Here is a 144,179-nt window from a genome sequence, read left to right on the forward strand (position 1 = left end):
ATCTGAGACCCTTCAAGCAAGAAAACAAGTTAACTTTAGTAGCAACTGGTGGGCAGGAGATTATCTGAGAGACCCTCAAGCAAGAAAGTGCGGAGAGACCTATAAAAACCTTATAAAGGAGATAAAAAGAAGACTGACTCCACAATTGGTAGAGAGATAAGACTGTTTTGTTAGTGAAAAGATACAGGTTGACAATGAAAGTTGGTAATAAAAATAGGTTTCTTTATTATTAGTGATTAATAAGTAGGAATTTTTAACTCCTAGATTGTTTTAGATTGTTATTAAATGTTTACTTGCTAACAATTAACTATAAATAATAATAATAATGAAATGATAAGGATACAGCGTAATGATATATACACATATTGACAATTTAGTAAAATAAATTGGATAGAAATTGTAAATTGTGACTTAGGAAAAAGACCTATAAATTTTATTAATGAATTCTCATTTAGATCTTGTTATAAAGGTGTAAGGGTTTTTTTTGGGGGGGGGGCTGATGAGAGGAGATGGGGCATAAATAGTAAATGATTTAGCCAATTATAATAACAACAAGGAAATGTTATGGACATTGTTTAACAATATTACATGCCATGGTATTGGCTAAAGTAACTTGGATATAAATTTTAGTCAGTGAGTTGGGGAAAAAAGGGGGAGAAAGACTTTATTAATTGACTTTTACTTAAAAGATGCTATAAAGGTGTAATGTTATTGGAAGATTTTTTGAAATAACTAATGAATGCCATTATGTGGTTGTGTTTTTAAGATTTGAGGTAAAAGCATGTTCAAATAATTGTAGTCAAATGAGAATTGTGGTACATTGATAGTAAGATATACAAATTTTTTTGACTTAAAGTGTATCTAATATGAACTATAAGTAATGATTGTGGAAGAAATGCACGAAAGTTATTTGTAACCAATCGACATGCTTTCTACAAGATGTAATGAAGGATGATTCTTTTTGTGTTTTGTTCAATTAAAATAAAAAAAATTCAAAAAATATCAAAATGTAAATATACAAGTGGAAAAATGATATGAATTGACATAGGTTACAATTATAAGAATGTATATCTAACAAATTTGAAAGGAAAAATAAAAAACTTTTTACAAAAATGAAAAAAATTGTGTAAATCCAAGTTCAGATCCTGAAGAATTAACCTTGCTTTCTGATGACATGAGCAGTGGTTTAAAGACTGAGAGCTGTTAAGCATGTTGCCCTGCCTAAGCAGAACATGCACCAACTATTTCTAAGGTCACATCACACCTTCATGATACAGTTTTCATTTCAACTTCAGCCAATAACTGAGTCTACCTAACTATCCAGTATGTTAATCAGTGGTGGATTGCAGGCGGTATGCCCATGTACAGGTGTACCAGAGCCTGCCCAGAGCACCAGATACTGTTCTGGTATGGTGCTCCGGAGGGCCCACCCGCCCGCCTGAGCTCCTTACTGGTCTTTTAAGTCTTCAGTGCTTCCACGCACATGTGCAGCGCATACAGCATCTGTGTGATGCTCCACTGAGCAGCTGGAGCGTTGTAGAGGCTCGCGGAGGCGGTAAGATGCATGCGCATGCTGCACATGTGTGCGCTACGCACGCTGCCCATGGATGATGCCGGAACCCACCACTGATGTTAATGTGTTATTTTCCATCTTCCTGAGTATTAGTGGCTGAAGCGTGAGAATCTACTTATCCGTATCTGTTAATAGTATCCCCAAATATTACTTTTGAGACATGGAATGAGAGAAGACAGCACAGATAAGTGAATGAAAGAAGAAGATTCAGAGAGAAAGGTGAGAGCAAAAAAATATATGAATCACATAGGTGTAGTAATACAAAAAACCCACTCCAAATCATAGTGCAGATAATAATGCACTTATGATAAATGTTTATGATAGATAAAATAGAGATGGCAGGGAAGTCAGTGATGGAGCCAGTGGAGTTGCCCCCGGAGGAGGTGATAGAACCAGCAACAAAGCCAACAAATAGTCAAAAACAGATCTGACAAGGTAGCATTAGTGATGGAGCCAGGGATAGAGCTGAAATAATGGAGCTATGATGGACCTGCAATAGAGCCAATTATAGAGCTGTAATAATAGTTGGTGATGAATTGGCAATACAAATGTTGGAACTGATGATGGAGACCAGTAATTGAGATGGTTGTGGCAATGATGATGGAGCTAGTGTTAGAATGGTAGAGCTAACAACAGAGAGTGATGCAGTGGAGCAGGTGATGGTTGAGAGAATGAGCAATGAAAGAAAAGAAGATAAATGACCCAGCAATGTGAAACAGGAAGAGTGATCATCCGTGCAATGGACCCCATACATAATTCTAATTCATAGGGCAAGTGGGGACTTCCTGGTAAGGCAGGAGAGGAAAACAGCTGGTTAAATTTGCCAGTCAAAACACATCTCTTCCCTTGCTGCAAACCATGTTAGGAGAGCTGGCAGGATATCTATCCATCAACCACTTTGCTTAACTTGTTCCACTTTAAAAGCTGTCAGGACAAGACCTCCCACAAGCCTCTTTTCTAAGGCAGAATAAAAAAATCAGCTTTTGGGACAGAGGAAATTCTGCCATTTACTTAGAGTTGTTGCAAATCTCTGGTAAAGACTTTTGTTTGTTTGTTTAGCCAACTGACGAGTTAAGAAATTATCTTAATCTGCCAAAATATAGGCAAAACTGCATAAGCCAACTTCCTCAATCCATCTTCCAGATTTATACAATCTATCAAGTCTACTGCAAGTCAGTTTAGAATAAAGTGACCAGACATCCCGCTTTTGGCAGGACAGTCCCGATTTTTCACAATTTGTCCTGCGTCCCACAGTGTTTTAAAAGTCCTGATTTTGGCTTCATGTTGAAAGCGCAGTGGATTTGCTTAAGAAATCCTAACCGGGGCAAGACAAAAAGTGGTAATGTTTTTTTCTGGGTTAGACAGTTAAGCCCCGGGGCTGCGATCCAAGGCGCGCTTAACTAGGCGAGGAACTTGTGCTGACCCGCCGGGGCGTGGGAACTGAGGAAAAGAATGGAGGGGAGGGGGGTCATGAGGAGAAGAGGAAGCATGCCGAGCTGTCATCGGGGCTGCTGAAGCTTGCAAGAGAAATCTTGAAGCGGAGGATTCCAGGGCTGCGGACGCGGAGCTTTGATCTGGTGATTCTGGGATCAGCGGCCACGAGGGATTGGAGAGGATGACTGGCGCTTTTTTCCTCAGCCCCGAACTGGGTTTGATTCCCAGCACGCCTCTTGATCGGCTGAAGAGAATGTGATCCAAAAAGGAAGGGAAAGTGTCTGAATTAGGACAGGCAAAGACGAGAATTCCCGCTTGAGGGAAACCCGGTGGATTTAAATTGAAGTTCATCTGTTCTTCGTGGCAGCTGCCCTCAATATGGTTGTTGAGTGTTTAAATTGTGGTATTGTTTTGTTTGCGTTCTTTTTTTTCTTATTTGTACCCCCTCCCCCCCTAACTTGGTTGTGAGTCGCTCTGAGTCCCTTCGGGGAATAGGGCGGCATAGAAATATAATAAACTCAAACTCAACTCACTCAATTAGGGATCCCATCTAATTCAAGAGATCTTAATCCATTAATTGGCCATTTTAATGGCGGACATACCACTGGAGCGGCCAAAAGCCTCTTTCTTGACAGCGCTTGACAGCATTGATGGGGCCCAGGAATCAATTATCCCAGAAAAATGGCCAATTAATCACATTCTCTTCAGCCGATCAAGAGGCATGCTGGGAATCAAACCCAGTTCGGGGCTGAGGAAAAAAGCATCGGTCACCCTCACCAATCCCTCGTGGCCGCTGATTCCAGAATCACCAGATCAAAGCCCCGCGTCCGCAGCCCTGGGATCCTCTGCTTCAAGATCTCCCTTGCAAGCTTCAGCAGCCCCGATGACAGCTCGGCACGCTTCTTCTTCTCTGCACGCCCCCCCTCCCCTCCATTCTTTTCCTCAGTTCCCACGCCCTGGCGGATCCGCACAAGTTCCTCACCTTGTTAAGCGCGTCTTGGATCCCAGCCCCGGGGCACCTTTCCACGGTTGGCGAAGCTCCTGCTTTCCCCGCAAAAGGCAGCCTCGTCACCGCCTCTCTCTATTCCCTTTGCCAGCTGTTGGTTAAGAACAAAGCCCACAGTGAGGAAGCTGCTTGTTTGTCTGTCTGGGATTCTTTGGTGTGTGTGTGTGTGTGTGTGTGTGTGTTGTGTGTGTGTATGGTGGACATACCGCCAGAGCAGCCAAAAGCCTCTTTCTGAAAGTGCTGTCAAGAAAGAGGTTTTTGGTTTTGGACCAAATTTTTAATCAACAACCCCCCCCCCCCCCCCGGTCAATGGTGTCCTGCTTTACCAATGCTAAAATCTGGTCACTTTAGTTTAGAATGTCTGATAAATATCATTAATTTTGTATACTTTTACACTTAAAAAATCCCCCCTCCCCATTAAATATAGCACAAGCATGAAATAATGTAGTACCACAGTAAAATTCTATCTAAGGAAACTCATTTGAAAGATTTGGGGCAATCACTGACAATCACGTAAGGTGGTTTGTTTTGGCCTAAGTATAATATGTGATATGTCCATGATGGTGAAGCCATTGGCTTATTTGATTAACCATTTGGAAATGAACTAAAGGATGCCTGTCATAACATTTGTACTTCAGAGACAAAATGGAGACTTCCAAGTGTACCATCCTGAGAACTTGGATGAAAGTCAGGAAATAAATGAAATAATAAAAATAAATATTTCATGCAATGGTCTTTGGTTCAGGATGCAAATGTTCACTATAACAACAATGCAACCATCCAACAAGAGCAAAATGCCAAAATCTGTTTGAAATACAGTTCCAAATACTTTGATTTTTTAAAAATTTGGATTACATTTTATTATTTTGCATTAGCCAATCTGTGTAACTGTTCTTTAGTCATTCCTGCATTCCTCAGAAATTACCAGGTTACTGAACATCCATTGGAAAGATAAAGCAGCATGAAAAAGTTACATTTGTGAGGAAAGGGAGTCATCTGGGCTTTTGGTATCAGTCAGAAAAACTAGTTGCACATTTTTGCTCTGTTTGCTTTTCTTATTCAGGCTTATCAATGGGGTTTTACAAACAGAACATTACTCACAGAGGGTTCCCTTAGGAACAAGGGAGATGGGTCAACAAGAAGAGCTGATTTGGTTTTTGCTCATTCATGATGATTCCCTTGTCAACACAGTACTTCTGGTTTGCTGCTCTCTGGATCCCATTGAGAGTTTTATCCTCCTACAGCAAGAAGTGACTCCATAAGACCCTAGTATGCTTCAGATAGAAAGAATGCTGTGAATTTTTCAAGTCAGATAGCTTATTTCAAGCTGGAGTCCCTGGATTCCTCAGATACTGAGGGTTAAGAAGTCATTTCTTAGATATTCATTTTGCTACATATGACTTTTACTGCATAATCTTGGTGGTGGGGGGAATACAGGGTGACTTCTTAAATTTCTTTATGCATCTTAAACACAGTTCAATGTAGAACAATTCTGATATGTCAAGATAAATAGAAATATAGAATAATAACATTTTTCTGCTTTTGAAGTTACTACTTTAAGAAGAAACTTAAGCACTTTAGTGTACTTACAATCACACTGTTTTTTTAAAATGATGTAAATCAAACTATATTGCTTATTTAACAAAGCAAAACAAATATAAATGAAAGAATCTTCACTGAACAATTGTTTTATAATACAGAATGAATTCAAAGGAAAACAAACAGATGTGCCTGGCATGGGTCTATCATGCTCCCTAGAATACAGGAAAAAAAGATACACCGGTTATACTAATGTGATCTAGAGTGCCTTCAAATGTCAATGTTCTTCAAAATAACTGTATGTAAATCCTTAATTGGTCCATCCAAGTTAGGCAGATCTAGGATAAATTCTTGCTGCTCTGTAAAGCTTCTATTATAGTTTTGTTATATTCTGCAACTTCCTTCATCACATCGTTCATTATGGGCCCATAGTCACTTTCCTGGCTTTTTGTAGCTATAACTTGATTATATCAATTAAGGAAAAAGTTATCCAATAAATATAAAAGCTAGCAATAAGAAACACAATCAACTCCTAATGCCTAAAGAACTGAGGCCATATTGGGGAAAAAATTTCTAGATATCTATCCTTTTTGGTGTGTATCATTTTGCCAGAGAGAAAGAAGGCATCTGGGTTGAGAAAACTCAGGGCAATTTTTTTCAACAAGATGCGTTCTCATTAACCATGAATTAAGCCAACTTTGCCACTGACAATACGGCAGCAAGTTAAGCTGTTGCAATCATTCTCAATTTCAGGGTAAACCTCACACGATTCAATTAGCAAAATCCATTCTTTTCTAAAAATAACCAGTAACCACTTCTAAACCAATCCAATCTCTTTGGAGGCAAAATGAATATTTGCAGAACATCCATATGTGTTGTAATAACTTATAAACTGTGAATTGGCTTCAATTGTATGAAGAGCCTGCTTCTCTCCCCCGCTTCCCCCAATTATACTCCAGGATCAAGAAGTTGAGAATAAGTCTGATCCTCCTAATAGGTACATTCTGACAACATAGAAAAACATGCCTAAAAATCACAGACAGTAAAGTTTTTTTTCTGTAGTGATTTAGTATATTCACACCTGGATTTACTACTGATGCCAGTTGTAAGGATAAGATAGGACAGATGTTAAATTGCGTCATGTCTCTGTGTCAGTGACGTGCGGTCAGCTTTAGGCCTGGTGAGGCACTTTTTAGACTTGTGGACTTCAACTCCCAGAATTCCACAGCCAGGCATGCTCAGTTCCGATTTAAAACGACAGCACTTTTCCCCCTTGCAAAATAAGTTTTCCCATTCTTTTTCTTCTCCCTCCCCCTTCCTCCCTCTCTCCTCTCCCTCCCCCCTCTCTCAAACAGACACACGCACACAGAGAACTTCGATCCCTCTCTCATTCACTCACTCTCAAACACAAACACAAACGTTGGATTGGATATATTTTCCAAAGGCTTGAAAGCAGCTCCTCTGCCATACCCCCCTTCCCCTGCTGCCTTCCGATCAAACTTTTTGAATTCCTCCCCCTTTCCCACACGCACCTTTTCCAGCTGTTTAGAGACGATTTCAACTCTGCTTCTCCCTGCTCTGCCCTGCCCTCCCCTCTTGAAAAGCCAGAGTTCTGTCAGACTGAGCTAGTTGCTCCCAGAGAACTCTAAAAAGCCTCTAAAAATGCCCTCTACAGGAGGTGAGAGAATACGTGCCTCATTTGCATAAGGAATTCTTTGCTTGTTAACCCTTGCTTAACTCTTAAAAGGCGAAACATTCCTTATGCAAAAGAGGCCCCTAGTTCTCTGGCCTCCTCCTAGTTAATACTGAGACACCAAGCCACTGTGACTTGAAATCTGGTAGCAACTACCCTGGCTTTAATTATTTTTAAAAAAATATTTAAAATTCTTTCCTTTCCCTGAGGAGACTGGCGAGGCCCCGCCTCCCTTGCCTCTAGTAACTGCACGTCCCTGCTCTGTGTACAGGGCTTTAAATGATACTAACATTGATAATTGGTACAGCTTCGCCTTACTTCACTAACTCTTTTTGGCCAAGGAATTCTAAAAATTCTATAGGTATGATCATAGAGAAATTACTGTTACACAAAGTGCCACTCAGCAGTAAGAAAGAACAATGGAAACACATGACGTTGCTAAATTCATGCTTGCTGTGGTTATCTGGAAATTCACCCTAGAAAATGGCGGAATGGAAAGAACATTCAGTTGTGTAACTACTCTTGTTACCCATCTCAAAATCTTGGTGGAACTTCTATTGATCAAATAAACCCAAAATTACGTATAATCCCTTTATATGTAAGGCAACCATTAACCACACTAAACCAATTGCTGTATTTAACCAAATGACTACTGTATCAAATAACATATTTTCATATTACTGTATACAACAAGGTTATATTTTTGGTTCACTGTGATCTGAGAAGGTAGACAATATTTAACAAGCCTCAATTTATGCACTTGATTTACTCTCTTATTAAACTCAATTTGTAAGTATTTGATGTGTGCCCCTGTTGTATTCAGGAAAAATATATATTTGCACCAAATTTATTCAGAATAAATGTCAGAAGAGCTTAAAAAGACTGGTACTTTGGAGGAAATAACAGTAATAATTTGCAGTATTTGAGAACAGTAATGCTATTTATGAAACAAAAAGGATACATTCTTTCATAACAAAATTATTTTGCTCGTGGTGTTGCCATTTCCTTTCCAGATTCGTGAGCTGAAGGTAGAAAATGAAAAATATGGTAACAACAGGAATGAATACTGTAGTTCCACTTTTTAGCACAAGACTGACCTCTCTTCTAGTCAACTGTTTAGCTACGTTGATTTCTATAAAGCATTCTGATTAACACTAATTGCAGTATAATTTTCTTTCTATATGTACATGTGTGTGTATGTATGCATGTGTGTTTGTGCGCACGGGCGCGCACACACACAAGCACACAGACACACAGAGAGGTTTAATGGTTAGGGTGCTGAATTAGAAACCAGGAGGCTGCAAGTTCTAGTTCTGTTTTAGATGGACTTCGACTAAGTCATTCTCTCTCAGCCCAACCCATCTCACAGGGTTGTCATTGCGAGGAAAATAGAAGGAGGAAAGAGTATTATGTATGTTCACCACCTTGAATTATTTATAAAAATAATAAAGATAGAATAAAAAAATAATAAATACACACACAAATGTATTTTTATAGTGACAAACAATTAAAATAACAATCCCTCACAGTGAAGGTTTGCTTTAGATAAGGCACATAATTCTCCTAGTCTGTTTTGTTTTTGGTAGGGTGTGGGGGAGGAGTCAACAATTGCTTCCAAATATTTTACTCATGTTAAACTATAGTATACTCTGCACTAAGAGGGAGAAACTTCCTCACTTCCATAGCTGAATTTCCTGTCTGATGCAGAATGTGTGATTAAGAACCGGGTCTGTGACTGAGAATAGTCTAACACAATAAGTTAAACAGTGGAATTTTAGCCATTCGCTGAGCATAAATAACAAGGTTACGTGGCTATTATATTTATGGCTGCTTCCTAAAAATACTAGCAGCAGTTTGCTTGCCTAATATTGCTATTCCAACCTTTGGAATCAAAACATGTCGGCTCCTTACAATGAAACTTTCAAAAACATTCTGTGGAAGTCAACATATTTACTTTAAGAATATTTCATTGTTAATGGAAAATTAGAATATAAACCATTATAGACATTAAAGCAACAATTGTCCATTAATATTTGAGTTGGAAAAATACTTTAAATTTTATTTACCAGTAAATTTTGAGATGCAAAATACTAAACCACAAGCACCATGTTTTATAATTGTCTTCTGTGACATACTCTGAAGCTGAGTTCCATCCTCCTTTTTCATTCAAATCTGCCATCAGAGGTATTTACTATAAAATCCTGTGTGCCCAACATGTTAAAACACTTGACTCAAGAGGTTTTGAAGCAATTTAGTGTATCCTTAACAATTTACCTGAGCATGTGTTTCATTCTCCTGGAGCTGCAACTTTAGGCCTTCATATTCTTTATTCAAATGTTCCATAATTTTCTTGAATGCATCCTGATGTTTGATCAATCTTTCTTTCTCTTCTTGCAGTTTCTTAGCATGAGGAAATGATACAAAATCAAATCACTCAAGGAGGGAAAAAGTATTTATACTTATAATTAAGTCTGGAGCACAGCATTTGCCATAAAGAGCACATAAAATGAGATAGAGTTGATTTTTCAGAGTATGATTGAAGTGGCCAGCCTTCGGTTTTATGTTATTCTAATTTTTAGCAAATGGAAAAATAAAAAAAATGAAGATTTGCATGAATCCAGACTTCTAATTTCTTTAGAAATGCATACCTTTTATTTGAATCATTTCTTTCTCTTTCACTGTGTTCATGCACTCGCTGTTGATTTAATTTTGATTCCCAGCCAGTGTTTATGAACACTGGCTTCTGCTATTTTTTTCCTAGCTTTTACTTTCTAACACATTTCCTCTTCTCATAAAATCTTTTGTTCACAGTAATAAATGGTACTTAAATGCTGAAACACTTCATATAAATAATGCACAATTAGAATAAAGGATCTAAGGGATTACAGGATTGTAAAAAGGGAGGTACTATTCCAGATCTATCAGAAAGATATATAGTAGGATAAAACTGGAACGGTAAATAACATATTGAAGGAGGACACAACAAACTCCAATCCTCAAGACTCAAATTAAACAGTAAGACTGTATTGTCCAAAAAAGCTTCACCTGGGGAACACCTCTTAGCATAAAGGTGAAACAGAAGGGATTTAAATCTAGACTGCATTTATCAGTTACAAAATATTAAAACAAAATTAATGAAGTGAATCTGCAATTTTTTTCCATTGGGGATAGTGTGGCACAAAACTCTCATAGATGTATGTACTTTTCACCTGTTAAAACTAAGAAGAAAAGGAGCAGTGAAAAAATGGGATTCATTTTTGTTGTATAGGATAAGAAAAAGGTTGAACAATGTTCAGGAACACATTTTAGTACAAAAAGTATAGGCATGGTTGCTTATCTAGTATACTGGGTTGTCACAGAGCACTGTTTATTGAAAGAATTGCACTAGCTGCTGATTTAACTGAGCTTAAAGCTTTAGCCTTAATGTATCTATAAAACTTTATAGTTCCCTCAATTAAATGTTATATTATGGATCCAAGGAAATGCATCTTTTCTATCACAGTTTTTGTCCCTTAGATCAACATTCCCCCAGATATATGTGCGGCTCCCATGTTTCCAGTCCTTTCTAAATCCCTTAAGACCTGGCTCTGCTCCTGGAACTGGGTTTAGGGTGATTGTGGAACCCCTACCATTATTTTTCCAGCTTTTGTGAATGTTACTGTTCTTGAATTATCCAGAAAATATTAAATTTCGCTATGCTATGTTTTTAGCTGTGTTTTACTTACACATTTCATATTCTGAAAGTTCCTAAGAGTTTTCTTGGAATTTGGGTTAGGGTTATGTTCACTTCATATCGAAGTCCTTCCTGCTTATATCTATCAGAAACCTTCTTAGTTGTGTCACATCCTGCAGATATTTGCCTAGTAGGAATAGGATTTTTTGCACTGTGTCTTTCTGTTGAACAGCAGGAGATAAGCCACCTATTTTACACATTTTGGCATTCCAATATTTTATATTTATTTTATATGCCACTATTTTATATTGTGCCAATTACCCAATTATCACGTGTTTTTTACTGTTTATTACAATCATAATACCAGGTAGCAATACCATAAAAATAGAATTAGAATTCACCATATAATTTAGTACTATATATTATGGTAACATATTTAAGCTAAGAAAACAGTAAATATAAGAATTAATGAAGATGGAATAAAAGCTGGGTGAATTCCATACCAAACACTATCGCACTTGCTTATGGCAATTCGAGAGCAGGTCAGGAATGCTTTGCGAGCTGACATTAGAATTTAACATAACCTCAATCTTGTATTTTATATTTTAAATTTTATGTCATAGAATATGCCTTATTTTAACTGTGATGCTTCTGACAAGAATAAACAATAAACAAACATAATATCGTTGTTTTGCATTACTGGCAGTATATGAACACTTTAAATCATCTTTTGCACCAACACCCCTTCTCCCTGCAGGCACTTTTAGTTCTGTAAGGTATGGAAACATAGTTGGGATAGCCTGAAAATACACCTTCTTACAAAAAGAACAAAGCAATGTGAGAGTGATTTGGAAACAACTGATCCCACTGCAAGAGAAAAGGGGGAGAGTGTGTTTTGTTTGGGTTCATTTATCGTCCATTCTACAAGGAAGCACCACTAATTTTCACAATAATTCTTTCAAGTGAGAAGACTGTTGGCTGTATAAGAAAAAAGTTAAATGTTATTTTTAGAATTTTTTTAATGACTTTTCAATTTTACGCATAAAATGGTTTCTAAACATTCACTAATATTTTTAAAGTATTTTTTTAAACAGTCCAATTATTAACCTTCTACTGGGAAGAATGGGAAGCCATTTGAAGCAGCTGGCTTGTATCTTGGGTTGCAGCAGTAAATATGTGAGTATTACAACTATTTTGAGTTATTACTGACCCATCAAATGGCTCTGCTATACTCAGTTGAGATAAGATAGGGGGAAATAGCCCTGCATTATTTCACTGTGCCGTTAACAATGCAAGCCCTATTAGGTGCAAGCGGTGGAGCATAATCCTACAAAAGTGATTATATAGTAAGATCAGTTTCTATATATACTTATTAGCAGTCCGAAGACAATTTAATGTCAATATTTTATTCTGAATTTTGAAGAACCTGGTTCTCAAGCATATTTCCTAATGCTTTTTAAAAAGTTGTCACACAAAAGGGAGAAAGTGAACTTCTTATTGCCCCAGCAGGCAGTATCGGAATCAGTGGCTTAAAACTCTAGGTAGTCTTCATTTACAGGTAGCCCTTCACTTACAACAGTTTGTTTAGTGACCATTCGAAGTTACAGGAACTGACAAAGTGACTTATGACCGTTTTTCACATTACAACCACTCCAACCTCCCCATGGTCACATGATCAACATTTGGATGCTTGGTAGCTGATTCATATTTATAATGGCTGCAGGGTCACATAATCCTCTTTTGTGACCATGGGGAAGTCAGATTCACTTAACAACCAGATTACTAACTTCACAACTGCAGTGATTGACTTAACAACCATGGCAAAGAAAGGTTGTAAAAAGAGGCAAAATTCACTTAACAAATGAACAACAACAAAAAAATCTGAGGCTCTATTGCAGTCATAGGTTGAGGACTACCTGTATCAACCACAACTGGAATTGGCAATTTGACCTTTAAGCAGGATGATCACTAAGTGAAACTGGCTGCAGTTGTGTTTTTACATCAGTTTTCCTTTGGTTTACAAATCTGTGGAGGTCATAAATGTGAGAATTGTTTGCAAAGCAACTTTTTCATCTCCACTGTAACTGAAAAAAGTAGCTAAATAAGGCTGTTGCTAAATAAGGCCTACTTATATAAGAAAACTAGACAACAGGAGGAATTTTCTGACTGTATCATCCAGTGGAATAGGCTAATGCACAAAGGGCTAAGTTCTCCTTTGCTAGATGTGTCAAAGAGAGGCTTGGTAATCATCTGTCCGAGATACTTTAGTAGTAGATCCAGGACTGAGCAGGAATTGGATTAGACAATTGCAATATCCCTTGCAATGCTATGGTTTTAGGATTTGGACTGCTGATTACCTTTTTCTTTTCTTCTCCTGCTGTTTTCAGAGCAGGCAGATTATTATATACTTCCAAGTCCTTGGTCATCTGTTCAATTTTTTCTTTGAGTGAGGTTAGTTCATCAACCATCTTCCCTCCAATAAGCCCATCTTCTGGAGGTCCATTGGAGTCTCTGGACTATCTATAACAAGGAAGACGGTCTAGTATAAATTACTGATAAACATATTTTCCATCACAGAACACATTTACTTATCCAACAAGACAACCAAGTCCTGCTTGCCTTATTCACCTTGGCACTGATCCAGCAAAGCTCTCAAGAATGTTATCTTTTGCATACAAATATCCATTATCTGATGAAATAGCAATATGGCAAAGACTGGTGCTGAAATAGTTTACTGCTTGTAGTAAAAGCTGCCAAACTGAAATTAAGACTGTTATTCTTCATTTATATTTGTGACTAAAATGAAGAACAATGAAAATAATTCCATTGCCTTCCTTAGCTTTAAACAATTCAAAATGTTATAAACTTCTAGAGATTATGCTGGTAATTTAGAAGAAAAAAAGCAGATTACTATGATTCAAATAAAGCTGAATTTTTGTATACCAATTTTGTTGACCACAATACGGTCCATCTGGTATACAGCTTTGAGGCCATATTTTAAAATGGTTTTAAATGCTGAACTTACATCCAGCTGCTACACAGTGTATCCTGTGGTCTGATCATTTTATTGTAAAATAGACTGATAGCTGTCCACTTTTTAAAACACCAAATCCTTAGATACTCCAAAAATAATAACCAAATCTCAGTGTATATGAATACTCATTTCCTCTTGTGCATGGTCTCATCTGGGAATTTCAGGCAGACATATTGACATCTCAGAATTACCAGTGATAGCGAACTTTTTCTGCACAAAGTGCCCAAAGTGGAATGCACTGCAGCCCTAGAACTCGGAGACCAGTTGGCCTGCGCGTGCCTGCGCAACTGGTCTTCAGGTTTCCGGTTTGCACATGCGCACGGCTAGCTGGTCTTCACGTGCGCTGGAGCGCCAGAAACCAGAAGAGTAGCTGGTGATGGTGCGCGTGCCCACAGAGAAGGCTCTGTGTGCCACCTCTGGCCCGCGTACTATAGGTACACCAGGTAGACCAAAATATTTTTTTTAGGCTTCAATGCAAGATATGGAGGTATAAAATTAGCATACTGGAATAAAGTAGTGCATATCACCATGATTTTAAATCCTCAATGTGCATTGTTAATTCCTTTCTTAGGATATGGCTTAACTCCTTGTCTCAGAGTTGGTCAACCTGTTCTCCTGGCTGGCCTTCTTATTTGAGGATACATGTTAGTGCTCCAAAATAATGATTCAAGGATTAAAATTCCTGCACTGTGGAATGTCTGGAACTGACAAAGGTACAGTCACACTATTTTGAACTAAAATGTTTAAATCTTAAAAATCTATTGTGGATGGTCACATGTCAGCCAGATGTACATATAGGATTTGGCATTTTTGTGCATATGTGTAGATCTTCCCAAGGACCTGGGATAGGTAGGTAGATCCTACATTGTTGCAGGATGTAAATTGTTCCAAGCAAAGCTACCTTTTGCAATTAACAAATAGTGATTTTGTCAATGCCGTTGATCAATGCTGATGATGTTCAAGTGGTACTCTTAAATGTTTTGGATTTGCACCCAGAGAATCTATTACAAATAGTACTATATTTACTATTTCTTGTCTGCTGAACAATTGTTCACACTTGGTGAAGTACATCCAAATTCTAGATTTCTATTTAAAACCATAGAAAGCTGCTGCTAAACAGTATAAGCAATATCAAAAGTGCAACAATTTGGGGATAAGACAGACTGTTTTGGTGAACAATTTGGAGAAGGAACTAATTTTCTTCATCCAAATACGATCCTAGAGGAAAAAAAAGGAAAGGAAAAGGGGGAAAAAAAACAACCCTTCTCTCTGGGAAGAGACAGGAAGAGGATGCAGTCCAGTTCCTTCTGATATGCCACTAAGTCACAGACTTCAGCAAGCCGTGTGTACATAGTAGCAAATTCTGAGACAAAATTGCTCTTGTGCTTTGACCTAGGGAAACGTTAGTGGGAAATGCTGCCATCAGCAAATCTGTTTACTCACAGAAGTTTCCTTTAAGGAGGGAAAGGCAGATTACTTTGTAGTGGTATTTTACACAAAGAGGGAACTTGTGGCCTCCAAGAACTTTTCTAAAATATGGAAGACTTGCTACTAAGCAAACAGCAATGTGTAGATTGTAAAAGACATGATTTCAAGACCAGCAGAGTCTCACGTTTCTATTATAGTTGGTTAAACAAATCAGCAACCACAATAATAGATTAAGCAGTTTAAGAGAATTAAAACAGAATAAAAAATTGCCTGGTTCACCTGCCTTTTTCATCTTCCCTTTAAATTGCATCTCATATATTCTGATTTTAAGACCGGGCTAAGAAGAGAGAATAACTACAGATTCACAATTCAGATAAAACAAATCTATACTCTAATCCACAAATGTTCCCATCCAGGATGAACACATAGTATACAGAATGTGTCAAGATCTGACTCCCAAAATGGTTTGTTCACAAATTAATATTTCTGAAAATTGATATTGCTGTTATTTTTATTCACAATCCATAAAATCTCAATGCCTTGTAACATTATTTGGTGCCCAATGGCTTCTGGAAGATGTAAATAAAACTCCTACTTGAATTTGTTTTTGAAACAGTATATCTATATATCCATACATTTGGGGAAATCAGCAGTATTTGCCTGATTCTATGCCAGTTTCAAAAATTGTATTTAAACAGTATACAGTAAATATGTTTCTATTTATATAATGCAAGGAAAATACACACAAAAGCATAACTCGAATCATTCAACCCACAGAAAAAGGGTAAGCAAATATAATTTTGATAGGCAATCTGAGCTTTTTATTGTTTTTGTCATTTTCCTCTTGTACCATCAAACAAAATTTAACAAAGACAGTTAGACAATTAGTTTACTTGAGATATTATGATAATTTGCTTGAATCGTAGTTCATCAGACAAGTTCACTGTGTAGTTACGGAGCAGGGAAAAACAAAGACACTGCTTCTCAAAGATCTATGGAGAACTTCACTATAAGCATTTTTTTTTCTTTTCCAAATATAACATTCCACAAATATTCTTACTTTTTTCATAAATCTTTCCTCTCAATACTCCCTAATAGAATTTGTAAGTTTAGCTACTCATGCAATTAAAAATCTTTCCCAGTGCTAAAACCTTAATGATGAACAGAAAGCATGAACTATGCAACAGCTGAGTCCTTGAAATATAAAAGGGGAAGAGTTGTTTTTTGTAATGGAATAAATACACCTCTTACCTGTACCCAGATTTTTAGCTGTACTCTGTGATTTTTGCATTTCACTTGATTTGAAAGTGAGATCTTCCTGCATGATCTTCAATTCTTGATTTGTTACAGAAGATATCTGCTTCATACGACTTACATTCTGCATATTACAAAAAAAAACAACCTTACCAAATATGTTGCCATGCCTAGAGGCAGATCATTAAGAAACCCTTTTCCATAATTTTATCAGTCACTGTAAATACCTTTAAGAAATGTAAATATTAGAGAATTTATCTCAAATAAAGCATTGCTGTGTTATCCATACAAATGACTTTATTACTATAGTTTACATAATGAGTCAAGACTAAAGGTAAATAAAATATTAAAGGCTTACAATAATTTGAGGAAATTTAACTAAGGAATACCTTGGTTAACCTTGACATACAACCACAATTGAGCCTGAAATTTCTGTTGGTAGGTGAGACATTTAAGTGAGTTTTGCCCCAGTTTACGACTTTTCTTGCCATAGTTGTTAAGTGAATCACTACAGTTGTTAAGTTAGTAACAAGGTTGTTAAGTGAATCTGGCTTCCCCATTGACTTTGCTTATTAGAAGATCTCAAAAGGGGATCTCATGACCCCAGGACACTGCAACTGTCATAAATATGAGTCAGTTGCCAAGTGCCTGAAGTTTGCTCATGTGACCATAGGGATGCTGCAATGGTCATAAATGTGAAAAATGGTCATAAGTCACTTTTTTCAGTGCAGTTATAACTTTGAATGGCCACTAAATAAAACTGTTGTAAGACTACCTGTAGTTGTTTCTTGCAAAAATAAACCTAACCCTTATGCTCTGAAAAACATCTTCACAGGCAACGTATCCTAAAGGAAAACTGTTTCTGAAATGTTAATGGGACAATCAGATTCTACTTTCGAAATTGAGACAGCCAGTTCTAAAGGAAGCTATTTTCACTATGACATGGCACCTTAAGGTGTTTCCAGTGAATTGACTTGTATCTGCAAAAGACTTAATAAAACATTGACAAATTTGGTATAAGGACAGTTTTTAGGCAAATATATGAAAGGTAATTACTACATGGTTTAAGTTGTGCTAGGATGATTTGGAAACATAAAAAGCATATATGACAATCATTGTTCTGTTTCACATCATATGTGATTGGTTGCAATTTGAGGTCATTTTTCTTTTTTTCAGACCTAAGCCTAAGGTATCAAAGGAAGAAACAAAAGTGATGGGGGAAAAGGAAAGAGCAGAAGCAAGATCAATTCTATGGAACCTGTTGACGTCCTATGAATTATGTTTTAAAAAACCCAAAAAAATGTAAGCCTACCTTAATTAAGTGCTAACACCAATGTTAAACAAACCAAAGAAGCATTCTGCTATTCTAGTGGCTAAGATCTCAAAAAGGCTTAAAATATGTTTCTTGTTTGTAATAATAGAAGTCACCATTTCAGGAAGAAAAAGGCTAAAGCAAGGCTAGACTCTTCATTTGTTAACTGTGTTTACTTGAAGATCTATATTAGGAAGGAAGAAATCTCAGTGTCTTCTTTTGACTTCTCAACTGTGGTTCACATCCCTTAAGGAGCTCTGATAAAAATATAAGGGAGTCTGCCTTCACTCCTACGCTGCCTAGACAGGGAGTTTGTTGGTACCTGACCAAGTCATGTGAAGGATCCAGCTCCTGGAACATTCTTCAATAGCCTTTGTACTCACTATAATGACTTCTATGAAATCCCCTACTCACTCCTGAGTACTCTCCAACACAAAGGTCATTTTTCTTCTATGCCAAGGTGACTCTTCCTGAGCATAGATGTCCATTCCAGCCAGTGAAATATTGCTTCTCCTTTCCTTTTTGTGATAGGAGACTGACATGCCCTGGCTGCCTGTTTTTCTGGAGCATCTCCTCAAGGTGCTATACTTTCTTAAGGTGGCTGCTCTCAAGATAGAAAGACAGCCATCTCCCTGGTAGCAGTTACTAGTGAGGACTTTCCTTTCCCTCCTGAACCTATATGAAATGGCTTCCTTCCTTACTCTTTTATGTGCAGTTCATGTTAGGGAGGGAAATATACAAATGCAAGTATTATTTTAGAGTGTCACAGCACCATAAAGTCTGAGAATTTTTGACACTAAATTACTATTGGATTTACTCTTCTTTGCATTCTGAAGAAATACAAAGAAATAAAAAACCCATGTTATTATCTAAGGGCTTTATTATTTAACAGGGTGATTTTCAACTTTATTTCAAATTAAATAATTGTCTGGGTTTCATTTGTTTGAGAGAGAGATATTTCCCTAATAGTAAATTAGGATTTCAAGTGAGATTACTTCTTACCCGGCTCGAGTGCTCCAAAAGGGCCACAATATTGGCCTCTATCTCTGATTTCCGTTCCAGTTCCTGGTTCTTTGTCTCTTCAAAAGATTCGAGAAAGTCTAAAGATTTTTTTAAAAAAAGATAGAGGAAGCTATTGTTTACAATAGGAACTGCAGAGAAGTCCAGCAGCATTGCTTACAATTGCACTTTGAATGTTAAAGCATTTAAAAATATATATACAGGGAGTTTAAACTCAGAAAATAATTCAATGAAAAAATAGTTTATATGAAAAAGTACAATGAGAACCAGTTATTCAATTTTCACTCAACCAATACTTGAGCTCTATATGGCAAACTAGCAAATAATAATATAAAGATATTTCTAAGATATTCAATGCCTCAATTACATTCCATTTGGAGTCCTGTAAAACAATCTATTTATCTATTGTAACATAATCTCTGAAGAATATTCAAAAATTTAAGCAGAATGCTATATCTTATTGATGTTTTTTTTCTCCTAACAATAGCTTCACTGGGAAAAATACTGTTTCCAAATCCAACTGGAAATGTTTATGATGATCCATAAAATCATATATACAGACTGTATGAAAGACCCTGAACCTGAAGATTGCCTGGGGGATACCAATGTTCAAACAGAGAAACTCTTTAGTATCTGCTTCCAGATTCTGGAAATTCTTCCAGCAAATGTGGCAATTAAAGTAGAAATTAGGAGAGTTGAGGTTAGCCACACCACCATCCAAGATTGGGTAACAGCTCTCAACATTTACAAATACTGTCTGACTGCTTGTTTAAATAGAAGAAAACTTCATATCCTGATGTTTTAACTCCATAAACCTCCCTGATAGCTGGAGAGCTTTTGGAAACAAAGGTTCAATATGGAGGTTAGCTGTGGGAGTGCAACTGTAATATGACCACAGAACTTTAGCAATACTGAATTCAGTAGGAAGCTTTGGTTCATATGGGGCTCCAAAATGTGTAGTAGAGGTCCTATATGTGCTGAGCAGCTCCCTACATAAAAGGATTCTGTTAAAATAGACTAAATTCTTTCCTATAAATTTCTCTTGGCAAAGTAACGATCTATAGAATTCTTGAAATTAACTTAAGAAATTACTATTCTTCATTAGCCATGGTCTTGTCAAATGTCTGTTTTATTTTATAATATTTTTCAACACATAAGGAAGTATTTCAATTTACTTTTAGTTTCTAATAATTTATCTGAAATTCAAAAGACCTAAATGGGAACCAATTTTTACTCTGTGTTGCCATAAATCCACTTATCAAGTTGGATTTACTAATAGGTTTTAGCATTCCTACCAAGTGACTGATGATGCAGTCTTGTTCTCACTTACCTGAGATTAAAGAATAAAACACTGTTAAGATTTTTTTCTGAGTAGACATATTAACAAAATAACAGAGTTGGAAAGGACCTTGGAGGTCTTCTAGTCCAACCCCCTGCTTAGGCAGGAAACCTATTCCAGACAAATGCTGCCCAATCTCTTCTTAAAAACTTCTAGCGTTGGAGCATTTACAACTTCTGGAGGCCAGTTGTTTCACTGATTAACTATTCTAACTGTCAGGAAATTTATCTTTAGTTATAAGTTGTTTCTCTCCTTAAATGAATATTTAAATGAGTGTTTTCAGGGCACTGAATGCAAAATGTGCATTGTATATATGTTTACGAATCTTACTTACTATCCATGCTTTCCTCTCGCTTCTTCAATTCTTTATATTTCAGATTTTTTTCACCTACAAAAAAAAATTAAAATTAAACAATTAGTACTGCAGTTATTTTGTATTGACAGATTAGGGTACAGGTAATCTTGGTTAATGATGGTAAATGGGGCCAGAATTTCCATTACTAAATGATGTGGTCAAAGTATAATGTCACATTACCTTATTCCTTAGCAATGGAAATTCAGACAGTTCCCATTGCCATCATTAACCAAATTCTGCTTGTTGTTAGGCAAGGACCCACCCTGATTTAAACCATTCCCAACTTGGTCCCTCCTAACTGTTTAGCCTCACTTCTTAATTACTTTCAGAAATTGCTTTTTGATTGCTTTTTAGTTACTAGGGATTTTTATAATGATGAGTTAATTTAGAGTACTGGCTGAATCTCCTTCAATCCTTAGCAAAAATAAATAAATAAATACAAATAAAAATATAAATTTAAGAATTAAGAAAAAATATTAATTTGGAATAAAAAGCAAAAGGGTGATTAGAATTTTGGTTTTGGACCGTTATAAATGGATGATAGATGGACTAAGAGGTAAAACGGACTGAAATAAGATTTTAAAATTGATTATAAGAATTCTTTACATGGGAAAATACTCTTCAAGTCTTAAAAAATGATAGGGTGGGACTTTGAAGGTTGGATACTAGAGGGAACCAGAAGGTACTAAAGATTACAGTTAAAGGAAAACAATACATACATTTGAATTACGAATATAGAATGGAGCAAAATAGTTAACAGTGAATGTACTAAAGGATATTGGTGAGCAATAGGCCCAGAATTATAAATAAACTGTGTTTCAAAAATGTTGTGGAATAGGAAAAAAGTTTTACCAGACAAACCTGAGATTGAGTGGCTTTAAAAATTACAGGCTACAAAAATGATAACGTAAAAAAATGCTGTATACAAATGGATATAGGAATAAGGAATAAAGCTGGCTGATGTCATGATAATTAAAGGGGATAAACAAATAACAAATCAAGAAAACAATCTTGATAACTTTCCTATACTGAATTTACAAAAGAGTTCTGTTAAAGTTTTGAAGGTTTTTGTGAGAAGGAAAAGAATGACAAAAAATGAAAATAAATCTAATTCTAGAATAATATTTGAGGTGATAAAGATCCAGACTGTTAAAACTAAAAGGAAGGAATATAAAGTGAGTTAATTTGATCAAAGTTAAGAAAATATTGTTATCTCTGCAAACCCTTAACATACTTTTGTGACCAAGATTGAACAAGGTTTTAAAGATTTGTTTATAGATAAGAGATTAAAGCTAGAGAAAAGAAACCATTTGTTATATTATAATGAAAAGCAAGTTACTAAAATTGTCTATTTTTGTTCCAATGAAGGGAGAAGTAATTTCTTTATACATTTTCTTTTTTGCTACAATATTCTTATTTTTTTTCCTTTCTAGATGTTTTTGTCTTTTTTCTTCTACATTTTTCTTTTTGCACTTTCTTTTTCTTTTAGTTTAATTTGTACTAGTTTTTAAATAGGCTATTCAAATTACTATTAAACAAACAACATTTAATGGCTGCATGCGCAATATGGAGCAGCCTTCCTGTTGATATCAGGTTGACCTCTATATTATTGGCCTTCTAAAAACTGTTAAAAATGGAATCATGTTGAAGGACAAATGGTGAAAGAAATGACGCTGATCTATGATATATGGTTTTAGTATTTTGTATTAAATGCCTTTAGGAAGGCACTTAAGACCCGGCTCTTCCTGCCAACTCTGTGTTACGTTGGTGTGTGGCCACTAATCACTAGCAGTGCTGTAGTATATCTGAATCTATTTCCTCCATTATTTTCAATGTCTGTATTTTCACTGTTTTTAACCATTTATAAGTGGTCTATTCACAGAGTGGGTGACTTTAAAAATTGATCAAATAAATCATTGTATATTTAGGACTCTTTTTTTACCACAGATGCTTTATTACATCATTGAACATTATTGTAAAGCACTAAGAGTCGTGTTGAATGCATTGGGGACAAATTGAAAGATAAATAAGATGCATTTGAATTAAGAGATGATATATCTCTTCCATAATATACTTCTCTGATAACCACACTTTATTTATGATAACTGTAATCTCTGTTGACTTACAAAAATGGCAGATTCAAAAATTTAAAATAAAGCATATAATACAAGTAGATAACAACTTCAAAACTTAAAGAAGAAATGGAATGCATAAGCTAAAAATAAGCATATTAGAACTGACAGTCCTGCCTTTTCTTTTCCCTGCTATATTATATGACATTCCCACTGCTTTCATTTATAAATATGTGCACTGTCCTAAGAGGCCATTTTTAAAAACATCCTGGTAGCTAGGGTCCTATTTCTTGTCAATACTTCCTTTCATGATAGGAAAAAAAAATACCGAATTTAAAATCTAATTTGCTTTTCAGAGGACCATGAACAGATGTAGACTGAGGCTTAAACAAAAAAAAAATACTTGGAAAATATTTTATGAAAAATAGCTTCAGTTATCAAGCTATAAATAGTAAAACAATTTCTTACCATCTACAGTCATCCAAGCAATATAGGAAAACGATGCAAAAAGTGTATGAAAATAAAACAGATAAAAGCAGAATGATGGAATTACTATGGAAAGGCTAAAATCAAATACTAATTATATGATCAAACTTAAGAATCAAGAAAGAAAAAACAATACTAAATCACACTTCTAAGGAGATAGCAGTATGATAACTAGTTCCTTTTAGATATTAAATCAAAGCATACATTTGCATGTACTTATTTTATTTATCTAAGGGCATTTAAATGACTGCCCAACTCAAATAACATGACTCTGGGCAGCATATAAAAAGAAAAGGAAAAAGAAAGGAAAAATAATCAGCTAATAAACATAAAAAAAACCCTGAAAGGTCATTAAATTATGAAAGCTGATTTTACTGTAACTCCTCAAATTGGGAATTCTATTCAACTGACCCGAACGTTTGAGGAAAAAGCCAGATCTCAACTGCTGCCATTGAGAAGGCTTTGGGTTTCATAAAATGGCACCATTTCGGTGAAGCAATCCAGGGTGTACCCTCTGTATAGAATAGAAGCATTATTGGGTGTCACTGGGATTACAACTGCCACAATAATCTGTTCAGATTTGGAAGCACTAAATTGGAAAAGGCAACATTATTAGTTGAAATGCTTCCCCCCCCCCCCCATTGCATGGAACTCAAAGATTTCATAATACATATGCAGAGAATTACCCACATTCACATTCTTCCAAATAGTCTTGCTTACACAAAGCAAATCAGAAGACCACCCATGTATGTTACAAGGATTCATTTATGTTGAAGCTTTTCTGCATGATGGTAGAATTTGAACAACTCCCATTAGGGAGGATTAATTTTTGGCTTATTTTGTCACGCCATCATTTTTTTTTCATTCACAGCGAAACACATTCTTTAAAGTCATTTGAGAAAAGGGATATTTCCAGACAGCTAACAAGCCATTGCACTAACATAGTGCAATGCATTATGAAGCTGTATTAGATTGTAAATATCATTTATAGATGTTTTAGCAGTAAGAAAATAGATAGAAGCGGAAGGAAACTACAGAAAGGTAACAAATGGAAATAATTATCATATACGAGTATGGAATAAAAATATTGTACAGAATCATGTAATTTGCATGTATGAGCACATTCTTGTATCTATTCACAATTCATAGACTCTATCTGAATATAAATAATCAATTAGATTAGATTAAACTATAATAGAACATTTAAATACAGTTTGGAGAGTCAGGTCTCAAAGCCTTTTTTCACCTTGGTGTTCCTCTAAATCCATGTCAAGCTGCCGGATTCCTTCATTGAGATGGTTGCTCTTTTCTTTTATCTCTGTTAGCCTAAAATAATGGGCATGGTGATAACTATAAATATACAGCTTTTTGTAAAAAGTACTGAATAAATAGCTTTCAGACTAACAATCAAACAGCAATGTCTTTTTCTCCTAATATGTTTTAGCTTCTGCATATTCTTGAACCGAGTTTACACAATTTTACCTAAATGAGGTTAATTTTGTAGAGAATGAGGAATTTAAGAATTACTTATGTTAAATAATGGGTCCCCCTGCTGGTTAAAACAATTCATTACAATAATGTTACAAGAGAGTAGTGCTTCTTTACCTCACTTTCTCAAATTAAGTTTGGTTTCAAAAGACAAATGCAGGTAAAACATTAAAGTAACCCATTTAACGTATTTAAATTTAAACACAAAATTGTATTTAAATGTGATCTTGTATTTATTTATACAAGGGAAGGCATTTAAAAACTTTATTTTTTCTTTGAACAATATAAATAACCTTATGTTATTTATATAACATCACAGGACAAATATTTCTTTTAGACTTTCCCCTGCTGCATTACTTATTACTATTGTTTTATTACTATACAGTGGTATTACCTAGTTAAGGCATCAGATACTTTAATTCCAACTCCATTTTCACATATGATTCTTCAGAATATTTCCACAAACAGGTCATAAAAACAGCCCTGCTTCTTTTTACAGTCAATGGGTGCAATACACACGACTGACAAATCTTCCAAAAATATGTGGATGTAAATGAAACTGATTTTATAGCAGACATTGAAAACTAGAGGAACAATATAGAAAAGCACTCACTGCCTTTCCATGCTTGCTATTTCTTGATTGTCTTCCTTCACCTTAGAAAGAGATAACAGTAACATAACATATTCTTAGTGACCCAAATAAATTACTCAGTTATGGAAAGAATGGTAAGAATGCTGGCTTAGCTGTAGAAAAGACTGATATTACTTGTATTGTCTAAAATTTGCTGAATAAAATACTGTCATCTTACCTTTCAGTATCACAAATATGTGTATATTAGAAAAAGTGATATACAAGTAATGTTTCACTTACAACTAAAATACAGCCCAGAATTATAGTTATCAGTTATTGTGGTCGTAAGTCAAGGTATCACGTGACCATGGGTGGAAGTTCAAATGTTGTAACTTTGAAAATAGGTTGTAAGTAGCTCAGGGAGGTCCATCTTAACTTTGACTAGTTGTTAAAATACTGGTTGTAAGTCAATGTATACCGTGTTTTCCCAAAAATAAGACAGGGTCTTATTTTCTTTTGACTCCTGAAATAAGCACTTGTCCTTATTTTCAGGGAGATCTTATTAGGCAGCAACCATGGTCACCTCAGAATAGCACAAATGTCATTCCTGGAGATATCCTATATTCACTTTACATTTTTTTGTCAGCAATATGGCACTGATGGCTTAACTAGTTTTTCACATCTTACTTAAATCAGGTTTTCATAATCTTTTAGTTACACCCTTGATGTTTTTCAGCCATCTAAATATGATACATTTTATTATCTTTCATAAGTATAATCTTTATTGTCATTGTACTTAAATACAATGAAATAGGTTTTAATCTAACTAAAATAGTTCAGTATTTCAGTCTATCAGAAATACTGAAATACTTCCCTTTTCCGCAGGGGAAATAAATTGTATAACATAGACGTATTTATTGCCTTCTCAATTCTTTTTATGACATGTGAATACTAAGTCACAATCAACATGTCTCCTTCCAAACAAGAGTCTCTTACAAAAATATGCTCTCACAGTTAGCTCTGTTGGTCAAGGTCACCAAGCTCCAATTGTTACATTTGCTATCCTAGAGTCATGATGGTGATAGTAAGTGTGGCTTTTCTACATTAACATGACATTTAAGTACTCTAGGCCTTAATTTCTATTTGTTAATTGAGCTTTAGAAATATTATGAAGTATTTTTTCTACCTGTTTTAATAGTCTTTCTCTCTCCTCCTGGGGAGATCCCATGTTCTTGTCCTCTGCAATCATTTGATCTCGATGTTCCTCAAGACCATGAAGCTTTTCATACAGCTGTAAGGCCTCTTGTTTAATTTGAGAGTGGGTAATTTCCTAAAGACAGAATACATGCAAGTGGTATTTTGTATTTATACAACTGAAATAAAAAGTAAAGACAAGGGACAATGAATCGGTTTTGGCTTGCAAGACACATTATTTTATGTCTAACCAGCAACTAGAGAGTAGCATAGGAAGGTTCCTTCTAAAACTGAGCACTCTCCCCTTATGTTATTTATATTATATATGTTCATTGATTCATAGATTATCATTCCTAAATACTTCTAAATGAACAGATAGAACAAAGCCATTCTCTATCGTCACATACAGAGATATACACTGCTAATTAATATCTGTATCCATTTTCTTATTTCACATCTATTTCTGAGCCTTCTTAATCATTCTTGATTTAAGAACATATGTATTATCCAAATTATAATTGCCAATGTGTGATAATTACAAGGTAATAAAAACAGCTGTCAAAATTATTTTCTGGTGAGATTTTAAAACTAAGGAAATTGAAGAAATATCAAAGTTATAACCTTTAGAGTACCACATAGTAACTTTCTACTAGATTATCAAATGGGAAAAGTCATAAAACAGTTGATACATACATATAAAAATTGTGGGAGAAATTAAACTTAGGATAACAAGTATTTAGAAAGTTACACAGAAGCTCTGTTAGTTAGTATAATACTATGGTTTAACATTATAAATTGAATAGTAGGAGCCTACTTAAAAGTTCCCACATTACTTAACTTTTATTTATTGAATAAGACACAACTGCATGGGTTTACAAGTCCCAATGGCTAAATTCACTCATTATGCTATGTAATATATGAATCCAGCTATATGGTTTACTGTAGTATGTTATATGACAGAGGAAGCAAATTGTGATAATTTTCCTTCAAGAAACAATTATCCTTTCCGGTATTTTATGTTAAAATTTACTAAAAGAGTCACTGAGAGTTGAACATAATAATAGAAATAATAATTAAATAATATCTACTTATCCCAGGTTTTTGAGAAGGACTTGATAGATAAATAAAAATGCCAAATCCATTCAAAATACCTTCCTGACTATGTGACAAATCATAATAATACAAGTAGAAGAGAAACAACTGAAGAAAAGCAACAAAATGTAAAGACCTTCAAATAGCAATAGAATGATGGTGGCAAAAGAAAGAAGGAATAGTACCAATAGTAATACATGCTTTGGGTGCAATCCCTAAACATCTGAAGCCCCCATGAACACCAACGGCATTTACAAAATCAAGTTCAGTCAATGGCAAAAGGTAGCTTTACTTGGAACAGCTTACATCTTGGGACAATTCTTTTAACACCATCAAACAACAATATCCATCTTTATTATCCACCTTATCCACAAGCAATCAGGTGTTTAAACTATTTTTCGCTTTATTTATCCACCTATCTAGTCATTCCCTAGGACTAGGGAGGACTAGATAGTGTACTGAAGATAACAAACAGCTAAAATGATACTAGACAGGGATTTTGACTTTATTTTTAATTATATGTAAGATGCTTATTTATGAATCATCACATTTCAACTTATTCTTCCATTATGTAATGAATTTGAGAATAGGAAAATACATACTGCTTCCAGAGCTTGTTCTTTCATATTCACAGCATCCATTTCTTGTTGTAAAGAAGACAATTCCTAGGAGAGGAAGTAAGATTTTCATAATAAAAAACTGTTAAGAGATTTGGTGCTTGAAAGAAACTTTGAAAAACAAGGCTTCATAGGCAGCCCAGCTATGGCCATATTCTATATAAATGTACATTTGTATTCAGGACAGCCAATCTTATATTTGATAAATATGTCACCTTTTTCTTTGAATAATTTAATCACTGGACTAATTCCATCAGCAACATGATCATCATCATTCTTAGGTTAGGATTTGAATTATTTAAGTTTCTGCTAATCTTCGACGGTGACTCCAAATGTAGAGCTCCCATACATAATAATTCCAGGAATAATTGGAATCATTTCCTCTGCATTTGTAGATAATAAACAACTGAAATCAGTTTCCCTTTGAAACAGATGAACTCAAAACCTGAGTGGGACACTCTAATTTACTATGTTCCTGCACAGCTAAAATGAGATTCTTATAGAAACAAATATAAAAACATAAGGAATAACAACTGTAATCCAGTAACTTAAATCAAGCAAAGTTAGATTATAGCTCATGCTTCAAAATGTGACGATTGTAAACATTCTGATGTTAAAGAAATATGTTGTTTCCTTTAAACCTTAGATTCATTTATCTTATTCTGACCATTTTTTTTCTTGAATGGAGTCAATCGAATATTTCACTCCTATATGGAGTTTTTATGTAAAGAAAAGCATCACACTAAACAATCATGCATGCTTAATGTGTACATTAGTCTTGCAGTGGCTAGTTTCTTCAGTGTGAGAGAAGCTACCAAGCCATACATCTATGGTTTCTTTACAATTAAGAAATCATGCAATTGGCAAGAAACTGGAGAACTAAAGATATAAAAAAGAAAAAGAGGTTGGTAGATTCTGTAACATGATTTCTGTGGTAAAGAGTTAATTACACCCGTTCAACCTTTAGAAGATTAAAATCTTAGATTTGGCTGGAAGATATTTCCCTTGACATGTTGACTGAAGCTTCTGGAACTTGTTTTAAATTTCCTTGGTCTGAAACTATTCTGGCACACATCAAACTGTAAATTAGGGAAATATCAAAGACTACCTTCAAGAGCTTTTCATTTGCCATTTTCATGTCTATGTATTTGGTTTGATCTTCTTCCGACATATTTTTAATTATATTTTCGGCCGCTTGTTTCTCCTGCCGGATGTCATCTTCCACAGCTTGAATTAGTTTTTCTTTGCTGCATCACAAAAATAAACACTTTGTAAATCCTATTCACTTTTTTTTGCATTCTAATTATTTTTAAATTTAGAACAGCAGTAAATTTCACACTAAAGAGAGTGAAAGCAAAAAGAAAGCAATAACAACAAAAAGTAAAGTTTTCCTTGACTTCTAATGGCTTTATCGATATATACAGTTTTCTAAAGGACATATAGAAATGCCAATTCAACTTCAGGGATTTTTTGGTTTCAAGCTGTTTTTTTTTTAAGTAAACAATATTATGCCTATTTTTGGCTAATATTTCATATTTTGTCCTTCCTACCACAAAAAATGCCAGGAAATTAAAATTAAACAATGTGTTTGGAGAGTTGTCTTCAGACCCCACCAAAAAGTGGTCACAAAGTCACAATTTGTTTACACTAACTAAAACCTAAAACTGCTGAGGTGGATTGGGAAGAGGACCTAACTACTAGAGAAAGTATGACAGAAACAGCATTTCCTCACGCTGGTCAGACCCTTATTATGAAGCTTAGTTAGTATTTGTTAGCTCTTTTTTCCTGACCTTTGATATAAAATCAAGCACATACCTGCTTCCTTTTAAAAACAAAATTTATAGACAGGTTATGCTGTGTGTCAGGACTGATTTCTTTTTTACTGCTAGTGGCAGTCACCATCCCAAGCACTTTGTATCCAATACAAACGTATTTTATGGCAAATTCTAGATTACTCCGCCCTCACCTTGCAATTTAATGTCATAAAACTGCACAGATCATATTCAAAAGTCTTCTTGATTGGTTGCAAGCCTCTAACTCACAGATGAACACAAATAGTCAATCTTTTGCTAAAGGTGTCCTGGACTTTATTTTAAACTTCCTCCCTGCTAATTGGGTACAAAGGTTGCAGCCAAGTGCAGAAACATTGCAACTTTCCTCTCGTCTTTTTCAATCACAGGAAAATATGCAAGTATGATATTTTTCTTATATATATATATATATATATATATATACACACACACACACACACACACACACACATACATACATACATATATATATATATATGTTTGTGTGTGTGTGCATACTGTCTAGTGTTGATTTTTTATGAAATTCAGAAAAGATACTGAATGATTTATGTTTTGTGAGAAGTCATATTTAATTCTACTGTTACCTTGAAGCTGTATTTTTTTTAAAGCACCTATAACGTAACAAAGATTGCTTTGGCAATAAATAAGAAACTTTGAGAAATAGCATATACTTGATTTTAAAAAAATGGCTGAAGATAAGATTGAGAGACGCTTTCACCATGAAACTTTGCCGCAACCTTGGTTTTGTTTCTCTGGCAACTGCACTATATAAAATAAACATCTTATTAACTGTTTTTTAAATCAATTCTTGAGAGATTTATGCAGTTTTCTTTATAAAGAATGGTCACATAAATTGCATCACGACAATGAGAGATGATTCTCTGCTGAAGTGGAACCATTTTAGAGCTCAGTTGGGAGCAAGAAGCAATGCTCTTAAATTATTGAAGCTGCATTTAGAGAATACTTGTTACTTTTTGTACTTTATAAAAATCTACAACAAAATTAATTAGCAGAAGCAATCCATTTTTATGAAGTGAAGCGCTTGTACTTTTAGGAAGTGGCCTTGGCATGTAACCTTTGAATTCTTTTAAAAAATAATTGCTGTTTGGTTTGCCAGCTAGAGATGCTTTAGAGAGAAAATCATATCTACTTTGAAACATGGAAGGAGCATATTTCACAGGCTTTCTCCTACCTAGTCACATTTTCTGTAAGAAAAAACACTCTGAAATTGGGGAGATGACTTAGAAAGTTCCACATTATTGAAACATAAAGGCCGGGATTCTACCTCCTACATATGCATTCTGTATGGGATAGATTAGTCAAGCACCTTTGCAAAAGTTTTCATGTATCATTATTCCAAACAAAAAGCAGAATTTGGGAATATGGGAGTATGAAAGATTACTGTGTGTATCTCTCTGTGTAGGTATCTGGGTGTGTATGTGTTTTTGCCTACATCATGCACAGTAATCTATCTTTTATAAAGTCAGAATAAAAGTTTTCCTCCATACATAGGTCATCAGACGGTTGAATGGATGATTTAGGAATGAAAACAATATTACTTCAATTTCGATGTTTTAATTCAACTCAATAATTCTATTTATTTATTTTGCTCTGCAATAGACTTTCATACATGTTATGGCCACAAATCATGACCCAAAGAACAAATAATAGCTCCTTAGTTTCCTATGTTAAATCCTCAGTTCTTGTTACTATACTATTTGAATTATATCAAAAATTAACAGATTTTGAACATGAAGCTTGCTTGGCTCCTGATACTGGTTGCAGTTCTCTTTCTTCATCCTGTCAATACTGAATGCACTGATATTTCTCAAAATGTAAGTTATCATTTTTAGCCACTTGTTAAAGAAGCTGTTAGCTCCCAATTTCTAATTAGATGAGAATGAGATTTAGATCCAATGGAGCTTTTTTATGATGCCCTTCAATTTTTTAAAAAAATATGTTTTAGAACATGTATAAACTTGTGATATTTATAAAATATAATGATCACATATTTCTATTAATACTATCAGTCATTCCACTACTCTTCCACATATATATATGCTCAGAGCATGTCACGCATTCCATACCAAAAATAAAGAATGCTTCTTCAGGATGTTAAGGAAGTTAGAGAATATTTATTCTGTAAGAGATTAGAGATTCAATATAGCACTGTACATTTTGTAATATTCATATTCAATTCCTTCAAGTGTCATATTCTGCTGCATATATAGTGTTCATTACAAATCACAATGACATAATAAATAGATCTGAGGCATGATGTATTTATTGCAGAAGATGCTATTGTGTACTACATTTGACCTATGCCAAAGAGCGAAGAAGCATTCCTATAGTTTATGTAATTTGCAATAGTTGCATCATGATGTCTGATGCAAATAATTAACAATTGGCATGTTGGTATGATGCATATGTCAACACGTGGTGTTCTTTGCATCTTTTGGCAGCTCTAGAGATTTTTAGAATGAAACAGCTCCTTATGCCAAAAGATAATTTTCAGTCTAGGTTACATGGAAATGTAACATGCATTATGCTTCCTTTTCCATTACAGAAAGCTTTTTAAAGACTTGGAGTATGGAAATTTTAAAGTATCCAGAATCAACATTCATGATCAATTTCTTTCTCGTATACAGTATACTTGGAATGAAAATATTCCTAACTAGAAGCAGCATATAAATGTCATTGCTCTGATTTGGGTAGTGTTTATTTTGTTGTTCTTTGTTGCTACTTTTCTATCTTATGGAATTTGTTGTCACAAGGTTCTTTATTTAATATCTAAACTATGTGAATTTCTTTTTGAGCTGACAATCACTTTTTAAACAACACATATTATACAGATTCGTAAAAGATTTTTGTAAATAATTTGTTATGATATTTCCATAACTGTTTTTTTCTCTATTTAACAGGTAAACTATCAGGAAGTGGCAAAAAATTATTCTTCCGTTCCTTCTAACCTAAACAAAGACATTTCTGTGTTATATCTTAGTTGTAACAATATTACTTTAGACAAGAATGACACAGTAAGACTTTGCCAGTACAATAATCTCTCAGAACTCTATTTGAACAACAACTCTATTGTTGTTGTTTCTAATTACAGCTTTGAAAAGCTTTCACACTTAAAAATTCTTGATGTCAGTAATAATTATATCAAAACAGTTGAAAAAGCAGCATTTGCTGGTTTGAATGAATTGCAGATTCTGAATCTACAAAATAACAAAATTACACAATTAAATTCTAATGTATTTGCAGGGCTAAACAAGTTGAAAGTTCTAAATTTACAAAACAATTTCCTAAAAGATTTCCATGTTGAGCTAAAATTTAATTCAATATGTATTAAATTAAATGGAAATGTGTGGAATTGTTCATGTGACCTTTTTAGTTTACAACATTGGCTGAATAGAGCTACTGTGATAACAGGTAGGTCAATATATATTTAGTCTTGATTATTTTTCCATTTCTAAAAGTAATTTCAGAATTGCTTTCTGAAATTCTTAATTTGGGAACCAAAAACTATAAAAGAAAACTGTATATTGGAACAGCGTAAGAGATTTGGCTTATATACAACATTAATGTGATTTTCAAACAAGTGGATTGTGAAATTAGCTTATATAACTGAGTTTTTTATTTATTTATCATGAACTCATTTATGCACAATGCTAGTATGCTTGAAAGTGAAACTTAATATTGGCAAGGTTCTTTGTCTAATACTGCAGGACCTGGTTTGGATTCATTCCAATCACATATGAAGCATTTAGGCATGGTTTAATACACTTGTTAACATCCCCATATGAAACTAAATATAGTCCGCCTATTTTAAAGTATTCAAAATAGCAAATTCAAAAGTTATCTGTTTAGCCAAGTGGGTTAGAAAAAAAGATTTGTACAGTGAACCAGAAATGTATTCAGAATGATGAATTTCAGTAAAATAACTTTGCATACTTCAACTAATGCTATCTACGAGATCTGAGCTGAAAAAAATCAAGAGGACCACTAGATGATAGCATACAGAGAACTTTAATGGCTGTCATCTGGTAGTTGTTCAGAGTTTTCCAATACAGATCTGATTTGATTTGATTTGATTTTATTGACATTTGTAGGCCGCCCTTTTCCCTGAGGGGACTCAGGGCGGCTCACATAAAATCAGGGAAGGGGAAATGCAGACAATAACAAAGACACATATAATAAAAACAGTAACCAACATGCATTCATCATTCGGGAGGGGCAACTATCTTCATCCCCAGGCCTGACGGGCTAGCCAGTTCTTCAAGGCTGTGCGGAAGGCCTGGACGGTGGTGAGGGTACGAATCTCCACGGGGAGTTCGTTCCAAAGGGTCGGGGCGACTACTGAGAAGGCCCTCCTCCTTGTAATCCTACATTTCAATAATCCTACATTTCAGTATCTCTTTATAAGTGAGTCACTTTAGGTTCTAAAGAATATCCTTCTAGGAAATCAATTAATGCAATTTAAACAGATAACTAACACGATAATATTTGCCATTCAGTTTTTTTATAATGATTCAGTTAAGACAACATATTCATACATTATTCCTCAGAAATTTTTTCCCTTGGATGCCCAGTTTTTGAGATATACTGCACACATTACTAGAATTGATTTTCTACTATAACATCTTCCAGATTACTATCTAATGAATTATTCCATTACTGAGGCCGATAGTGATGGAATATATCTTTGAATTAGCTATTTACTAAATTTAGCACCAAGAAAGTGGTATTTCACTACGAAATTCTTCTGATACATGCAAACCAGTTGTTAATGAGTAAGATCAGTAAAACTGAACAGCATTTCTTGAAGTTCTCAAATGAAGTTTGCTTTCTGTGCATTAATACTAAATATTTTCTGTTGATACATTTAGCTGGTTAACTGTTCTAAAAGACTACTGGTTTCGTTTGTTCTGTTGGCTTTCTTTTCTGTTAGATTAAAATGAATATAAATTAATTTAGGTTTATTATGTCACATACTATTTACTTTGCTTCACTCTGTTAACCATATTGCGCTATTTCATTCATTTTTTAAATTTATAAACTAAACAATATTTTTAATATAAAAAGTTTATCTTTGTACAAGAATGCAGGCCAAACATTTTAATGCTGATACTGAATATATTTACAGAAACTGTGGACAATACTACGTCCCCTATTCCAGTTCCTCTGAAAGAATACCCTATCACAAATTTCACATCTATCACATCAAATTGTAAACAAATGGGAATATCTGGAACAACTGTCCCACCTTTTATTTCTATTAATACTACCTATGGCACTACGTATAATTATACAAATGGATCAGCATATTCAGGTACATTTCAGTTTAAATAAACAATTATGTGTATATTGGGGCACACTGTTTCAGAAAAAATGTCAAAAATAATATAATTCATTTTGATTTTAAAGCATTGAATATTTTTAAACATAAAAAATATCAGTAGGTCTGCTATCTAGAAAAAAAGAATGTGCATAGTTTTTCATTGCAGAAATCAACTTAGATTTGTTTAAATATTCCACTGAATGTTCTGCATTCATACAAATTAAAACCTTTATAACATATTGCTTTCCATTTAAAAATAGCCTTTGTCAAAGTTGCCCTCAAATGCCTGCAATGTTCTATCTGAAACTTGGCACATTCATAAAAATCTAGGAGTCCACTTGAATAAATGAAGCTCCAAGCCACATAACTGAGACAAAGAGCAACTTCTACCAAACTAAATCATTCAGATATATGGGCAGATGCATTCATGCATAATGCCGGGTTCAATTCTGTTTTATTTTTTATTTTTGTTCTTATAAAGGACTGGTAGCTGCCTTTTCCTTTGGTGTATCTGGAATAGTCAACTACACAGTGGTCTCATAAAAGGCTGTTTTTCTCTCAACCTTCCTTCTTCCCAGCTTGGTTATTTCAGTCATGCTTTAAATTTTAAACAAGGAAATAATTTTATGGGCACCACTTAACCGAAACAATCTTTTCCCTAGAAGAGCATAACTGAACATGCTAAATTGCAAGGTGTTCTGAGTATCTTTACATGCATATTGGTAAACTACAGTTAATCAGATAATCTGGATAGTTCAACATTCCAATCATTTGTTATAAGTCCATTTGAGCATAAATTTTTGGCTTTGGCTGTCTGATATGGCAACAATTTCCTCTCATGAAAGTCAAATAGAACCCAGTTGTAGGACTGGCACTATACTCATATCAAAGGGCCAACTAGGTGAACCATTAGTCTTGAATAAACTAGACCATGACTTAGGCAGGTACCAGAGATCCATGTGGACAGTCATTATGTGGATTATTCATTGATCTATTATTAATTCAGTTGAAATTCCATATTTGCAGTCACGTGCGGTGAGGTTTATGGCTGGTAAGGCAGCAATTTTTTTAGACTTGTGGACTTCAACTCCCAGAATTCCACAGCCAGGCATGCTCAGTTCCGATTTAAAGCGGCAGCATTTGTTTTTCTCCTTTGTTAAATAAGTTTCCTTCTTTCTTTTTTTTCTTCTCCCTTCACCTCCTTCCTCCCTCCCTCTCTCTCTCTGCCCCTCTCAAGCACGCACACACACACACACACAAACAAAGTTGCACCAGGATTCAGAATATTTAGGTTTTCCTCCTCAGTCCATGTTAGCAATACCACTAGCAGCATTTTGGCTGGCAGGTGTAAGTAGAAGTGGAAATTCATTCTACTAAAATCATTGTTTTTGCTTATGATTGGATATTTAAAATTTCAGAAGACCCAAAGGCATAGTATTAGAGTGTTACATAATGCATAAACTAAAGAACTGTCTCAATATGCTCCCTCCCCCCTCTTTCAAACACACACACACACACACAAAGTTGCACCAGGAGGATGAAGTTTGAATTCCTCCCCCTCCCTCCGACCCACACGTACCTTTTCCAGCTGTTTCAGAGAGGATTTCAACTCTGCTCTTGCCTGCCATCATGAAAAGAAAAAAAAATGTAAAAGGAAAAAGGCAAGAGGTGAGGTCAGGCTGAGCTAGTTGCTGCCAGAGTCACCGTGGATGACTCTGCTTAGTGCTTAGCTGTTTAAAAAAGCCTCTAAAAAAGCACCCTCTACAGGAGGTGGCAAGAGAACGACGTGCCTCATCTACGTCAGGAATTAACTCTGCTCGAATGATCATAAAATGCCAGACTAAATGAGGCACATTGTTCTCCTGCCGCCTCCTGTAGAGGGCATTTTTAGAGGCTTTTTTAAATAGTTAAGCACTAAGCAGAGTCATCCATGTTGACTCTGGCAGCAACTAGCTCAGCCTGACCTCAGCTCTTGCCTTTTTCCTTTTACATTTTTTTTCTTTTCATGATGACAGTGGTGAGGCTCTGCCTCCCCTGCCTGCACATCCCTGCATATTTGATATTTAAAAGTATCATGCCAGTTGACAAGTTTGATAAATAATAACAATTACACTATAATAGTCACTTAAAATTGCTTTAAATATTTACAGCATTTATTATATCTTTTTTTAAAAAAAAACAATAGGCAGATAATCTAAAACCCATATTTCTCATAAGGAAGAGGACAGTTTGCTTAATCAGATCAATAGACATTAATAAATGGCTTCTGGAAATAGCAATTTTTCAGAAAGTTTGTGTAGAAAAGACAGTTATGGAGGATGACTACACATTATAAATATTTTATTTCAACCTCCAGGCATTCAGCCCATTGGCAAAAGCTGGACTTTTTTGATGGGTGTCCTAGTAGTTATCCTCAGCACTACAGCATTGATTATTGCTGCTATCAAGTTTCCGATGTGGTACCGTTATTTAAGAAGCTATAATCACAGACGTCTCCAAGAAAAAGAAGAATCTGAGCTGTATGAAGAAACGTTCACACCTCAATTATGCATGCCCCCACAAGCATCAGAGACTAATGAAAAAGAGTCTATAGTTGTCTTTGAACAATTCCATCCATATGTTCCAGAAGATGATGGATTTATTGAAGACAAATATATTGATCCATAAATGTTTACCATATATATTATAGACTTAAATTATTTCTGTTATTAGCACAGAATTTTGTCTTTCATTGTCCTATATATAGGACAAAAATACACACAAACAATCTGTGTTGTTTGTTGTTGATCAATTTCATGTGATCTAAACATATTAAGAAAAACATCACAACTTTGATTTAGCAGATATTGATATGATGGATTCCTAATGCAATGAATTAAATTTCTGCGGTAATTTATGAAATTTGTTTTATGATGTCTAAGTTATTTGCATTTATTTACATAATTAATCTCTGAGGGAATGGACATTTAAGAAATAGGAAATAAAAATAAAAAATTGTGTAAATGGGAATGCATGCAACAATACAATAAAAAATGTGGTTGTGATCGTGGAGCACTGCTTTTGTCAATCTGCTTTCCTCTACTTCAGAGGCCACTGGCTGCACTGAATTACTCCACACTTAATAAGAGCTGCTTCACAATATTTATACCAATTCTTGTGACTACTATTGTTTTTTAGTGTGGTAAATATGAAAATTGTGAAAGGCTTCTTCAAGTGATTGAAAACAAACACTGGACAAACTGTAATGCATATGAAAATTCCATTGTACATTTACAAAAAAATGAATTTAGGTACTTACCTCTGTCTTTCTGTAAAAATAATGTCTATGCTCTGAGCTTCACGGTCATTTTGAGCTTTTAACTATTAAAAAAAGACAAAATTATTGGTAACATCACCATATATGCAATAAAAAATACCAATACTGAAATGAAACATCAGTTTTATGCTTACCAGGTTATAGTCATTCATTACTTCTTCCATTTCAGTATTTGTGTTAAGTTTATCTACCAACTAAATCAACAAGAAAAGTTAATTAATCCTTTATGTAATCTTATATAGGAACAAAATCAAAGATATTATTGCTTAGCATAGTTCAGTGATGGCGAACCTTTTAGATACCGAGTGCCCAAACTGTGTGTGCGTGCATGTCCAAACTAAAAGGTATGCGTGTGCATGCAAATGCGTGTATGCATGGACATGCGTAAAAATATGCATGCATGTTCAGACATGTGCTTGCACATGCATGGACATGTGTGCCTGTTTAGCAGAGACGCAAAGACTAGCTGGCCGGTGGGAGTCCGGGCATCCCAACACTGGCAGCGCAGTAAGAGGTGAGATCTTTTTCTTTCGGGAGCATTTTTTTGTTGTTTGGCAGGGAAACAGAAACTCATGAATGCAACACCATGGAGATGTGAAATGTGGTGATGGCACGTGTGCCAGCAGAGAGGGTTCTGTGTGCCACCTCTGGCACACCTGCCATAGGTTCGCCCTTCCGGGCATAGTTACTGTCAAATCTGCATTGATTTGAACTAGATTACAGAAATAATAGTTGGAAAGGTATTTACAAATGCAATTCAAAATTGTGCTCAATTTTCATACTGCATAATTCAATCTAAATTATCTATGAAACAATAACATACCATATTGTAGTCTGCCAACTGTCCTTGAAATTCTTTGATTTCACTAGCTAAAGATTCTGCTCTAAGAGCACAAGAAAACACAAGATTATTACATAGTCTAGCAATGAATGGAATTTAAAACAAGCTCAGCTATACACTTCCAACCCGAAAATTACTCATAAATATGAATCCATAGAGAACAAGTGTATTTATAGATTTTGATGTGCAGTTTACCTTTTTTCATAGGACAGATAGACAGAATTCTCCTGGTTGTACATATCAACTTCTTTCTGAAGCTTATTGATTTCTGCGCTAAGCTCATTTATTTTCCCTCTATAAGAAACGAAATAGGTGATCATATTAACATGTATACTTTAATCTTCGGTATTGCTAAAATTTTATATAATTTAACTTGAGGAGGTACTTGAGAGAACCAAATGTACTACAAATACTGCTACATCTTTTTCATTTTGACAATAAAGGACTAAATAGAATGTGCACTAAATTGGATTTGTTCAGAAACCTGCAGTCCTGATTTTAATTTTAAAATAGTTAGGATTTTTAAGAGGGCCTTTTAAAATTTCCACATTAATGTTCTGAAATATGAATTTAATATGAAAGAGGATATGTTTATCACTGACCAATTTGTCAATACTGTATTGTTTTAAGGTCAGCTAGTTTTTCCTAGGGTAAGAACTATTACAGATTTTGCATAGATGCCTTTACAAAAAAATGATGTTTTTATAGTATCAATTCTCCCATTACAATGGTAGAATGAAAATCCTTAAATTAAACATAGCTAAAGGTGTTTAAGTAGATTGACTCTGCTACCAAGTCAAATGCATACATACTATGAAGGTAACCTGTAGGTTTCTTCACTTCTGATCTATCTGTGAATCCACTCAATATGATTGTAGCTAAGCTGGATCTATTTAACCATAGTTTGGAAAACAATATCTTGTTTTCACAACTATGGTTAAATAGATCCAGCTTAGCTACAATCTTATTTTATGACAATCCAAAGTTTGGGAGTTTGGGAGTATGTGATAAGCAAATCCAAAAAAGCTTGCTAATCATCCCACAATATTACCTTTGCTTATTTTATTCTCTTAGGCTTACTGTATTATCTGAGTCAAATATACCGTAGTTATTTATTTTGGATTTGTGGTAAAGCAAATTCTGAAAGCAATACTTTTCACAAGTTGTATACACATTAAGCTCATTATATTCAATCAAAAGTTATGGCCAACCATAAGCATACATAACCATGGAAAAGAAATACAAAGGTGCCTTGAAGGAAGTTTGCTTTAGCCTCAAAATATGCAAGGAGATCAGGTGTGGAGTATAGCCATCTCACTATTTATGTAGTAAGAAAATGATGGCAATTTAAAATGATCTAAAGAATTAGCTTTAAGCAAATAGAAGGCAAATCATATGCTGCAGAAAAAGAGCAAATAAAGTATAGCAGCTATTAGGATGGTAACAACCTCTTTCATTTCATGAGAAAATGATATATTGAGAGTACTGTAACCTGACACCCTTCTCATTAAGATCTTAAAAACTGCTTGATACTACAATTTTTTTTTCAATATAGTGGACTACTATACAACTTTTGAACCAACCCCATCTCATCTAACTAGTGATAAATTCTTTCACATACCTAAGCACTCCAAGGTAATAGGATTTGTCCATAATTTGTCTCTGTGGACCTAAGGAAAAATATTATTCTGATGTGACAAAAAGATTTGATTAAAAATAGAGAAACGATTCTTGCAAAACAACAAAATTATCATATAGAGAAGATATTTATTCACTAATGACAAAAAAAATCCTAAAAGATTAATGATAACATATTATGTATAAAATTAGAAAAGTACCATGTTTACCAGAAAATAAGACCCGGTCTTATATTTTTGGGGGGCTCCAAAATAAATACTAGGGCTTATTTTGGGGAAACATGGTATAGGCCCTGATATATTTGCTCTGCTCTGGCTAACAGACTCCAGATTCAATCTAGCATTGAAAGTGCTGCTTATTCTATATTAAAATCTACATTATTTTAGTCTTTGTTATGGTCAACTAAATACATTATACACTGCCCCTGGGTACCCATCGCTGGCCCACCACTGTTGGTCTATAGCTGCTGCCTCACCCCAACCAGCTCACCCTGGATGGCTGGGGTCTCATTGCGGGTTTGGCTGGGGCTGGCCATCCCCTCCACCTCCTTGTCCTTGCAGAGTCGTTTGGGGTGAGCTGGCTGGGACAAGCTGTTGGTGGCGACCCATGGTGGTGACTTGGCCAGGGCAAGCCAGTGGCAGTGAATCAGCAGCAGTGAACTGGCAGTGGCAAAGTGTCCTATTCTGTCCCCTGGAACATGAATGTATAAACATTCATAATAGTGAAAGAACCTAATCTTGTGACTAAGAAGTAATTATAAACTGTCTAGCCTTCCAGGAGGGACGGAGCCAATAAAAAAGGGGAAGGACACTTCTAGAGGAATGGGTAGCAAATAAAAAGGTGTGTTTGTGTGGTCTTAGAAAGTAGTAGCCTCTAATTGAGAGGACATGGGGCAAGTCTAGCATTTCAAATCTAATCAGGAGGAGATGTTACAGAAAGAATGTGTCTCAGAAGTACCTAGAGCTATAAAGATGTCAACCAGCAGCTTGCATTGTACCCAGAAGCAAATGGCTATCAGTGCACTCTTGGAGTAAAGTTGTTGCATGAATACTTTAATATATACCATTTCCTGCCTTCTGGACCTAGCAGATGTAACTGAAGTAACTAGGAAGGTTGCTAAATTCTATCCAATAACAATTGCTGTAAGGAAAACTTACAGGATCTAATGGAATGGAATTAGATATTGTTGTATATTATATTAATTATTTAACCTTTTAATTTTCAATTAATTTTTACCTTGTGATGGTTTTAACCTTTGAATGGAAATAAAAAGATAAATGAGGTTGATGTTCTTGTTCTTTCATATCTCAAAATACCTTTCATTCCTGTTTTCATTCCACTCAGTCCTTGCTGTGTCACTGGACGGTCTGCAACTTTAATCTGAGAGGACAAAACCACACCAGTTCCTATGGATCCACCACGTGTACCAGGCCTGGATGTACCTGGGGGCATCTGATTCAGAAATCAAAATAAATAGAAAAACATAATTAAAATATCACCTCCAAAGAACAGGATAGTAAGTTTGTTTCAATTGGTAACCTATGAATAAACAGGCTATGGTACTGAAAATTTAAACATGCATAGTTTTTAATGTTATATAAAACAGATTCTTTAAAGGAAGAGCAGCCATAGGCAGGCAGAGATTGAGTAAAAGCAAAAGATATATATTAGCTTTTCATTGTGGGAAATAGCTAGTGATATGATGTGGATAAAGATGTGAATTGAAAAGAATTTAAGCGTTTACTGTTGATATGATTAAAATGATTTCTTCTAGAACCTCTTCAATATAGTGTATTAACCCACTAAACTAAGCCATTTGTTTAGTAAACTATGGTTACTGAATATGCCGTAATTTGTAGACCATGATTCACAAATCATATTGGCAGAATTCACATAGCACCAACCAAAGACAAAAAGCATACTTAGCCCTTACAATTGTCAAGGTATTGTTTTAGACCTTTATATATAGAGAATAGAGTACTATGCTAGTTGGAGTTAAAAAGGGGATAGTGGTAGCCAAAGAAAGGGGTGACACCAGAGAAGTCAAGCTGTATCTCATCCAAAACCTAACCAGGTATGGAAGATTCCCATTATACTGGCACATAATTAGCTACAGAGAGGTTATTTTAAAGTAATCTCTTGACACAAATAAACATGTAGAACTGCCTTAATATCATTTGTCTAGCAAAACTTATCAGTGCCTACCATATGTCTAAATTGGAAAGGGGGAACTCTGATTCCTTGGTTTTTGAATAAATTAATATTAACTTACCCCTCCTCCAAGTAATGCTGCAGATGGAGGTCGCAATGAGGATGAAGGTGGCCTGGCACTCAGACCTATTCGTGAAGAAGGACGTGCTGTAGGAGGTTTATGATTACTCGCCATTTCTACTCTTCAAATTTCTTTCTAGAAAAAGACAATCACATTTATCCAAAATCCTCCTTAATGAATAGCTAAGTCTGATCTGCTTAATATTAGACAGTTATTTTTAAGCAAATAATAATATGCTCTCCATATTTTAAATTAGAATCACAAATGTTGACAAATCTTGTGTATGCACAATAAGAAGCAATCTTTAGGAAAAGAAATAGTTTGTCTCACTTGCATTGAGAGAAATTACTGAAAGGGGCAATGTTAAAAATAAATTTAAAAAATGCACAAACTGATAAAATGATGCATATCAATGCTGATATTTGGATACTTGTATAGTGATAATTATAAATCACAGGGGCTGTCAAAATGACAAAACATGATTTATTAAAGAAGGAGTATATTGAGTGAACATTTTTTAAATTATAAGTGAATGAATAAGTGGTTATTTTACATATTGTATAATTACAGCATATCCAGCACAGAACCAAAGAAACTTCTTGGATAAGAAATGTCTTCAAGGAAAAAAGAAAGTCCATTTTCCTTTTAAAAAGCACCTTTGGGACAAGCAAAATAACATTTAAGAACATTATTAGATCTTTCCCAGTCAGAACCAACCAAGAGACGGAAGGGTCAACCAAGCCTATCTAAGCATCTTGTTTACATCTTTAAGGGGAACAAATGAAATGATTTCATAGCATTTTGTCTTGATATTTTGTCTTATTAATTTGTGGCTGGCCATAGAGTCCCAAACTTGAAGGGATGGCAAGACAAGTGTGTATCTACTGGGATGGAGTGCAGTGGGAAGTAGTTCTTTTAATTTCCATTTCTCCCATCCCATAGCAAAATACATCCATGGGACCAGATAACCATTGAAGAAGAGAAATGTGTGAGGGGAAGTTATCTTCCCTTCTGTTAACCTCAGCTATGCATAAGCACACCAACGTGCCTACCATCCCTGTCCTAATATTCCCTTGTATATTCCCTTATATATCCAGACCTGTGACAGACCAACACCTAACCCATTGGACTACTGTATACTTTTTGACATGTAACTTTCTGTAAACTCACTGGGCACATGCCAAAATGCATCCTAGTGGATTAAGCACTACAGAAATTAATCCATTAAGTAAAGGCAGTTTTGATGTGTGTGAGGGAATAGGTTGGGAGGGGGAGGGTTCCAGCTAAAGAGCCATTGTCCCCTTTATCGTTTCCTGTCAACAATGCTTGCAATAAAGAAAGACAAGATCTGCTTTCTCTGAAGTGTGGCAAGAGAAGCTAGGGCAGAATTGTGGCAGAAAATAACTCCTTTGGTGAAAGTTCTTCAATCCAACAGAATGATAAGATAACTGATAGAAAACCTGCAGGTCTTCTACTGCCATTAGCTGATGCTAAAAGTGTTACTCATTGAGTTCCTCATTTGGTAGTGATTATTCTGCTTCACTGCCAGGGCAGAAAAGAGGTTAGAAATTTGATCACAAGTTCTTTAAACTTGCATATATTCCTTCCAGCTTTAATACTGGATAATCTGTATGTTATTGCAGAAAACGCCACAGTATAGCTCAAGTGTGGTCTGAGGATCCCCAGGGGTCCTCCAAGACCCTTCCAAAGATCCATGAAATCAAAATTATTTGCCATCATATGCTGAAAAATGACACAATATTAAAATCCCATCAAACACTTGTGGGAAGGGACAGTGGTAGAGAACTCATTGATTTTAATTTTCAATAGTAAATGCAGGTATTCCTCAACTCATGTCCACAACTGAGTCCAACATTTATGTTGCTAAGTGAGACAATTGTTAAGTGAATTTTGCCCCATTTTACAATCTTTCTTGCCACAGTTGTTAACTAAATCATTGCAGTTGTTAAGCTTGTAACACAGTTGGTAAAGGAATCTGGCTTCCCCATTGACTTTGCTTGTCAGAATGCCATAAATTGTGATCACATGTTCTTGGAACACTGCAACCTCATAAATATGAGTCAGTTGCCAAGTGTCTGAATTTTGATCACGTGATCATAGGGATGCTGAAACAGCTGTAAGTGTGGAAAATGGTCCTAACATAACTTTTTTCAGAGCTGCTGTAACTTCAAACGGTCACTAAATGAACTGTAGCAAGTCGAAGGCTACCTGCATTGATGAACACATCCCACACAAGCAAAGCTCTTTGGGAATTCTCCGTTGATTTTTAAAGTGAGAGAAAAGTTTAAGAAACACTGGCAGAGCTTGTTTTGGCTTAAGATCTGGAATCAATCTGCCATTTACATTTGGTATTTTGTCAGCCTCCAGTGGTTTGTCGAATAAACTATCCAGACAAATGACGTGATTTATCGTGATGTGACTTCACTCCACCTCAAGGCTTTCCCATCTGATTCCATTACACACCAGTCTATGCCAAAGAAAAGTCATAGCGAAACCGGAGCGATGCTGATGCGGAGGGCAGTCCAGGGGCGTCGGTGACCGTCCGATTATTCCCCCCCCCCCCCAAATCCCCGCAGAGAGTCAGGCGGACGAATCTAAAGACGCCCCTTTTGCTCCGCGCTTGAAGCTTCGGCCTCTTCTTACCTGATTCTCAGCACGCGCGAAATGCCAAGGCAGCGGTCGCTGCCAGCGAACTGCTTCACCCGCGCGGCGCCCGTATCGTAGCAACGGGAAGCCGATCAATTAAAGTGCTCTTTTCCTTTTATTATTCCGGAACTTAGACAACACGCCTTCCTTCCCGTATTTTAGTTCCTTCCCGTATTTTATCGCGAGATTCCATCCCCCCCCACATAATACATGTGTTCATTACTTTATTAGATTTATGTGCTCCCCATCTCACTTAGAGGCGACTGTAGTTAAAATATATTGTGCTATATTATACTATAGTACACTATACTATTATGTTATATTATGTTATGTGGTTATGTTATGTTACGTTGTTATATGTAAACAGCTTACGGCTGTAAAGCACTGAAGCCGTATATAAGTAAAAATGCTATTGCTATTTATATGATATGATATATTATTTATAACAATATTACATATTGGATTGCATAAACATTCACAGAACTAGTGTCTTCTTGCTCATGCAATTACCGCTTTTCGTCTGAGTAGAAACGCAACCATTTCTTCATATACACAACTCCACTTTTTAATGATGGCCCGTTTATTGTTATAGCAGTCAGGTACCCTAATGCTGCTGCTGTTGCTATATTGTCAGAGCTATTGCTCTGAAAATAAATTCACTACTCATGTTAAAAAGATGGTGCATCATACAAGAAAGCTGTAGCAAACCTAAATCTAGTGAAAGGAAGTTAAGATCCATTCATTGCAAAACATCTGGGAGGTGCATATGACTTCAAGTCAGTTGTGGACTCCTGGTGACTGCCTGAATAAAGTCTTTAGAGTTTTTCCAGCAAGATTTCAGAAGTGGTTTGCAGTTGCCTGCTTCCACCAAACCACCAGCACACACTACCCTTCCCCGTTACCTAAATCCTACATTGGGTTCGTTATGGCAGTGCTTATTGACATATATACAACAAATGTCTGTAGAGATTCTCAGTTATCCAGGGCATGGTTGTCCTAAAGGTGCTTTTTCAGAAGGCAACATCTTTGAAGATGTCTTCAGGGGGAAAAAAAAACAATTTAAGTCCAGTTGCCTCCTGGGGAAAAAAAAGCACTTTTGGGACAGCCATATTCTGGATGAATGAGAATCTCTATAGACTTTTAGCTGTACAATTTGGGACAAGCACCCTTTGAATGTTGTGGGAGTAGGAATGGATTCCCAGAGGGGGAAAAATGCAGACTACAGGAATCATTAGTACTACTCAGGTGACTCTGAGGACACACATAAATCTTCAAATGCTTCAATGACCCGCTAAATGCAAATGGCCAGCTGTTTGCAAAAAAATATAAATCCTTTCATTCCCCACTATCCTGTAACAGCTGAAGAAGCTCCTTGGAAGCGAAGTGAAACATCTTCAAAGGGGGGAAAAGAAAAAACAGTTGCCTTCTGAAAAAAACAAAACCTTTGGTATATACAACGAACGTTAAACGCAAGACCGTCACACTCCCCGCCCCGTTAATAAGAAAACTAGGGGATCTCACTCTCCCTCCCTAGTTCTAAGTAGGTCTCCTCCTGTCCTTATTGATGTCTACGGCATCTTGGGTTATGTAGTCTTCGTCTGTTTCTCGCCGCAGAGAACTGTGGTTCGTCGTCGTTTTCCGGCGCTTGGCGCTGACGCTATACGCGAGGGGTGGGGGGAGGCAGAAAGTGGGTGGGAAGAGGAAGGGAAGCGGGTGTGGTGACGGCTGCCAGGGGTGCCGCGGCTGGTGCTGTGTCAGTGTATATAATACCTGAGTTGCGGGCGGGATGGCCACCCCGGGAGGTGTTTACCAGCTCCGCTGCTCCCTGGTTGGGCACGAGCTGGACGTCCGGGGCCTCAGTGGCTGCCTCTTCCCGACAGGGTCGTTCGTGTCCGTATCCCGAGACCGGACGGCGCGTGTCTGGGCTCCGAACAGGTTAGTATGGTAGTAACTGAGACGGGAAAGCCCAAGAAGGTGCCGGGATGGCGGGGGGGGGGGGAGTAAAGACGGCCTATAAGGGCTCTTGCTTTGCCAGCTTTTCGTGTACAGTATGAGATCTGATGGGCTCCCTCCTCCTTCTAAAATGGCATAGCCGAGACTCGATCCATTGGGAGGGAAATCGGAAGGTAGTTGGAACAATTGGCCGGTTAGGACAATACGCGGGAGCGGGGGTGGAGGTCTTGGCTGAAGATCTGTCCAAATTACTACTTTTTCCTGTTTTACTAGATCAGAGGTTGATGGTTCCCAGATAGTTTGAACTACAGCTCTCATCAGACCTAGCCAGCATAATAATTGGTAGGTGCTTCTGAGAATTGAGGCCCAGAAAAACCAGGAGGATAGTTCTTTACCTGTCTTTGTAAATGGGGGCCATAGTGTTTACAAGAAGAAGAAAAAAAGTTGTGTAGATGCTCATCCGTTGTGCATATAGATAGTCCCAGCAAATATGCATCGTCGAGGTCCATCTGCCTTTATGGAAATAGAAACCCATGTTTTCAGTGAGTCTTGTGAACGCACCAAAAGGAACTGACCCATGTGGCAGTATATTCCATTTCAGCCAGAAGCAGCACCAAATCTGGCTTTTATAGTGAAAGACAGAACTTTTTTTATATATATGTTGTAATATAAAGCCCAGTCTTCTGAAATTTATAATCACTGCCTCAGGATTTCTTACAAATCTACAACAAAAATATAGTGCTCATGTTACATGCACCATCAGTTCAGATTCATTATTGGAAATTATTCTCAGATTTGCTTCTCAAATATTTCCCAAACGATTTATTATTACTGTTGTTACCTAACTTCTATAGATTTTGAAGTCTGTTTTTTTTAAAGAGAGTGGCTTTCAGAGCAATACTGTAAATGAATTAGGACTACATATACATATGAAAGGCCTGAGTAGAATATTCATTGGAGAAATAGAAAGCATTGTGCCATTGGAGAAATAGAAAGCATTGTGCCATTGGAGAAATAGAAAGTATGCTGACTAAGGAAGTGAGTAGAAGAAAAGGAAGATGTTTCAGATTATAAAGTTTAAATTAGGTCCTTGTGGTTCGTGTCATAATAGTTCCCTTGAAGAATAAGTTCTTCAAGACAGAATTATTTGCAATATATTGAATATATTGAATTATAACTGAATCATTTGCAATACAGTACATGTATCCTTTTTCTTCACATCTCTTTGGCCTGTTGCATTTTTTCTCTTTGCCTTCCATTGAATGGGATAATGCTTTCAGCTTAAATAACTATGTTGAACACTTACAAATCAAGCCTGTCATACAATTAGTCCTTGACTTACAGACATTCATTTAGTGACCATTCAAATTACAAAAAAAGGGACATGACCATTTTTCACACTTATGACTATTGCAACATGATCAAAATTCAGATGCTTGGCAACTGGCATGTGTTTATGACGGTTGCAGTGCCCTTGGGTCATGTAACCACCTTTAAGATCTTCTGACAAGCAAAGTAAATGTGGAAGCCAGATTCACTTAATAACCATGTTACTAACTTAACAATTGTAGTGATTCACTTAACTATGGCAAGAAAGGTAGTAAAACTCACTTAACTGTCTTGCTTAGTAGAGGAAATGTTGGGCTTAATTGTGGTTGTAAGTCGAAGACTACCTATATTTATATCTCTGGCTGGAACTCAATTGAAAACCCCGGGGGGATTCTGTAGCTCATTTAAAAAACAAATTAAATTTGATGTTCATCTGTTTACTCTTCTAGATCAGGGGTGTCAAACTGGCAGCCCACAGGCTGGATGCATCACGTGCAGACCACACCCACCCCAGCTCCATGAAGGGGGAAAAATGTGAAATGTCACGTGACGGCAATGTGACGTTACGAGTTTGACACCCTTGTTCTAGATTGTTTCCATTTCAAATACATTCCAGAAGAGTTAGGATTTACAAAGAATCAGGGATTTTTTACAACATGAATTAGAGTTTTGTGGATAAAGGATCACTATTTAAAAATTTTTAACCTTCTGGTCTTACTTGTTGAAATGTACATTTTAGTTACAACTCAACTGAGTTTTATTTTTTAGGAAAAACTCCATTCTTGGATTGCAGAGAAAATAGGAACTATGACACGTTAATAAAGTATACTGTATTTTAATTTTCTGTCTCAAAAGTTTAATTATATTAACACCTAGAAGTTTTATTTGATTTGTTGATCTAATTTTGATTGTAAATTTGGTATTTATTTTTAGTCCAAACAGAGGATTTCATGAAATGCACTGCTTGAGCGGCCATACCAATTTTGTTTCTTGTGTATGTGTCATCCCACCAAGTGACCTTTACCCCCGTGGATTAATTGCTACTGGTGGTAATGACAGCAATATTTGCATCTTCACTTTGGACAAGTCTACACCACTATATGTCCTTAAAGGTCATAAAAACACTGGTAAGAAAAATCTGTTTTAACTATACAATTAAGCAATTTATGTATAATTTCCAGTAAAAGGGCATAAGTTGTCTTAGCAGCTGTTATGTACAGATAAACATATTTTGTTAGAAATATATAAACTTATGTCGCTTTGTCATATTCTGAATTAATAATTCATTTGGCAGGGCATTATTATGAATGTGACAGTTACATTTTATGGTGCTCTGAGTTGGATAAAGCTAAATATCTACACAAGTCAATATTAATTTGTACTTTGTACCAAATTTTATATTAATATCTATAGTTTTATAAAGGATTTTACATTTGTCAGTTTATCCTTGTAAATAGGGCAAATACTTAGTGAATGGCTAAGCTAACAATGTTATATTGATACTGTATTTTGCCTATGACCATAAGTTCCATCACTATGCAGTGCATTTTTACATTTATATTTCTACTTAGAAAAATCCAGAGCAATATGTTTAAGGAAGAGGAAACAGCTGTTTGAATTCAGTAATTTGTAGGAATGAGAGGAAGAGTGATAAAAAATATTGAGACCAGGGGAAACTAACAGTGTTAATAGTTGTATTTAAAGGATCTTGCTTGTTTATGTATTTACAGGTAATTTGGCTGTGGTTTCTATGGTGGTTTAGCATAATTTTTATTACTACTTCATAAATGGAATAATTATGAAAATCAGAATATGGGATTTTGTTTTGATGTATATTTAGGTTTATCTGAAAAGCAACATCTAAGCTATTCCTGAGCATATCAACACTATTGATCAACACTAAGCATATCAACACTATTTCTGAGTTCGAGAATGCCTATTTTGTTTTCTTTTCTAGTTTGCAGCCTCTCCTCTGGAAAATTTGGCACCCTCCTTAGTGGCTCATGGGACACTACAGCTAAAGTCTGGTTGAATGATAAATGCATGATGATATTACAGGTATGGAAGCTCCACTTGCTGCCATTAGTGAACCAATAGATAATGTGTGTGTATTGGTATGTGCACGCTTCAGAAAACACAGATGGGCTCTGGCAGAGAAAATATCCTTTTTTTATAGGGCCACACTGCAGCAGTCTGGGCTGTGAAGATACTACCTGAACAAGGTTTGATGTTGACTGGTTCAGCTGATAAAACTATTAAACTGTGGAAGGCAGGTAGATGCGAGAGAACATTTACTGGTAGGTAATTGCCTGTACAGTTTCTAAATACCAAATTGTGAGAAACTTCTTTTTTTTTTAATGCAAAATGGATACTTTTCCCTACCTTGAATGTTGGGATACAGAAAGGAAAAATCTTGTTTTGTTAATAAATACAAGCATCAGAATATTTTATTTTGGTAGCCTGGTTCAGCTTTTGTTTATTCTTGAGAAATATTGTATTTCATTTGAGACTTTGGACTACTGGTAATATCAGTGTTTGATTTTACAAAACACACACTGTAAAAACCTTGATTGAGTTACCAAAAAAGATTTTTACATTTAATAACGTGCAAAAAAAACAATTGGGTCCATTTGATTGATGAGTGAATTTATAGCTCTGAGTTATATTTACAGAAAAGAGTCTAAAGTAGTTTAGAGTTTAACAAAGTATCTTCTCACGTAAGTGAGTTTAACCCAAGAATTCACTTCTGAGTCCCTTCATATGAAGATAACATTTACATTGAATGTAGTTAGCCTACTGCCTGAAAACACTTATTTGCAATTCTTGTATTGTTTATTAATACACTGTTAGAACAGAGAATAGGAAAATGTCAACATAGGTGACAAGCACTAGAAAAATGTTTTTCCTTGGGATAACTAGCTTATCGTATATATTGTGAGCTATTGTAAACTAACAGGCCCAGGAAATTTAAATTGTATTTAGCAGAGGTCTCTGTGCACATTTGGGAAATTTTTTTTTTTGAAGTTTGGAGTTTTATTGAAAATGAATAAACAGCTTTGGTTAGAATCTAAAGACACGTGAAGATTTCTAGCCCTTTCTACTATTGTGGAAGGATATTCCGTGTTTGACTTTGTCACTAGAATGACAATTATTCATCTCTGAAGTGTCTGTTTTGTGCAGATATGGGGCTGATACTCCAGCAACAGGCAAAATTATTCTATTAGCTAATTATTCTATTAGCAAAGTTTCCTATGAATGATGCCCCATTATGGAAAAGTCTTGGATATTAAAAGTTAACACCTTCCTTTCTAAAATTGATCAATGTTGGGTGGGGAGGCAGTTGGTATCATACAGGCTGTTTCTAACAGAAAGAAATGAAAGTAAATGTATGGTGGAGAAAGCAATTTATTTTAAAAAATTGATCTGGCTGTTTATGTTACCAATCAACTCTGGTTGGTTCAAAGCAGCGATAAAACTAGTGACTATAAATTATAAAGCAGTAAAACAATAAAAAAAACCCAAACTCAGCACCTTAATGTCTATGGAGATTATCAGTCATCCAGGTCATGGTTTTCCCCCAAAGTGCTTTTTCTGAGAGGTAAATTGATTTCTGGCTTTTCTTTGAAGATGTTTTGCTTCTCATCCAAGAAGCTTCTTCAGCGCTTGGATTCAGAAGTTTCTTGGATGAAAAGAAAAACCAGAAAGTCCAGTTGCCTCTTGAAAAAGCACCTTTGGGGTCTGTATCTTAATCACCCCCTTAGGATACCCTGTAGCAAGGTTCAATTATCCTTAGTTCCTTCTTTCCAATCCATCCCATCCCCTCACCTGAGTAAAAAGCCAGGTCTGGATGGTCTTCCAAATGGCTAAAAGAATGGACAGCCAACTTGCAGGGCAATTGCTGTTTCATAAGGTAGGGGCAACCACAGAAAAGGCATGGTTCCAAGGTCTCAGGTGGTAGGATTTTCTAGTAAGGTATCTGAATAATTGTAGGTAAAGTTAATATGGATAAGAATAAATGAAAGTTATTTGACCAGTTATGCATATTGAAACCAGATATTTGGCTTGGATACAAGTAGTCCTCGATTTACAACTATTTAGTGACTGATTAAAGTTACAACAGCACTCCCACTTAACGATGGTTGCAGCATCCCCACAATCACATGATTAAAATTTGAGTGCTTAGCAACCAGCATCTGTCTATGACAGTTGCACTGTCCCAGGGTTAGATGGCTGCCATTTGCAACTTTCTCAACCAGCTTCTAACAAGCAAAGTCAGTGGGGATAGCAGAATTCACTTAATGAGCGCATAACAACTACAGCGATTTGCTTCAGAACCATGGCAAAAAAGGTCATAAAATCAGGCATAACTCATTTAACAACCGCCTTGCTTAATAACAGAAAATCTGGTCCCAATTGTGGTTGTAAATAGAGGGCTACCTTGTACAGAGCTTCAATCAATGGGACACACCAGTTGTTTCTAAGCTTATTTTATAACTTGCGTTTTTGGGCAGGCATAGTAGAGGAACATTATTGTTCCTTTCTGTATTTTGCATTAGATTGCTGGTGAAAGGCTATGGAAAAGTATGCAGTGAGAGAGCTATTAATTTTCACATTTTTTATGATGGCAGGAGGAAAAGAAGAACTATTGTTTTTTTCTTGCAGGGTGGGGGTTTTTTGGGGGGGTTATTCATCACAATTAACATATAAGGCGTAGTATATGACATAAAATTTAGAAGACAAATTTAAAATATTTTCTTGGTGGTTTGTTCACCTCAATCACTTGTTACTTCGCCTGTTGGTTCAAGTTGTTGTTGCTGTTTTAGAAGCTCCCTAGTGGCCGGCAAAAAATCTCCCTAAGGCAGTAATGCCTTTTATAGGAAGTTGGAAGAATTTGATGATAGTAATTAGTTATTGCAACCTGTGAGATATTGAATTTGTCCTACCATGGTAGACTAGTTAACAAGTTGTTTTAAATAACATGAAAATAGTTTTCTATTGTCTTACATTAGATTTCTATGCAAAGATCTTTTTTATTTTATTTCTATGAGATAACTCAAAGTATGATTGATAATGGTTAAGGACTGTTGACTTTCTATTGGAGATGCCAGTTATAGTTTGGAAATGTTCTGTTATTCTGTTATTGCCACATTTTAGACAGAAAGCTGCAGGGATGGATTGAATTTACTGCTTTGTGTTAAGAAGCATATGTTCTTCTGGACTATATGCTTAATACTTGGAATCTATCAAAACATCAAAAATTGTGAATTATTCTGAGGAGGGAGTCATCTATAAGAATCAACATACAATATAATAGAAGTCTATATCTGATTTTCAGCATTGATTCTTAATGTGAGTTATTTGTCAACTTTTAAACTAGTTTTTTCTTGCCAAAAGAAAAAAGCAAGAAAACTTCTTCCTCTGAAAATGCTTTTCTATGTATTAAGTTGCAACATGGATGCATGCAGAGTACACAATACATCAGTTTATATACCAACTTAACTTCTAGTCTCAGAGAAAACTCAGGTAGAATATCAAGATTGATTTTATATATAGTGTATATTATGAATATTGTCTGTATTTAAAAGACTGATCTCACAGATCAGGAAAGCAAGAGAACTGACAGCAATTACTGTAAACCTGGTTACAAAGCTTGCTTACTGTCTTGCATTTAAAACCAGTTGAGACAGGTCTTCTTTGTAGAGTTGAACAGGTCTTCTTTGTAGAGTTGAGCATGGCTCTTTTATAGGGAGAATATAAACTTTTGAGCAAGTTATCAAAGAAATGGATTTCTAATCTATAAAACCTTTCCCCCCCCCCCAAAGGACATGAAGACTGTGTAAGAGGCTTAGCTATTTTAAGTGATACAGAATTTCTTTCCTGTGCGAACGATGCCAGCATTCGAAGATGGCATATATCTGGTGAATGTCTTCAAGTTTATTATGGCCACACCAATTACATATATTGCATTTCTGTCTTCCCTCAAAGTAAAGGTAAGACTTGGGCTGCAAAATAACTCTCTGCACTTTTTTTTCCCTTTTGCAAATGGCAACATCATTATTTTATTTTCTAGAGTATTGTCACTGTTACTATAGAATTACTATTGAATAAAATCTCAATTCCTTCTCTAGCATTAGAATGATAGTTCATTACTTAACGTAACATGGATTCTTCCTTCTGCCAAGGCATTCCTTGCCATCTGTCACAAACTCTGAAGTAGCAAGAGTTGTAGTAGCAGAGTTTGAGGAATGAATACATAATGCCAAGTAATAACATGCTTTGATTTTGGTTTAGCAGTTTGTGAGCACAGTGATTGTTATTTAATGTTGTGTAAATTATATTGTTGTGATTTATTCAATCAGCTGTGCTACAAATAAATAAATAGATCATAAATCATCTTAACATGTGGCTCTAGCAGTATTCACAGTGTCTGTCCGTGCTTGTTTAGTCCTTTCATTTGCCTCTTCTGAGTTCATAATTCACCTTAGATCAAGGACTGCTATTTATTTTATTTATAAATGAAACCCGTTAATGATGACTGTTGATAGACAGACATCTTTCATTCTTTCTTTGTCAAATTGATAAAATTTTATACTATAGAATTACAGGTAATCCTTGAATTACAACAGTTCCTTTAGTGACTGTTCAAAGTTTACAACAGCATTGAAAAAGTGTCTTACAACCATTTTTTCACACTTACAATGATTACAGCATCCCTATCATTACGTGACCAAAATTCAGATGCTTGGCAATTGATTTATATTTATGACTGTTGTAATGTCCTGGGGTGATGTGATCCCCTTTTGTGACATTCTGAGAAGCAAACTCAATGGGGTAATCAGTTTCATTTAAGAACCATGGTACTGACTTAACAACTGCAATGATTCACTTAACAACTGTGGCAACAAAGGCTGTAAAATGGGGCAAAATTCACTTAAATGTTTAGTTAGAAATGTTGGGCTCAATTGTCATTGTAAATCAAGGACTACCTGTACAATACTAATATTAATGTGTGTAGTGTAGTGTAGTATAGTGTAGTATAGTATAGAATAGAATAGAATAGTCCTTAAAGGTTACTCTAAACAGGCATTTGAGTGGAGGCCTAATAATTGGTGGTATACTTCATTCTCATGCAATACGATACTGACAAATTTTATTTTAGCTAAGCAAGCTTGCCGTGGTTTAATTGTCAGATTTCTTGGTAGTTTTTCCTGAATTTGTTCAGGTTAATAGCTTGGCTCCAAAGAACTTCTTTTGTGCAGTGCCCTTCCATTGTGGTGAGTTTTGTTCCTAATACATTGCTGCGGAGAACCTCTTCTAATATAGTGTGCAATGTAGCACAGCAGTTGCTGCTAGGTGAAGGGATTTAGTCATGCTTTCAAACACATTATACCCATTCTATAAATCTAACCGTAAAAGAACAAATGCTCCTGATTGTGTAATGGTGTTGTGGTGTGTAAGCCATTTACACAGTGGAACAAATCACAGCTTCAAATGAGCAAATATTAAGGTGGGATTATCGTACATGTGCAATATGTTATTGTTTGTATGGACATAATGCAACTGTTAATTTAATAAGAGTTTTTTATCTACTCATTATTTGGTGTCTCGTTACAGATTTTGTTACAACTGGTGAAGATCGATCACTAAGAATCTGGAGAAAAGGAGATTGCGTACAAACAATCAGGCTTCCAGCTCAGTCTGTTTGGTGTTGCTGTATTTTAGACAATGGAGATCTTGTGGTTGGAGCAAGGTATCTTGCCACCCATTTAGATAAATTAGTAACAACACTAGCCAAAAACAATATTTATCAGTTTTATACAATGTAATTAAATAATTTGGTGTATTTACTAATACTGGCTGCAGTTATGTATCACTTTAGTGTTATACAAATGACCCTTAGCATAGTTAAGTTTACACTCTGTCCTCTTACTTAGCTTGGCTGTGAGAAGTGATTGGAGGCTTCTGTTTCCATTTTTGATTAAGGAGATCAATTGAGTTGGCTTTAAGAAGCCATAAATAAGAAGAGGTTTGTAGGTTGTAGGTTTTATTCAACTTATATGCCGCCCTATTCCCGAGGGACTCAGGGCGGCTAACAAAACCAAGGGGGGGGGGGACAATACAAAGGGAAGGCAACAAAAACAGACAACAATGCAAAACAATTTAAAAGGTCTCAACAAGCACACCAATTCGAGTAGGGGATGGAACTCAACAGCCCCAGGCCTGCTGGAACAGCCAGGTCTTAACGGCTTTACGGAAAGCCTGAAGGGTGGTGAGGGTCCGAATCTCCACAGGGAGATCGTTCCAGAGGGCCGGAGCAGCCACAGAGAAGGCCCTCCTCCGGGTGGTTGACAGCCAGCATTGGCCGGCAGATGGAATTCGGAGGACGCCTAATCTGTGGGATCTAATGGGTCTTTGGGAGATAATCGGCAGGAGGTGGTCTCTCAAGTACCCAGGTCCGATACCATGTAGGGCTTTATAAGTGACGACTAGCACCTTGAAGCGTATCCGGAGACCAATAGGCAACCAGTGCAGCTCGCGGAGGATAGGTGTAACGTGGGTGTACCGAGGCGCACCCACAATCGCTCTCGCGGCTGCATTCTGGACCAGCTGAAGTCTCCGAACACTCTTCAAGGGCTGTCCCATGTGGAGCGCGTTGCAGTAGTCCAGTCTTGAGGTCACAAGGGCGTGAGTGACTGTTTTGAGAGCCTCCCGGTTCAGGTAGGGACGCAATTGGTGCACCAGGCGAACCTGGGCAAATGCCCCCCTGGTCACAGCCGACAAATGGTGATCTAAGGTCAGCTATGGATCCAGGAGGACTCCCAAATTGTGAACCCTGTCTGAGGGGCGTATAATTTCACCCCCCAGCCTGAGAGTTGGAGAACATGGCCAATTATTGGGAGGGAAAAACACAAGCCACTCGGTCTTGTCAGGATTGAGAGCAAGTTTGTTTACTCCCATCCAGACCCTGACAGCCTCCAGGCACTGACACATCACGTTAACCGCTTCACTGAGTTGGCACGGGGCGGACAGATACAACTGAGTATTGTCCGCATACTGGTAATATTTTATCCCGTGCCGCCGAATGATCTCACCCAGTGGCTTCATGTAGATGTTAAACAAAAGGGGGGACAGGACCGAACCCTGTGGCACCCCATATTTAAGGGGCCTAGGGGTCGACCTCTGCCCTCCAACCAACACCGACTGAGTCACAGTTTGTCAGAGTCAGCCACTATGGTAAGTTTCCAGTATTCCAAAGCTGACATTTTGAGTTTCAATTGTATTGCATCAGGAGTAGATGGAATTTATAATATGAAAAGAAATACAGAATCACATTAAATGAGAGTTTAACATACATTAGAGAGCATGTGGATTTAGCAGCAAAGTATCATATGAAACAAAAGACATCACATCATTTTTTCCCCAAGACAACAACTGTTCCCCACCTTTCCCATCACTTGGACAGCAACCTGCTTGACTTTGAGGCAGGAGTTTCATAGCTGGTAATTAAGTTACAGCTTGGGGCCATTCCCTAGGAGTGGTGTTATCCAGCTACTGGCTGTCTCAAGGAAAGGACAGTAATTAAGGGTGTCAGGGCCCTTTTGTGTAGTAATTGAGCGGATGACATGAGGGTAAGGATGATACCTTCAGTGAGGCTCCCTAATAAAATGTACAGATGAAATGTTTGGTGCTGTTCCTAGAGAAGATTATTAGGATGTATGGAGGTAATAGACCAGAGTCTCCAACCTTGGAAGGCTACAGCCTCCAACCTGAAGAATTCTGGGAGTTGAAGTCCACCAAGTCTTAAAGTTGCCAAGTTGGAGGCCTTTGAAATAGACTACTGATGTCCCAACTTGTTTCTCAATAACATCTTCAGGAAGTGATGTGGCTCTCAATAATGTGCTGAATGACGGATGACATAAATTGAAACTGAATCCAAGCAAGATGGAGATGCTCATTATGAGGGACCATAATTCCAGAGAGGTATAAACATGTCTGTTTCGAATGGGATTATCCTCTCCCAGAGGAACAGGTATGCACTCTGGAGGTGCTTCTAGACCCAAATTACTCTCTGGTTTCCCAGATTGATGCAACCACCAGGAATGCCTTTTATCAATTTCAGTTGATATGCCAACTGTATCCCTTTCTGGAAGAAAATGATGTTAAAACTGTGATGTATGTGCTGGCAGCCGCCAGGCTGTGGGGCTGCCTCTGTATCTAATCTGGAAACTTCAGCTGGTAAAAAGCTCAGCAGCCAGGTTGGTCTGGGAAGACACACAGAGGCCATATTATGCACGGGCTTTAAAGCACTCCAGTTTGATTCTGGGCAAACCCCAAAGTATTGATTATTGCCTTTAAAGCCTTCAAGCCATTGGAGAGAATATCCCTTTTCTACGAACTTTTTACTTTTGCAGGGATCATTTGGGGAGGTTCAACTATAGTTGCTATGAGAAGTTCTGGCAATAGACTGGCATTGGACCTTTTCTGTTGCTACCACAGTACTTTCGGAAACACCATATTGAGGGCACCAATATCTTTAATGTTTTAAAAATTGGTGATTACTTTTAATTACTTTATGTAGCTTACCTGTTTTATTAGGCTTTAAAAAAAAATTAAGTGTTTGTTTTTGGAATAGAATAGAATAAGAGTTGGAAGGGACCTTGAAGGTCTTCTAGTCTAACCGCCTGCTCTGGCAAGAAACCCTACACCACTTCAGACAAATGGTTATCCAACATCTTCTTAAAAACTTCCAGTGTTGGAGCATTCACAACTTCTGGAGGCAAGTTATTCCACTGATTAATCATTCTAACTATCAGGAAATTTCTCCTTAGTTCTAGGTTGCTTCTCTCCTTGATTTGTTTCCACCCATTGCTTCTTGTCCTACCCTCAGGTGCTTTGGAGAATAGTTTGACTCCCTCCTGAGATATTGGAACACTGCTATCATGTCTCCCTTAATCCTTCTTTTCATTAAACTAGACATACCCAGTTCCTGCAGCCATTCTTCTATGTTTTAGCCTCCAGCCCCCTAATTATCTATGTTGCTGTTCTTTGCACTCTTTCTAAGTCTCAACATCTTTTTTTACATCGTGGTGAACAAAACTAGATGCAGTATTCCAAGTGTGACCTTACCAAGCCATTATAAAGTGGTATTAACACGTCATGTGATCTTGATTCTACCCCTCTGTTTATGCAGCCTAGAACTGTGTTGGCTTTTTTTTGGCAGCTGCTGCACACTGCTGGCTCATATTTAAATGGTTGTCCACTAGGATTCCAAGATCCCTCTCACAGTTACTACTATTTTAAATTAGTTTCAGTTGTAAATTGTTGAGAGATTTCAGTGGCCGGCAGAATGGACAATAATTCATAAAGATCAAATTAGTAGTAGGCAGTGTCCACTGATATTTTTTATTATTTGAAAAATACACCTTGCCTGTTAGCCTTCTTCCTTTTCCTTAAGTAACAATAAAACTATAATAGCCATTGATCATCCCAATTTAAAACAGGACCTCCATATTCAAAGGTAATGAACTCTTGATAATGGAGAAAAATTTCTATAGTTGAACCAGTAAAGTTCCTGGAGATATTGTAGATATTCTGAATTTCACTCTAGTTCAAACTATATTAATGAAATAAGTCATTGAACACATTTTTTATGGATTGTGAAGGTATCCTTCAGCATATCTTTTTGTTTTGTGGCTTTAGTTGGTGTTCATGGAATCTAGTGTTTCCATGTCTTTAAAAAGTAGACTGAAATATTAAAATAAGCCAATCTATGATACGATATTTCATTGCATTATTTTGAATTCATTGGAAAAAAAAATCTAAGATAGGGTTCTCTATGAGCTGGACATTTTAGACACAAACATAGCAGAAAATGGAAAAGTAATGATGGAAACTACTTTATTGGATAACCAGAACAATTTTTACTCTTCCTTCAGTGATGGAATTATCAGAGTGTTCACAGAGTCTTTGGAGCGCACAGCCAGCCTGGAGGAGATTCGTGCTTTCGAAAATGAGCTTTCTCAAACAACCATTGACTCTAAAACTGGTGACCTAGGGGACATCAATACTGATGACCTTCCTGGTAGAGAACATCTGGATGAACCTGGTATGGCACTGTTGTCTCCTTCTCCCAAAAGTTAAAGCAAAAGTTGAAATAATCTTTAGACTTCAAGAGAACTCCTTCATAAAACTGGAAAAAAATGCAGAAATGTCACTATACAATTAATCTTTAATCCACATTTTACAATGTTTATAACAATAACAGGTAAGAATTTTCACCAATACGAGAGGCAGCATTCTTCAAAGTTCAAAATATATATCTATTAATCTTGACATCTTGTGGAATCCCTAGTAACCTCAACCCTAATGGAGAAAGGCTGATTTTAGATCAATTTGTAAGCCAAGCTAGTAGGTATACATATTAGGAAGAGATGACTAGAATTTCTTTCAAATCAATTTCAGCAGATTCTCAAGGATTCACCATGACATGATATTTCATACCTCTAAAATTTCAGCATATAAATTCTAATCTTTTAGATTTTGCTAGTAGAGCTTAAGGCAAATTATACATGCTACTATATTTTAGGTTAAGACAAACCTCCCAGAATTACCATATTTTTAATGCAGGAAAACATGTTGGTTGTTAAATTATTTTCTCTGGTAATAAAGAATGTTCTCTTCTATACATTTTAAGGTACAAGAGATGGGCAAACCAGACTTATTAAAGATGATGGAAAAGTTGAAGCCTACCAATGGAGCAGTAGTGAAGGCAGGTGGATCAAAATTGGAGATGTTGTTGGCTCATCTGGAGCCACCCAGCAGACATCTGGAAAAGTTTTGTTTGAAGGAAAGGTAAATCATTTTTTCCTAAATGAATAATGGTTCGGTGTGTTCACCTGTGTGCTTTGAAGGAAAATATAGGAAAATCATTGTTTCTATTTTGACTTCCGTTGAAAGGAATACGACTATGTTTTCACTATTGACGTAAATGAAGGTGGGCCCTCTTATAAGCTGCCGTATAATATTACTGACGATCCATGGCTGACAGCATACAACTTCCTGCAAAAGAATGATCTGAATCCCATGTTCCTGGATCAAGTGGCCAAGTTCATAATAGACAACACCAAAGGGCAAACTCTGGGACGCACAGAGGCTGAGTTTTCAGATCCTTTCACAGGTAAGAAAAAAATTGAACTGCTGGAAGAAGCATGACAGAATATAACTCTTAACACATTTTTATATACCTAATGCAGATCTTGGTATTCTTTTGCTTCAGCCATGTTCAGCCAGCATTAATACGTTCAAATTTCAATCCAGACCTGGCCAAGTAGCGATTTCCTGAAAATAGAGACTTGATGCCTCAAACTTTATAAGATAATATGGTCTTAAACCTGTAATTCTTGATCTTAATCAAATATATTAGCCATTTCACTGTCTCTGTAACTCTAAATATGTGCCTTCCTGAGACTCTACAAAGTGTGTAGTCAGAATTTAGCAGCCAAAAAATTCAATTACATAGATTTTCATAACAAGGGACAAACAAAATGAAAACTAGCATAACATTTTTTATTATAAATTACCCTGTTCTAGATTGTTCTAATCAAGCTATACTACCTCTGGTAATAAAACATTGTAAAAGAAAGTGCACTAATGTAAAATATGTTCTTTATGAAATATATAGCGTCCTGGCTAATTAAAACAATCAGATCATAGAAGAGAACATACAAACCAGCATGGCTGCATAAAGAACTCTCTGACAAATTGAAAGACAAAAAAGTTAAGTATAAAAAGTGGAAAGTGGGGGACATAACTAAGGCAGAATATCAGCAAATAGCCCGAGCCTATAAAGATGAAGTAAGGAAAGCTAAGGCTCACAATGAAGAAAGGCTTATACAAAAGTAAAAAATAACAAAAAAAGCTTCTTCCAACACATTAAAAACAAGAAAAAGGTTAAGGAAACAATTGGTCCATTGCTGGGAGAAAGTGGCAAGAAAGTAACAAGCAACAGGGAGAAAGCAGAACTATTTAACTCATTTTTTGCATCTGTCTTTACACAAAGGGATAAAACAGTCCAACCTATCAAAAACAACACCACAAAAATCAGATTAGGAATACAAATTGAAATAGGGAAGAAAATGGTAAGTGAGCACCTGTCTACCCTAGATGAGTTCAAATCACCAGGACTGGACAGATTACACCCCAGGGCTCTGAAGGAACTGGCAGATGAAATCTCAGAACCACTGAACTATACCTTTCAGAGATCCTGGAGCCCCGGGGAACTGCCAGAGGACTGGAAAAGAGCTGATGTGGTTCCCATCTTCAAAAAAGAAAAAAAATAGATCCAGGAAACCATAGACCTATCAGCCTGACCTCAATACCAGGAAAGATTCTGGAAAAGATAATCAAGCAATGAATTAGCGAACACCAAGAAGTAAACAAAGTAATAGCCAAAAGCCAACATGGGTTTGTCAAAAACAGATCATGCCAGACTAATCTTATTGCATTCTTTGGCAAAGTGACAAAATTAGTGGACCAGAGGAATGCTGTCAATATAGTTTACTTGGACCTCAGTAAGGCATTTGATAAAGTAGACCATAACCTACTACTAGATTAAGTAGAAGAATGGGGGTTGGACAGCATCACCACCAGATGGATTTGTAATTGGCTGACCAACCGCACTCAACGTGTAGTCCTCAATGGAACTTCATCTACATGGAGGGAAGTGGAGTACCCCAAGGCTCTGTTTTAGGCCTAGTACTCTTCAACTTCTTCATCAATGATTTGGATGAGGGAATAAATGGGGAACTCATCAAATTTACAGATGACACCAAGATGACACCAAGCTGGCAGGAATAGCCAACACTCCAGAAGGCCGGCTTAAGATACAGAAGGATCTTGACAAACTTGAACATTGGGCACCATCTAATAAAATGAAATTCAATGGTGAAAAGAGTAAGGTTCTACATTTAGGCAAGAAAAATGAAATGCACAGGTACAGTATAGGTGGTACCTTGCTCAATAGTAGTAACTATGAGAGGGATCCTGGAGTCCAGGTGGACAACCATTTCAATATGAGCCAACTGTGCAGCAGCTGCCAAAAAAGCCAACACAGTTCTAGGCTACATAAACAGAGGGATAGAATCAAAATCACATGAAGTGTTAATACCACTTTATAATGCGTTGGTAAGGCCACACTTGGAATACTGCATTCAGTTTTGGTCACCACGATGTAGAAAAGATGTGGAGACTCTAGAAAGAGTGCAGAGAAGAGTAACAAAGATGATTAGGGGACTGGAGACTAAAACATGAAGAACGGTTGCTGGAACTGGGTATGTCTAGTTTAATGAAAAGAAGGACTAGGGAAGACATGATAGCAGTGTTCCAATATCTCAGGGGTTGCCACAAGAAGAGGGAGTCAAACTATTCTCCAAGGCACCTGAGGGTAGAACAAGAAGCAATGGGTGGAAACAGCCCTCCCCTCGCTCCTCGAGTCAGTAGCCGAGCTGGCGGTAAAGTTCCCCAGGCTTATGGTGCTGGGGGATTTCAACCTTCCTTCGCTCGGTGAACGCTCTGATGGGGCGCAGGAGTTCCTGGCTTCCATGACAGCCATGGACTTGACCCAAGAAATCCGGGGTCTAACTCACTCAGCGGGTCACACGCTTGACCTTGTATTCCTCTCGGAGCAGTGAAGACGTGATCTAGATTTGAGGGGCATTGAGATCTTGCCCTTGTCATGGTCTGATCACTTCCTACTGAGGCTTGACTTTCGGAGGCCAATCCCCCACTGTAGGGAGGAGGAACCGACTAGGTGGTTCCGCCCCAGACGCCTGATGGACCCTATGGGATTTCAGACGGCGCTTGGAGAAATACCTGATGCTCTCATCCACAATCTGGTGGAGTCCTTAGTCGCTGCTTGGAATATAGCAGCGGCGGGTGCCCTAAACCGGATTTCGCCTTTACGGCCTCTCCGAGGTAGTGGATCCAGGAGAGCTCCTTGGTTCACTGAGTAACTCCGGGAGATGAAGCACCAAAAGAGACGCCTAGAGCGCCACTGGAGGGCCAGTAACTCTGAGTCAGACCGAGCACTGATGAGAGTCTTTATCAGGACCTATCTCGTGGCAATACGGGCGGCGAAATGTGCATTTTGCCGTTCTTATTGCATCTGCTGAATCGCGCCCAGCCGCCTTGTTTAGAATAGCCCGCTCCGTCTTGAAAGGGAAGGATGCGGACGACCCTTTACAAGGTAGAGCTGAGGAATTTGTTCAGTTTCTAACGGATAAAGTCGCTCGGATTCAGACAGATCTGGACTCCAATTGCACGGTACCAGCCGAGGTACCGGGGGAAGGTCTTGAGCAAATTTTATGGAGCGAGTTTCAACTTGTCACTCCTGAGGAAGTGGACAAGGCCATGGGAGCGGTGAGTGCCTCCACCTGTATACTGGACCCGTGCCCCTCCTGGCTGGTCTCGACCAGCAGGGAGGTGACACGTGGCTGGATCCAGACGATAGTTAATACCTCTCTCCGGGAGGGGTCCTTCCCGCACCTCCTAAAGGATCAGTGGTGAGACCCCTCCTGAAGAAACCCTCTCTGGATCCAGCCATTTTGAGTAACTATCGTCCAGTCTCCAACCTCCCCTTTGTAGGGAAGGTTGTTGAGAAAGTGGTGGCCTTTCAACTCCGACGGTCCTTGGATGAAACCGATTATCTGGATTCCTTTCAGTCCAGTTTCAGGCCTGGTTACAGCACGGAAACTGCTTTGGTTGTGACACGTGGCTGGATCCAGACGATAGTTAACACCTCTCTCCGGGAGAGGTCCTTCCCGCAGCTCCTAAAGGATGCGGTGGTGAGACCCCTCCTGAAGAAACCCTCTCTGGATCCAGCCATTTTGAGTAACTATCGTCCAGTCTCCAACGTCCCCTTTGTAGGGAAGGTTGTTGAGAAAGTGGTGGCCTTTCAACTCCGACGGTCCTTGGATGAAACCGATTATCTAGATTCCTTTCAGTCCAGTTTCAGGCCTGGTTACAGCACGGAAACTGCTTTGGTTGTGTTGATTGATGATCTCTGGCGAGCCAGGGATAGGGGTCACTCCTCTATCCTTGTGCTTCTTGACCTCTCAGCGGCCTTCGATACCATCAACCATGGTATCCTTCTGCGACGGTTGTGGGAGGTGGGAGTGGGAGGCACCGTTTTTCGGTGGTTCTTCTACCTCTCGGACAGGTCGCAGTCGGTGTTGGTCGGAAGGCAGAGATCAACCCCTAGGCCCCTCAATTACGGGGTGCTGCAGGGTTTGGTCCTTCCCCCCTCCTATTTAACATCTACATGAAGCCGCTGGGTGAGATCATACGCCGGCACGGGATTAAATATCAATATGCGGACAATACACAGCTGTATCTGTCCGCCCCCTGCCAACTCAGTGAAGCGATGTGCCAGTGCCTGGAGGCTGTCAGGGTCTGGATGGGAGTAAACAAACTTGCTCTCAATCCTGACAAGACCGAGTGGCTTGTGTTTTTCCATCCCAATAATTGGCCATGTTCTCCAACTCTCAGGCTGGGGGGTGAAATTATACGCCCCTCAGAGAGAGCTCGCAATTTGGGAGTCCTCCTGGATCTGCAGCTGACTCTAGAACATCATCTGTCGGCTGTGACCAGGGGGGCCTTTGCCCAGGTTCGCCTGGTGCACCAATTGCGACCCTATCTGGACCAGGAGGCCCTTCGGATAGTCACTCACGCCCTCTTCACCTCAAGACTGGATTACTGTAACACGCTCTACATGGGGCTGCCCTTGAAGAGTGTTCAGCTTGTCCAGAATGCAGCTGCGCGAGCGATTGTGGGTGCACCTCGGTACACCCACGTTACACCTATCCTCCGCGAGCTGCACTGGCTTCCCATTGGTCTCCGTACACGCTTCAAGGTGCTAGTCGTTACTTTTAAAGCCCTACATGGTATCGGATCTGGTTACCTGAGAGACCGCCTCTTGCTAGTCACCTCCCAAAGACCTATTAGATCCCACAGACTAGGCCTCCTCCGGATTCCATCTGCCGGCCAATGTCGGCTGGTGACTCCCTGGGGGAGGGCCTTCTCTGTGGCTGCTCCGGCCCTCTGGAATGATCTCTCCGTTGAGATCCGGACCCTTACTACCCTTCCGGCCTTCCACAAAGCAACTAAGACCTGGCTGTTCCAGCAGGCCTGGGGCTGTTGAATTATCTAGCCCCATCTGATGTTATGACTGTTGCTGAATTTTTAATTGTTGTTTTTATTTTTGTACTCCCTTCCCTTTCTTATTGTTAGCCACCCTGAGTCTCTCGGGAGTAGGGCAGCATACAAGCTAAATAAACCTAACCTAACCTAACTAATCAAAGAGAAAAGCAACTTAGAACTGAGGAGAAATTTCCTGACAGTTAGAACAATTAATCAGTGGAATAATTTGCCTCCAGAAGTTGTGAATGCCCCAACACTGGTAGTCTTTAAGAAGATGTTGGATAGCCATTTGTCTGGAATGGTATAGGGTTTCCTGCCTAGCCAGGGGGTTGGACTAGAAGACCTCCAAGTTCCCTTCCAATTCTGCTGTTGTATTGTATTGTATTAAGATTCTCATCCAAGACACCAATGAAAATAATATTTTGGACATATTGTGCATGAAGATCCTGCTCTCGTGAAGTTTATGATGCTGGCATGAGAAAAAGCTGATGACCCGCAGCAAGTGGAATTAAGGGAGTGATAAGATGCTTCATTGGAAGGCCTGAAGGTCATGTTGAAGATAGACCATCTCAAAGAAAGTTTATCTGTGTGGCCATTAAGAATTGATGCTAGCTTGGGATAGAAATGATAAATTAACAATGTCCACTGCATACAAAGAAAATCTTTATAAAATGTTTTATAGTGGCATTTTCCGCCCTCAAGGTTAGCAAAGATATTTAAGGATAAATCTGCAGAATGTTAGAAATGCCATCAGACACCTGGTTCATAAGTGGTAGACATGTCAAAAAGCAAACAAATATTGGACAAAAATACATAAATGGCTGGAAAAAATGATAAAACAACATATAGATTTGAAACCAGACACATTTTTGTTGGGCATTTTACCAGACGAGTACAACAAAGTGAATGTATATTTGATTTTACATGTAGTGACTGCAGCTAGAATAGTATTTGCACACCAATGGGAAAGTGAAGAGATTCCAACAAATGAAGATGTGATTAGAAAAATATTAGAATGTGCAGAAATGGATAAGCTAACATTTACAATTAAGGGGAAAAAGAAACTGAATATTTCTTGACTTGGGACTTATTTTATCAATGGCTAGCTGATAAAAACAGGAGCTAGAAACAGGGATATATATGGGAGGATTAGTGATGTAAGGAAGGTATGCTAACTTGGTTAAACAAATATGGTGATTGTTATTAATATTATTACAATTGATATTAATGCAATGAATATTGTTATAAACACTTGTATTATTATTTCTTAAAATGGTTTGTACCCAGACAACACACTGTTCAATTGAAATTGTAATTTTTGTATGTTATAAAATAAAATACTTATTACAAAAAAAAAAAAGAATTGATGTTAGCTTGGTAGTGTATGATCAATCATTCAATATGATAATGACCTCATTCTTCTTTTCACAGGCAGTGGTCGCTATGTTCCTGGTTCTTCCTCAGAATCTAATGAAAGACTTGCCACTGACCCATTTACAGGTATGACTTCTCTGAAAAATGATTCACAATATGAAAAATACAGTGTTGACTTCATGCATTTAGAGTCAGACAAATGTTCCCGACAAGAGATTATACTACTAAATGTGTGCATATATGTATATAATTTGAGTAGCTGAAACCCATCCTAATAAAGCAGTGTTTTATACCTTCAGATGCAACTTAATGTAATTGAAACCAGAAAAGATAATGGATTATATTTTGTCCTCATATTTATGAATAATGTATATTCAGCTTAAAAATGTAGATAGAAATGTGCCAGGAACCAGTGTTTTCAGACATATGTATAAGTTACACATGGTACATTAGGTATAATGTTTAGATATTTATTATTTATTGATTGATTATTTCTATTTATTTAGCTGTTCATCTCAAATATATTACTCTGGGCAGCTTACAAATGAAAAAGCAATATAAAAGACCAAAACAATATAAGAAAAATAAAAACAATGCAAAAAACCAAGCAACCAAATTCATAGCTGCAGTAATCTTAACATCCATCAATAATAATGATCACAGCATAAGTTTTACCACATTCCTGAGTCCTCAGGCAGAACTACATTTTCAGGGCCAGAAATCAATCTGATTTCCAGGGGATGATGTCCCAAAGGGTGGGAGCCACAAGCTTTTCTAAATCGCTCAAACCTTATGAGGTCTCGTATAGATCCTGGAAGATTTTAGTAAATTCTTGGCTGTTTTTTCAGCTTTTAAATTTAATTAGGTTCTTGACAGCCATCTAGTGGCATTACTGTCATTTTGCTTACCAATAGGTGTACTAACTAGGCTATAAATCTAGTATTAACCCAGAGAATGAGAATTGTTTGACGCTGTTCTTTTTTGTTGTTGCTGCAACTTGCTTTGTTTTCACTTCGTACCTCTTTCATTTATATCAGTGAATAGGGTTTTCCTTATGTTATTCAGAAATTACCGCCAGTTGGTGGTATTATTTGTTTTATTTTTATCCCGTCTTAATTAATTTTTATAAATAAGGCGGTGATTACAGTATACCTAGTAATCCTTCCTCTTCCTATTTTCCTGATAGCAACAATCCTGTGAGGTAAGTTGGGCTGAGGGATGGACTAGAACTCATAGTCTCGAAAGTACAACAAACTTAGGTGACTATATTAAGAATGAAATATGGATTTGATTTTGTTTTCGTCAAAATTGAATGTCTATATAAGCTTATATTATAATGTCTATGTAAGCTTTGTGAATATATCTTTGTTACTGCTGTTTTATTTTTAAGGTACTGGTCGTTACGTCCCAGGTGCTACCCCTGATCTTTCAACGCCTCAAAGTGGAACTCATCCATTTCCAGGTAAGTGGACAGGTTTTCACAGTTAAGAGAGTAACTTGTATTCATTATTCTCTTCCTTATTTGTTACAGTCAACAAATACAACAATTTCTTTGTTGCCATTTACCTATTTGGCTACCTTTTTATAACTAGAATCACTGCTAAGCTTTCACTGAATAAATCATATTTCATATAAATCATTTTTTATTTTACAGTTTCTCCAGGCTTTGAAATATTATTGGCCTTTTAAAAGAATATATTGAGATGGGTACCTATATTATGGTACAACTGGCTTCATTCATTGTTTTAAAGATAGTTTACAAACCACAGCAGTCGGATTTGCATTACATGTTAAACCTGAACTTGAGAAACCACATTGCTTTCAGCAGTGTGTGAATCATATTAAAGAATTTGGGACATTATTATTATCTATTCACAGCAGTGTGAAATCACAGCTGCCAGTTCTTCAGCTGATACTAGCTTTCATATGCATCAAATTCTTCCCAAGAACTTGGGAAGAATCAGTGTATTGTCTATTTATATCCCACCTTTGATATATTTATAAATCTCAAGGCGGTGAACATACCTCATACTCTTTCCTTCTATATTCTTCACAATAACCACACTGTGAGGTAGGTTGAGGTGATAAAGAGTGACTGTCTCAAAGTCATCCAGCTGGCTTTTCAGCCTAAGGTGGAATTAGAGCTTATAGTCTAGTTTTGATAATTTTCCTCCATGAAGAAGTATTCATGTTGTTTTGATTCATTCGCTTAATTGAGTTCTGTTTATCTAGTTTTAGGAGAAAATGTGGAGAATAGATTACATTTTAGGTCATTTTTCTTGCAATACTGAAAATTCAAAAAGGTTCAGAAACCTTTAAGTACCCGTGTGGTTGGCAATCAAGTAATTTACTCTTCATTCAGTATATCAGCAATAAACTGGTTCTCTGCTAAATTGGCTGGCAATCTCTCCTTCTCTTTTTACCTTTATTCTTTAGGGGCCAAATCAGTGGTAGCTAGCACTGAAAATATTTACTTTCCAAAGAAAGAAGCTGTTACATTTGATCAGGCCAACCCTTCATTAATACTGGGTGAGTATATTTGTAATGACTTCTTCAACATGCAAAAAGGATATTTTTCTGGCATATTAGTCTTGAAAAAATATTTTAATCCCTTGGTACTTACCATACAAACGTCTTCACTTTAATCTATAGTCTGAGTATAAATATAGAAAGAGAATTTATGTTTTTAATAGAACGAAGCTGCTATTTGCTTCTCATAAAGAATTGCAGTTCAGTTTTTTTCAAGCGTTTCCGTTTCCCCAAAAATGCTCCTATTGGAGAAAATGTTGGACTGGAGTAATGCTAAATTTGTTGTGTTTACTTTTTTTGTCTTTTTGATAAGCCATCAGGCATAATCTTCCCTGGGTAACCGTTTTGTTATCAGACTGAACATTAAAAGCACTGCCTGCTTTCTCCTCTCTACATAGCTGAAGACATTGTAAGAGGAGGGCAGTGTTAATCCATGGTGGCAAAAATAAAATAAAATTCCAAAGGAGCAGCTTTTCTGACTACCAAATTTTATGCAAAGAGAAAAGCTTTTGTGAGTTGCACTTACTTCATCAGATGCCTAGAATGTTTAAGTTTTTATCCCACCTTTTTTAAACATATAACTCAAGCCGGAAAACTTACCTAAAACTCCTCCCTGCTGTTTTCCTCACAACAACATTCCTATGAGGGGTATTGGGTTGAAAGAGAGTGCTTGGCTCAAAGTTAGCCAGACTTCTTGCCTTAGGCAAGTCTAGAACTCATGGTCTCCTGGTTTCTAACCTACTGCCTTAAACACTGTACTAAACTGGTTTTCTGTGCAATATCTGTGTAAAGTGAGCTGCAACTCTTGAAAGTTTGTCTCTCTTAATAAAATCTAGTTGGAAAGGTGCCACCAGACTCCTTCTGAAGCACAGCTGAAATATTTGCCAAAGGGTGCACATGATGAGCTACAATTAAATGGATTCTTATGTGCCAACCAATACAATATAAACCATTTTTGTTCATTAAAGCTAATTAATTTTATGTTACCACATGAATAGCATTAAATTATTGCAGAAAATAGTTTAAACAGTCTTCTGAAATAAATCTAAATCAGCCAGCTCATGATACCTTCTCTGACACAACAAGGTGGAACATCTATTTGCTACATCATCACAACTTAGATTGTAGATTTGATATATCAGTTATATTTGTTAATGGTAAAAAAAAACTGATTTTCAAAAGCTGTCAATAGTTTATTATTTATTACTTCCCTGATCTTATAACCGTTCTTAGTTTCCAAAATGTTCATAAGATGTTCTAAATTAAGAATGGATCTAGAGTTTTGAGATAGTGGAAAGTATCTGGAGGCCACAATACCAAAGTCTGATGATACTAACGTTTTATGAAGTTATTTTCAAGGACCCTGGATTTCAAAAACTGTTGCATTGAAAGGCATATCGTTAGTTCAATAATCACTTTTTATTTCAGTTTTTGACCAGCATAATTTATTATCCCAGTAGAGACTGTCTTGACTAACAGTAACTTTGTCCATATCCTTGTAAGATCCTTGCTGGTACTTGGGAACCCAAAGCATGTGATTCTGCCAATATTTAATGCAAGTTTAAAGCAATTATAAATCTTCTTCAATTATGTTTCATAATTTTTCACTTGTACTTTAATCTTAAATATATCTGTTTGAAAATATTTTCTACTGGGTCTTATTTTCCCTGGTAAGTATGCCTGGGACTATAGCTTCTACATAACACCTGACAATTTATAAGCTATTTTGGAATAGAAACTGATAGACTGTAGATACATTACTATTCCATGTCTACAGCAAATTTATTGCTTGTGAGCATTTTTGTAGTATGTAGAGATTATTAAAATTACATCTAATTTGAACATAACAATCAAAAAGCCGAAAAATCATGCATGGATGAAGTATGGTGGCTTTGTCTCTAGGCTATCTCAGTTTAAACTTTTTTTGAAAGTTGGTAAAATGTGTTTTATAAAATGAAATTCATTAATTTATATAATAAATGCACACTGGTTGATGTTAAAATGGTCACACCAGATTGAATTTGATCCATTCAGTAGTTACAAGAAAAATAATGCAGTATTTTTATAACAAGGAATTAAATGCATTGTAGAGATAAATGGAAACTCATTTCAAATTATTTCACATCTCCCATGTAGGTAAGATGAAAGAACTAAATGGAGATGTGCCTGAAGAACAACAGTTAACTGAAGATGATCTAGATGTTTTAGAAAAGATGCTATCTATAATATGCAGTGTGACTATGGAAACACCCACACGAGAACAGCTGAAAACTTTGTGGAAAGCGATTAACTGGCCAAATGGTATGCAGTAATTGTTGAGGACAGATCTCACAAATTATATGGACTAAAGGCAGTGTCTTAATACATCCTTTTAAGTAAGCCATTTTTATCCCACACTTACCTTAGATTGGTACACGCCATATTTAAAGTTGAGAATTTTTTGTATAGCTACATACATATTCAACATGCTGTTTCCTTTTGGAGTAAGCAACATTATGCGAAGTATAAAAAGGGAATAAAAATAATATGCAAAAGAAATTCAAAGCATGAGAAAGGAGAAAAAAAATCTAGCTAAAGCTACTTTACCCTAAAGCCATTCATTTCATCCCTCCACATCTTCCTGTCCTTACAAACCATCCTTGTTTCTATATCATATGCTGATTCATACCTTGTTTTTTTTTCCCTTTTAAAATTCTTAGTTCTCTCTTTTGGAGGATGTGATCTCCATCCAATCATAATTGTTTCAGTCTTCTCCTTCTTCACAACTCTTTCTCTATTCATAATATTTACAGAAAGCCCAAATATATAAACTCTAAGCAGTGTAGATGTAAGCAACAATTAAAATCTCCCTTACGTTGCATAAAGTGCCTCTCAGAATCTTCATCGTGAACCAAATTTTAAATAAGAATGGATTAAAATACTTCCTAAAACATTGGAGTGATAGAAGTCATGCATGTCTCCAAGGGCTGCTGTTACATATGTACAGATATAATTACCAAAGAATGTGGCCTTCTGGTCTTTCCAGAATTGGAACCTTCAGCAAGCCTCCCATAGATGGTCATCCTTAGCAGATAATTCTGCTAAATGGGACTCTATTATAATTGATGTTCCTGATTAGAAATATGGCCACTACCTTCTATACAAGTTATATCTTCCAAGCCCTTGTATTTAAAGGCAGCCCCATGTAGAATGCATTGCAGGTTCCATTTATGATGATCAAGACAGGAGTTACAGTTGCTGAGACTTCCTTGTCCAGGTAGGTTTGTAGCTGATGTACCTGTTAGAGCTGGGCTCTAACCTGGCCATGATTTCCACCATTTGCTCCAGCTGGAACCACAAATCCAGGAACCCCTCCTTCCTCAAAAACTAGTTTCATCAGGGCTATTCAATCCCATCCTAGAGCAACTACAGCAGAATGTTTCTGATAGAGTTTAAATCTTACTTTCAGATGAGGATGAATACCAGCTACATAGAAATGTGAATTGCCTTAGGAATTCTCATGAAGCAATATAAACTTTTATAATGCATATTTTTTAATATTTGATTATAGTTCTCAAATAACAGTGGGTGCCATAAACTTTCTTAGAAATTAAGAATGGTGGTAGTTGTAGCACAGTGTTTTGCTTGGACTATTCTGCTAAACGGGTACTTTTATTATTCATTATTCATATTCACATAGTTGCCACTGTGTGAATATGCAGGTCTTTGCATAAGTCTTTCCATTTTGTAGAATTGCTTGACAAAATTCATGGTATAGCTATCAATGAAGAAAAATACGGAATCCGTGTACTAGAACTAACTAAAAGCTGGAAGTTCAGCTTGGATATGTAGTCTGACTAATTGAAAATGCACACAGTGAACGCATGTTTATGTTTAGATAATGCGAGTAATTGTTTTCCTCTAGAAAAAAACATGTTTGGGGCCTTTTCTTTATGATTTCTAAGGTTAGGGTAATTAAAAAGAAAAAAAAAAGCAAAAAACAGCAGTGGCATATTTATTTTTGTCAAGAAAATTATATGAATACATTCTTAAGGCTACTAGGATATAGGTTTCACTTACAAGAATGATTTTAATGAATTGCTAGTTTGCTTTCCATTTCTTGCCTAATCGTGTATCCAGTTTTGTAGTTCTCTCTATCTTCTAAGAGCTTCCTTCTCCTGAATAGTTTTGTTTAGGAAATTCATGCAGCTGCCCATCTTCCAAAATGTTACTGTTGTTATAAACAGTTGCTTGTTGTTGCAATCAGTTGTTGGACAATTTAGAAAGCTGGAGGCATAACCCATTTTCTGTAGGCAAGAATGAGCATATTAGCGAATTAGTTGGTGGTGGGTTGACATTCTCAGATTTTCCATTGCTGATATTTATTTGAGAAGAAATATGTTTTAAGAATGGAAAGGAACAGTAAAGTTCCGAGGGTTATGATGAAATATCCATTCTGGGCTTTTTAGCTCACATTTAAGTCATTTTTCAGAATTGTCTAATTTTCAAGTGAATGAAAGTAAATATACGTGTCCCAGGATAATGTTGCAGGATCAAATCTGAGTTGGTCACCAGAGCCAAAGGTTTATTCTTCCAAGCTTTTGGGCTCGTGCTGGAACCCATCCTCAGGGAACTTAGTATACTGCTATATCATCTTACAGATAGGTTAACCTAGATTTTCATAATATGCTATATTCAGTCCATTGTTGAAAATGTTGTGACTTTGATATTAGTACAAGGATCTATAGATTAATTTCTGGTTAGCCAACTATCTTACTTATTAAATTCAAGTCTCCTACAAGTTGAGCTTGATTCCTGTTGACTTCATGAAGACATGCCTAATTTATTTGGTAACAGTACAGAAGTGGTTTGCCAGAGCTTTATTATGGAATATTTCTTAATTTCCCAGCCTAATTTACAGCATAGTGTTTTTTTAATAACTCTCCTAACCAATAAGACTTAGATTCAGAGTATGTATGGATACTACTTAACGGAGATTCTATGGGCATACCACATGTATTTCAAACCATTGCTTCCCTTTTATATCCAGATTGCTGAATAGATTTCCAGTTAGGTTTGGTGCTGCTTAGCTTCTGAGCCTAAACATGGTCATCAGCCTAAACATTCTAAACGGAGTCCCTGTGTATAAGTTCATTTTAATATCCATAAGGTTTAGTTTTTTGATTTTTGCCAGTGGAAATATGAAATGTATTCCTGAGAAAACCATTTCATTTCTAACCTTGGGTGACTTAATTCTGCTCAGCTATTGGAATAGTGAGAGCTACCAATTTACTGACAGAATGTACAATGTAATAGAAAAACCATTAACTGCTTCTGTATTTCTGTTTTTAGATTTTGTCTTTCCAGCACTAGATATTCTTCGATTAGCAATCAGGCATCCCAGCGTGAACGAAAGCTTCTGTGGCGAAAAGGATGGCCTTCAGTTCTGCAGTCATCTCATCAAATTCCTGAACACTGGAGGAAAGCAAGCCAACCAGATGCTGGCTCTGCGAATTTTATGCAATTGTTTTATTCACCCAGTTGGCCAAAAGCTCATGATGGCACAGGGGGACTCCATAATGTCACAAGCAATAGAACTGAAGCTGAGCAGCAATAAGAACATTCACATTGCACTGGCTACGTTGGCTTTAAACTATGCCATTTGTCTACATAAGAGTAACAACATTGAAGGCAAAGCTCAGTGTTTATCAGTGATCAGCACAGTCATAGAGGTAGTGCAAGACCTTGAAGCTGTTTTTAGATTGCTTGTGGCTCTTGGGACATTGATCAGTGATGATTCAAATGCTGTACAATTAGCCAAGTCCCTAGGAGTCGATTCTCAAATTAAAAAGTATTCCTCTGTATCAGAACCAGCTAAAGTAAATGAATGCTGTAGATTTGTTCTTAATTTGATGTAAACCCCTCCCTTAAAAAAACACTTGGGAGTCTAGGACTATATCAAAGATACCCATTTTCGTATTTTACAAAAAAAAAAAAGAATATTGTGGGCAAACTCTCTGGAAGTGAAATGATCTGAATAAATTTTTTTTTGCACTGATTTTAAAAGTGTTTTTCTTCAAAGCTGTTAAGTGTGTGCTTATTTTAAAGATAATTTTAGTAGCTTCTCCCCTTGATTAACTTTCATACATTGCTTTTTGTCCTACCTTCTGGTGCTTTGGAGAATAAAGAAATCTTGACTCATTGACATATGGCACATTTACTGTTGCTTTTCATCAGGCAGAAATCACTTGCAAAATGGATTCTTGTTTCATCGAGTGCCTCCATTTTGGTAAAACCATCTAGAATCAATTTGTATCTGGGATTAGATCCACAGGGCTGCAAAGAAGAGGGGACTGAAAAGTTCTCTTGAGCAAGCAGAAATTTTCTCACTATCGACTGAAAGAGCTGGAAGGAAAAGTTAACTACATTTAAGTTTTCTATTTTGGAAGAAATTCCAGCAATGTGTTGATATTAGTTCCTTGCTTATTCTGTGAGCTTTTACATTGTATAACACTACTAATAGTGGTTTTGATTCTTTATGAAACTGGGGATATACCAGAAAGTTGACTTCCCACATACAGAAGATGTATTTTTAACCACTGTTCCAGAAAAATCCAGCATACAAGGAAATAAGTATTTTGTATTTCCAGGTGTACTGTGCTCTTTTTCATTTTGGTTGTTTTTCTATAGAATGTTTCTTCAGAATACATATAGTTCTATCTTTCTCTGAATTTAGTGATAACCTTCCCAGTGTTGAGTGCAGTGTTATCTTCAGCCAGCCAGATTTGCAAGAATAATGCTACAAAGTATGAGCTGTCTCATTCATATTGATGAAATGCTCATTCTAAAGTCTAAGCCCTTATACCTAAATGTCAGCATTATTTCTTAGTTCCTTATCATAAACATGCAGCTCCCATGCTTATCATTTCTTGTGGATTTAGAAATGCAGCTGCAATGCTAAATATGCAAATAATTATTTCCATTCTGAATGTTCTCAATTTATTTTGGGAAGTTTCGTTTATAGGTGGTTTCTTATTGAAATGGAAATTACAAGTAAATTTTGTGTGAGACCTATCAAGTTTCAAAATCAAAGTCTGAATATCATATTTAACAGGGTTAATAAGATATTCAAACTTTCATATATCCTGCTAAGACATAAACAGATTGCAAACTACAGAGAAAATGCATCAAACTATTATCTACTCTAGCATAAAAAGTAGCCCCAGCCATTATGACTTAGTGTAGGAATACAGTAATTCCTATGTTGTTTTTGCCTCCCTGTACTCAACCCCCAAATCATTCTACCTTATGAATGTGATATATTTGAAACAACCAAATTGACTAATTCTGATCACAATGAACAAGATCCTAGTTTAAAAATTATGTGAGTGGGCGTCAGAGGGGTCCTTGGTGCTCTCTGAACTTGGTTGTTTTCTTATAGATGTTTCATTACCCAAACTAGGTAAACAACATCTGTGCTTATCTTCACTGGGAATCTATACACTTCCGTAAATTATGGAGAGTTTCCTTAGACTCAGTGTGGTATGAAAGGAGTGTTCTCAAACTTTTCTGTCTTAGATTTGGTGCGTATATGCAAAACAATCAGAATGCCATTGGTTAAGTTTGAGTAACAAATAATATCTTAGCATCAGATATTAATCAATAATTGGTTTTGTTTGCCTAACACAGCTGAGACCATTCAAAGTTATGGAAATAGCAAAAATGTGACTGGTCCAGCATACGCATATCTTACTGCTTTAGATGGTTGTAGCTCTTCTCTATTGCTTTATACAGTTACCAGATGATGATGATGAAGATGGGACCTCTGATTCTAAAAATCATAGACATAAAAGATGAACACATTACAATCACCTCTCTTCTTTTTAAGAGACTGTTGGTATAGCTATCTTTCTGTTTCTATAGTTAAAGTACAAATGTTTGCTTTGGATTGCTATGAAATTGCCCTATTGCCTTGCTATCAGTTCCACATTCAAAATGTTTCAATATTCTCTGCAAATAGTTTTAGAAAGCTGCTAGGATCAAGAGAGAACATTTGCAGGCAGATGTTTTGGCTTTAAAAGCAGAATAGATTTGCTCTCCTTGAAGGGCCAAAGTAACTATTTGTAAACCTGGCAGATGCATTCCTCCAACCCTATCAAAATATTTGAATGCTGCATTCCCCTACAAGAAATGAGCAGAAAACAGTATTTATACTGAAAGGAAATACCTTTACATTTGTGTTTTCAATTATGCAACAGGTACAAATAACAGATCTGATTCTGAGCATGGTGGTCATAGATTCAAATACTGTTAGACTGGAACCACTGAAATTCATAGATCACAATTGTGATCGACCAAATCATACAAATTGTAGAATCCTACTTTTCATAATACCAACATTGTGCAAATATATAAATCAAAATGAAGACATTCATAAAATTTTATATTTTACAGGGGAACACACAAATGTCAGATTTCATAATATATGTTCATGATTAATAACGGACTTTAAAAGATCAGTTGTTAGATGAGACATTGGGAAAAATTAATCATCCATGATTGTGAAGGTACATAAATCAGATTTGTCCAAGGGAGTGTATATAATAACCAAGGATCTATTTTTGGTTTCACTGGGCCCCCAAACCTCAGTCTGACCTACAAAATCTCTTGTTTTTGCCATTATTTTTATACTGCTTCCACATAAAACTACCATCAACTCACAGAATATATTTGAATGCGTGAAATAATTCATGCTCTGTCACCATGAAATTGCCCCAAGGAAGAATATTTGTTTTCACTAAATCAGTCAAATCAACTTTGACACAGGGTTTTTGTTGATTGCCCTCAACTGGACATAAACACAAGAAGATATCCATTTGCAATAAATGCATGAATTCTTAAAAATGTCAGCCTTTTATATATTTGGATGGTTCCGTGAAGAGCAGAGTGTATTAATGTTTGAAGGCTATCATATTACCAAAGTTATTAACCTGCATTTTTCTTTAGGCACTCTATCTAGGCTGTCCTTTTCATGTAAATGGTACAACTGCTTATTTCAGATCCTCCAAAAATATCTCTGCTTATTATCAAATGCTGGCATTTATTCTTTTTACTTGTATGATAACCAATGAGCCTGGGAATTTAGGCTGAATTAGAGTACTGGATGTGGGCTAAATGGCAGCAACCTGAGCAATGTTTGTTGAAGCTGGAATAGTTTTAAGATTAGTTCTGGACTGATAATACAGGTAGTCCTCAATTTATAACTGCAATTGAGCCCAAAATTTCTGCTGCTAAGTGAGATATTTATTAAGTGAGTTTTGCTCCATTTTAGGACTTTTCTTGCCACTGAAGTGAATCACTGATGTTGAGTTAGTAACACGATTGTTAAGTAAATCTGGCTTCCCCATTGACCTTGCTTGTCAGAAAGTTGCAAAAGGGGATTACATAAACCCAAGACACTGCAACCGTCATAAACATGAGTCAGTTGCCAAGTGTCTGAATTTTGATCCTATGGCCATTGAGATGCTGAAATGACCATGTATGTGAAAAATGATTCATGTCACTTTTTTCAGTGCCGTTGTAACTTCGATCACGTTGTAACTCTTGTACGTCGAGGACTACCTGTAACGTACCGTACATGAAGGACCAATAACAATAACAAAAAAAACCTCTGCCAATTGCTTCCAAATAAAAGATGCTTCTTTCTCTTTCTCTATAGGATTTTCTATCTCTAGGACGAAAGTCGCAAAATGACGTAATCAAGCTGCGACAGTGGTCCAGCTGAGTGTAACGCTGATCCCGCCAGTCGCGAGACGGCTGTTTGATGTGGTTATTTTATATTTCAAGACGCTTTAAAGGAACTGCCACCGTCTCGGGGTGGCGGACGCCATGACGGGCCGTAAATTCTCTAAAGAGAAGAAGCGACATCGTTCCCGTTTAAGCGGCCCAGAGGAAGGAGGTGGTAGCGAAAGAAAACGGCGGAGCACTGAGGCAACCCGCGGCCTTCTGGAGGTATCTTTAACAGCCAGTCAGCCTTGCGAGGGAAGAGCGGCTGAATTGCGCAGGCGCAGAGTAAAGTTACAGAGTCACTTGACAAGAAAGTGCAGCTTCAGCCTGTTCCCTTCGCGCGCCTGTTTTGGCGGGATAATGGCTGTCTTCTTTTTAACTCTTAAAACTCGTATCACATAAAATAATGGGTCGCAAAAAAAAAGAGAGAGAGAGAGAGAGAGAGCAGAGAAGCCACTGAAGGAAAATGAGTACCTTAATTCAATCAAATCAAAAGTGGGGTGGTAATGAAGTTAGCTCACCTCATCAATGTATATGTATATCTTTTAATAGCATTTCTTATTCAGAAAAGGTGCTGCCCTTTCTCTGGAAATCTGGCAAGTAGTAGCACCTTTTCTGAGTAAGAAATGTGATTAAATGCTGTTAACGTTTCTAAACTGTCCATATGTTGGATGAACCCATAAGATTGGTTGAGGAAGGTAAATTCTAGTTAAGTGAGCAAATATGCTTAGGGAAAACCTTCGTTGCCATTAACATGCAAGCTACTTTATTCTCCGGAACTTAACAGGGCAAAGTATTTTTAGAAATTACTTAAAATATTAAGAAGCTGAACTGGACCATCTTAGAAGGGAAATTAGTGCTTTCTTGTTACACAGAAGCGAGAGTGTTAGGTGCATAGAGTAGAAAGGAATGTAAAGACAAATGTTAAGGCTCATAACAGAGATAAAGTATGCCAATTAGAACATTTGGCTATTTTTTCTCTCCCTCCCTCCATCTCCTATGCCACTCATCTCATCTAGATGATTATTAGGAAAATAAAACTTGAAAATTTTAGAAGTAGATATGTGCAAACTACTTGTTTTGTACCTCACTATAAAATGTCTACAACCTTTGCCAATGTTTTTGCGTTATGTGTCAAATAAAACTTTTGAACACTGAATGATGGCATCTGGTGGTTTGGCCTGAGCAAGGAATGCTCAAAAGGTAAACATTTAACAATTGTAAAAACACGGTCTTCCTGCAAATGTGAGGTTGTGGCTGTCTGATGTAACTGGCAGGGGTCTGTATTTTCAGCAGTATAATTTGAGATTAGGATACAGAGGCAGAAGTTAATATTAGGTAGAAACAATTCTGCAAGGCAAGTAGAGAGCTGCCTCTGCAGAATATCCTACTGTACTACTCCAATTTACATTTTTTATTCTGAGTGATGGTCACACTTGTAAACTAATCTTTTGACTGTGCCCACCCAACAGGAGAGTGCCACATTGGAGGCGGTTGATAAGTGAAGAGACAATCCACCTCCCCACCCTGGGTGCCCTGCTCCATCCCTCTTCATCTTTTAATTATAACTTTATCTTGGATTACAATTCCATTAGAATTCAATTTTTACCATTTTAGAAATATTTATCTTTTATGGTTTTAATGTCATAAGCGGCCCAGCATAACTTCTAAATGAGATGGGCAGAAAATAAATAAATAAATAAATAAAAATAATCAAACAAATAAATAATACACATCTAATGGGAAGCAAAACCCTGTTCCATGTGTATTCATACATAGTCTTACAATCTGTTGGCCTTTTCTATAACTGTGAATTATGATTTTGGTCTTTCTACTTGGAAAGAATGCCATTGAGCATAATATGATATCTGAATAATAGCATGAATACTGTTATTACAGATAGTCCTCGAGTTATGACCACAATTGAGCCCAAAATTTATGCTGCTAAGTGAAACATTTCTTAAGTGAGTTTTGCCCCACTTTATGACTTTTGTTGCCACTGTTGTTAAATGAATCATTGCAATTGTTAAGTTAGTAACATGGTTGTTAAGTGAATCTGCCTTCTTCAATGACTTTACTTGTCAGGTCGCATCACATGACCTAGGGACACTGCAACTGTCATAAATATGAGTCAGTTGCCAAGCATCAGAATTTTGATCATGTGACCATGGGGATGCTGCAACGGTTGTAAAATGGTCATAAATAAGTTTTTCCGGTGCCGTAAGTTTGAATGGTCACTAAATGAACTGTTGTAAGTCGAGGTCTACCTGTACATCATTAAAAAAGGAATGAATTATGCAGTATGTTAATAGCTATATGACTTTTTAATAAACTTAACTACAAAATCTAGATTGCATTTTAGAATGATATTATTACATCCAACAATTATATTCTAAGAATCAGTAAAAAACATATTTTAAGCATCATAGTATTCCAAAATAAGTTATAAAACACACACATTGCTCCAAATGACTTCATTATATCTTATGGATGTCAGTACTGCTATATTGAAAATGCTGTATCTGAGAACTTACAGTGTTCTCTCCTATATTTTATGCTACCCTTTGCTGTTTTTGTTTGTGTGAGCTATTATTGTTTTGAGGTCAACTCACTATATTTCAATACTTGTTAAAATATATCCTTGACTTTTCCTTAGTGGCTTGCTTGCTTTGTCCTGCATGTTCAGTCTTCTGCTAAATGATGGTGCTAATATGGTTATTGTGACTTTTTTCTGACCTCTAGTAATTTATCTTTGGATCTTTATCCTGGTCATCTTCAAATTTTATAATCTTCTCTAATCTTACATTCAGTGCCTTATCTTTCTGTATGGAGCATTTCTGTGCAGAAAATCATTTGTGATAATCAAAATCATCAGTAAACAAATAATGTGATAGTTCTTAATTTTCTCCAGTTCCTCTTTTTTCCAATATCTGGTTCAATTTTTCTTCCTCTTTCAAGACTTTCATGACTTTTTTTTGAAGACATAGCTCTGAATTTTTGTTATTCTCTCTCCATGCCCTTAGATGTTCAAAAATATTGTGTCTCCCTTAAATGACCCAATACTTTATCCTTCATTTATTTCTTAAAACATATAAGTTGTCCTTTGGACTATATGCAACAATATAATAAAATTATATATAAAACATATATTGGTTTCTATTATTACTTTTTTATTCTGCCAATTAGTTGTATATAATGATAACCTTATTCTATTAGTCTTCCTTTCCAACATTCATTTGTAAACTCCTTTGCTGGGCTTATGATCTTTCAAATAATATTGACATGCAAAATTGAGCAGCTTAATGAACCATATTAAAATATTGTCACTGAATGTGTCATAACTTAGAGAGTGTTATGATGTTTAGACTATATAACAGTAGGAAGCAATTTTAGAAGCTTCATTGATTCAAACTGCAATTCTATATGGATTCACTTGTGAGTAATCTATACTGAACTCCATGAGACTCAAGTGTCAGTTCTTTGTCATAGTTTATTTGCTGAGAATACCACACAGTCAATCAAGTATGTATTGGTTATTTTTGTCTGTCATATTTTAGGAAACCAAGTGTATTGCTCAGGTTCCAGAAAAGAAAGATGTGGTAGAAGAGCCCAGTGACATAGAAGAAGGTGGATTAGATCTGACTATCCAATTAAAGCCTGTCAGTTTCTATATTACGGACAAGAAGGAAATGCTTCAGCAATGCTTTTATATCATAGGGGAGAAGAAATTGCAGAAGATGTTGCCTGATGTTTTAAAGGTATTGAAGTATATCAGTTAGAGCTGTGCAAATTCTTTAAAAAAACGGTGCATCACAATACATTGGAACACACATGAAATACTTTTTAAAAAATGATTAAAAAGCAAACATGTTTTTATCCATGAAGTATATTGGTTGTACACACCCATGCCAAGAATAACTTCTGAAATTAGTCTCATGAGCCTAGAAAAAGATGCAGCTTTTAGAATTGTTCAAAAAAAGTGCTTCATGTGAATATCTATGTTATTACATTTAAGAGAAGGCTGAGTATATGTGTGTATGTATGTGTGTGCGTATGTGTGTATGCACATACAAACACGAATGAGATATGACAAGTTAATAAAAATTTAAATAGAGTTTGATTTTAAAGGTAATAATTTAAAACTATTTATCTTTTTATCACAATGATAAACTCTGCTTATGGCATTGGTACCATCTCTTATTTTTGAAAAATATATAAAGAAAAATATGAAATGGTATGTTATCAGTTTACTATGACTAGATTGCAAATCTGGGGTCGGGCAGATAATCCGCGGTCTATATTAGGATATATTGGTTTTCATCCTTTGGTGATGGGCGGGTGAAATAAATTCCCTCATCAAATTCTGGGTGTGATTCTTTTAATGAGTCATAACCATGACATAATCAGAGCAAAAATGTTACCTATATAATATAATAATTGTGTTTGTAGGATATTCTGGAAATAAATCCATAGATATCCATTTCATAATAAATATGAATAGCAAAATGTTCAGTATGAGAACTATGTGCATTGCAATAAAAGCATATTTATTTGACACTTATTTGGTTACTGTTTAGATGTGCATCCATTTTGTTCACACTTCAGTGTAGGGACCTTTTTGAAATATGATAAATTGGGTAAAATAACATAGTTTAGTAAGCCAGAATTTAAGAGTATATAATGTAGGATTTGCCAGTTTGCTTTAAATCAGTTTTAATGTTAAACCATCTCTCCATCATCACCTGGACAGACTACCGTTAATTTATTGCATTTTTCACATTCAAAAAGTAAAATTTTACATTCTCTGCCTATGGGTGTCATTCCTTTTATCAGTTGAAGTCGGGTGTGGCTTCAGTTTATTTTCTTCCAAATTGTTCCCCAACTGTGCATATTTTAGAAAAGGTTAAAAGAAAAGGTTTTACCTACCATATATTTTTGAAAGGAAATTACTGTTTTCTGTTTGTTTTCTATTCCTTATTGCAATATCACACCAACATTTGAAAATCTTCAGCACAAAACATCTCAGTCTTACAACCTTGCCAATTATAGTGGGCTTTTTTTACTGGTTAAATAAGTTCTCACTGATTCATCAGGAAAGCTGTAATTGATTAACCTGCCAATTAAACTCTGCACTGTTATTGGTGTGCATCTTATATAATTGTAAGACAGTTCAGTAGTAGTTTATATGGATTAAATAGTTCAGTTATTAAGATGCTGTAAAGGCAGCTAGTATTTATATATTTTATATGTATGTATATTAATAAATTCTGTGGTATAAATGCTGATGTATAGTGCTTGGGATAAATCAGACTGGAAATGTAAATAACGTTAATTACTGTGGCATATGGAATAATGTAATATATAATTACAGCTTTTCCAAAGGGATATTGAAATTTTTCTTTAATTGGACATAACACCAGATAAGAATGTGGCAACCTGGCAGTTTATAAATAAGTCATTTATAATTAAAGAACATACTACTCCCAAAGGATTTTTGACATCTTTGCCTGGAAATAACTAACTAGAAATCAGAAGCAAGCAGGATTTAAAAATAAAACGGAAACAACATTAAGGTGTTACTATTCAGTGCTTCTTAAAAATATTGATGAAGCTTTCAGTAGGTGAGAAAAGCACTGATATTCAGTTGTGATATCCTAAATCTATCTTTGTTTTTCTTCATAATAATTACTTTTGTAAAATTGTTTTTAAAAAATCAAAAATATTTTTTTTAATTTTTTTTTAAAAAGGGACAACCAGCAATTGTAAAACTTTTCAGCATACCCCAAAACAATGGAGATAGGTTTATGTCAAACTTGGGGTCTACTAGGAAAAAATTGAGATTGTTGGCATGGTTTCAATGAGTGAAACTGCTGGACATTTGTGGGATTTCTTGACCCCTTAACTGTTCTTACAATTTAAAAAAACTACACTTCTAATATTGGAGATGCTTTGGGGCCAGGAAACCTATTGGAATATCCAGAATGGCTGTCCATGCATAAAATGGCTATGGTGATGATTGCAAGTTCCAAATCTATTTCAGGCAAGGGCAAATTATTAGGGCTGAAAAAATAGTAACTTGACCACAAAACAGTTTAACTGAACATAATTCATAATTCATTTTTATTATTCACTTGCAGTTACCCAAAACATTTCTTCTCTTTAATGAACAGTTGATGTATAAGATACATCCCAACATGTATCTTTTGCATCAAATGTGGATCCCAACACATTCTCTCTGTTTTATATATTACTGATACATAAACTGCCAATTTTTCCACATAACTTTGTTTTCTCTGTAGTTCTCTCTATTGCGGTCTGGATCATTCTGTTTTATGTGAAAACAATTAGTCAATGGAACAACTTGCATTCTGGAGTTGTGGCTACTCCATTGTTGGTGGTTTTCAAGAAAAAAATGGACAACCATTTGTCTGAGATGAAATAAGGACTCCTGCCTAAGGCAGGGGTTGGACTAGAAGACTTCCAAGGGCCCTTTCAGCCCTATGATTCTATTGAATTGTTTATGTAAATCATGTGTTTAATCCATAATGATAATTACTTATTATGCCAATAATTTAAATTGTTGACTATATATATATATATTTAAAAATAGACACTTTAGAAAACTCTTTAAAATCATCTAAAAACAGCAGAACAAGTGGAGTTCTGGTATATTGAGCATTATATTTTTCTAATTTAATCCAATATGTGTATTTTAGATTGATAAAAAGAATATATAATTAGTTACATATATGTTTAACTTTTTGGTCAATAGTTTAATGAATATTTATCATGATTTAATAATGTATTAGGTTTGTATGTTATCATTTTAATTGTATTCCTTCTATTCAAAGCATAATATTCAAGTTCCAAATTATGCATATCTGGATTTCTATTATTTTTACATTGTTTTATGACATTCATTTTAATAATACTATTTAAAGTCAACTTTAGTTAATAATTAATTACAAGATTTTAAATTTGTTTCAAGCATGCTTAAATTTGGCTTATCTAAAGTATCTTATTTTAATTATTGTATAGAAACATTTCTTTTTTATTCAATTTCCTTAGAACTGTTCTATAGAAGAAATTAAAAGGCTTTGTCTTGAACAATTGGACCTTATGTCTGAAAAGAAGTTACTGAAAATTCTTGAAGGTAAATATATATATATATATATTGAACTAACATTTCGATTGGTTATTCTAAAATTTGGAGTAACAACTATTGAAGATTAGATGAGGACACAGCTTTGTTTCAATTAAGAAAATTAGAAATATTTTTGTAATAAAAAACTAAATATTATATAAATGTATGTTTACTAAGATGTAACTGTTACTAAGTTCAGCAGGATTTCTTTGCACATCATATATATAGTCTGGGAATATACATATATGATTAAAACCTATGTGTCTTTCTAGACATCAACTATAGCTATTAAAATTAGAATTTAAATATCTGAATTAGAGATGACAAGAATTGGAAGTCCTCTATTTTATGTGGTGCCATTAGATTAATTATTGAGCTTCAAACTATGGAGTAATTCATACCAAAAGGAATCAGTAGCCTTTGCTTCAAATATGTAAAATAAATATGTTTTGCTTAGAATTACAAAGTTTGATCATTTTGACTCTATGAGTATTTAGATACATTTGCATCATCTGAAAAAAAGAAACATATTTAGTTTCTGTCAAGTCATAGGTAGGATCACATATCTTCCTTTCCTGCAGAAGAACAATAAAACAATTTAGGAGAAACCAGAAGAGACTTGGAGACTTGGATGGTACCGCAAAGTAGAACGCAACAGGAAAAGTGAGAAAGAAGTGGCTCCTCCTGCTGGGTTATCTTTAGCTTTTGATCTCACTTAGGGCTTCTCCAAGCACTTTCCAAGTCCATGTGAGCCATGGCAAGAGTGAGGCTGAAAGGCATAGGCAAGTGAAGGAGCAGAGAAGTTTTCTTTGGAATAACTCTCTATTTAAGGGTCTGTTTAATAAATAAGTTATTTCAAACACTGAGTTACTTCTCGAGTTACAACCCATCATGGCCAATTCGTGGCGGGATGACTTGCTGTGGCCAACTCACCTTGGTCAACTTACTGCAGGACAATTCAACAATTCAATTTTAAGTATTTAAAATAATTAAAAACACTTCATTTTGTCCCTCCTTTTGCATCCATTTTTTAATGATTCTACTCCACCATTTCTTCAATATTAGTGTAACTCCTGTCTCATAGCAAGTAGACCTGTGGCAAGCTGACTGTGGTGAATTGTCGTGAAGCAAGTTGGCCATGGGGACTTGGCCATACTGAGTTGGCCACACTGAGTTGTCCTAGACCAGTGATGGGCAACCTTTTTGGCGTGGTGTGTCAAAAATCGGCAAAAAATCGAGCATAACTCGCGTTGTGTGTCACTTCGACAAAAACATAATTTTGCGCAATTTATAGTTTAAACTACAAAAATATATAATTGCAATATAATTGTATTTAATAAACCAAAAACAAATTATTTAACATAGCTGCTTAGTAACTTCTTTGTTCATCAGTCGATTTCGTATGTTGCCCTTGATATTATTATCAGTATCACTTACCAACGGTCCTGCTTAGCAACCAAAATGTTGGCTCAGAAACTCTGGCATTGAAGCGTGCAAGTCTTAAAGCTGTCAAGTTACAAGACCCTTGCACCCCTAACCCTTTAGGAAAAAAACCCCAGGGGTCTTCAAACCTGACAGCTTTAAGCCTTGTGGACTTCAACTCTTCAACTAAAAGAGAGACTGATAAATATTAAAAAAAATAAAACCAAAAAGCAGCTACTGCAGTGGCTTAGAATTTTACTCAATTACTGTTGAGCCCATGGAAAGTTCTGCAGCCCCAGGAGCAAAGGAAGGGGGACGGAGAGAGAGAGATTGGCTGTTTGGGGTGCTTGAAACCACCTGGCCCTCCCCAAAGGAAACCCTCATTTGCAGGATGAGCCTCGACTGGCTCTGCCCAGCGGGGTTACTCCAAGCGCCATTGGGCAGCGACGGATGCTTATCCTTTTTCCTTCGGCTGCTTCAGCTGGGACTTCAGACACCCCAAGGGGGGACTTTATCGGGCCTCCCCCTCCCCACCCTTTGAATGAAGGTGTGATATGGCTCCTCCATCCCTGCTCTTTAACCCAGCCAGAATTACAGGAGGGCTGCCCCCGTTCTGCTTTCCGGGGTGGATCTTAGCCGAGGGACACCAAGACCCCAGAATGGGTGGGGGGTGGGGGAAGAGCTTCTTGACGGAGGCCACGATCGACTTTTGGAAGTTGTGTTTTCGTAAAATAAGATTAACCTTTGGATGTGTTTGTTCCGCTCGGCCAGCGGCGTTTTCTCCCACTTAATCCCGGCGGATCCTGATATCTGAGCTGGAAAACTGCAACCCCCCGGAAATGATGACGCCCCGCTGAGTAGCTGGGACTTGCAGAAAAAGGCTGCAGAGAGAGAAGCGTTCGATCCGTAATCCGTCTGTGGGGGGCGCTGGGGACAGGCCGGGCCCCTTCTTCCCACCTCTATCCCCCCCCACTCTTGAGGGACAAGCCCTTTCCCCTGTCCCAACGGTGGAATTTGAGGCTACCTCTGCTTTCCCTCTCCCTCCCTCAGTTGTGCAGCAGCGGCAGCGGCAGCTCTCAGCCTGGGCGGCAGCGTCACACAGGCTGTGGAAGGAGGGGGAGGAGGAGGGAACCAAAGAGAGCTTTTACCGAGTCTGCGCCCCACAGCCAGGACCGTCCTGGCGCCTCAAGCCGCGTTTCTTCCTGCAAAGCCCTTCTGGCGTCAAGCGGAACTCTCGGGTTGCCCGAAGGGCTTTGCAGGAAGAAACGCGGCTTGAGGCGCCAGGACGGTCCTGGCTGTGGGGCGCAGACCCGGTAAAAGCCTCTCTTTGGTTGGTTCCCTCCTCCTCCTCCTCCTCCTTCCACAGCCTGCGTGACGCTGCCGCCCAGGCTGAGAGCTGCCGCTGAAACAAGTTTGGGGAGCATGTGCGTGTCACCCGAAATGGCTACGCGTGTCAGCACTGACACGCGTGTCATAGGTTCGCCATCACTGTCCTAGACCCCACTGTTGTTCCCAGCTGAAATGGGTCTGTGACATAAGCCAATATGTACCATCTGATTTAGGAAAGAGATTTGAATTGGAAGTAACTTAGTGTTTGAAATAACTTCTTTACTTGACCAAATTGCCATAACCTTTGCCTTATTTTCTAAGACTGATTATTTGGACCTGTACTGTGGTTTGTATACTAATCCTGTTATTTTCTGCTGAGTTATTTTGCTGCTTGATGATAAATCCTGTCTCTGCTTCTTCATTGTTCTTGCTTGGCTATATGAAAAAACCTAGCAAATCCTATCTGCCTGCCAAAAGGCTTAGTTATTCTGTGTAGGATCTTAGCACTTTGGGTGGAAAGAACAAATGTCACATGGCAGGGGATATAAGTGAAATTAGAGAAATGGAAGCCAGGAGACACTGTTTTTTTGTCACTGTTACTGTAATAGTCTTCCTGAGGTTTGCTTCATATTTGTAACAATCCGGAAACTAAATAAAATGGAACTCTTATGAAGAATGATTGGTAAATAGTTCACTATTGCCATTTTTAGCTTACCTTCAAATTATTTAAATTAATTAATTATGTTATTTTAGTAATGATTTTGTTCCTAGTTTATTCATTTTATGATTAGTATTTTAATTGTGCATTTTATTAATAATTAGTTATTTTTTATTTATTTTATCTTTTATGTATGTTTGGGAAACCGCCATGGTTTCTTGATTTGAGGAAATGGTAGTAGAACAATTTGTACTGTATTGTACAAAAGTAGAATGATTGCACTATCAAATAAGTCATTTGTTTTTTAATTACAGAAAATTTTAAAGATGGGACCCTAGAGCATTGCCTTGTCCTAAAGCCTCTATGTATCTATCTTAGTGGTGTTTTTTCCACTATGAATGCCCTCCATATTTATAGAGTTTAATCTCCAGAATCATCTGGACAGCTTAGTCATTGAGAGTTGAAGTTCATGCATCTAAAGGGCGAGAACATTGCTAAGTGAGACATTTGTTAAGGTAATTTCCCCCAAAGGTTGTTAAGTGAATCACTACAGTTGTTAAGTTAGTAGCACGGTTGTTAAGTGAATCTGGCTTCCCCATTGACTTAAGTTGTCAGAAGGTCGCAAAAGGTGATCACATAACCCTGGGACACTGCAACTGTCATAAATATGAACCAGTTGCCAAGCGTCTGAATTTTGATAATGTGACCATGTGTTTGCTGCAACGGTCATAAACCACTTTTTTCAGTGTTGTTGTAACATTGAACAGTCACTAAACGAACTGTAGCAAGTCGAGGACTAATTTCAAATTCAAGTTTTGGTAGCTGATCATATCAGGGATTGAAACCTAGGACTTTTTTTCAAGCAAAGTATGCAAAAAGCACTGAATTTTCACACAAAATATCTTCTTCCTTATTCCTGTGTCTTACAGAAAGAAGAGCAACTCCCATTTTTTAATATCTTCCAACTGTTCATCAACATTGTCTGTCTATGAAAATAGCCTTTCAGTTCATTCCCCAAGTATATAAACCAGCCCAATCTTCTGCCAGACCTACAGATAAAGACAAGGAAATTATATTGCAGGAGAGAATGAGAAACCAGTGCTGGGATTTGAGGAAGATATTATATGATTTGGATGAAATAAAGCTAAAGTCTGAATAGAAGTGAAGTGATGGCAGGTGTTGATAGAGAAGGTCAGTTAACTGTAGGGAAAGCAAGATAGGACTAGAATATAAACATCAAACATCCATTTTAACTGTCCTTATGAAGAAAGCATAAATTCTATTTTGTAATTGCAGTATGAATAGAGATTTGCCAGTGCCCTTACTTGGCATCAAGGTCAGCTCCTCCCACTAAAGGTAGATTTGATTACTGAGACATTGTTTGGATATTGAATAGCTAAGTAGTCCCAAATGTATAAATACGGGCATTTAAAGAAGCACATGCCTTAATTATACTCTGCTTTTGTTGTGCGATGCATTTATATATTCCTAAAGCAGTGGAGTCTTTTTGAAATTGTGGATCCCCAATGAACACTAAGCAAAAAAGTGTGTTTGCCTGTGCAGCAGACAAATACAGAAATTGGCTATAATACAATTAGAATAAGACATTTATAGCAAGTGAAGGGAAAGGTAGCTGGAATCTCTCTAAATATAGGGAGATTTAAGATTAATATTTTCAGAGTCAGAGTTGCTCACAAATGTAATACATTTTTCTTACTTTGCAAATTAAAATTTGGAAGTTGTTTTGCGGGTATCTTTTATGTTCATCTTAATGAGTATTGTTTTTGTTTATTCGAATTATATGGTTGCACAGTTCAAAATACCAGGGCAGTTTACAGCAAATTTAGAACCAAGTGCAGTGTCGAATCTTAAAAAACAATTAGGGACAATCACTCAATGCCATATAACATAAAATGTCTCAGATTTTGTCTTACTCAGTGTCCTAGCCCAATTTTTATGGAAATAGCCAGCTCTTCAATGCTTTCTGAAAGGCCAACAGGAGGCCTTTCATATTTTGGGAGATAAGCTGCCAAATAATTCCATCAAATTATTGGGTGAGGTGGGGAGGTAAGCAGGCACCATGACAAGGAAAGCATTCTTTCTGAGTCCATCAGATAGCACAGCTTGCTAGAAAGGACTTGGTGTCTGCCAACTCTGTTGGATTTGTTGGGTTGGACTTCCCAGGTAAACCATACATGAAGCACAACTAGATGAGCTAAGTCTACTTTATTGTAACACTACATTAACATAATCTTACAGACTTCCTGCCTGCCACTTTTAACTGCTAGATTGTTAGGGCAGGCCCTTTCTAAGTTTCTTTCTTTGACTATTCAACGATTCTGGGCTTCTGTCTTTCTTGCTGATAAGTTTCCCAGGCAGCATCTCTTCTCACCTTTTCTCAAGATTATTTATGCATTCCATTATATGTTGGAACAGGCAGAATTAATAAGATACAGATGTTGCAGATAATTCAACCTTGTGCCATGAAGAGGTTTACAGATGGCAGCATTTTTAATTGAACCTGGAAGCTTATTGGAAGCCAATGCGGCTCACAAAGAGGTGGATTAACATGGGCATGCCAATGTCTCATGATGCCACATTCTGGACCACCTCTAGGTTCTGAATGGTCAGATCATGGGTGTCAAAAGTGGTGGTCCACGGGCCGGATGCATCACATGGAGATCATGCCCACCCCAGCTCCGCAAAGGGAAAAAACATTGCAATACATCACGTAACAGCAACATGACGCAGCAAGTTTGACACCCATGGTTCAGATGATAATTTATACAAAGATAAAACTTTGCCTATGCTTATTAGCAATGATTCTGCAGTGTTCCATGTTGAAGATGATAGTGTTCTTGTGCATGAAAAATAGCGATAGCACTTAGACTTATATACTGCTTTACAGTACTTTACAGCCCTTTCTAAGTGGCTTACAGAGTCAGCATATTGCCCCCAACAATCTAGGTCCTCATTTTAATGACCTTGAAAGGCTGGAAGGCTGAATCAACCTTGAGCTGGTGAGAATTGAATTGCTGGCAGTTGGCAGAATTAGCCTGCAATACTGCATTCTAACCACTGCACCATCATGGCTCCTGACATAAATGTGGGGTATTTTTTCCTTGGGTATAAATATGGAGCAACTACTAGACAGCTGATGTTTATCTTAAAACAGCCTGCTACACTTCTAGGAAAGAGTACACCTTTGGAGCTTGCAGTGCCTCTTATAGCCAACTGTCTATAAAATGCAGATATTTCCGTTACTGATTACAATTAGAGTTTGCTTATTTCAAGCCCCCTTCTGAAACAAATAGACTGCCTCTTTCTTGACAGTAATAACAATATTTATTGGTGAATAAAATTAAGACAGAAAAAGGCTACCAAAACATAACATCTCATATTGACATTTTGTTTTAAGGTGAGAGTGGGGCAGATTCTGACAGTGATGAGGAGACCAATGATGCTGAAGAAAAGACAATAGTTGAACCAGCCAGTCAGTAAGTAATTGCCATAAATTAATTATATTTGTTCTTAGATAGTTTGTTTTAATTTTGTCTTGTATTAAAACTTCAGTTAGAAATACTTGTAAAATGTCAGCAAAATTCCGGCTAAAACTTTGTCAAAACATTGGAGGAACTGTAGAAATGTTGGTGAAAATGTATGAACTCTTGCTGCAATATGACAAATGAACAACTGTTGTGGATATTGCAAAAATCAAGAAATTAAAGCCTGCAAAATTCCATGTAAAGCCTCAGTGGGCTCTATGGGATGTGCAAATAAACACAATATTGCATGACAAAATATTGTGAATCCCAGATGAAAATACCCTAAAAAAATAAAGGACTGCAATGATGGTTAATTCTATAATTGTTTTCTGTTATTTTTTAAAATGTGATAAATAGTAAAAGTTTGACAGTATTTGCTGTGATTCAGTTAAAATAGTACTTTTAAAATATTGGTTTTGCACAATGGGACCCTGCCTACTAATAACATTTTGCATATTTTTTATTTTTATATTATTTCCAATAGTGCTTTTTAATTGAACTTTGAACAAATACTATTAAATCAAGAAGTAAAATTGTCTATCTACTAAATTCAGATATTAGAATTCAGATATTCCTCATAGGTATTTTAATCCTGTCCAGAATTGTTAGGAATCAAGCTGCATTCAAATTTTATAAATACATTGATCACCTCTTTATGTATGCCGTATGCTTTTTCTTTAAGAACAACTTTTTTTTTTTTAAATCTATTTTATTCATTTTCACATTCCATTTTACAATCACTTATATACAGGGTATTTGCTATAAAAGAAAAAAATATATAAAAAAAAATAAAAAAAGAAAAAAAAGAAAACACAACTCATCATTCACAACCCCACCTGACACTTCCATCCTCCATACACCCCATCTACCCCCTCCAACTTTCCTTTCCTCCCTCTAACGCTCCCCTCCTACTTCCCTTTCCCCTCAAACCTTCCTTCTCCCCTTACTCCCAACACGCCCTCCTTGCATTCCCCTTACTCCTTCCTTACTCCTCCCTTCTCTTTCCCTCTACCTCCCTCCTTGGTGTATTCCTTTATTCAAGTGTTGTTTATTATAATCTGATAAAAAGTAAAATAAACCAAGGAAAAAAAAATATAAAGAAAGAAAAGAGAAAAAAAGGAAAAAAAAAGAACAACCGTATATAAGTGCATTCTTGTTCTTATTGCGACTATGTTAACACACACCCACCCACCCCCCATAAATCCCCATCCCTACTCCTCCCGACTTCCCAGGGCCCACACCTGGCACTGCCTTCTATCTAAAGTATCTTATGTTCGTATGGATTAAAAATAAAAGTAATATATTAAAGGAACTCCCCCCCCCAAAAAAAAAGAAAAAAAAGAAAAGAACAAAGAAAAAAAAAAGAAAAAGAAAAAAAAAAGAAACTCTTTGTGTTAAGCTCAGCCCCCCATCTTTATCTATGCTTAAATAGTATAAGTCATTCTATCTATATTTTATTCTCGTCTCTTGCTTCTTTGTTATTTACCCCGACCTCCTGTAAACTCTCCCATTCCTCTTCCTTAACCTTGTATTCAGATAAACATTTATCCAAATTTGTATAGACATCAATATACAATCTAACTCAAACATAATCCCTTCTATTAAAATTTTAGCAGCGTGGATCATTCCACATATTCAAATATTACTTTACAGAAGAATAATCAAACTTTCCCTTTCTTAACCTTAATTTCAAACAATAATTCAAAATAATCTGACCAAACTTTCCCTTCTTAGTAAAATTTAAGCAGCGTGGATCAAGTATTACTTTACACAAAAATCAGTTTGCATTCTATCTTGAAATGATCCCGACCAGCTTTCCCTTCTAATAGGATTTAAACAACGTAAATCATTCAGTATATACATTCAGTATCACCCCACCAATATACGTAAATCATTCCGCATGCATTTTACCCTCATCCCTTGCTTCTCAAATATTTGCCACTATCAAATTTATGCAAACATTAGTTTAAAATCTAGCTCAAAATAATTTCACCAAGCTTTCCCTTCTAATAAAAATTAAATAGCATAGATCATTCCACATATTCAAATAATAGTTTCAGCAAGAATCAGTTTACCTTCTATTTTAAAATAATCTCTTCAAACTTTCCCTTCTAACAAGATTTAAACAGCGTAAATCATTCTGCATGCATTTTACATATATACATTCAATATCACCCCACCAATAAATTCCGCTTTTTCTTCCGGAGAGAGGTCGCAAACCCCCATTCAATCCACAACTTTAGTGAATATTTTAGAATGTCTAAATCCTCAAACTCCGCTTTTCTGCTTCTCCGAAGGAGGGGGAACTACCCCCTCCATCTTGCAGCCATGTGGTCTGTTGCTTGCCTTCTCCTTCGGCTTGTCTCTCCTCTTTTCCAAGTGAATCAGGAAGTCCCGCCTTCAAAGTCTTGTAATAGAAATCTCGAGCCTCCGAAACAGAATTGAGACGAAGTCTTTGATTCTCAAATGTGACCGTAATGCCGGCTGTTGCCTCCCATTTATATTGAATCTGATGATTTCTAAGCTCTTTAGTTAAAAAGGTATAGTCCCTTCTTGCCTTTAACATCTGGAAAGGTATTTCTTTGAAGACAATCAAGTCCTGGCCATCAACTCTCAAACTATTATTGTAAAATTTTTGCATGATCGCATTTCTGGATTCTTTTGTGGAGAAATATATAATTATGTCCCTCGGGAGCTGTCGCTGTTCCGCTACCAACGAATTCTGGCGATAAATTTTCCGAATCTGCCAATCAAAGTTAAGTCCCGGGCTTCCCACCGCATGGCTGAGGGCTTCAACAAAGGTCTGTTTCAGATTCTCTCGCTCCTTTTCGCGGAATCCTCTGACTCTTATTGCGAATGCCTTCTTATTAAAATTTATCATAACGAGCTGTTCTTGAGTGTCTCTAATTTTTTGTTGTAATATTTGAATATTAGTAGTCAAATTAGAATTAGCCTCTTCCAAACTTTCTAATTTATTCTCTATTTCAGCGGTATAATCTGACAGGGCAGACACGGCTGCAAACGTATTCGCCTTCATTTGGTCAATTTTAGACTTTAAATCACCATATAGCTCCAATACAAATTCCTTAATTTCTTGTTTAAAATCATTAAACATTTGAAAAAAAAATTCCTGTGTTAAGAATTCTCCAGTAGAGGGCGTAGGAGACAAGGGCTGCGATACCAGTGTAAATTCTTTAAGCTCATTCACAGATTCTTTAGGCACATTTGTAGAGAGACGCTTCGATTTTGACCTGGGTGCCATTATAAATAAACAAATAAACAGCGCTTTCGCTCCCCTCTGTTTCCAAAAAAACCAAAAAAAAAAATATTTTGTTAAGGAGCGGTCTGCAGGAAGGTAAAACCGGCTACGTACATCCCCTATCAGTCACCAACGGAGAGAAATCGCCATTTTAAAGTCCGTTTAAACAAAGAAGCCTCTAAGACAAATGGTGCTGGTATTTACGATAGTAATAAAAGCATAAATCTCACAGGGGTGGGACCCGCCCGTATTAATCTTAGCTTCAAACAACTTTGCTTTGTCCTGGGGGGGGGGGTCGCCTGTCTAGGGCTGCCAAAAAAAGGCAGCTGAGAAGAACTGGCTGGAGATAAAAGCTCCGTTCACGCTGGATCTAATCTCTGTCCACAGCCAAAAAAAAAGAGAAAAGCTGTGAATTACGAATAGACCCTAACCACAGAGCTACTCCCTGCCCCTTTATGCCAAAAAGGGGTGATATCTATGATCTTATTTAGATATACAGACCAGATCTCTGAGAGGAGCTCGGTTGAGCCCTCCTCGGCGACAGGCTCCTCCCCCCGGATCTTGAGAACAACTTTTTTTTCTTGATTGCATATGTGTACAATGAACTTATTTATTTCAAAGTAAATCCTAATCTTTAATATTGTTTCTCTGAATGTACATAGAATTGCAGGCTTCAATTGGGAGTCATTGCATTCTGAACTGCATTCATAGGAGGGAATGGCATTATAAGTATTGAACTTGATCTTGAGTTATAATCTGCTTTGATACACCTGAAAGGCAAAAAGGTATACATTCCAACAGTTTCCCTTGTAAAGAGATTGTGTTATTTCTCAGATAGTAATCATTTTGAGTTATCTGAGGTCTTTGCTAAAATACATCTTTTGTAGATCTGATTTCTCTTTCTGCCCTTCCAATCTAAAATAAGCCTATAGTTGACTTGTTTAGTGGGTATTATAAAACTTCAAAAGATACAGACATGTACTAATTGGACAATTATAGATCTATTGTAAAATCATAGCAGGAAAGGAAGAAGAATCAACCTAAGGCATTAAATTTTCCATAAGTGACTTTGAAATGATCTTTTTTAAAAAATTTATTTATTAAAAAGAAAAAAGTGACCAGGCAATATTTAATAAAGTATTTTGATGTAAATAGATATGAGGGATAATATTTTTAGCATATATTAGATTGTGAGAAAGCAATGTTTCCCCACAAATAAATACTTGTAATGACTCTCTATCAGCAATTAGAAATGAATTGTGTGATATGACCTTTAAAACCTGAACAATATTCATTTATGTAAAAAGGTATGGTATAATAATGACTTTATCAGTTGGCGTAGTTTGGCTAAAATGAAAATTAACTGGGAAACGTGGTTCCTAAAATTTATACTGTTTAGCCACAAGATGGCAGAAAATGCATGCATATTAAAAGACCAATTGCAGTCCTATATCAGAAATTCGGTATGTGACAGCAAAGAATTTCTCAGTGTTAATGTTTTGGACAACACATTGTCTTATTAGTATATGTACAGTTCTGTCTGCTGAAGTGGTTGATAGAAACCAGGTACTACATTTTTCTTCCAGATGGCTTTGTATCAGACTCTTCAGTTGTCAGAAAAATGACAGAGCTAAATAGGTTGGCTGTAACCATTTCCATGACCTCTACTACAAGTCATGTTATTAGAACTAAAGAAGTTACTGTGTTGCTCCTGCCTAACTATCTGAGTCCCAAATGAAATTTGTCAGCATGTTTCAAGGAAGAAAAAAATGTATTATTTTGGAACCTATACCCTTGGGTAGTTTCTTCCTCAATAAAAGTAGATTTTGGCCAACCATCCTTTTAGTTTGCTGATGAGGAGTGCTTGATTATAGGATTGCCATTTAATTCAGGAATTGAAGTCTTTATCCTATGTTCAGTTAGAAAAAAGGATATAAAAAACTAGGGGAACCATTGTCAAGTACCCTTCTCCTGTTTGCCAGCATGTATGAAAAAAATATTTTTAGTCTGGTTGTAATATACTTTGAATAGCTGGTATTTAACTTTGTATTGAAAGGGCACTGCAATTTTAAGGGCATTGCAATTTGTATTTAATTCTTATGAACTGTTTGCATGTCCAGCTGTGGGATAATTTCAAGATTGTATGTACCATTGATGTTTTTCATAGTTAAAGTAGGTAAAAGTCCTATTAATTGTATGGTATTGTGGTATGATATTGTTATTTTACATATAAGAAATCCTATGGCATCTAAAATATTGCCAGAATTATTATGGTACAAGATTATTCCATGATAAAATGGTTTGAAGAACAGAAGACTCTTTGCTGCTTTTGTTTAACTCTGACCTGCAGTGTCATTCAGTGTTTTGATTGTGTATGTATATTAACATAATATGTATTTATAATTGTTAGACAAAATAATTCAGATGTGAAATTACTTATATAAATATAAAATAATTTTATGACTAAAATGCTCATTAAGCTCAGCAACTGGACTAGCCTGCCTTGATTTCAAAATCCTGTGGAGAACTGTATCCTGTTTTCTCAAGTGTGTTTTATAGTCTTTCTTTTCCGTTATTGCGTTGTATAAAGACAATTAGACAACAGATAAGGTCCTCCATTTAGCAGTGTCCCCTCACTGTACAGTGGACATCTTCACATTAAGGTGAAAGCGTGTAAAAATCTCTTAAATTGGTCACTCATCAACTCTTCAGAAAATGTGTTATTTTTCTTCCAGTTCTGTATAACCTGTCAAATGAATAAGGCTATTTTAAAGAGATGTCCTTGCCACAGTTTTGAGCTAGGCTATTCCTTGTTGCAGATTGTATAATTGCCTTCCTGAAATCATTTTCAGTTTTGAGAATAAAGGCTAAACTATTGTTAAAATGTATTCCTTATCATCACTGTGATGGTAGCAATGGTGTTAGGAGTTGCAAATGTAGCATTGAGCAGCACTGCATGCAAGGTTTGAATTTATTTTTTTATGTAGCAGTTATCTGGGTTTTACAGTTCTTATCCAACACTGTGGGCTTATTTTGAGGCATCCTAGTTTGTTCCTAAAACTGCTTGCTGGGGAACCTTTTAATCCTATCTAATGTAGAAAGAATTAACTTTCAGAATCTGTTTTTGAAGGTAGTAACACTAGACAGATTCACTGCTGGAGGCTTTGTGGGCCTGCCATTCATAAAGGTAATTGTTTTCAGGTTTTTTTGTAGGTTATTAGTCCTTCTGAGTTCTTCAGTCAGACTTCTTTAGGACTTAAAATGCTGAAGGCCATTCTGGGAAGATGAAGCTGGGGAAGCATTATATTAAGAAGTCAGAGATGGTTTTTTTGTTTTGTTTCTAGAAAGGGTCATAACCCATTCGGAGAATCAACAATAGGTAGAGCACATATCTTTGGGGTAAGGTCAATGATCAATATATCACATATTACTCTATGCAGAAAATACTGAAACTATTGATAGTCATCACTTGCAGAGGATATGGATAACCAGGCAATACTCTGAGTTGTAAATAAGCTTACTGTGTTCTTGGAGTCATTAGGTTGGGTAATTACAAAGAAAGATGAACCTTCCTCAGTTTAACTGTTATCTGAAATAAAGATTTTGAGTGGAAGCCACACTCCCTTTTTCATATTTATTTAAAAAAAGCAAAGAACGACCTTCTTTGTATTTGGCTATTTTATTGGTAATATAGTTCATATAGTGCACTTTCAACGACAGGGTCTTCTTCTTATGCCCAAATAATATCAAAATATATTATGCCCGGAAACCTCTAAAATAATTCTTTAGATTCATTGCATCAAGTTTAGTTTTATCCAGCTTGGTTCCCTCCAGGTATATTGGGACCATAAATTCCTAATTCTCAAGCTGGCTTGGAATTCTGAAAGTAACTTGCCTTATCAGATCTAGAGGGGAAAGTAGCAGGCTAGAGAAACTAATATAATTTTTTCTGAAAACTGTCAATATACTATATATGCTTCATTGTATTACTATTATTTATGATTATGTCATTACATAAATCAAGCAATAAAATAGAGTGCTAAGCAGGTATTGATATATTTGAAGTGCTTATTTTATAATTATAAAGGGCAAACTAATTTAAATGTGTTCTTGTTCTCAGGCAAGACAATAGCATAGATTCTACTTCTTCTTTGAAGGAAGAAAACAAATTGGAAGGGCTGGATTCAAAACAAGGTAGGGATTGGAGAAAATCGAACTGTTTTGTGTTAGGTATCCTGATGTGATGTGACTGAAAATTGGGTGGGTGGGGAACTTTCCATGCATATAAATATATTGTAAAGAAGCATTAGCACTACCTATTTATTTGGAAATATATATTTATATGATATAAAACTTTGAATTAGTTTTTAGTTGTCAGGTAAGGAGAAGAACAGGCATAGATGGATTGCACATTCCCATCAGGTAAACTCAATATTCATAATGCCAATTCTTTAACCATGATTTTGACTATGTTTTTTTTTCCTGTTAGAATATAATGGATAGAACAGGGGAACTTCAGTAGCAGCATTGTCCTACTGTTCATACAGTTGTTGTCTTATATTAATGAATGGTTTTCATTCAACCATACAGGAAAAGGAAAATTGTGTCTCTAAATTCACAGTTGTGATGAGGATAAACTCCATCTGTTACTACTTCATAGACATAGGTCCAATTTTATTCTGTCCCTCCAGTTGTGTGGATTTCAGGACCCAGAATTCCTATCAGATGATCTATCTATCTCCTGTAGAAATTTTAAAATTGAACCCTACCTATTTGATACCTCAGCCTTGTAGAAGGCTGACCTAGAGTTTGGAAAGTTGACAGGAACAATGTGTGTTAGAAATTGCAGGGAAGAGGATAACTTATTTTATTGGTGGCAGTTGGGTATGAATTCAGTGAAAAATTCCATTTATGGGTCTGTTTGAATTTCAACAATTCCCCATCTATTTTGTGATGATAGGTATGTGCAACAAACTATAGGATTGGATCAAATAAGATCTTATTAGGATACATATTCCCACTAATTATTTCTGTAGAAATAAATACTTTATTTTTCTTTACTAGCCAATAAAGAAAATTTGACTGGAATAGAATAGAATTATGAGGCAATGAAGCTTTAGTAAAATGCTGTGACTTTCTAAGGAATAGTTTAAATACTGCTTTTTTGCACTCGGGTATGACCTTTGAATTGACATGTTTCCTGCAGATTTGTTCCCTTTTTTTCTGCTATCAGGAGGAATTGATGACTTCTTGCAGATGATTACTTCTTTGTCCTTTTTATGACTTTATCAGCACCGTTTTCATGATGGCTTTAGGCAATGACAACAGTTCTAGTCAGGATGTTAACGTTTTAAGGAGCTTTGGAAAATGTGAAAGCATAAAATGGCAAAACTTAGTAACTGTTCTTATTCTACACTGTGATGCTGAAGATGAAAAATACAAAATCTTAAGAAAAAGTGATTCAGAGACAGAAATTAAGAACTCAGAAATAAATTTCACCATTTTAGTTGAAAGTATAAATGTAGGTTTTCATTTTGATAAAATGATAAAGATAATGAGAGAAATACCACCAGAGACTTTTATTACTATGTAAAATTACGGATGCAAAAAAGGAGAATAAAGGAGCTCAACTAATTAAACATTTCTTAGGCCATTATAGCCGTGTCATTATTGTGTAGCATACATCTGTGGAGATTTCAAGCACTGAACAAAAAAATCCAGGCTGATAACACTTATTTTCAGAGTCAGATAACTTCTTGAGGAAAAGGAGAAATGATTTCTCTAAAAAATACTTTTGCCTCAGTCCCTCAGGTCAGTTCTTCTTTTACTTGGAACAGTTGCCTTTGACAAGAAGAGATGAGTATGTCAGAACATAACTTCTGATCTTTGAACAAGGCTTATTCAGTGGGGAATGTGATCTCTTACTGAAGAGCTTCTGATTAGCTGAACAGTATATTAAGTAAATATGGACTATTACCCTGTAGCAAGGCAAAAGAATTTTCCATTCCTTAATCCTATTGATTCCCATTTCATTTGGTCTTTCACACTTCTCATTTGTTTCTGGCAGTATGATTTTTGATTGCTTTTCTTAGGTGGTAGAAAATTAAATATTGCATCACATAGGTACAAGTTGAATATTTGATTATTATATTGACAACTATTTCTCAGAAGGCAATATTGATGGCTAAATTTTTCAGAGGTTCCAAATTACTGATTTTGAACTTTTGCTTTATAACTGTAGTTGTTATAATTCACCCCACGCCTATCCTGCTGCACTGCTCTATGGTGTCAATTCATGAATGAGCAAAACATGTTGGGAATATATACCAAGAGTATATAATCACAACAGGGTCATCAGAACATAAAGGTCATTCCAGCTGCCCAGTTAAAGCATGTAGGCAATTATATTGGGCAGCAGTAATATAGGAGGATACTTATGGTACCTTTAGTGGCAGTGGCAAAAGCTGTGCAGGAGAAGGCAATGGAAAATGACTCCTGTGTTTTACCAAAACTCCCTCCTCCACATATGCACATGATGCGTAAGATAAAGTGATTGATGATACAGCACCAGATGATGAGCCCTTAAGGCCAGATGCACTTAACGTGCTATTGAGAAAGAGCTCAGTGGTGTTTATGACATGGTTAGATTAAAGCCTTCAGGATGTCTAGTTGCTGTTGTTGCCATGCAGACAAAAAAAAATCCAAAATGGCAAAAATAGAATTACAGTGGGAATATAGAATGTAAAAAACACGAACACAGGAAAACCAACACCATCAAAGGAAAAATAAAATAACTACAAATTAACATCTTAGGCATCAGCAAATGGAAGTGGATTAGGATTGAATACTTTTAGTCAGAGCATCATACTATTTACTACTCAAGACATGAGAAATAAGGAACAACACTGCTTTCATAGTTAGGAATGGCTACCAACTTAGTTAGCCATTCCTAATCGTAGCATGGTTACAGTTCAATTAGCGACCTAGTACTATCAATTAAACTCTTTAATGTGACAGTTTTAAAGTTTATGTTCCAACTACTCATGTAGAAGAGAAGGAGGTTGGTGAGTTTTTATGATCACATTCAATTTCAAATCGCCCAAACAGATTAGTAGTGTATCAGTGAAGGCCTTGAAAAAGATATCAAGATGCTGATTCCTGTGGATGTACAGGATTCCTGTACATCCACAGGAATCAGAATCATACAAACAATGGATTTACTTGTGATATTGTATGGAAGTGAGAGTTGGACTTTGAAGAAACAGGATAGGAAGCATATTCATGGTTTTCAATTTTGGAGTATTCACAGTATTTTGAACTTTGGAGAAGATTTTTGAGAATATTGTAGATCACAAGTGTCAAACTCATGATGTGATGTATCACAATGTTTTTTGCCTTTGTGGAGCTGGGGTGGGTGTGGGCGTGGTCTGTGGATAACACATTCAGCCCATGGGCCGCCAGTTTGACACCCCTGTTGTAGATAGTCAAGAAAACTGACAAATGGATCATCAAAAATACCAACCCACAATTATCCCTTAAGATGCAAGGGACCAGGCTCAAATGATCAAACTAGACTTATGTGAAACATTTCTCTAGAAAAGTCTATAATGCTGTTAATGGTAAAACGAAAGAGAAGAAGAGGCTATCTATCAGTCAGGCAGATGAACAATAGGTTGACCTTTGGAAGATTTGAAGAGTCAGATTGGGAAGGATCCCTTTGGGGCATATCTATCTGCGTAGTTGTTAAGGTTCCATAACTATTTGTTGGCACATAATCAGATGTAACTAAGAAATAGAAAATCACAATCATAGCTATATTTCCTACACTGCAAGTGTTGCTCTATGCCCAGTTTAAGTATGATGCATTTAATATGGTTTTCCTGGTTCTGCTAAACCACACACACACACACACACACACACACACACTCTGTCTGTCTGTCTGTCTGTCTGAAAGGTACATAGTTTGACAAAAAATAGTCTTAAAGTATCAATTGCTGAAATCAGAACTTGCAAATAGAGCTCTGTGCAGTTTTGGTTTTGCCATTTTGATATTACTGATGAAATCATAATATTTATATACTGCAGCTATCTATTTATCTATATTTCTAATATCTGTAAAATTACTTGTGCAATGCTTTACTTTCCAGGTTTTTCCCCCAAGAAAAGCTACTTCCTACTTTATGGGCAAGAGCATTTATTATACATTTCTCTTAGTGTTCAGTATTGATTTTTTTCTCCCTCCAGATACCAGTTATATCATAAAAAGTCAAAGAAAGTATGTTTTTCTAAAGATTTTCTTCCTAGCTCATAAACACAAGACCCAATGCACATACGCACACAATGAAAGTTATGGCATTTCTTTCAGAAAAGATTTAAAACCAGAATAGTTTTTTAAAGGCTTTTTCACTCTACTTTTGACTTGAGAGGGAGAAAAAAGTAGTCTTGCTTTAAGTTGTTTGGAATGGCTGTAGATTAATTTCAGTAATATGTATTCTGCTGCTCAGTTTTTGGACAGACTTTGATGTGAATGAAAAGTAATTGGTATAAAGATCAAATGCAGAATATTAACTTTTTTGTGTGTAGGAAAAAGTTTTTATTTCTCTGTCACATTTTCCAAAAGAAGTATTCATGTTGCCAACTCATATATTATTATTGCCAAACAGTGGAATAGTTAGGGTAGCAACTCTCTTATAGAAGCTTTGGTTTCTGAAACCTTCACAATGAATAGAGACTAGCACACATGGGAAAAGTGCTTAGCAGGCCTTTTTTATTATGTAAAAATGACAAGCAAATTGCAGTATCTGGGTAATTTGACTAGAGCCTAGTACGTAATAGCAATAGCACTTAGACTTATATACCGCTTCACAGTGCTTTACAGCCCTCTCTAAGCGGTTTACAGAGTCAGCATATTGTCACCAACAATCTGGGTCCTCATTTTACCGACCTCGGAAGGATGGAAGGCTGAGTCAAACTTGAACCAGTCAGGATCAAATTCCAGGTTTTGGGCAGTGAGTTAGTACTGCAGTACTGCATTCTAACCACTGTACCACCACATAGTAATGCCAACCATTTACTGTATTTTTCGGAATATAAGACGCACCTTTTTTCCTCAAAAAAGAGGCTGAAAATCTGGGTGCATCTTATACATCGAATACAGCAATTTTTGCCTCCCGAAGCCCCACCCCCTCACCAAAATGATCGTGCATACCCTTATGGAAGCTTTCAGAGAGCTCCTGGGGACTGGGGAGGGCAGAAATGAGCAAAAAACTGCCTGTTTTTTGCCCTCCCCCAGCCCCAAGGAGCACTCTATAAGCCTCCATAAGGCTGTGCATGCAAATTTTTTGACCAAAAAGGGGCGTTTTTTGCTTCTTTTTGCCCCCCACCCCACTTCCCTCTGCAAGCCCCCCCCCCAGGCTATTCATGCCTTTTAAAAAAAACACGGGCCTGTTTTCGTGAAAAACGGCCCGTTTTCATGAGGTTTGCAGAGTGCAAAAACTTTTTTCCCCCTTTTGGAAAGCTCTAACTGATTGATGAGAATTACATTGATCAGGTGTGTGCCAGCAGAAAGAAAGTCTTAGGTGCTGCAGATTGTCAGCGATTTCCTTCTCCGGCACATGGATAAATAACACCTGGAAACATCTACTTACCTATCTACTCCCTCTCTCTCCCTACCCACCTACTGTATTTCTCTCTCTTTCTCCTCCTCTACCTACCTACCTACCCTCTCTCCCTACCTATCTACTGTATTTCTCTCCCTCTCTATCTACCTACGTACTTACCTACTCTCTCTCTTTCCCTACTTATCCCTCTACCTTCCAACCTACCTACTTTCTCTCTCTTTCCCTACCTATCTACTGTATTTCTCCCTCTTTCTATTTCTCTCTCTATCCCTCTACCTACCTACCTACACACTCTCTCTCTCTACCTACTGTATTTCTTTATCACTATTTCTCTCTCTCTATCCCTTTATCTACCTACCTAACTACTCTCTCTCCCTACCTACCTACTATCTCTCTCTCTCTCTCCTTCTCTCTCCCTCTACCTACCTACCTACCTACTTTTTTTTAAATTTACCTCTTCAAAACCTTGGTGCATCTTATACTCCGGTATGTCTTATACTCCGAAAAAATACAGTAATTCTAAGAATTAATCTACCTGTCCCAATAAAGTCTGATTAGATAGACATATCTGGGATTTTCATTCTGATTATTGAGATTGGGATTTTTAATGCCCGAATGCATCCCAAAGGCAATTGGACTTTTTTGTTTTTTCTTGAAGACCTTTCACTTCTCATCCAAGAACCTTCTTCAATTCTGACTTATGGTGGAGAAGAGAAGGATTATGCTTCTTGCAGTCATCGGGTTGTTAGCACTCTCCAAGTGGTCTCAGGATGGATTGGAGCTATCCAAATAGCCTCAATGACTGTCAGAAAGAGGGTTAAAGACTAGATGACTGCAAGGAATATAAATCCTTCCATTCTCCACCATTCAGGCAGAACTGAAGAAGCTTCTTGTAGGAGAAGCAAAACATCTTCAAGAGAAAAAAGAAAGATGAGTTGCCGTTTGAAAAAGCACTTTTGGAACATCTATGACCTGGATGACTTAGAATCTCTAAGCATGGCCAAGTGCATCCATTCACATGCATTTTTTTCTTTTCTTTTTTTCACCTCTTTGTCTCATCTTGCTATATTTTTCTTTAAAGGTTTCTCCCTCCATCTTACAAAATACAGCTGTATGCTGCTTGTGGGAATGTTTTTGAAGTGCTTAGATATGTGCTGATATCCAAGATGAAATTCCTTCAGTGTGTGCTACTAAAGCTAAATCTGTCTTGCCTGCATCATTCACTCAAAATGCCTTGAAGAGTTGCTTCGCTGGATTGATGCAGAGCAAAGGCCATTTCTACTACTACCTTAGTTAGGATTTCCCATGTTTTTTTACAATTTAATCTGCAAATAGGGTTAGAAATAAATTGATTAAAGAATGGTCAAGGAATTAAATTTTAAGGTATTGTTGCTTTAATGATTATCAATGACTTTACAATCATTGTTAATTACATAACAATTATGTTAATTTGTAGAAGAGTAAAATTAATTTTCAGATTTCTAGATCAGTCAGATTGTCACAGTAATTTTTCCATCATTCTAGAGAATTGGCAATATGGTTCCCCGGTGTACCCCATCCAGATCTACATTTCCCAAGGTACATAAAAGTCCTGCTACTTCCTTAATAAGTAATAGCAGCCTCTAATTTGGGGAAGTAGGTCAATGGAGGCATATTGACCCCGACATGATTATTTTGCCAGTTCTTTTAAGTATTATCAATTAAGTATTGTAATTCATTATTTGTTCTTTGACCAAGTCGAACAGATGGCCACAGCCAGTCAAAGGGGTTGCATTGTGAAAAGATAAGCCAGCTTGAATCCTTGAGTGGAAAATCATCAGGAAACTACTGTGCTGGAAAAAAAATCAGAAAAAATAATAATTTAAAAGTGATTAAGACAAAAAGGTAGCAAGGTTATAAAAGTGTTTATACACTTCATAAAATTGTTTAAACCTGCTGAAGTTCATTGTAAGTAAAAAAAAAGTTTCACACAATGCCTAATTGTGTCAGAAAGGGTGAAAATAACTTCTAAAAGTGTTTAAATAACTTTGTTTTAACAAATTCACAGCAGAAACTATGATGTTTAACCATAATAGCTATGAATAGACTCATGAGATCTTGAAAGTATCTTCATTAGTAGCTTCAAAAGGACATTTGGCTTTATGTAGATGGTACTGTTATAATGCTGAACTAATTGGGGCTTTGACCTGATCCAGCAAAACATGTTCTTTCTTTGTCTCTGTATTCTACTGCTTACGAAATCTGTCATTGTACTGTTTTGTAGTATTAAATTGCTCTGTTAATAATTAATAGCACTAGCACTTAGACGTATATACAGCTTTACAGTGCTTTACAACCCTCCCTAAGCAGTTTACAGAGACAGCATATTGCCCCCAACAATCTGGGTCTTCATTTTATCCACCTCGGAAGGATGGAAGGCTGAGTCAACTTTGAGCCTGGTGAAATTTGAACTGACAAATTGCAGGCAGCTGGCAGACAACAGAAGTGGCCTGCTGTAATTGCACTCTAACCACTGCACCACCACTAATAGATAGCTTCAAAGTATAAATGACTACATTTGTAGTACCTGATGACTCAATATCATATAAATATATATTTTCTTTTAGTATCAAAGAATAAAATCCATACTCTACATCAATGTTTTTCAACCTTGGCAACTTTTAAGATATGTGAATTTCAACTGCTGACTGGGGAATTCCAGGAGTTGATATCCAAACATCTTAACCTTTGCCGATGTTGAGAACGTCAGTTTCTCTGGATTAAAAGATCCTCACAGCTGGTTTTGAACATCCAAGAGAATTTGGGACTTACATTTTTAGTACCTCAGTTATCTTGTTGCATTATTCTTAAACCTAATGGAAATGTCAAAGGTGGTATAACTTAAACAAATTTTCCCAAACAGGTGTCCACAATTGGTATCAGAATTCCTATGTAAAAGAAAGTACTATACCGGAGAAGGTTGAATTATACAACGGCACTCTAGTATTTATAGAAATCACTTCTAAAATTTCTGAGCCTTAGTGCATCCTCAGATTGGGATAAGCTCACACTGCAGTTGTTACATTTGTGTATCAGACACAAGGCAGTTTACAACAATTAAAATACAAACTATAAAATATTAATATATTAAAACTATAGAATAGAATCAGGAACATATGCAGTCACTATCAGCACCACAGGAAAACTGTCACTGTAAATCTTAATAAGATGATATATTAGAGGAGAGAGAGGCTTCCCAACTAATTATTTGGTACTATGCTGTTCAGGGCTTTGTAAATCCACACCAATAACTGACTAGTACAAATAACCAAGTATAGATATAACATAATTCTGTATTACCTAATGCTTTGGGACCATCCAAAACAATCTCATTTTACAGTAATGTAGACATTATCACACCATGGATCACTAGATACAGGTTAACTAAAGATTGGGAAGTGAAAATAGACATTTGTAGGAGCATGGTGTAAAGGCCTTATGAATATTCGGGGCAAAATTTTAGTGTACTTCATTTATTTATGTAAGAGAATTTATATGGCCTCCCAACTCTAGGAGCATGGTGTAAAGGCCTTATGAATTTTCGGGGCAAAATTTTAGTGTACTTCATTTATTTATGTAAGAAAATTTATATGGCCTCCCAACTCACTTTCAGTGGCTTCAGGTGGCTTACAAGGATAAAAGATCAATACAAAACCAATAAAAAAAAGCAATAAGCCCCCTCCTGGTGACAACAATCAAATGAACTGTTCAATGGCTCTGTCCCACTCTGGGATTCCCTGTTGGCAAAACCAGATCTTCAGGACCTTGCAAAAGAGTATCAAAGTGGGCGGCCGATCTTATCTCCATGGGGATGGTGTTCCACAGGGAGGGAGTGGCTATGGAGAAGACCCTTTTTTTTTTGGTTCCGCTAGATGGACCTCCTTGGATCCATAACATTCCCTGCCTCCCTGTTGTGATGGGTTGGGTCAATGTGGCTGGGAAAAGATGGTCCTTAAGATAACCTGGTCCCAAGCCATGCGGGGCTTTGAATGTGACAATTGAATTGGACCCAGAAGCAAATCAGTAGTCAATGCAGCTCCCTCGGAAGTGATGGCACGTGCACATCTAGGTCTGCACAAAACCACATGGGCTTCTGCATTTTGAACCAATTGAAGCTTATGGATTCTTTTCGAGGGCAGTCCCATGTAGAGTGTGTTGTAATAGTCCAGACGGGAGGTGACTAGGCCATGTGTGACTATGAGCAGAGATTGTTGGTCCAAGAAAGGATGTAACTGGTGCACGACTTGCCATCGCACAAAAGCCCTCCTGACCACAATTGCATTGCTCCTTGAGTAGGAGTTGGTGAGTCCAGGAGAAGCTCCATATTATGCACCAGAATGAGAGATCTGGCCATCAACCACACTTCTGTCTTCTAAGGATTCAAATGTAATTTATTGGCTCTCATCAAGCCTATTGCTTCCATCAAACATAACTAAGCAAATAAGAATGCCATAATTGTTATGAAGGAAACCTAAATTGAAATCTAAACCTCACTGAATGTCTTTGCTTAGATATATCTAATACGTATACTACTGTACTGATAACTATTTTTGTATTTTTGTTACAGTACATAAAGTAATTTTTAGAGTACTTTTAAACTGCACTTTAGGAATTAAATTTACTTCTAAAATAATAAACAGTAGTCAGTCCCAGAGGCTTCCCACATCAACTTTCATTTTGAAATGCAGAAGCGTCCTTATGATATAAAACCTTATGACATTTTAATTAGGAAAATAGATCATGCAATTCCATACGATGGAATAAATTTTCCAAGCACTGCTGCTTTGGACTACTGCATGTTCTTGTAAATTGGAATAAAAATGCATTAAAACTCGTCTAAATTAAATCAGTCTTAAGGTAGGGAGAGGGCCGGAAAGAGAGAAACTTGTTTTTAATTTATAGATGACCTTTCTTATACTTTAAATCTGGGCAAAGGAATATTTGTGTGCAAAAGCAACTGCAAGGTGGTGAAAAGCATCTCTTCCTTTTTGGTGAGCCTTCTGAATTTATTCATTTTCTGCCGCAGGCAAAGGAGAAGATAGCGATATTCTCAGCATCAATGCAGATGCATACGACAGTGACATCGAAGGACCATGCAACGAAGAAGATAATCCAGATGTGCCAGAACGGACAGTTGGAAGTGGAGACGGTCAGATAGATGACCTTCAGAAAGACATTGAGAAAAGTGTCAACGAAATCCTGGGGCTTGCTGAATCCTCCCCAAAGGATCCCAAGGCGGCAGCTTTAGCAGTTCCTTCAACAGATGATGTTCAGCCATCAGCACAGCAGCTGGAACTCCTGGAGCTTGAGATGCGAGCGCGGGCTATTAAGGCCCTTATGAAAGCTGGAGATGTAAAAAAATAGCTGCAGGGCTGTTTCATTTGTTAGATAGTTGGATTTGCTCTGATGAGTGTAGGGTCAGCTTCTTTCCACTCTATGGTCTATTTGGACTAGTTTTGACATTCCTCATTCAAGCACTTTGGGCATTCTAGCTCATAGCCGAAATAGTTGGCAGCGGTTTATCAGGGCCGTCAATCTGCTTCTGTGACTTATATAAATGGATTGGTTTGATGCTGTCCTTATTTTCCAGTTCGGGTTAGATTATTTCCCAATGTGAATTGGAAACCAGAGTCAGAGGCAGTATGGATGCAGTTAAATCCTGTTGCTCTATAGACCAGAATAATCCCAGGGTTATCTCTAGCTTTTGAGGAATTGAAGCTTTGGTTGCGTTTAGATAGCAGCTATATATCTGCAGGGAAGTAAAACATAGAAGCACCACGCATTTAGGAAGGTACAGACCACAAGAATATCTTGTGTCGTCGTCGTCATCATCATCATCATCATCATCATTTATGATGCTTTGTGATTGCTTTGGTGCCAGCAACAAATGTTCATAATTCTATGGTTTGAAATTAAATATAATTCATGTCCCTCTTAACGATGATTTTGGATATCTGTCTGTTATCTTAAATTCTATACAGGCAGTCCTTGACTAATGACCACTTCTTCAGTGACTGTTCAAAATTACAGTGATGATAAATGAGGGGGGACCTATGATGAGTCCATGAAGTTGCAGTCATTGCAGCATCCATGTGGTCATGTGATCTCAAAGAAGGTGCTCAAGCACCTGGGCAAGCTGCAGTCACATGATCACCATTTGCAACCTTTCCTGCCAGCTTCCCACAAGCAAAGTCAATGGGGAAGCTGGCAGAGAAGATCACAAATAATTGTGTAAATTGCTCTTGCTACTTTTTCTCCCGAGGAATCCCACTAGGGAGTATGAGATACCAGGGATTTTGTACTTCATAGCATTTCCCCAGCCACCCCCTCCAGTACTTAGTCCTGGCTCCTGCCAGGCAGCCCACCACTCCCTGGTGCCCTCCTGCAGTATCCTCCATGCTCCTTATCTGGGATTCCTGCCTCTTCCCACTGAATGACCTGCATAGTCATTAAGAGTTACATAGGGTTACAAGGGCAACTGGATTGCTGGGCTTGTCATCCTAAGTGATGTTACACATTTAGTGATGGCAATACCAGTCCCAATTGCTGTCATAACCCTATAAAGCAACTTTTGGTGGTTGAGAGTAGATAAGTATGTAAATTGCTGAATGTAAATTGATAATTAAATATAAATCTTTAAGCATGGCTTAGATTGCATAATCAGTATGATGAAAGTAAAATTTGAAACTCAAAGAATGCTACAGAGGCACCTGACTGTTAGAACAAGTGGTACAGAAATACTTAATTTCTTGACCTGTAAGGTTCTTTTCTGTTCTTTATCAGTAATGTTTTGGAGCTTCTCTTTGGCAAAGTGAAATTACATTTACACTTAATTTAGAGGGAGTTTTGTTTCTTTCTTAAATATTTGGCTATTATGAACTATAGAGAAGAGTAAGATCAGATGTGAAATGTTAAAAAAAAGAAGTGATTTTGTTTGAACGTGCAAATGCTTTGTAGTTCTTTATTCAGGGTATGAAGCACAACAGTTTGAAAACACAGGTGGGAAACCAATATATACAAATGACTGGCAATAAATTGATTTCTTAAGTGCAGATTCGGAACTTCCCCCCCCCCCCCAATAAAAATGTTTGGATCTAGTGAGGAATCTAAATTGGAGAGGGCAGCACATGCCAAAAAGCTTTGCAGGATATAGAAGTATACCAAACTCAGTGTGGTTACTTGTTCTATGTTACTGCAAAACAGGAAGGAATGAAGACAAACTGGTGAAGAAATACCCATTTTATATCATCCTATATTCTGGAATCAGGTAAACATCATAAACTGGAATAAAGAGAGAAAGATGGGTAGCAAAAAAGGAAATAGGTTTATTTCTCTCCTAGAGTGTGTACTGTATATACTCAAGTATAAGCCTAGTTTTTCAGCCCACTTTTTGAGCTGAAAAAAGCCGCCTCGGCTTATACTCGAGTCAGTGAAAAATTTGCCCGAAATGGAGGAGAAAAAGGGGCGGGGCCATGCCGCTGGGTGACGCTCGTGAATGGCCCAGCGCCCCTGAGTTTCCCCTCCCTCTGTGTCAGTTTGCCGCGCAGCGTGCACCGCACCATCCCCCCTCCTCACGTTCTAATGTACTGTATATACTCGAGTATAAGCCTAGTTTTTCAGCCCACTTTTTGGGCTGAAAAAAGCCGCCTCGGCTTATACTCGAGTCAGTGAAAAATTTGCCCGAAATGGAGGAGAAAAAGGGGCGGGGCCATGCCGCTGGGTGACACTCGTGAATGGCCCAGTGCCCCTGTGAGTTTCCCCTCCCTCTGTGTCAGTTTGCCGCGCAGCGCGCACCGCACCATCCCCCCTCCTCACGTTCTAATGTAATGCAGGGCTGTCTTACGATTCCCCTTCCTCCCCCTCCTGCCGCTCTGCAACGATGTCCCACCTCCTCCTTGTTATGGCAAGCAGCCACATAGCGATGTCCCACCTCCTCTGGTACAGTGATCCAATGATAGGAATCACTGTGCCGTGTGTCATAGGAGGCGGGACATCGCTCCCGCGGCTGCACGGGACATCATCATCACAGCGGGACATCAGCATCATGAGGTGAGTGAAGTATTTCATTGAATACACCGCTAGTTTACTGTTTTTCTTTGAAATAAATATTCAAAAACATTATTGGTATCTATTTTTATTTTTGAAATTTACCGGTAGCTGCTGCATTTCCCACCCTAGGCTTATACTCGAGTCAATAACTTTTCCAGTTTTTTGTGGTAAAATTAGGTGCCTCGGCTTATATTTGGGTCGGCCTATACTCGAGTATATACGGTAATGCAGGGCTATCTTACGATTCCCCTTCCTCCCCCTCCTGCCGCTCTGCAACGATGTCCCACCTCCTCCTTGTTATGGCAAGCAGCCACATAGCGATGTCCCACCTCCTCTGGTACAGTGATCCAATGATAGGAATCACTGTGCCGTGTGTCATAGGAGGCGGGACATCATCATCACAGCGGGACATCAGCATCATGAGGTGAGTGAAGTATTTCATTGAATACACCGGTATTGTGATAATAATTTGTTATGCAGAGCAAATTTTTACAATGGCTACTGTATATTTAATGGGCACAGGCAGGCTGTATATGTTATTCAATAGGCAATGGCATTATTTGTATCTATTTTTATTTTTGAAATTTATCGGTAGCTGCTGCATTTCCCACCCTAGGCTTATACTCGAGTCAATAACTTTTCCAGTTTTTGTGGTGAAATTAGGTGCCTCGGCTTATATTCGGGTCGGCCTATACTCGAGTATATACGGTATGTCAGTTGACCAAGGGAGAAATCTAGGAGAGGAATGAATAGAGATTGATCCTCTGGTGTTTCAGCAAATCCTGCCTTTAGTTTCCAGAAATGATCAGTGAGCCAAACATATAAGGGGCATTTAGAAGCCACATTTTTAGGTAACGTTGGTTTCATTTAAAATTTATAAAGTAAAAACCTCTGACGAAATTTCAGCTAGTCCTTGTGAATAATGGAAGGAATCACATAGGCATATGTGATTGGAATAGTTTCATAGAGATTAGAATTACGTTTTTTATTAGTTTTGGAAATATAAAATTGGTTTATATTTGTTTTCATGTAGGACTTGTTTGGAAAACAACACATTCATTAAAAATGAAACCTACACAATTCAAACAGTTCGCTTCTCAGAAATATGTAGTATGAGTTTAGGACTATTTAATTTTGTATTTGCTCAATATTAACATTATTTTGGTACTTAATCACCTGATTCATGAAAGTTTCTTTTAATGAACTATCTAAATAATATTTAAGCCTTAAAACTCGTTATTGTTAAGTACTTTTATTGCAGCAGCATCTTTTATGCAACTGTATATTAAACAGTTCATGACTTTGTTTTTCAGAAAGTCAGGTTTAGACTCACTGATGTCTAAAAGAATACAATGAGTGAGTAACCTTTTCCTCCTAGCTCACAACGCTTCATACTTATATATTTTATTTTACTTTTTGTTTCTTTATCACTGGAGAAAGCAATTTTGCTTGGAAGAGTTAGCTGTAAAAGGAAACTAGGCCGCCAAAGAACACGGTGGCTGGACTCCATCAAAGTTGACACCAGCAAGAGTATAAAAAATTGAAAGAACTCAAGATTGAAAGATGAGGAGAGACGTGCCCATAGAATAGCTAAGAGTCAGACACAACTGAATGGATAATGCCATCATTTGTTTCTATGAAGAAACAAAACGCTTTTTCCATCTCATAACCACCATCATTATGTGTAGTATTTTAAAGAATATTGGAACTAGATTGGCTCCTATTTAATTAAAGAGAAATTACACATAGTGCATCTTCTATATTTTACAGTGTATCACATAGCAGAAGATACAGCTATGGATCTTGACGTCAGAAAACAGAATTAAAACTTTGCAGATGATATCAAGATAGCAAAAACCAAATATGTGTGAGAAGAGCTTTAGAACAATCTTATTTAAATTGAAGAATGGTTAATCGAATGCAAATGCAGTTAAATTTAAGTGAGTGTGAAAAGTGATAGATAAAATAAAATTCCCTAATGGTACACACACATGTGATGGGGTCCGAGATCTCTTTTTTTCATCCTCGAGAAAGCTCTTAGGGTTACAATGGATGGCACAATGAACATATCAGCTCAATATCTGGCTGCTGTGAAAAGGGCAGATTCCATGATAGGAGTCTCTAGAACTGGGGTGTCAAATTCAAGGCCCAGGGGCCGGATCCAGCCTGCAGAGTGCTTAGATCTGGCCTGTGGGCCGCCCTGAAAACAGCGAAGGACCAGCCCACGGTGCCACTGCCAACAAAAATGGAGCTCGGAAGGGCCACAACACGAGTGATGAGTTGGCCACACCCACATTGGCCATGCCCCCCTGAGGTCAAACACAACCCTTATGCAGCCCTCAATGAAATCGAGTTTGATACCCCCCTCTAGAAAATTGTCAAAATTGTCAAGCCTTTTCAGAAAGAGATGATACTTTGCATCAAGAATTCTATAGGCTGTTCTCAGATACCACATTTCTTGGCGGGAAAGTGAAATAAAGTACATAAGAGGGCAACCAAAGTAACTGAAGGCTCAATACTCTTCTATGAGAAAATGCTAGAATGTTTGGGACTCCAGGAAACAGCCAAGTGAGGGGGAATATGGTATAATACATGCTGTGGTGAAAATGGACAGTTTTGTCTCCTCTCTAAACATGACCCATGGGAGTAATTTGGAGGGAGATTGAGAGCAGACAAAAAAAAAGTATTTCTTTGCTCAGTGCAAAATTAACTTATGAAATTCACCATCACAAAACATGATAATGACCATTAAGTTGAGCTGCTCTAAGAGAAGATCAATAAATTCAATATTAGTTGCAGGACAATAACTGCAAATACGGTGGCTCAGTGGCTAAGACGTTGAAAGGTTGGCAGTTCGGCGATTCAAATCCCTAGTGCCGCGTAACAAAGTGAGCTCCCATTACTTGTCCCAACTTCTGCCAACCTAGCAGTTTGAGAGCATGTAAAAAAGCAAGTAGAAAAATAAGAACCACTTTTGGTGGGAAGGTAACAGTGTTCTGTGCACCTTCGGTGTTTAATCATGCCGGCCACATGACCACAGAGATGTCTTCGGACAGCACTGGCTCTTCAGCTTTGAAACGGAGATGAACACTGCCCCCTAGAGATGGGAATGACTAGCACATATGTGCAAGTGGAACCTTTACCTTTGCCTTTAACAGCAGTAGGAAGTATGTATCCACCTCCTTTTATCAACAGTTGAGACACATCTGTACCCGTTGTGAGAAATGAAATTCTGGACTGCAACAGACATAGGCTTGGTTCAGCAGGTCTGTTTTTCATTTCTTTCTCAAATGTGTAATTACAATACTATAGAACCAATTTGTATATTAAGGCACCAGGCTAGAAGCTTGGAGACTGCAAGTTTTAATCTTACCTTAGCGTGAAAGCCAGCGGAGAGACCTTGGGCCAACCACTCTCAGCCCAACTCATTTTAATTAAAATGGATGATTTTTTCTCTAAAGATGCTGTAATCTCCATGAGGAGGAACACAGCATTGTCTTATTTAACCAGAATTAAAGTGGGACATGTTGCTATTTTGGGCTGTTCTTTTTGGATTTGCTGATATTTGGAGTAAAAAAATGTTGTGTACTGGATTTGCTTATATTTAATATGGTGTTTAACAATTTTCCTTACAGTTACTTTATATATCAATTTGATTGCATTTAAACTGGCTGAGTATTTAACAAGTAAAGAAGTTTGGTGAACTTGCTCTTTTTAAAGGAAAAATTAGCCGCCTTTGTTACATTAAATGTTAGGGGGTTTTTTTGTTCATATTAGGGCACTGGGATTACTTTTACCTTTGCTAAATGCATTTATAATTAGGAATTGAGATATGGGATGATTACCTGAACGGGGTATGTTGCTATCTGGAGAGATTCTTTTCCAAACTGTTGGCATTTGGAATGAAAGAAATGTTTGTTCACAGTTAACATGGTGCTTTCCCTACAGTTGCTCTAGAAGAAAAGGATGTTTGTGAGATTTTTTAAAAAGGAAAAATGATCCCTCTTTGTCATTTTAAACTGTAGGAGTTTGTTTATTTGTTTACAATAGGATTACAGGACTACTTTATGCCTTTTAAATGTGATTTTGCTTATATTTAAAAGTTCAGATGTGAAATGTTGAGTTTTATATATGTTCATTAAAATTAATATTTTAGAGCTCTGTTTGGATTTTGGTGATTTTTTTTTTTTTGCTGGCACCTGGATTGGAGAAGATGTTGGATTTGCCTACAGTTAAGAGATGAGTGACGGAAGGAAGAAGTTTATATTTGTTAATTAAGAGCAGGTGAAGAGATTATAAAATTGTTTATATTCAATGTGATGAGGGTGGGAAGTTGATTTCTTGGAGGGTGGATGCTTTTTCTTTTTTAGTTTGCTAGTATCTTTTACTCTTGTAACTAAAACCCTTAATAAAAATTATAAAAAAGTGCACAACACACACACACACACACACACACACACAAACACACACACACACACACACACGTAAGTATGCTGCGGATACCAGCCTACATTAACAATTCTGCAAACTGCCAGCCTCATGCCAGCTAGTTATTCAACCTTCAGTGAGTCAGGGATGTCATTTGGTCATTTGCTGAGACAAATTACCCAAGCCTTTCTTTGCTGGAAATAGAAAAATGTGACGTCTTTTTAAACAAGAACAGCAGCTACAGATAGGGAGAAAAGTGCTGCCTATCTCTTCAGCAGTCTCAATATTAATTTATAAGAATTCCCAGGAAATGGGAAGCCCAGGAATAATTAAGGCAGACAGAATATTTGTTTCATGAAACCGTTATCTCTGGAAAAAAATAGGTAAAAACATCACTAGGAACTTTGTGCTAAGTTTATTTTTAACTGTCTGTGCTAAAGTCCTCTGTATAAATTAGAAAATTGAGTGTATCCCAGCTTTGCCTTCTATCCTTCAGGCTGACCTTAACTTTAGTTATAATCCTCTGGTCATGTGTGTATTAGTTTGCAATTCATCTGTAGAAAGCTGCCATCTAGTTGTCTACCTGGCACTGCATAAGGTACCTTTTGTACAGATATTCCTCAACATAACAAGCATTCATTTAACCACCATTCAAAAATTACAACAACCCTGAAAAAACTTACTTACTTGATCAGTTTTGCACATTTATGACTGTTGTAGCATTTTCACAATCATGCGATCAAACTTTGGCAACTGTCATGTATTTACAATGGTTGCAGCATTCCAAGATTGTCATTTGCAACCTTACTAGGGAGTTTCTGACAAGCAAAGCCAATGCGGTGGGGGGGATTTATTTATCATTTATTTAGTGTATGACAATGGGGAAGTGAGACTTGCTTAACAACCACCTGAATCATCACTCATCCCTATACTATATGGTCAGTGGTTAGGACTAACAGGAATTCTGCATATAGGCCACCAAAAACATTTAGGATCAAAGTCATACATCACTCTTTTACATCGTAACCAGGGAGACTTGGACTAACTCCCACCAGCTCAGGGCAAGCAAGGGCAAAGGCAAATCATTGTTGAAGAAACAACTCCAAGCCACATGGAAGTATGGTCTTGCCTATAAGGTGGTCTTCTACTTATGACCACAATTGAGCTGAAATTTCTGCTCCTAAGTGAGACAGTTAAGTATGTTTTGTCCCATTTTATAACCTTTTTTGCCACAGATGTTAAGTGATTCACTGCAGTTGTTAAGTGAATCTGGCTCCCCCATTAATCATGCTTGTTGGAAGGTTGCAAAAAGTGATCACATGACTCCAGGACAATGCAACTGTCATAAATATGAACGAGTTGCAAGCATTCAAATTTTGATTGACTGACCATGGGGATGCTACAACATTTGTAAATTTGAATAATGTTCATAAGTCATTTTTAGGCTTATATACCGTTTCACAATGCTTTACAGCCCTTTCTAAGTGGTTTACAGCCAGCCTATTGCCCTCAACAATTTGAGTCCTCATTTGACCGACCTTGGATGAATGGAATGCTGAGTCAACCTGAAGCCAGTCAGGATTGAACTGCTGTCAGTGGGCAGAATTAGCCTGCAGTACTTCATTCTAACCACTGCACCACCACAGCTCTTAAATTCAAAGATTACCTGTATTTTGTTTCAGTTTGTTGTTCTATTCAATGAGTGGCAGGCCCAGGTATTAAGGATAGGGTTGGGCCCATAGAAGTTGATAGTTTCCATTGACGTTTGCTTTGTGTGGCCACCTGAGAGGTTCGGGACCAGAAAATATTTCTTTCCTGCAGAGTTTAATGCAGTCAGTTTCAAAGCTGCATGACTCAATTGATATGCACGTATCCCCCGCCGAAAGTGAAATAAATCATGCGAGGGATCAGATTAAAGTCATTCTACTTCTGCAGAACCTGACCAGATGCTAGGCTCGGCCCATAAGCTGGAATTGGGAGATACGCTGCCTCTGATTTCGCAGATGAAAACAGGGATCTGCTTCGAAAGCACATAATCCCGTATCAGAGATCAGTGCTCTGTTTTCAATCTTCTCCGAGGAACCATTTGCTCTGCTCAAGGCTCCGCTCCATCTGCTGCCTTATTTACTCTTCATTGTAATCGGTTCTTCTGCTCTCTTCTGAAGCCACGATTTTGTCCCCTTTCTAGAAAAAGATAGGCTAGAATAACTTAATTAGCCTATCATGAATTGTTCAAAACGGGTCCCATCAGCACACGAGGAATGGCAAGCCATGTATAACCTTGGCCTGTGCGTTTCAGTGGAGGTATGCAAATGGAAAGATGCATCCATTATCTATTTGGGGATTTAAATGGCGGCAATGCGTGCTTAATGAGCCTCCGGACCTCACTAAATGGGCTGTTTCTCCCGTGGTTTGGACAGTTCTATTATTAGGCAGAACAAGACAGCTGCCTTAGGCATAAGGTGCTCAGGGACAGATTGCAGATAGAGTCGTGTGCCAGACAACTTGCTCTGGCTCCCCATAGCCTGCTGTTCTTACACACAGTGGGGGATTCTGCCCTTTCATTAGCGCCGAAGTCAAAATTGACACTCGGGACACTACCATAAGCTCTATAAAGCAGTTTGGAAGGGGCTTTCTGAATGCCTTTTTACTCCTGCTGATCTCAGGAACCTGGGAACAATCCAAAAGAGCTAGGAAGAGCTTGCCAAAAAAAAAAAAGTTATCTGCAATAGTATATGAGAATGACCTTGGGAGATTAGAGGAAGGGGAAAGGTCAGCTAAAAGGTTGCTTAGCCCGTAGCAGGAATGGGAGCATGGCAAACACCTCAAGGATCTTTTCATGGTTTCTTGGGTTACAGCTCATCCTTGATTTACAACCATTCATTTAGTGACTGAAGTTACAATATCACTAAAAAAAGAACTGAAGAAGCTTCTTGGATGAGAAGTGAAATGTCTTTTTAAAAAACCCCAGAAAGTGCAGGTGCCTCTTGAATATCCAGGACTTAAAAATCAAAATTCAATGACTATGGCACAAACCAGCAGTGGTAATTCCAGTGGTAATTGGCACACTGGGTGCTATTCCAAATACATTTTAAACAATTAAAAAATGACAAAATCACCATCAGTCAAATGCAAAAAGCCGCACTGCTTGGATCTGCACGCATATTACGAAAATACGTTACGACGTCCTAGGTCCCTGGGTGGGGCCCGACTAGTAACCAATGCCAAATCCGGCGAAACAACTGGCCGCTGTGATACAATTGTATAATAATAATAATGTGGGGATGCAGCAATTTGGTTTACACCAGGGGTTCTGACATGTTCTGGAGAACCGTAGCGGACATTTTGAATAGTTTGGAGAACCGGCAAATACCACCTCTGGCTGGCCCCAGAGTGGGGTGGGAATGGGGATTTTGCAGTTTCCTTCCCCTGCCACGCCCACCAATCTTTGCCCACAGAACCAGTAGTAAAAAAAATTGAATTTCACCACTGGTTTACACCACAACAGAACCAAAAGATTGGTTGAGCTGCTGAAATCAGTCAACCAAGTGGGTTCTAGAAATTTAATTCTCTTTTGCAGGTATCTTCAGTTTAGAATGACATAGCTTTTCACTGCCTTGCTTGCCCTTTCCTCTAGGTCAGTGTTTCTCAACCTTGGCGATGCTCAGTGCTAGCTGGAGAATTCTGGGAGTTCAAGTCCACATATCTTAAAGTTGCTGAGGTTGAAAAACACTGCTCCATACCATAAAAAGTTTGGGATTGATTGACATTATCTATTTAACACTATTCGTGACCTGTTGCCCCATCTAAAAAACTTGAGCCACCTTGGTTTCTGTTCTTTACGCTGATTATTTTATAACGCCTTCATTTATCTTACAAATATTATAAATGCATACAGAAAGGAAAGATGATAAGAAAATATGCACTAAGAAAGGAAAAGAGCTGTATTCTGTTTCTAAGCGATGGCCAGTTTTTGTATAAATTCCTGTAATGAAAGGAATTAATTTCCTAACAATGCTAATTCCTACTTTCCTGCAACAATCTATAAAATGTAGGCATTTCTATTGCTTTCCAATCTTGTGCAGTGTTTATTTAAATTGCTGTTTGTGAGCTTAATTGTAAATCCACAGGACCACTTTACCCCTCTTAATTATATCTAGCCTCTTATCTTAGGAAGAATCTAAGGATTCATTGGTAATTGGCTGAATATTATCAGTTGAATATTACGTATTTTTGCTTATACTGTTGAAGTGTTATAATATTTACCACTCTTTTTGGTTATTTGTATGGTTATTCTTTTTACCATTTCGGCATCAGACGGGATGAAAACTGGTACATAAAAAAACTTAATGAAAATAATGTCATTAAACAGGTATTAAAACAATTGGGATTAAGGAAATACAAGTTAAAATTTGATTCAGTTGGATTCCATAACACATATCCAATGTTTAAAAGTTGAGCTGTGCTTTTTCTTTTTAATACATTGGATTGTGAGAAAAAATATTATTTAATAAATCAAACAAAAATAGGCCAATAACCCTGTATTGTATGTATTATTGTGTAAATTAGATGCTGTCAATCAAACAGCCTGGACATTTAATTTCCGTTTGGTAAAGAAAAATGAGCAAATTAGAATAGCTTTTGAAAAGTTCCAAACATCATATGAATAAAATAGCCAGTCACATTTTTTAAATTTTACAAAGCTCTCCCCCTCCCCCCCCAAAGTGTCTGGTAATGGAAAAGAAATTGGAGCAGGTTCCCCTATACTACAATTTAAATTTCTGTAACTAGAAACAAGTATGCTTAATTTTGATAGCAATCCGTTAGTGTGCTTACTTGTTCCAAGAATATACAGTAATAACAAAACTGGAGATGCAAATTAGAGAGCTAGATTTAAATTGCTTGTTTGCCTGCCACAAATAACTCTTTATAACTTTTGGGTTCACATGGCAATTTTTCCTTGGAAAACACAGACTTGACTTTTTCTGAGCTGCAGATAGGCTCATTTTTATGGTTGGTTACACAGTCAGCCAGATGTTTAGACTTGATTGGGCATTTTTATCTATCCGAGTCCTTCTCAAGGACTGGGATAAATAAACAGATGCTGTTTGGTGGTGTTATAGATTGCAGGGTGTTCCAAATAAAGCTACCATTTGCAATTGACTGGTTGTAAGTTTGTCCAATGCCAAGGGTGTTCAAGTGGTGCTCCAGATGTTTTGTGATTGCATCCAAGCGACCTATTACTATTGGTACAATCTTTGTTTTCTTTTGTCACTGTTGTTCTACTTCTATTTCAAGTCTTTATATTTGGTGATTTTCTCCAAATTGATATGCAGGGCTTGATAGGGAGATAAAGATGCCCAATCCAGTTTAAACATCTGGCTGATTGTGTAACCAACCATAAAAATGAACCTATCTGCAGGTTCCCCCCCTTCTCTTCTCCTATTTTCAGGTACTGCCACCTCTGCTATCCAAACTTAGTCTTCAGGTTCAAATCAGCACCTGTCTGACTACAAAGGTTCTTGGAATTATAATTAAAGCTTTGAGATAGTTCTAACTTTGATTAATGTTCTAACTTTGGTTAATGTTCTAACTGTTAGGAAATTTCTCCTCAGTTCTAAGTTGCTTCTCTCCTTGATTAGTTTCCACCCATTGCTTCTTGTTCTACCCTCAGGTGCTTTGGAGAATAGTTTGACCCCCTCTTCTTTGTGGCCACCCCAGAGATATTGGAACACTGCTATCATGTCTCCCCTAGTCCTTCTTTTCATTAAACTAGACATCCCCAGTTCCTGCAACCATTCTTCATATGTCTCCAGCCCCCTAATCATCTTTGTTGCTCTTCTCTGCACTCTTTCTAGAGTCTCCACATATTTTCTACACCGTGGCGACCAAAACTGAATGCAGTATTCTAAGTGTGGCCTTACCAAGGCATTATAAAGTGGTATTAACACTTTACGTGATCTTCATTCTATCCGTCTGTTTATGCAGCCTAGAACTGTATTGGCTTTTTTGGCAGCTCCTGCACACTGCTGGCTCATATTTAAATGGTTGTCCACTAGGACTCGAAGATCCCTCTCGCAGTTACTTCTATTGAGCAAGGTACCACCTATATTGTACCTGTGCATTTCATTTTTCTTGCCTAATAACATACTTGCCTAATTACCTAACAGATGGATGCAGTTGGAAGCGAATTCTGTTGCTGCTGTGGATGCTTTTAATTGATAGCATCCCATTCATTTTCTTTTTTTCCCCATGGGATATTATAATCTATACAGGTATCCTTGATTTACAACAGTTTATTTAGTGACTGTTCAAAGTTATAATGGCCCTGAAAAAAAGTATCTAATGACCATTTTTTACACTTGTAGTATCCCTATGGGCAGGTGATTTACATTCGGATGCTTGACAACTGACTAACATTTATGACTATTGCAGGGTCCTGTGGTCGTGTGATCCCCTTTTGTGAACTTCGGATGAGCAAAGACAGTGGGGAAGCCAGATTCACTTAACAACCATGCTACTTATTTGACAACATCAGTGATTCACTTAACAAATGTGGCAAGAAAAGTTGTAAAGTGCAAAACTCACTTATTCTATTTCTCACTTAGCAGCATACATTTGGGGCTCAATTGTGGTCGTAAGTTGAGGACTACACGTAGTTTAGCAAGAAAGACTGCTCTGCCCATAAACTGAAGCTGACTAAAAGGGATGGCATTAAGGTCACCTTTGGGGGTGGTGGTCTTTTTTTCTTCAGTTGATGTGAATTTCTGGTAAGTTCTCTCTATATTAGTGACTTATAGAGTCCCTGTGGCATCACTCAGCCACCACTACACTGATTGAAAGCTTTTCTCATTACTGCTATTTTGGAAAAAAAAACACCTCAGAAAACTGGATAATGCTGTAACAAACTCTTAACAAGAATTAAACCAGTCACATAGCGCCTTCTAGTGGCCAGTAATGAATACAATTGCTGTAATATAAACTACAGGTACTGGTAGTTCTCAACTTACAACAATTCATTTAGTGATTGTCCAAAGTTACAATGGCACTGGGGGGGGGGAAAGATTTTTGACACTTATGACCACTGCAGCATCTCTGTGATCAAAATTCAGATGCTTGGCGACTGAGACACATTTGTGACGGTTCCGGGATCATGATACCCTTTTGTGACCTTCTAACAAGCAAGGTCAATGAGGAAGCCAGATGTAACAACCAGGTCACTAATTTAACAACTGCAATAATTCACTTAACAACTGTAGCAAGAAAGGCTGTAAAATGGGGCAAAACTCAATAATAGACCTAGCAACATTTAACTATTGATTTATTAAGAAAGGTAATCCTCAATTTACAATCACTTGTTTAGTGACCGTTCAAAGTTGCCACAGTACTGAAAAAAGTGATTTTATGACTAATTCTCAAACTTAACAATTATTGCATTTATTTTGATGTCGGACTTTGTCAACTTTTGGGAATGTGGCACAATAGTGATTTGGGTTCAGATACTGTGAAGAACCATGGTGTATTTGGCAGGAGTTTAATGAATAAAGTGCAATTGTCTATTTCAACTCCCAGAATTAAGAATTAATTAAAATATTAATTAAAATTAAAATAATTAAGAATGATTTCAACCTAGAATTAAGGAGAAACTTCCTAACAGTGAGGACAATTAACCAGTGGAACAGTTTGCCTTCAGACATTGTGAGTGTGTCATCACTGGAGATTTTTAAGAAGAGACTGGACAGTCACTTGTCTGAAGTAGTATAGAGGTGATGGCTAACCTTTTTGTTAGCATGCATGCCCACACCCATAATGCAATGCGCTCTTCCCCCAGCACATGTGCGTGATCCCCCCCACACGCTCCCTGATGCATGTGCACGATCCACAAGCTCCGTTTTGGGCCTAGCAGGCCTCCCTGAAGCCTCCTGATACCAAAAATGAGGCGTGGGGGAGCGCTGTGCCCCTCCCCACATGCATATTTGACCCCCCCCTCACCCCAACACATGCATGCATGACCCACCCACACATGCACGCATGTCTCCCGCATATGCGACAGACTCAAAAATCAACTGGCCAGTGGGAGGCACTCATGTGTGGTGGAGCTGAGCTGGGTGAGAGCTCGCATGCCCACAGAGAGGGCTCTGCCAGAGGTTCGCCATCACAGTGGTATAGGGTCTCCTGCTTGATCAGGCGGTGAACTAGAAGACCTCCAAGGTTCTTTCCAGCTCTATTTTGATTCTGAATTCCCATGTCACGTGATCAAAATTTGGGTGTTTGGCAACTGCCATGTATTTATGACAGTTGTACTGTCCCAGTGTCATGTGATCACCTTTTGAGACCTTCCCAGCTGGCTTCCTACACGCAAAGTCAATGGGATAACAACCACATGATTAATTTAACAGCTGCAGTGATTCGCTTAACAACTGTGGCTAAAACAGTCATAAAATGGGGGAAAACTCACGTAACAACTGCATTGCTTAGCAACAGAAATTTTGGGCTCAATTGTAGTTGCATACAACTCCCAATCCCATTGGGAGGCCTTAAAGCATCTAGTATAAAGTCCAGATAAATTTATACCACTGTCTACTTGGAGAATTCAGCTCAGGTGACTGAGAGAGGGTTCGGAATTTGGGAGTCCTCCTGGATCCACAGCTGACGTTAGAACATCACTTGTTGGCTGTGACCAGGGGGGCCTTTGCCCAGGTTCGCCTGGTGCACCAATTGCGACCCTACCTGGACTGGGAGGCCCTTCGGATAGTCACTCACGCCCTCGTCACCTCAAGACTGGATTACTGTAACGCGCTCTACATGGGGCTGCCCTTGAAGAGTGTTTGAAGACTTCAGTTAGTCCAGAACGCAGCCGCGCGAGCGATTGTGGGTGCACCTAGGTACACCCACATCACACCTATCCTCCACAAGCTGCACTGGCTGCCCATTGGTCTCCTGACACGCTTCAAGGTGCTAGTCATTACTTTTAAAGTCCTACATGGCATAGGACCTGGTTACCTGAGAGACCGCCTCCTGCCAATTACCTCCCAAAGACCGATTCGATCGCACAGACTAGGCCTTCTCCGGATTCCATCTGCCAGCCAGTGTTGGCTGGCGACCCCCCGGGGGAGGGCCTTCTCTGTTGCAGCTCTGGCCCTCTGGAACGATCTCCCCGCTGAGATCCAGACCCTTACTACCCTCCCGGCCTTCCGTAAAGCTACTAAGACCTGGCTGTTCCGGAAGGCCTGGGCCTGTTGAAGTATCCAGCCCCACTTCAATTATGAATGTTGGTGTAATTTTTAAACTGTTGTATTGTCTTATTTATCCCCCCTCCCTTTTTATTGTAAGCCGCCCGGAGTCCTCCGGGAGTGGGCAGCATACAAAACTAATAAACTAAACTAAACTAAACTAAACTAAACTAGTCCTTCTTTCTTCCTTATTTATCTTCTCTCCACCCCAATTTTATCCAAACACCAGTGTAGTAGTTGGTTAGGACCAGAATAGCAAATGGCCTAAGGTTGTGTTTTCAACCCTTAGCTACTCTTAAGACCCCAGAATTCTCCAGCCAGTCATCCCAGCTGGGGAATTCTGGGAGTTGAAGGCCATATATTTTAAGAGTGGCCAAGGTTGAGAAACACTGGACTAAGGAATGATCAGTGTAAGTACTGATCGAGTGACAAGGAAAATCATCCCATATCATATAGCACAGAGTTGTCAAACCTGCGGTGTCACATTGTAGTCACATGACTAAGTTTCCCTTCCCTTTGCTAAACTGGGGGTGGCCGTAGCCAGCTTGTGATGCATCTGGCCCACAGGCCGCGAGTTGACACACCCCTCATGTAGCAGAGGAATTCTACTTCATGACAGGGTTTTTTGTTTTTTTTCCCCCTGTTTCATTATTGGCATGATTGCTGCTGAAATTATCGACATAAAATGGTGTGACACCCTGCGAACCAAAAGTACCAATTGCTGGCAAGAGGCTTTAATGCTGTTTTTATGGTGATTTGATGAGAATAATAATTAAACATCAGAATGTTACTTTAAAAGACAAATTATAGGCATCTCTTCCATACACTTCAGGTTCTTTGGAACACTCCCCCCCCACCCCCCGGATAGTATTACTTTCTCAAAAAAAAAAAAAAAAGTTTTGCCCAAATTGTTTAGGAAACCAGAGACCTAATTCTTCCAAATACATTTGAGATATTTGCCATCTCTGCAGTTTGAGGTATTTAGTCACTCACTACGAAGGTGGCAAAGGATTCACATGAACAAGGAATTAGATGAAGTTTCTTAAAGACTGCATAATAAAAATATTACCAACCTTTAAAAAATGCAAATATTTTTGAACCAAAACTGCAAATCCCTTTTCTTCAAATTCCATACAAAACTATTCAGCTATGAAGCTGGGTAATATTGATTACAATGGCTAGTCTGAAATAATTTTTAGGCATTTCCACAGAACCATTGGGCTGACTCCAGTGGTGGGATATGGCTTACCGGTGCCTGCTGGGAGCACCAGCTACCGTTCCAGTACGGAGTTCTGGAGTGCTCGCCCGCCCTCCTTACCTGTATTTGAGCCGATCGGGGCTTACGTGCACGGAGTGTATGGCGCCTGTGCGATGCTCCGCTGAGCAGCCGTTGCCAAGCATCGCAGGCAGTAAGTATGCATGCGCATGCTGCGCAAGTGCTGCTTGCATGCATGTGGTGGATGCCCGGCCCCGTTGCACCATACCGGTTGCACCGGGATCCGGAACCCACCACTGGCTGACTCCCTTATCCACTAAAGTAGTTGCAAGTTGTTACATGTCCTCACTCTTGGAGGCTGGCTGGAGTGAAGGAAGAGAAGGATGGGTTAAAAAGTTGTCCAGATTATCAATGGTAGACTACGTTCAAACAAAAGGGAAGTGTGTGGAGAACTCTTGGCTTCATGAGGAAAGGGACAATCCCAGGAGCAGGATGAGGTGGGAGATAATTGCTAACGGGAAGCACAGTCAAAGAACTGGAGGCAGTCTTTGACTTGTGACCACAACTGAGCCCAAGTTGCTAAGTGAAATGTTTGTTAAGTGAGCTTTGCCTCATTTTGCAGCCCATCTTGCCACATTTGTTAATTAAATCACTGCAGCTAAATTTGTAATATCGTTGTTAAGTAAATCTGGCTTCCCCGTCAACTTTGCGTGTCAGAAGGTCATAAAAGGGGATCACATGATCCCTGGACCCTGCAAAGGTCATAAATGTGTGTCAGTGCCCAAGTGTCTGAATTTTGATCCCACGACCATGGGGATGCTGCAATGGTCATAAGTGGGAACAATGGTCATATAAGTCACTTTTTCCAGTGCTGTTGTAACTCCGAATGGTCACTAAATGAAATGTTGATATTACTTAGTCATGGTAATGAAATGTCTGCAAGAAAGCAAGTAAGAGCACCAAGGATTCTCCATTTCACCCCAGAGCTACAAATATTCTCTTTCATTGAAACTAGGTAAAAGTAAAGGTTCCCCTCGCACATATGTGCTAGTCGTTCCCGGCTCTAGAGGGCGGTGATCCTCTCCGTTTCTGAGCTGAAGAGCCAGTGCTGTCCAAAGGTGTCTCCGTAGTCATGTGGCTGGCATGACTCAATGCTGAAGGCGCACAGAGCGCTGTTACCTTCTCACCAAAGGTGGTTCCTATTTTTCTACTTGCATTTTTTACGTGCTTTTTAACTGCTAGGTTGGCAGAAGCTGGGACCAGTAATGGGAGCTCACTCTGTTGGGCAGCGCTAGGGATTCGAACTGCTGAACCACCAACTTTTCTGATCGACAAGCTCAGCGTCTTAGCCATTGAGCCACCGCATCCCTTTATTGACACTAAGATCAGCCAAATATATTAAGATCATTATACCTAGAATCATCTTCGCCTTACTACCTACTTTCAGTTTGATTAACGTTGCCAGTTGAGATATTTTGAACTGTTGGTCTATTCTTCTTCCTTGGTGGATTCCAGGAAAGAAAAGAAAAGATGGGAGAAGTTGTAGGAGAAATCAGGAAGGAAGGAGGGAGGGAGGAGGATTGCAGACAGCAGCCAGACTCTGGGGCACAGAAGATTAGTTGAGCCTCCCAAACTTCCTGCAAGGGGGCATGAGGTGTTGACAATGAAAAAAAACAACACCCCACCATACATAACTTTAGGAGTGCAGGCCCCAAATTAAAATCTGATTATTAAACCCTGCAGTTTAGTCATGATAATATAAAGCTTCGTGTTTATGGCTAACTCAATCTGCAATATGTGTAGAGAAGGGGGAAAAAAACAAACCCCAACCACCCCTGTTTATTATGTTTACCTTATTTATGGCCAAATTTAAATGTTAAAATACTGCCATTTTTTTTGTCAAGACTCGTGTTTTATGGTTGCTTCTTTCCATTAATATTAAAATATGTAAACAGGATACATAAAAGGTGAAGAAAAGTCTGAAGCCCGTAAAAAGGTTTTTGCTGCATACCAGTTAATCAAAGTGACTCTCTAGGCAGAAGGGGAAGGAACCAGAGAGCGTAACTATAAATATTGCATGGTTATTAAACTGTAGAGGACAAGTTATCATCTCTAGTTTTAAATGCATCGTCATGTGGTCCAACAACCCTGTCTACAAATGCACGGTCCAATTTGGCCCACACTCTTTTTTTTTTTATGGCTAATCCCTGAAAAATGGCAAGCTTTGAGAAATCTTTAAATGCTTCCTGCTCCTTGAAAGATACAACTGTCACATCTATCTCAACTTCCTTTCTCTAATTTCATTCATTTGCACTTAAATGTAAAGACTTTGAAATAAAGATTAAAGACTTCATTGCTCTAATCTGGTGCAAACCTTCAATGAATTGGCATATGTGGCCAGTCAAAATCAGGCAGTGGAACAGATTCCAGGCATTGATTTAAACAGGGAAGTTAAGAAGGTGTTTGACATAAACTTAAATTCTAAGTATTTATTGTTAAGCATCTAAATATATTTCATTAAAGAAATTAGTGGATTTAGATTTAGATAATGCTTACTCTATTTAATCTGAATAGACAAATGAAAATAAAATAAAATCTTACATTCTAATGTTTTCCTAACTGGCGGCTTTTCTAAATTTAAAAAGCAAAACTGCAAACAAAGCTCTAAAATTCTTCCAAACAGGGAACAATTATATCTTTTTCTGGAACATTTCTTGCAATGTCAAAAGCTCTCAAACTATTTGTTTGAAAATAGACCTAATCACTAACGGCAACTATGATTGCAAATGTCTTCCAATTTTCCTAAGATATGAGCATTTCTAAAATCCCTGTTTTTAAAAAATAGTAATATAAATTTAAAACAGTATTTATAACATAATCGTTTTTCAGTTGATCGCCTGCAGTTTATCAAGGCTTTATTCACCAAATGGAATAAATAAAGAAAAAAAAACCAATGGCCATTTGTTAATTTCCAATTCTAGCCAAGTTGGACTGGGCAGCCTCTGAATCAATCCAAAGCAAAACTGGTCGCTTTCCAGATTGAGCTCCAAACTGCATTTTGTAAACCCCGTGTATCTTTCTTCCGTTCTTATTCTGAAAGCATGTTGCTAGATTTTTTTTAACTGAAATAATGCCGTTGATATGGGCGGTCTGTTTGTTTGCCCACAATCCACAGGAACTGTTAACAAGTTTGCAAGTTTGCAAGTTTAATAACATTTATATGCCGCCCAATCCCGTAGGACTCCGGGCGGCTTACAGTACAGAAATAAATCAGAAAAATAAAATACAGAGAAAAAAAAAGATAGATTTAAAAACAGCACACCATGGACTCCGTTCTAAATGGGGCTGGACCGTATTTTGGGGTCAACAGCCCCAGGCCTGCCGGAACAGCCAGGTTTTAATGGCTTTTCGGAAGGCCGAGAGAGTGGGAAGGGTCTGGATCTCTGCAGGTAGATCATTCCACAGGGCCGGGGCAGCTACAGAGAAAGACCTCCCCCGAGTAGTCGCCAACTGGCATTGCCCGGTCTACGGTACCCGAAGGAGGCCCAGCCTGTGAGATCTTATGGGTCGTTGGGAGGTATGTGACAGGAGGCAGTCCCGCAGATATCCATGTCCCAAGCCATGTAGGGCTTTAAAGGTAATGACCAGCACCTTGAAGTGTGTTTGGAGACCGATGGGAAGCCAGTGCAGCTCGCTAAGGATAGGTGTAACATGGGTGTGCCTAGGTATACCCGATATCGCTCGTGCGGCCGCATTCTGGACCAATTGTAGTCTCCGAACTCTCTTCAGGGGCAGCCCCAAGTAAAGCGCATTACAGTAATCAAGCCTAGAGGTGACGAGAGCATGAGTGACCATTTGAAGTGCCTCCCGGTCCAGGTAGGGCTGCAACTGGTGCACCAGGCGAACCTGGGCAAAAGCCCCCCTAGTCACAGCTGACAGATGGTATTCTAATATCAGCTGAGGATCCAGGAGGACACCCAAGTTGTGGGCCCTCTCTGAGGGGTGAAGAATTTCACCCCCCAGGCTGAGAGATGGAATATCTGGACCATTTTTAGGGGGCAACATCAATAGCCACTCAGTCTTGTCTGGATTGAGTGCCAGCTTGTTTACTCCCATCCAGACCCTGACAGCCTCCAGGCACTGGCACATCACTTCTACTGCTTTGCTGAGTTGGCACGGGGCAGACAGATACAACTGGGTATCGTCCGCGTATTGGTGGTATTTGATCCCATGCCGACAAATGATCTCACCCAGTGGCTTCATGTAGATGTTAAATAGGAGGGGGGACAGGACCGAGCCCTGAGGCACCCCATACTTTAGGGGCCTAGGGGTCAACTTCTGTCCTCCAACCAACACCGACTGCGACCTGTCCGAGAGGTAAGAGGAGAACCACCGTAAAACGGTGCCTCCCACTCCCACCTCTCCCAGTCGTCACAGAAGGATACCATGGTCGATGGTATCGAAGGCTGCTGAGAGGTCAAGAAGGACAAGGATAGAGGAATGTCCTCTATCCCTGGCCCGCCAGAGATCATTGGTCAGAGCGACTAAAGCAGTTTCAGTGGAGTAACCAGGCCTGAAACCCGACTGAAAGGGATCTAGATAATCTGCTTCATCCAAGGTCCGTCGCAGCTGAAAGGCCACCACCTTCTCGACAACCTTCCCTACAAAGGGGAGGTTGGAGACTGGACAGTAATTTTTAAGGATAGCTGGATCCAGAGAAGGTTTAGATTTAGATTTAGATTTGTTTATTTATAGGCCGCCCTTTTCCCTGAGGGGACTCAGGGCGGCTTACAATCAAAAAAGGGAAGGGGAGTGTAGGACAATACCAAAAAAAGATGTGCACAAAGTAAATTAGACAGTAAAACTCAACATTCACTCAGCATTCGGGAGGGGCGAAAATAAGATTATCCCCAGGCCTGACGGGCTAGCCAGTTCTTGAGGGCTGTGCGGAAGGCCTGGACGGTGGTGAGGGTACGAATCTCCACGGGGAGATTGTTTCATAGTGTCGGAGCCGCAACAGAGAAGGCTCTCCTCCGAGTAGTCGCCAGTCGGCACTGACTGGCGGATGGGATACGGAGGAGGCCAACTCTATGCGATCTGATGGGACGCAGGGAGGTAATTGGCAGAAGGCGGTCTCTCAAATAGCCAGATCCACTACCATGGAGCGCTTTATAGGTGGTGAGTAAGACCTTGAAGTGCACCCGGAGACCAACAGGTAGCCAGTGCAGCTCACGGAGGATCGGTGTTATGTGGGCGAACCGTGGTACGCCCACGATCACTCGCGCGGCCGCATTCTGGACTAGCTGAAGTCTTCGGATGCTCTTCAAGGGCAGCCCCATGTAGAGCACATTACAGTATTCCAGCCTAGAGATCACAAGGGCTCGAGTGACTGTTGTGAGGGCCTCCCGATTCAGGTAGGGCCGCAACTGGCGCACCAGGCGAACCTGGGCAAATGCCCCCCTGGTCACAGCTGAGAGATGGTGGTCAAAAGTTAGCTGTGAATCCAGGAGGACTCCCAAGTTGCGGGCCCTTTCTGAGGGGTATAAATTTTGCCCCCCCAGCCTGAGTGATGGTATGTTGATCAAATTTTTGGGAGGGAAACACAACAGCCACTCGGTCTTGTCTCGGTCTTGTTTATTAAGGAGGGGTCTCACCACAGAATCCTTTAAGGGCTGCGGGAAAGATCCCTCCTGTAGAGAGGTGTTAATAATCCTCTGGAACCAGCCTCATGTAACCTCTCTGCTGGCCGAAACCAGCCAGGAGGGACACGGGTCCAGTAAACAGGTGGAGGCACTCAAAACTCCCATGGCCTTGTCCACTTCCTCAGGAGTAACAGGCTGGAACTCGCTCTAAGAAATCTGATCAAGGTCCACTCTCGGCTCTGAGTTATATTTTAAACAAATGGTAGTACTACGTTATTTGTGATAAATATTAGACAAGCAAGGGATGAGGGCAAAATTTACGTTGTTTAAAGCTTATTAGAACAGGAAGCCGCTTGGGATTATCTTAAGATAACTGTAAAAAGAATGTGGAATGATTTATGTTGTTTAAATTTTGTTAGAAGCGACTACCTTAAAATAGAAGGTTAACTGAATTTTGCTGAAAGTATTATTGGAATATGTGGAAGGATTCATGCTACAAATCGCTCTGAGTTATATTTTAAACAAATGGTAGTATAAATTTGATAGTGGTAAATATCAGACAAGTGGGGGATGAGGGTAAAATACATGTGGAATGAACTAAGTTATTTAAATTCTATTAGAAGGGGAAGTCGGTTGGAATTACAGAAATTGATTCCTGTGTAAAGTAATATCTGATCTACGCTGCTTAACTTTACTAAGAAGGGGAAATCGGGTTAGATTATTTTGAATTACTGTTTGAAAAAGGGGTAAAGAAAGATCATTTACGTTGTTTAAATTTTACTAGATGGGAAAGTTTGATTACTTGTCTGTAAAGTTATATTTGAATATATGGCATAAACTACGCTGCTTAAATCTTACTGGAAGGGATCATGAGGTTTAGGAAGGGAACGGGAGAGTCTACAGAAGGTTGGGGTAAATAGCAAAGAAGTAAGAGATGAGAATAAAATATAGATAGAATGATTTATACTATTTAAGTATAGATAAAGATGGGGGGCTGAGATCAACACAAAGACTGGTTTCTTTTTTTCCTTTTTTTTTTCTTTCTCTGCTTTTCTTTTTTTTTTTTTTTTTTGATATATTACTTTTATTTTTTAATCCATATGTATACAAGATATCTTAGATAGAAGGTAGTGCCAGGTGTGGACCCTGGGAAGTCGGGAGGATTAGGGATGGGGATTGTGGGGGGTGGGGTGGGGGGTGTTAATATAGTTTTAATAAGAACAAGAATGTATTTATATACGGTGGTTCTTTTTTTTTTCTTATTATTATTATTATTATTATTTTCCTTGGCTTACTTTACTTTTATTAGATCAAACAACACTCGAATAAAGGCATACACCAAGGAGGGAGGTAGAGGGAAGGAAGAGGGAGGAGTAAGGAAGGAGTAAGGGGAATGTAAGGAGTAAGGGGAATGTAAGGAGGGTGTCTGGGGAGTAAGGGGAGAAGGAAGGCTTGAGGGGAAAGGGAAGTAGGAGGGGAGTGTTAGAGGGAGAAAGGAAAGTTGGAGGGGGTAGATGGGGTGTATGGAGGACGCAAGGGTTAGGTGGGGTTGTGAATGATGAGTTGTGTTTCTTTTTTACTTGTTCGTTTTATTCCCTTTTTCTTTTTTTTTTTTTTCTTTTCTTATAGTAAATACCCTGTATATAAATGATTGCAAATGGAATGTGAAAATTGAATAAAATATATTTCCTATAATAAAAACTCCCATGGCCTTGTCCACTTCCTCAGGAGTAACAGGCTGGAACTCGCTCTAAGAAATCTGATCAAGGTCCACTCTCGGCATCTCTGCAGGTACTGTCCAAACAACTGATGTGTAAACGGCATCCCACCCATAAGGTGGAAATGTTGGGAAAAGAATCCTCATAAAATTGCATTTTACCAATGGGCCACCAGTTGCCAAATTGACTTTGCTCACATTCGGCTCATTCTATTTATTTGTAGTTCAAAGATGGCCCACTAATTGCTTCTAAAAAAACAGGAAGGTGAGAGATTGCTACTCCATTAAAGGGCCTAGATGAGAGGTGGGGAACTGTGGCCCCCTTCATGACTTGTGGACTTCAACTCCCAGAATTCCTGAGTCAACCAAGTCCACAAGTCATAAAAGGGGCCACCTATCCTATATAATTAACACTGAGAGTGTTATGTTTAGCCTGAAAAAGGCTAGGAATTACTAAACTAACTCCCCACTGTCAATTATCTCTCCCCATCAAATCATGATGTTTGATAACATCTCCGATCAAAAGCTTAGCAAAACTTAATGAGAATGGGGTTGTTCTAGCATTCCATGTTGGTCATCATCTTATAGTACAGGTGGTCCTCAACTTACAACTATTCATTTAGCAACTGTTTGATGACACAACGGCACTGAAACAGTGACTTACAACTGGATCCTTGCACTCAAAACTGTTGCTCATGTGATCAATTTTTTAGTTCTGGGCAACCAGCAAGCATTTATAATGTTTGCAGCATTCCGAGGTCATGTAATTACCATTTGCAACCTTCCCAGCCATCTTCTGACAAGCCAAGTTGATGTGGGAAATGCAATTCACTTAACGACTACATGATTCACTTAACAAAGTGTAGTGGCTCCTTTACCAACGTAGCAAAAAGGATTGTAAAAATTGGGCATGACTCATTTAACAATTGCCTTGCTTAACAATGGAAATTCTGGTTGTAATTGTGGCTACCTGCAAGTGGTGCGATGGCCTAGAGGTGGAGCTCTCACGTCACAATCAGGAGGCTGTGAGTTCGATCCTAGATAGAGACAGATATTTCTCTCTGGGCAGGATGAGAATATATCTGCTGAATAGAACTCCACATTGGTGACAGGAAGGGCATCCGGTAAATACTCAGCTCCATTTAGTTGCCCAGACTCCACCCCGCAAGGGATTATGGGAAAAAGAATAAGATGATTTGTGGCTACCTGCATTACTTCCATATACCCACTGGGGCCCCATTAGGAAAGGAGTGAGTAAGGCTGCTTTGCCTCCATCTAGCTGGATCATACCACAATGCTAGAGGAAATGACAAACTCTAGAGAGAAAAAAATAGTCTCAAAGTCTCCTAGCCTAGCTAGTAAAATATCTCCTGACTGATTTACTGCTGATACAATGAGTTTATTCAACAGGTGTAGAGGCTATTTGGCTCTGCTGCATCAGGAGAACTTGACCATTGCTTGCCTGCTCTCCTCAGCTTTCCTTTGTTTTTGCAAAAAAACCCAAACCCAATCAACTTAATAAGGAGGCAGTCTTCTCTCTCTGTAAGAAAACCACCCTCTAAAAGGCTGCTATAGGAATTTCCTAAAGCTTGGAGACAGAGAAGCCTGTAATAGCATTTACTTCCAATTAACGGCCTTGTACAAGGGCATCTAATGAAATCTATAATTTACTCACTGAGCCCTCTGCTCCACAATTACCAGCCCTGTTGTCTGAACAAGCTTTGAAAGGGAGGGCTCCAAACCGTACTTTTTCCTCATGGAGGATTTATAGGTAAGGAAGGACTCTCTGAAAACCTGGCCGGGGTCCAATCTTGCCCTCTTCCTTTAAGGAAAGGAGAAGGAGAGGGGAGAGCTGCTCAGCCATTAGAGGCCTTTCTGTTCCCGTTTTGCTGCCAAGGCCGATAACGTTGTCACTCCTGTTCATTAAATATCAATAGGCCGAAGGGAAGGAACCTGATGCCAGTCAGATCTATAGTCGATGAAGAGCTGTCTCATAAAGCTGTTTGGAGAATGGCTTTGGTAGATATAATCTATATTTCTCTCAGAATGCTGTAATCAGCCTGAAAAATCAGCAGGCTGAGTTTGATACATTGGATATATAAAGCCGATAACAATTTTAATTTAAAAGGCAACAGACTTTTTTTTTAAGTGGACAAATGCAGACCAGACAGGGTGGGTCACTGTGTCTCTTCTACCCTATCCCTGCTCCTGTAATACATGTAAATGCAGACAAATTTTCCAGGATTTTTTCTCATTTAGTGTGACTAAATGGCTCCATGTGAACAGTGAATACTTTGCGCAAGCCATAAATTGTGTTGGAATTTTTATTCAGGCAAGTTTGCGTGTGCAAGAATAATCACAGCAAGCTTCTTTGTCCTGATCTGCAGCTGACCCCCTTCTGTATAAGCCTTAAGTCTGAAAATCATTTTTTTTTAAATTCAAAGAGTGTTGCTTTCCTCCTAACATACAGTGCTGTATTGGTACATTACAAGAGACCAAGTCTAAATTCCAAGTTGTAAATTCTTTGCGAAAAGTCTGACCCTACATGTAAATGCACATTTGACCACTGCAGTATTTCTTCTACAGTACTAGCTTATATTTAATTTCTGTTTGTAGCACTGCCCTTCCCACCCTCCTACAGAGAGAGAGGGGGGGGGGGAACCTGGGTTATGCATTGTAGCTAAATGCAACTCCATGTATAGATGCACTCTATCTCCGAATTTCAGATGTTGGAATGAAACTCTGAAAAGAGAATGACCTCTCCGCTTATTAGCTAAGGTAAGTAATATACAGATCATAAATCATTGTTTGATATTTACCACATTCTGGCATTGTTCATTTAGCAGTGGTTCCTGTCAGCTAGAGCAGACTGTGGGTTACATAATCCCTCATCAGCAGGGTTTATGTAAAATAGAACACATTCTTTGCAATGCTTCTGGAAAAAGCTGATGGAGATTCATCTCTGGCCTCTCTCACCTGTGTAGTAAAGCCAGTTTGGTATATTGGTTAAGGCACCATACTAGAACCAGGAGACTGGGAGTTCCAGTCCTGCCAGGTGGATGATCTTGGGCCAGTTATTCCCTCTCAACCTTAAAAAGCAGATAAGGGCAAACCACTTCGGAAAACGTTGCCAAGAAAACTGTCAGGATTAGTCCAGGAATCAACACTGACTCAAAGGCACCAGCAAACAAAACAACAACAACAACAACGACAACAACACACACACACACCACACCACACCACACCACATGGGTGTCTCCCTTTTCACGAGCACTTCCTGGAGAGCCTAGGTACAATAACCATCCAATTGTGTGTATCATAAGAACTGTCAAATGTTGTATAAAGAAATGGCTTAAATCAGAGAATTGTAGAGCCACAATGCCTGCCCTAGTGGACTTTGTGCTGGCTTCTGAGTTGTTGGCGGGGGCGGGGGGAGACCACCATAGGGTAGACATTTAAGTAATTAATTGTGTATTGTTATCTATCATTACTCAGAGGTTTGCTTGATTTCAATAGGACTTACTGCCAGCTAATATATCTAGGCTGGAAGACACTTTTAGTCCTGCCTGTCTTTCTTCATATGTGACACGCATGCCCTTATCTACACACATGGATGTACACACCCAACATAAAGCAAAATCGAATAATCTCTCTCCCTCTCTGTTTCTCTCTCAATTCCCCGAGCTGCTGTATACCTAAAGCAATAGAAATATTTTACTATGGCAGTTTGCTCTTTGTGGCTTCTTATGTTGGTATTGATAAAGTGTTATAATCAACACTTTGTCTTGCTACCTCATTTTAATTTTTTTCCCCTGTGTTTATCTCAGTGGGAAACTCTAAACTATATTTTTATAATGTCCTTTTTCCCTGCAAACTTTTATCTTCAGCTGGTGAAAAAGATTAATAATCCTCTTACCTTTGCTGCAAAAGGTTTAATAAACAATGCTTAATTAAAACAAGAAAAGCACAATAAACCCAAAAGGTTTTTGTTTTAGTGTTGCATATTTCTGTCATTTTTCTTCTTTGTTGTGGGGGCTTTCAAAAAATAAGGGGGCTGTGGAGGGAGAGGGGAAGGGCCAGAAGAGAACATCAGAGTTTTATATTTAATTGAACTAACAGCATGTGCTGACAAGTAATAAATAACAGCAGAACGGAGTGACTAAATAAATTGGTTTCCTGGAGCAATGATTCATTCTCTGTCTTTCATTGCCATCAGGTTAAGAGAGAGCTTTTTGTCAGCTACTAGGGGAAATATTTAATAGTATAACCATCTTTTTGTTTTCCACTGAAGCTTCCACAGACTTTTAAAGTTGCTGGGATTACTAGCAAGAAATTAAAAAGGAAATAAAAAAGAGTGTTCCAAGTTTGTTTTATGGAAGCCAAATGATCACAATAGGTGGTGATGCCATCCTGCTTACATTAAAAAAAATATTAATGGGCAAATTTATATATATCCATTTGGCAGCTCATCACAAGAATTGCCCATTCCTCTTTTGGAGATTTCCCCCCTCCCCTCTAAACTGGGATTTTGTAGGAGACAGTTGTTTAGTTCACCCATTATGTTAAAATACCTTATGGTTAACCATAGACTAACTCCAGATTGTACCGGGGCGTACCAGAACCAGCCCGGAGCACTGGATACCATTCTGGTACGGTGCTCCAGAGGGCCCACCCGCCTGCCCACGTTCCTTACCGGTCTTTTAAGTCTTCTGCGCTTCCGCACACGCACACAGCACATACAGCACCTGCACGATGCTCCGCTGAGCAGCTGGTGCATCGCGGAGGCTCACGGAGGTGCTAAGATGCATGCGCGCACTGCACATGTATGCACGCACGCTGCACGTGTCCATGTGGACGCCGCCGGGATCCGGAACCCACCACTGCTCCAGATCCACCCAAAATAAACTTTTGAGATCTCTATAAGTCAGGGATGGTGAACCTATGGCACGAGTGCCATAGGTGGCACATGGAGCCATTTGTCAGGGCACGTGCTGGCCAACTAACTTCAGCCTTTTTTTGAGGCCACTTTTAGTTCTCTCCAGGCTCTAGAGGCTTTATAGGAGCCTGGGGAAAACAGCCTCCCCCCACCCGGAGGCCCTCTGGAGGCTTCAGGAGCTTCCCTGAAGCCTCCGGAGCACAAAAAATCAGCCCTATGGGCAAACTGGAAGTTCAGAAATGGAGTACCTAACAATAGTCCTAATTATGCTAGAAAAAAAAAGAATGGAAGTAGAACTAATTGATAAAGGGCTATCAGTTTCTGAACATCAAGGGGATTAGCTGCATAATGCAGGATCAATTTCAATAAAGAAAATTATGTCTTGACTCTGCACCAAACCAAGTTTGAGTAGTAGTATTGCAAGATGTAATTGGTCATCGAAGAATTCTAACACCACAATTTTCTGTAGATTGCAAAACCTCCATAAAAATAATGCTTTAACTATATATCATAAAACCTGTGTGCATCCTCAGATCTAATAATCTTACTTACTGTAGATTAAATTTTTAGTTTTCTGCTGGTTCAGGATAGAAGGCAAAATCAAAACAAATCCATCAACTGTTGCTTTTAAAAATGTCCATCAGTCTAATGTGTGATTCACAACAGTATTCAGGATGGCGTTTGAAAAGGCCACCTGACCTTTTCAGAGAAACACTGCAGCTAAATTATTC

At 37.6% G+C, this 144,179-nt stretch overlaps 3 protein-coding genes across 4 annotated transcripts; 2 read left to right on the plus strand and 1 right to left on the minus strand.

Moving 5' to 3' along the window:
* Positions 1-4,413: 4,413 nt before the first annotated feature.
* On the minus strand, positions 4,414-46,246 carry IFT74 (intraflagellar transport 74). Its single transcript, XM_032214572.1, is given in 21 exon segments — positions 4,414-6,012; positions 8,207-8,267; positions 9,520-9,645; positions 13,276-13,391; positions 13,394-13,438; positions 16,632-16,758; positions 18,949-19,046; positions 20,640-20,693; positions 24,465-24,544; positions 25,320-25,360; positions 26,464-26,607; positions 28,166-28,228; positions 29,289-29,427; positions 38,631-38,692; positions 38,783-38,842; positions 39,472-39,532; positions 39,685-39,783; positions 41,111-41,159; positions 42,444-42,579; positions 43,400-43,534; positions 46,064-46,246. Coding segments are annotated over 20 exon segments (1,797 nt in total). The 5' UTR covers positions 43,514-43,534; positions 46,064-46,246; the 3' UTR covers positions 4,414-5,890.
* A 1,519-nt stretch (positions 46,247-47,765) lies between these two features.
* Positions 47,766-77,484, plus strand: PLAA (phospholipase A2 activating protein). Of its 2 annotated transcripts, XM_032213709.1 has the most exons (14): positions 47,766-48,001; positions 50,282-50,475; positions 51,306-51,406; positions 51,525-51,645; positions 55,171-55,338; positions 56,963-57,098; positions 61,285-61,454; positions 62,043-62,200; positions 62,306-62,525; positions 68,975-69,043; positions 70,308-70,379; positions 71,354-71,446; positions 73,583-73,747; positions 76,778-77,484. In XM_032213709.1, exons 1-14 carry the CDS (start codon positions 47,853-47,855, stop codon positions 77,341-77,343), a joined length of 2,382 nt encoding a protein of 793 aa, XP_032069600.1. In that variant the 5' UTR covers positions 47,766-47,852; the 3' UTR covers positions 77,344-77,484. The 2 variants fall into 2 exon arrangements, with proteins under 2 accessions (XP_032069600.1, XP_032069601.1); XM_032213710.1 differs by lacking the exon at positions 73,583-73,747.
* A 3,716-nt stretch (positions 77,485-81,200) lies between these two features.
* Positions 81,201-115,302, plus strand: CAAP1 (caspase activity and apoptosis inhibitor 1). The gene is made up of 6 exons (XM_032214474.1): positions 81,201-81,436; positions 84,769-84,969; positions 88,280-88,364; positions 95,183-95,261; positions 102,689-102,762; positions 113,254-115,302. Exons 1-6 carry the CDS (start codon positions 81,314-81,316, stop codon positions 113,589-113,591), a joined length of 900 nt encoding a protein of 299 aa, XP_032070365.1. The 5' UTR covers positions 81,201-81,313; the 3' UTR covers positions 113,592-115,302.
* The last annotated feature ends 28,877 nt before the right edge of the window (positions 115,303-144,179 follow it).

Source organism: Thamnophis elegans, chromosome 3 (assembly GCF_009769535.1).
Source record: "Thamnophis elegans isolate rThaEle1 chromosome 3, rThaEle1.pri, whole genome shotgun sequence".
In the NCBI taxonomy this organism is placed as follows: Eukaryota; Metazoa; Chordata; class Lepidosauria; order Squamata; family Colubridae; genus Thamnophis; species Thamnophis elegans.

Bases quoted from the DNA above. Each gene is read 5' to 3' on its own strand.
- PLAA (XM_032213709.1), top strand. From the start codon at position 47,853: ATGGCCACCCCGGGAGGTGTTTACCAGCTCCGCTGCTCCCTGGTTGGG. The intron at 70,380-71,353 runs GTAAGTGGACAG...TTTATTCTTTAG, and splicing joins TGGAACTCATCCATTTCCAG to GGGCCAAATCAGTGGTAGCT. The intron at 71,447-73,582 runs GTGAGTATATTT...TCTCCCATGTAG, and splicing joins CAACCCTTCATTAATACTGG to GTAAGATGAAAGAACTAAAT.
- CAAP1 (XM_032214474.1), top strand. From the start codon at position 81,314: ATGACGGGCCGTAAATTCTCTAAAGAGAAGAAGCGACATCGTTCCCGT. The intron at 84,970-88,279 runs GTATTGAAGTAT...CAATTTCCTTAG, and splicing joins TGTTGCCTGATGTTTTAAAG to AACTGTTCTATAGAAGAAAT. The intron at 102,763-113,253 runs GTAGGGATTGGA...TTTCTGCCGCAG, and splicing joins AGGGCTGGATTCAAAACAAG to GCAAAGGAGAAGATAGCGAT.